This window comes from Stylophora pistillata, chromosome 4 (genome assembly GCF_964205215.1).
Source record: "Stylophora pistillata chromosome 4, jaStyPist1.2, whole genome shotgun sequence".
Classification (NCBI taxonomy): Eukaryota; Metazoa; Cnidaria; class Anthozoa; order Scleractinia; family Pocilloporidae; genus Stylophora; species Stylophora pistillata.
This window is the reverse complement of record NC_142522.1, coordinates 31,843,560-31,984,211: the sequence shown is the minus strand read 5'-3', so window position 1 is coordinate 31,984,211 and position 140,652 is coordinate 31,843,560. Positions and strand designations below refer to the sequence as shown.

At 38.3% G+C, this 140,652-nt stretch overlaps 12 protein-coding genes across 21 annotated transcripts; 5 read left to right on the top strand and 7 right to left on the bottom strand.

Annotated features, from left to right (window-relative positions):
- Positions 1-1,191: 1,191 nt before the first annotated feature.
- LOC148733361 (perlucin-like protein) lies at positions 1,192-3,319 on the bottom strand. Its single transcript, XM_088758744.1, has 2 exons — positions 3,159-3,319; positions 1,192-1,748 (listed from the first exon to the last, which is right to left on the bottom strand). The coding sequence occupies exons 1-2, from the start codon at positions 3,220-3,222 to the stop codon at positions 1,327-1,329; spliced, it is 486 nt and encodes a 161-aa protein (XP_088614870.1). The 5' UTR covers positions 3,223-3,319; the 3' UTR covers positions 1,192-1,326.
- Positions 3,320-13,842: 10,523 nt separating this feature from the next.
- Positions 13,843-14,784, bottom strand: LOC111343856 (perlucin-like protein). The gene is made up of 2 exons (XM_022951047.2): positions 14,608-14,784; positions 13,843-14,401 (listed from the first exon to the last, which is right to left on the bottom strand). The coding sequence occupies exons 1-2, from the start codon at positions 14,669-14,671 to the stop codon at positions 13,977-13,979; spliced, it is 489 nt and encodes a 162-aa protein (XP_022806782.2). The 5' UTR covers positions 14,672-14,784; the 3' UTR covers positions 13,843-13,976.
- Positions 14,785-21,266: 6,482 nt separating this feature from the next.
- LOC111343854 (uncharacterized) lies at positions 21,267-39,821 on the top strand. The gene is made up of 26 exons (XM_022951045.2): positions 21,267-22,003; positions 22,765-23,071; positions 23,311-23,487; positions 24,524-24,601; positions 24,927-25,163; positions 25,805-25,872; positions 27,063-27,204; positions 27,775-27,905; positions 28,130-28,234; positions 28,345-28,415; positions 28,551-28,626; positions 28,943-29,012; positions 29,915-30,000; positions 30,351-30,575; positions 30,732-30,930; positions 31,091-31,164; positions 31,646-31,717; positions 31,797-31,925; positions 32,061-32,090; positions 32,250-35,963; positions 36,150-36,686; positions 37,177-37,326; positions 37,588-37,779; positions 37,895-38,087; positions 38,636-38,790; positions 38,912-39,821. The coding sequence occupies exons 1-26, from the start codon at positions 21,434-21,436 to the stop codon at positions 39,314-39,316; spliced, it is 8,193 nt and encodes a 2,730-aa protein (XP_022806780.2). The 5' UTR covers positions 21,267-21,433; the 3' UTR covers positions 39,317-39,821.
- LOC111343855 (uncharacterized) lies at positions 39,710-44,078 on the bottom strand. The gene is made up of 6 exons (XM_022951046.2): positions 43,947-44,078; positions 42,254-42,414; positions 41,438-41,541; positions 41,215-41,355; positions 40,577-40,632; positions 39,710-40,209 (listed from the first exon to the last, which is right to left on the bottom strand). Exons 1-6 carry the CDS (start codon positions 44,028-44,030, stop codon positions 40,090-40,092), a joined length of 666 nt encoding a protein of 221 aa, XP_022806781.2. The 5' UTR covers positions 44,031-44,078; the 3' UTR covers positions 39,710-40,089.
- Positions 44,079-44,203: 125 nt separating this feature from the next.
- On the top strand, positions 44,204-51,057 carry LOC111343866 (uncharacterized). The gene is made up of 13 exons (XM_022951060.2): positions 44,204-45,685; positions 46,034-46,131; positions 46,253-46,377; positions 46,901-46,953; positions 47,120-47,186; positions 47,837-47,932; positions 48,123-48,253; positions 48,635-48,677; positions 49,210-49,325; positions 50,052-50,140; positions 50,251-50,298; positions 50,462-50,508; positions 50,646-51,057. Exons 1-13 carry the CDS (start codon positions 44,357-44,359, stop codon positions 50,708-50,710), a joined length of 2,307 nt encoding a protein of 768 aa, XP_022806795.2. The 5' UTR covers positions 44,204-44,356; the 3' UTR covers positions 50,711-51,057.
- A 1,016-nt stretch (positions 51,058-52,073) lies between these two features.
- Positions 52,074-55,769, bottom strand: LOC111343860 (uncharacterized). Its single transcript, XM_022951051.2, has 3 exons — positions 54,950-55,769; positions 54,237-54,321; positions 52,074-53,569 (listed from the first exon to the last, which is right to left on the bottom strand). Exons 1-3 carry the CDS (start codon positions 55,618-55,620, stop codon positions 53,063-53,065), a joined length of 1,263 nt encoding a protein of 420 aa, XP_022806786.2. The 5' UTR covers positions 55,621-55,769; the 3' UTR covers positions 52,074-53,062.
- Positions 55,770-55,885: 116 nt separating this feature from the next.
- On the top strand, positions 55,886-62,547 carry LOC111343862 (iron-sulfur cluster transfer protein NUBPL). 4 transcript variants are annotated; one of them, XM_088756428.1, is made up of 12 exons: positions 56,092-56,220; positions 56,515-56,616; positions 56,852-56,999; positions 57,704-57,738; positions 58,063-58,153; positions 58,903-58,942; positions 59,442-59,499; positions 60,038-60,164; positions 60,612-60,697; positions 60,818-60,938; positions 61,200-61,300; positions 61,830-62,547. In XM_088756428.1, the coding sequence occupies exons 3-12, from the start codon at positions 56,900-56,902 to the stop codon at positions 61,899-61,901; spliced, it is 831 nt and encodes a 276-aa protein (XP_088612554.1). In that variant the 5' UTR covers positions 56,092-56,220; positions 56,515-56,616; positions 56,852-56,899; the 3' UTR covers positions 61,902-62,547. The 4 variants fall into 4 exon arrangements, with proteins under 4 accessions (XP_088612553.1, XP_022806791.2, XP_022806792.2 ...); XM_088756427.1 differs by lacking the exon at positions 56,515-56,616 and having other exon boundaries at positions 55,886-56,220; positions 60,618-60,697; XM_022951056.2 differs by lacking the exon at positions 56,515-56,616 and having other exon boundaries at positions 55,886-56,220.
- Positions 62,212-68,668, bottom strand: LOC111343863 (mitotic checkpoint protein BUB3). The gene is made up of 11 exons (XM_022951058.2): positions 68,509-68,668; positions 68,208-68,338; positions 67,656-67,738; positions 67,243-67,334; positions 66,680-66,724; positions 66,511-66,549; positions 66,093-66,168; positions 65,216-65,372; positions 64,154-64,232; positions 63,384-63,484; positions 62,212-62,765 (listed from the first exon to the last, which is right to left on the bottom strand). The coding sequence occupies exons 1-11, from the start codon at positions 68,620-68,622 to the stop codon at positions 62,705-62,707; spliced, it is 978 nt and encodes a 325-aa protein (XP_022806793.1). The 5' UTR covers positions 68,623-68,668; the 3' UTR covers positions 62,212-62,704.
- Positions 68,669-69,314: 646 nt separating this feature from the next.
- LOC111338189 (uncharacterized) lies at positions 69,315-83,713 on the bottom strand. The gene is made up of 8 exons (XM_088756425.1): positions 83,561-83,713; positions 82,135-83,028; positions 79,304-79,600; positions 78,352-78,678; positions 77,135-77,440; positions 74,073-74,341; positions 72,630-72,906; positions 69,315-71,652 (listed from the first exon to the last, which is right to left on the bottom strand). Exons 2-8 carry the CDS (start codon positions 82,982-82,984, stop codon positions 71,084-71,086), a joined length of 2,895 nt encoding a protein of 964 aa, XP_088612551.1. The 5' UTR covers positions 82,985-83,028; positions 83,561-83,713; the 3' UTR covers positions 69,315-71,083.
- Positions 83,030-96,584, top strand: LOC111338194 (uncharacterized). Of its 3 annotated transcripts, XM_088756426.1 has the most exons (6): positions 83,030-83,048; positions 83,851-83,955; positions 90,340-91,584; positions 93,360-93,653; positions 94,548-94,862; positions 95,429-96,584. In XM_088756426.1, the coding sequence occupies exons 2-6, from the start codon at positions 83,898-83,900 to the stop codon at positions 95,752-95,754; spliced, it is 2,238 nt and encodes a 745-aa protein (XP_088612552.1). In that variant the 5' UTR covers positions 83,030-83,048; positions 83,851-83,897; the 3' UTR covers positions 95,755-96,584. The 3 variants fall into 3 exon arrangements, with proteins under 3 accessions (XP_088612552.1, XP_022800362.2, XP_022800361.2); XM_022944627.2 differs by lacking the exon at positions 83,030-83,048 and having other exon boundaries at positions 83,757-83,955; positions 95,432-96,584; XM_022944626.2 differs by lacking the exon at positions 83,030-83,048 and having other exon boundaries at positions 83,757-83,955.
- Positions 96,585-100,518: 3,934 nt separating this feature from the next.
- Positions 100,519-109,051, top strand: LOC111338203 (uncharacterized). Of its 2 annotated transcripts, none has more exons than XM_088756851.1 (6): positions 100,519-101,430; positions 101,724-101,777; positions 103,314-104,075; positions 104,345-104,644; positions 106,144-106,409; positions 107,292-107,462. In XM_088756851.1, exons 1-6 carry the CDS (start codon positions 100,614-100,616, stop codon positions 107,316-107,318), a joined length of 2,226 nt encoding a protein of 741 aa, XP_088612977.1. In that variant the 5' UTR covers positions 100,519-100,613; the 3' UTR covers positions 107,319-107,462. The 2 variants fall into 2 exon arrangements, with proteins under 2 accessions (XP_088612977.1, XP_022800374.2); XM_022944639.2 differs by having other exon boundaries at positions 100,520-101,430; positions 106,144-106,467; positions 107,292-109,051.
- Positions 104,344-127,210, bottom strand: LOC111338199 (uncharacterized). Of its 4 annotated transcripts, XR_015999978.1 has the most exons (12): positions 126,290-127,209; positions 125,382-125,435; positions 123,788-124,048; positions 122,663-123,151; positions 115,126-115,425; positions 114,090-114,410; positions 113,042-113,353; positions 110,958-112,191; positions 107,524-107,569; positions 106,909-107,027; positions 105,404-105,455; positions 104,344-104,589 (listed from the first exon to the last, which is right to left on the bottom strand). XR_015999978.1 is itself a non-coding variant. In XM_088756849.1 (8 exons), the coding sequence occupies exons 1-8, from the start codon at positions 127,086-127,088 to the stop codon at positions 112,118-112,120; spliced, it is 2,610 nt and encodes an 869-aa protein (XP_088612975.1). In that variant the 5' UTR covers positions 127,089-127,209; the 3' UTR covers positions 109,728-112,117. The 4 variants fall into 4 exon arrangements, 2 of the variants coding, with proteins under 2 accessions (XP_088612975.1, XP_088612976.1); XR_015999979.1 differs by lacking the exon at positions 105,404-105,455; XM_088756849.1 differs by lacking the exons at positions 104,344-104,589; positions 105,404-105,455; positions 106,909-107,027; positions 107,524-107,569 and having other exon boundaries at positions 109,728-112,191.
- Positions 127,211-140,652: the final 13,442 nt, after the last annotated feature.

Genomic DNA, 140,652 nt, shown 5'->3' with positions numbered 1-140,652 from the left:
ACAAGCACGCGCCGTCTTCATTTCATCCCTTCTTATTCAGTTTTCCATCACGAGTTTCTTCTTCTTGGACGGGACCATGGCGCTTATGCTGGTCAATATGAGACTTTGTGAGGGGACTTGCAATAAATATGGATCAATGAAGGTCCGATAAATCCGTATGCCCTTACAATTGGGAAAATGGGAATAATAATATTATCAAATTTTTTATATCCTAGGTCTATATTTGTAAACTTGTCATGGCCTCTTGCCTCAGTATACTTTCTTGATTATTGAATAAAAGACAGTTGAATTAGAGAAACGAGAGGAGTCACTTGACATATTTTGAATACGCAATAGTCGGTAATAATATGTTAAATCCGAGGAACTCCATTGATCAGTTTTTGTTCCTCATTAATATTCATATTCTCGATTATCCGGACTTTTTCGTCTAGTCCGAACGAGTCCGGATAATCGAGGTTCGACTGTACTGAACTAGGGAATGAGCTCAAAAGATGTTGTCAGATGTAGACCAAAGGAATAGTTATTGCTGGTTTTGTCAGGGTTAAGTTATCTTTGTGGTGCCGAGTGTCAGCATCTATATATCATTTGAATATCATCTATATATCATCTATATATCATCTATATATCATCTATATATCATCTATATATCATCTATATATCATTTGAAGAAGGACTGCATGCAGCTTGGTGAGGTGATCCTTAATTCAAGAGAAGAACATGCAAATGATCTCTGTTCTTGAGAAATGCAGGCTGCCGAGTCAAACAGATAGTCGTGCTGTACAGAAAGACCATTAAAATTTCTAGAAGTCAGTCATTTAAACCATTAATCTGCGTTCTTATATTGCGCCCACTTTTCTGACAAATTTTCTTGCGTTTCTCTTAACTTTTGTTCCCAAGTGGCTGGTATACTGAAATACAAACATCAGTTTGCAGCCGCTCTAAAAGAAAAACGGCTTGAGACGACTTTAAAACAACCTTAGTAGGTTAAACGTTGTCTTTTGAATCTAAATGGAAAGAAGGAGCTGTAGGCCATGTTTGTAATATTTGAAAAAAAAAAAAAAAAGAAAAAGGAATAGTAGGTAAGGCAAGGTTTCAATCGCTAAAATAAAATCGAATCACTGTTTAGAGTTGACTATTGATGACTTGTTTGTCTGAATTAGCGGAAACGTCCTACAGAACAATGGAACAAGCTTAAACATTCATGCAAACGCTTTATTGTAAACAGAGTGTCCCTTTACACCTTACAACTCATTTTTATATCATCTAATAGAGGCCCATCACCAAATTTGTTTTTTAATAGACGTTGCATGTTAGTTTTCCTCTGCGTTAGGAGAGTTTTTTGCACACCAGGCCAGCAGGGAGAAGAGAGTGCACCGCACATCTCCTGTCATTCCAGTAACCGCTTGCTCTGTTCGGCAAATGGGTTGTATGCCCAGTCCACATGATGCCGCAAGGTTCCCGGGATCTTCCATTGGGTTCATTTGGAGCCCACGCCCTGTAGACTGGAACTGAGTAATCACTCCAGTAAAAGTCGCTAGCAATAAACGTCAGACCGATCCACACTTGTTTGCTTGCTGGTGCTTTGTCCCTCACGAGGGCCAGAACAAACTCATTTTCCCGTGCGCTGGTAATCTTTACCAGGTCTCCCCCCATAATTTTGCAATGCGCTTTGGCTTGGTACCAAGTCAGGTGAACGTTGCTCGCATAATAGCAAAAGCTTTCAAACTTCTTCCAACCCTGAGGACAACCTGAAAAAAAGATAAATAAATGATGTTGATGATAATAATGCTGGACCCTTTCTGACATACGCATATGCACTTAGCTTTTTTTGTCATGTTTCTAACCGGAACTTAGCAGAAAACTCGAAGGGCCGGTTATTTAAGTAAAATTTAGCTGTTTTTTTTTAACAAAACTGCTTTCTAAGTCATCTTCAGTTTGACCGAACCTTTCATCTGACGGTTTCTCTTATGAACAGTGTCAAGAGGGCCGAAAGCTTATAAACGAACGACATTTATTCAACTAATAAATCAATCATCTTCTGAAGAATCCTTAGGTTCATTACTTGCGTAAAACCGCGTGTTGAGTCAGACCTCATGTATATAACCGGCGCCAAGGGTTTGACAGACGTTTTCATTATATCACGTTTTCATTATATCACGTTTTCATTATATCACGTTTTCATTATATCACGTTTTCATTATATCACGTTTTCATTATATCACGTTTTCATCGTCACACGCAGTATCCACCACTTCTCATTGCTACTTGCATTAACGAATGACTCAGATTAGCTTGTGACGTTTGAACATTTTTCTTAGGTTAAGTCTCGAACATTTTTAGTCAGCCAAAAAAAAAATAAGGATGAATATTGAGCATATTTTGCGCTTACCGATTTTTATACTATACCATGCAACCAATCAGAATACAAGTATCACATCCACCCCTCCATTGTACAAAGCGATCTTATCATATGTGTCGGAATTCCGCAAACGGTGCCGTTTCAGAGGTATTTCACTAGAAGTGCTATTTGAAGCAAATGTTTCCCTGCACATTAATTTTGAGGTCGGAAACTTGAAGTAGAGGTCCATCAAAACGCATGAAGAGAACGAGCCTAATATATGGCCATCTTGAGCGAACAAGCTTGGTCAATAAAGGATTTATCATATGGCAAAAATATCTTGCTTTGATAAAAATTAAGACTGATTTGTTTATTCTTGATCGCAGGGAAATGAAGAAAGCCAGCCGTGAGAATTTAAAATAAAGTTTTCTTCGTGTTTAAAAAAAATGCCCACAAAAACAAATTCAGTTTGTGCACTGGAATAACACTCAATCCTCCTGTTCCGTTTGCCATTCACAAAAACCGCTTCCATGCTTTCATACAACTTTGTGTCCCGTTCTGTTTTTTCTTTGATAAACTCACGAAAATCGCTACTTTTTGTGACTCCATTGCCGAAATTTTACGAACATTTGGAACTTTATATGGCCGCTCTACGCAACTGTTTCACTTGCGCGGGATCAAAGCAAGGCAATCCCGAGTAAGCAGGAAGGGTCCCTTCTTCCCCTCTCAGGGAGCCACCAGAACACACGATTTGCTTTATATGACATACGGGTGCTGTCAACTATGTAATAAAAAATGGATAAATAGTTAGTATGTATACCTGATACACATCCTGAGGCAAACATTACAACGATACAAAGCGGAAGAATCGTGTAAATCTTCATCTCGGTTCCTGTTAGTGGCTTTAATGGTGAAAAGGCAAACACTTTCAGAAGCTGATGTTTCCCTCGAAAACACAATCGGTATGAGATGGGAAACGGAGCTCATGGCAATATATAAAACACTTCCTATATTGGGCCACTTCTGATACAAAGATAATTCGGTTCACAGTTGACGCACCTATAAAGTGTCTCTGCTGACCGGGATATCTCTGAATGTCACAGGCAGTCTCATACAGAAAGATGTTTTGATGTAACCTTAGCAACCAGAGAGGCACACTCGTCAGAAAAAAACAACCAAGCGCAGTCAGATTCCAAGGTATCCGAAAATACACGTAAATTACTTTGTTTGATTGGTTGGAAAAAAGAATACATATAACCCTCAATATATATGGTGTGTATTTATGGCACGTATTCCCGGACAAATTTCAATCGAAAAAAAAATATTTAAAGCATCATTTTTGGCAGCAGTTTGTGTAGATGTGTTATTGATCAAGATTGATGTCAAGATGGCTGGTTATCTTATGGCTGGTAATGTCCGTGGGTAATATGAAGTGAATCCTGTGTTCTGATTGGCTACCTGGGCTGACAAGATAGGCCCATCTTGCCTGCCCGGGATTGGCTGTTTTGATCCGCATAAGAAAAAAATTGAAACATTCCGTGGAGCGGACTTACAAAGTTTGTAATTTTTGGGAAAAATAATTGAAACATTCAGCATTCATTCAAAATTGTAAAATTGCAACTCCATGCAATACAAAATGTCGGGATTAACCATATCAGTCATATTGAAGTGTCGTGGAAGATTATCTTGTACTTTTTTCGCTCATGTTGACGATAAGTCTTGAAATTTCGTTATGTATCTTTCACTTCAAATATGAATATTGTATCAGTGTCCACTCCACTGATATTTACATCAGTTTATTTATTGTTAATTTCTTGCCTTACCTACGAGCTGGAATGAACAGAGAGCCCCTGATTCACTCAGGGATATTTTTTAATTCAGTTGGCGTAGTTGCTCTTGGAGCAGGAAAGTTAAATGAGATCATTTTAGAGTGATTTCCTTCAGTTCCTTTGACTAAAGCCACAAACTGGTCCTATGTCAGAAAAAGCACGACACTATTTGAAATCAAATGTATATCCGAATTGTACGAAGAAACTCCGGAAGTCCCTGTAGATGTCTGCTATAGTTTTAGATGTCTGAGTGCGACAGAAATATTAGTTAAGGACAACTCTATTTCCTTAACTCTGTCATGTAGCTGAATATTGACAATATTAGCTTGTTAAACTAAATTTGGCTTTGGGTTCCTGTACAACCGCCAAGTAAACTCGATATAGTGTAAATGATTCAAGAGGTTTATTTCGTTCATTTTCAAGAAGTTGAAAACATACTCTTCCCTTTTCAGAAAGTGAAGCATCGGCCAGCTTTCAGCCGAGATCGACGATTTTACCCACTGAGAAATCGGACAGTTCTTCAGATGGGAACCGACGCGGGGAAAAAAAAAAAACTCATAGGGTCGTAATATAAACAGTGTTATGCTTTTCAGCTTTTACATATGAGTTAGACATGTGTTGGACGTGCGGAAGGACTATATGTTGCTTTACAAAATGTAAAGAATAGATTTGTATCTAGAACAAGAAAAGATTTGATTTCTGCCGTTTTCAGGCCTCAACGACCGGTAATCGAGCCGAAAATAGGTGGGAGTCAAAAGATATAAAGGATTTTTTTTACGTGGTTGCTATGTTCTGCAATACCTGTGTCTCAAAAAGGACTCAGCGATACGTTTAAAGGAATTTCAGCGCTTTTCGGTGACACGGCGCAAGTAAAAATCACAGATCGATACTAAGGGTTTTGGATCACAAAAAAGCCTAGATCGGAAACAAAGAGATTTCACCAAGGAATAATGGAGTCTATTTGGGTTCAGTGTTTTCAAGATTCGTGCAATTTTTAAGAAACTGTCTCGAATCTCCTTCTTGTTTGTTAAATAACCCTGACTTTTGTCATAAAAACGTTGTAAAAGAGTAGGCTAAAATAAAAACCCTCACGTTTCGTTTCACTGTTTAGTTCCTTATAGGGGAAAGACCAGAGAGAATAGATGTAAAGGTAGGTTTTACGGGATCGAATCATGAAAAGATCTATAATCGAACTCGTTCGACCACTTCTGATTTTTAATTTCTGAATACTTAGTCGTGGAGGTGATGAGAAGATTGGCGAGTCACTCGGCAAGAGGTGGCGCGGCTCAAACAGTCCTTTCTTTATTTCTTCCAGAAGGATTCGATCAGAACGTTGTTGAATTTTTGACACGTGATGAACACATTAAACGGAATGCTAAAGTGACTGACGCCCTTAGTAAACTAATAACTCTACACGGAAAGAGCGATCGGGCCGCCTTTTGGTTAAAATACCCTATTGATAGTGGGTCAAGACATAAAACCCGATCGACAACCTGGAGATCAGCCGTGGCTAAAAATAACAGTTTGGTCGTTTCAAATGACGGACAGTGAACTTCGATCTATTGAAACTAGTGGAAATTAAATGAAGTGCACGAAAGACAATACTAAAAACAACGTGGCTCTGAGTTTGCCTCGATTGTTGGTCGAAGACAAACCTCAACCTAGAGTTTTCCGTTCGAGGGAAAGTAAGTGTAAACATAAGTCACAATATTGTTAATTTTCGCCTCCTGTGAAAATTTCCATGGCACTCATATCGATTGTAAGTAGTGTCAATCTCGGCTTCGCGCTTTGAAGTCGGTTTTTAGCCTGTCGCCTGGCATATTTTACCTGCTGGGACTGACTGGGTTTTGAACAACTCGGTGAGCAAGAGGGTTCCGGGCAGCGATTGATCCTTCTAATTGGTGTCTCTGTGGCGCTGTTTGAAGCCGCTGTTCGAGCCGAAAAGAAGGTCAATAAAGAAAGTAATTTCTCATCGTAGCTCATAATTTCTGAAATATTATGATTTTAGGTTACTGAAGTAAAATTTTAGTGCTCCATTTTAAGTATTTGCCTATTTAGTCTAGCCGGCCAGTCAACTTAGATGACTAGATAGTAAGTTAGTTATCTCAATCTTACCGGGTAGTTACTGACCCGCCTTGGAGTAGTTATGGCTATTCGTGAGTCAGCCAATGTAATATCGATAATCCAAAAATTGAATAAAAAAGGTGCTTATGCCAAGTGTATATTTTAGGTTATATAGGAAAATTAATGACTGACTCATGAATTCCGCCTTAAATTGCACGCGAAAACCGATATCGCACGAATCTCTTCGCCATAATAGCGTTACCAAGCACGCGCCGTCTTCATTTCATCCCTTCTTATTCAGTTTTCCATCACAAGTTTCTTCTTCATGGACGGGACCATGGCGCTTATGATGGTCAATATGAGACTTTGTGAGGGGACTTGCAATAAATAAGGATCAATGAAGGTCCGATAAATCCGTATGCCCTTACAATTGGGAAAATGGGAATCATAATATTATCAAATTTTTTATATCCTAGGTCTATATTTGTAAACTTTTCATGGCCTCTTGCTGTTGTGAAACATGTTATTGCATAATCAATAATTACAAAAAACAAATAGATAAAATAAATAATCGGTAGAATGTTAGCTTATACACGCGAGTGAATTATCTAGAGGAATTTAAGGCGTACGTTTGGGCTGGAACATCCTGTAACACATAGAAATATGTGACACGTGCTCTGCAAATAGTGGGTGTGGGTTTAATTGCTAGGGGCTAATTGGATTAGTCTGGGTAAGGACGCAAGTCAAAGTGTGCGACAGGAAAATGGCTTAGTAAAGCGCAAATAAGCATTGTGAATCTCGGATTTACGTAACTAGGTGTGTATTTCCGTTGTGATAAATAGAGATAACATGTTGTAATTGAGGGCATTCGGAATAGACATTGAGATCGACTGAACGTAGATTGTACGGAGATTGTAGAGGCGTACGCGGATCGTAAATAAACTTGAACAACCAGAAAGATACAGTCCTATTGATTGCTGTACCAGCGGAACGCAGGGATTTTCCTTAACGCAGTGGAGAATTCTGCAACACTTGCCTCAGTATACTTTCTTGATTATTGAATAAAAGACAGTTGAAGTAGAGAAACGAGAGGAGTCAGTTGACGTATTTTGTATACGCAATAGTCGGTAATAATATGTTAAATCCGACAAACTCTATTGATCAGTTTTTGTTCCTCATTAATATTCGTATTCTCGATTATCCGGACTTTTTCGTCTAGTCCGAACGAGTCCGGATAATCGAGGTTCGACTGCACTGAACTAGGGAATGAGCTCAAAAGATGATGTCAGATATAGGCCAAAGGAATAGTTATTGCTGGTTTTGTCAGGGTTAAGTTATCTTTGTGGTGCCGAGTGTCAGCATCTATATATCATTTGAATATCATCTATATATCATCTACATATCATCTATATATCATTTGAATATCATCTATATATCATTTGAATATCATCTATATATCATTTGAATATCATCTATATATCATCTACATATCTTCTATATATCATCTACATATCATCTATATATCATTTGAATATCATCTATATATCATTTGAATATCATCTGTATATCATTTGAATATCATCTCTATATTATTTGAATATCATCTATATATCATTTGAATATCATCTATATATCATTTGAATATCATCTACGTATCATCTATATATCATCTACGTATCCTCTATATATCATCTATGTATCATCCATGTATTATCTATATATCATCTATATATCATCTATGTATCATCTATATATCAGCTATATATCATCTATTTATCATCTATATATCATCTATATATCATCTATATATCATCTATATATCATCTATATATCATCTATATATCATCTACATATCATCTATATATCATCTATATATCATTTGAATATCATCTATATATCATTTGAATATCACCTATATATCATCTATATATCATTTGAATATCATTTATATATCATCTATATATCATTTGAATATCATCTATACATCATCTATACATCATCTATACATCATCTATACATCATCTATACATCATCTATACATCATCTATACATCATCTATACATCATCTATACATCATCTATACATCATCTATACATCATCTATACATCATCTATACATCATCTATACATCATCTATACATCATCTATACATCATCTATACATCATCTATACATCATCTATACATCATCTATACATCATCTATACATCATCTATACATCATCTATACATCATCTATACATCATCTATACATCATCTATACATCATCTATACATCATCTATACATCATCTATACATCATCTATATATCATCTATATATCATCTATATATCATCTATATATCATCTATATATCATCTATATATCATTTGAATATCATCTATATATCATTTATATATCATCTATTTATCATCTATATATCATCTATTTATCATCTATATATCATCTATGTATCATCTATGTATCATCTATATATCATTTGAATATCATCTATATATCATCTATATATCAGCTATATATCATCTATATATCATCTATATATCATCTATATATCATCTACATATCATCTATATATCATCTATATATCATCTATATATCATTTGAATATCATCTATATATCATCTATATATCATTTGAATATCATCTATATATCATCTATATATCATTTGAATATCATCTATATATCATCTATATATCATCTACATATCATCTATATACCATCTATATATCATCTACATATCATCTATATATCATCTATATATCATCTACATATCATCTATATATCATCTATATATCATTTGAAGAAGGACTGCATGCAGGTTGGTGAGGTGGTCCTTAATTCAAGAGAAGAACATGCAAATGATCTCTGTTCTTGAGAAATGCAGGCTGCCGAGTTAAACAGATAGTCGTGCTGTACAGAAAGACCATTAAAATTTCTAGAAGTCAGTCATTTAAACCATTAATCTGCGTTCTTATATTGCGCCCACTTTTCTGACAAATTTTCCTGCGTTTCTCTTAACTTTTGTTCCCAAGTGGCTGGTATACTGAAATACAAACATCAGTTTGCAGCCGCTCTAAAAGAAAAACGGCTTGAGACGACTTTAAAACAACCTTAGTAGGTTAAACGTTGTCTTTTGAATCTAAATGGAAAGAAGGAGCTGTAGGCCATGTTTGTAATATTTAAAAAAAAAAGAAAAGAAAAAGGAATCGTAGGTAAGGCAAGGTTTCAATCGTTAAAAGAAAATCGAATCACTGTTTAGAGTTGACTATTGATGACTTGTTTGTCTGAATTAGCGGAAACGTCCTACAGAACAATGGAAAAAGCTTAAACATTCAGGCAAACGCTTTATTGTAAACTGAGTGTCCCTTTACACCTTACAACTCATTTTTATATCATCTAATAGAGGCTCATCACCAAATTTGTCCTTTAATATGCGTTGCATGTTAGTTTTCCTGCGTTAGCAGAGTTTTAGTACACCAGGCCAATAGGGAAAAAAAAGGGCACCCCACAAATCCTGTCATTCCAGTAACCGCCTGCTCTGATCGGCAGATGGGTTGTTTGCCGCAAGGTTCCAAGGATCTTCCATTCGGTTCATTTGGAGCCCACGCCTTGTAGACTGGAACTGAGTAATCACTCCAGTAAAAGTCGCCAGCAATAAACATCAGACCGATCCACACTTGTTTCCTTGTTGTTGCTTTCTTCCTCACCAGGGCCGGAACTAACTCATTTTCCCGTGCGCTGGTAATCTTTGCCAGGTCTCCCCCCATACTTTTGCAATTATATTATCTTTCGCACACGCCAAAAGACTATTCCTTTTTATTCTGATTATAAAATGGTAAATAGCAATTCAAACACCAGTCAACTGTTACAAATGAAAGACTACATCAGATATCTTGGTGCATTCATTGATTCGAATCTTTCATGGAAAATTCATGTAGATTACATTTGTTAGAACATCAGTAAAACAATCGGAATTATCGCCAAGCTCAGACATTTTGTTCCCCGTCATGTACCTCTCACTTTATACCACTCTTTAATCTTACCCTATATCAGCTATGGCATTTGTGCTTGGGGTCACACTGCTGAAGCGCATCTTCATAAACTACTAGTTCTTCAGAAGAGAGCCCTTAGGCTAATGTTCCTCGCTGATCCAAGAACTCATACAGTTCTGTTATTCTTACAAACTAAAATTTTTTCTTTTGTTCATTGTTATGTTAATTAGTTACTTATCTTAAATTTAAACTTAATCTCCACATGTGTTACTAACTGTCACTTCTGAAGATGTATGTCGAAACTTACGAAACGTCAAGTAAAGTTTACTGATGTTGTTTTTCCAACATGCGTTTTACTGTCATGTTTGTAACTGCAGTTTGTGTACTATTTCTTATCGAGCCTTTTAATGTACGATGTCCTCAATAATCTCCTTCCTGATAACATTAAGAATATGTTCACGAAGCTGGCTTCTGTCCACAGTTACCAGACTTAATCTGTTACCAATGAATATTATTATGTTGAACAAGTTAGAACTGAAAATATGAAGATAGCCTTCTCTATTTCTGGCACCTTGATCTGGAACAGTATTCCCTTTCCTTTCAATACACTTTAAAAAAATCAATTTAAAAGTGCAATAAAGGAAAAACTCTTTAAAATTCTGAATAAAGAGGGTGATTATATTAGAATTGCTGATATTAGAGTACAATTCTCAAAATTATAACTGTGTGTACTTCCAGTATATACTACAGTCTGCCCTCCTGTTTCATTCTGTCTATAGGGGAATCCTTGTTTACAATATTTGCCTCATTAGCATAAGCAATTCAGTTTCTGATGGAGCTAAAAATAAATCAGTTCTGAATATCGAAAGGTCAAAGTACGATTAACTCGGCCAATGAATACGAGCCTGATACATTAAATACTTTTTGTGCAACACGGGTTTAAAAACTCAAAATTTTACATAGAATGTATGAGCTCATTAGCGCTTTTGCAACCCAGAAATTTTGCAGTTTTTGATGGACTATTTCTCCTTGAATATTACACCCAAAGAGCTAAAAATTTCACCATGTACTAAGGTTTTCTAGCTCTTTAGCTGCCTGAAGTCAATTTGTATCTAACATGCTTCCTTCTTTACGCAAAGCCGTATGCAAATGAGCAAAAATCTAAACAATGACGTCAGCAGGAATCCGCCTATAAGCCACACGGCAAACTAGATTTCTTTTAGGATTGTTCGTCTATATATTATAATTATACATATAAATATTCATTTTCTATAGAATTCTTTTCTTCTCTTTTTTATTTTCCTCTCTTGCGCCCGCCTCGAATAGCCCAAGCTAGTTGCGGGCCCAAGCATTGTAATTTTCTTATTAAGCTTAAATAAATTTGTTGTTGTGTAGTTGTTGTGATAGGACCACTTCTCATAACTACTTGCATCAACGAATGACCCAGATTAGTTTGTGACGTCAGAATAGTTTCAGTTAGCCGAAGAAAATAAGGATGAATATTGAGCACACTTTGCGCTTACCGATCTTTCTACTGCACCATGCAACCAATCAGAATACAGAAAATCGGTTGCATAATTGACGTTATCACATCCACCCCTCCCATTGTACAATATACGATCTTATCATATGTCGAAACTTCGCAAACGGTGCCGTTTCCAAGCTATTTCACTAGCAGTGCTATTTGAACGAAACGTTTCCCTCCACATTAATTTTGAGGCCGAAAACTCGAAGTAGAGGTCCATCAAAACGCAAAAAGAGAACGAGGCCAATATATGGCCATCTTGACCAAGACCGACTTGTTTATTTTTGATCGCAGGCAAGAAAGGCAGCTGTGATAATTGAAAATACAGTTTTCTTCGTGTTTAAAAAAAATGCCCACAAAAGCAAATTCAATTCTTGCGATGGAATGTTCCTTTTTCCATTAGAAAAACCGCTTTCATGCTTTTATACAACTCTGTGTCCCGTTCTGTTTGTTTGTTTGTTTGTTTGTGTTTTTAATAGACTCACGAAAATCGCCACTTTTCGTGACTCCATTGCCGAAATTTTTACAAAAATTATGAACTTTGTATGTCCGCTCCACGCAAGCAATCCAAGCAAGCAATCCCAAGCAGGCAAGAAGGGCCTCATATTGCCCACTCAGGGAGCCACCAGAACACACGATTTGCTTTATATGACATACGGGCGCTGTCAGCTATGTGATAAAATTAGATAAATAGTTAGTATGTATACTGAAACACATCCTGAGGCGAAGATTAGAACGATAAAAAGCAGAAGAATCATGTAAATCTTCATCTCGGTTTCTGTCAGTTGCTCTCATGGTGAAAAGGCAAACTCTTTCAGAAGCTGATGTTTCCCTCGATAACACAATCGGTATGAGTCGGGAAACGGAGCTCATAGAGATATATAGAACACTTCCTATATTGGGCCACTTCTGATACAAAGATAATTCGGTTCACAGTTGACGCACCTTTGAAGTGTCTCTGCTGACCGGGATATCTCTGAATATCACAGGCAGTCTCATACAGAAAGATATTTTGATGTAACCTTAGCAACCAGAGAGGCACACTCGTCAGAAAAAACAATCAAGCGCATTCAGATTCCAAAGTATCCGAAAATACACGTAAATGACTTTGTGCGATTGATTGATGTCAAGATAGCTGGCTATCATATAGCTGATAATGCCCGTGGCGCGTGAGTAACATGAAGTGAATCCTCTCTTCTGATTGGCTACCTGAGCGGGCAAGATAGACCCATCTTGCCTGCCCGGGATTGGCTGTTTTGATCCGCGTAAGAAAAAAATTGGAACATTCCGTGGAGCAGACTTACAAAGTTTGTAATTTTTGGGAAAAAAATTTGAAACATTCCGTGCAGCTGAAATACAGAGTTTGTAATTTTTGGACAGTGGCGACGATTGGGACGTAAAAAGCAACAGATTAAAGTTAAAACAAAGAAATCATAAACAACTCTCGTGGTTATATTGTGTTATAAACGCAATTGGCTTTTTTTTCCGGCTCTCGAAATAAACACGTTATTCTTGCGAAAAGAAATATTTTTTGTTATATAATAAATCCTTTTTTACCAAGCTTGTTTGGTCAAGATGGCCGGATATTAGCCTCGTTCTATTTTCGCATTGTAATTTACCTCGGCTTCGTCTTGGTTCATGATAACGTAAAACAAAGAACTCGGGCGATATCCACCCATTTTGACCGCGCGAATTTTTATTCGTGTCATCCACCAGTCGTAAAGGAAAAGCACCACGCCTCCGAAGAACGAATTTGTCACATAAAGCATAAAGACGTACAGAGTTTCAAAATACGCTCAAAGAATAGAGGATACGCTGATGAGGGTCTTGAGAAATATATATGTGGAGTTATTTCCTCCGGGAGAGAAAGTTCACTTAAAAATAAAGAAATTAGCATACTAACCTGACCTAACCTAACCTCAAGAGCGTACTGATGGGGAAGTGACATCTTATTCAAAACCAACTGTGCTTAAGGGAAATATCTAAGGAGCCATCCCTACCACCATATGTAAAGAGAAAGTCATTTAAATATATCCTGGTCAGAGCTAAACTTTAAAGGGACTTCGGAGACTGTCAGACAAGCAACAAGAAACGCTAGGTCACTTATTCTTACGCTTCCTTGTAAAACAAACATTCTCTTACACCTTACAATTTATTTTGATACGAAATTAAAATGTCCCGTCACCAAATTGCCTTTGTAGGCGTCGTTTCTCGGTATTCGTACTTAAGCAGTTTAAGCGAGCCTTTTGCACACCAGGCCACAGGGAAACTTAGATTGCACTGCACAGGGCAGGTCATTCCAGTAACCGTTTGCTCTGATCGGCAGAGAGGATGTGTGCCCAGTCCACATGTTGCTGCAGGGTTCCCGGGATTTTCCATTTGGTTCATTGGGAGCCCAGGCCTTGTAGACTGGAACTGAGTAATCACTCCAGTAGAAGTCGTTAGCGGTCCACATCAGGCCGATCCACACTTGTTTCCTTGTTGGTGCAAACCTCCTCGCGAGAGCCAGAACGAACTCGTTTTCCCGCGCACTGGTAATCTTTACTAGGTCTCCTCCCATTCTTCGGCAGAATTGTTGGGCCTGGTGCCAAGTCATTGATGAGCTGCTCGCATAATAGCAAAAGCTGTCGAGTTGCTTCCATCCCCAAGAGCAATGCGCTGGAAAATAAATTCAATTATTTTAGTTCAATTATTTTGGCGCGATGATAGTTCAGCTACTCACATTTTCGTAGTCATAATTTAGATAAAATTAACAGTGGGCTAATACGACTAACAATGGGCGCATAAGTTTTGATAAATCTGAAATGTTCTGAAATCGGAGAATTTTCTTTCTTTCTAACTGTCGGACTAACTGCTTTGTATACCTGAAACACATCCAGCGGTAGATAAAAGCACGACACAAAGTGGAAGAATCGCGTGAATCCTCATTTCGGTCCTTGTGAGTTGATAACTGAAGGAGATGGAAAATACGGTGAACTCTTGCTGAAGCTGATCTCACTCTCAGTGTCTTCAAATGATCGATGGAACAATCTGAATGAGTTAGGGTACGGTGTTCACAGACTTATATACACTTAAATGAACAAGTTTGAACAAGATCATGGAGGCGAAAGATTCGCATTTTTTTTGTCGAGTAAACACAAAACGTCTGCTCGGAAATTTTCCAAAATTTTGGCTGCCGGCAACTTACGTCTAGATGTAATAGAAGGCTAAATATGAGAGGCCGAATGAAAGAAGAAGAAAAAAAAAACATGACAAAAAGAAAGAAGAAGCGAAAAAATCCATCACGTTGAATGTCTTCTTTTATTTTGTCCTTGATTTCCACCTGAATTTCAAATCCAATCGAGTTACTGAGGCCGATTCTCTGCGCGTTCGGCTTTGATTTTCGACTTCAAATCAGACAACGAGCTCTGTTGATAATTTCAGGCATACAGTTTGTTATTATATCAATCGCTTCACTCCCATCATTTCAAAGTGCCACGAATGACATGAAAATGTTGCAGCGGCGTAGACTGGGTTGTAATACTCTGCTTTGCGTTCGTCTTTGCGTAATATCAGCTTTACTGATTTCAAAATGTCAGTTCAAATGGCAGCGATCATACACAGACTTTCGTCACTCACAAGAAATTCTAGTTACCTTTCGACTGAGATCCTCGACTAAAATACTATTTTAGGCCATGGAAATTCTTTTGAAAGTTATGCGGTCCCGCAAAACCGATATAAGCCTTCGACTGACCGCAAAGAATGAAGAAAGCGGACAAAAAGTTTGCGTGTATACTGCTCGCCGATCCAAACGTGGGAGTATTGCAGTCTTTTAGTTCCTGAGCGTACTAAGTTTATAGCTGCGACGACTTATAGCAACGTAAGAAAGGATAGTTTATCATCTCGTGAGCAGCGAACAGCATTTCGAAGCATTTCAGAGGAAGTTACACTTTGATTATTCTAAAGGACAAACATGATCGTCTACTTGTTTGAAAAATATCTAGGTAAGTAGCTAAGTACATTGGTTTCTCCCCGCAAATAGCATATGAACTAATCGAGGCGGGGAGCCTAAGGATAGTTCACAAGTACAGGATTTATCTATAGATGGACTAACAATGAAAACACTACTATGCAGTAAATAGAATAAGCATAAAACAGGGCTGTAGCCCTGTTTTCAGGCCAAGACGAGGCAAGTTTCGAGCGCCGAAGGCGCGAGCCGCTAGAGGGGTCTGGGGGCATGCCCCCCAGAAAACTTTGAAATCTAGAGGTTTAGAAACGCTCTTTTAAGGATTTTCCGTGGCATTTTTCTCCAGAAAAGTCAATCTTTAAGAAAAAAATAAAAAGGCCAAAATTAAGACGAGGCAATTGCCTCGTCTTGTCTCATGCTAGCTACGGCCCTGTAAAACAGAGCAAGTATATTAAGATTACAAGAAGAGGCTAACCTAAAGTATTAAATAACTTAATAAGACGGGAGACTTCGACATAATCATCTTCTGATCGTAAAAAATTTAGTAGTAACTCCTTTATCTTTTTACGAAAAGACGAACGTTTGAGTTGTTTAATCGAATATAGGAGATAGAGTTCCAAATTTGGGCACCAATTCTCGTCGGAGAAAGAAGCATACATTTTATCTTTCCCAGAGAATTTGACAAAATAAGAGTCACTAGAGACTGATCTTGTTCTGTAGTTATGAATCTGACTTGTTTTAACAAACTGATTGAGTATACTAACTGGTGCTGTCTGTCTGTTGATATCATAAAATAAATAGCTACAATCTCTGAAAAATAGGCTAGGTTGGGGAAGACAATTCAATTTGAGAAAGAAGGCTACGGTGTTCTCCTTAGACTTACCGAAGTAAATAAGACGTAAGGCCCGTTTTTGAAGAATTACGATATTTTTTTTAAATGTCACGGCACAATTTCCTCAAGCACAAATACCATAAGTTAAATAAGGGACAATTAGTGAATTGTTAACTGAAAGTAAGACACGACGCGGGACATAATGTCGAATCTTGGTAATAATTCCTATTGACTTGCTAATTTTGTGGCAGATAGATTCTATATGATATTTCCATGAAAGGTTTGAATCAATCATTAAGCCGAGATATTTTACCTAGTCTTTCATTTCAAGGTTTGCATAGGTATAAGTCACAGAGTCAAAAATTCTAATCCTTAGTATAAAAGGCATATTTTTTTTTGTCGGGGACGACTTATTACAAAGTTTGATTTTTTTATGTTCAGAGATAGTTTATTGGCCTTAAGCCAGTCGTTGACGTTGCCAAGTTCGCGATTAACAAGAGTCTGATTCGAGTTCCTTTAAGTTGCTATTTGCAGATATTATACTGGTATCGTCAGCAAATAGATAAAAGTTAACTAACGAAGAGAACTTGTAAATATCATCGATATACAGAAGGAACAAGAGAGGTCCGAGGACTGAGCCTTGCGGTACGCCGCATAATGTCGTCTAAGCGTCGGACACAACACTATTAACTTGCGTATTTTGCTTTCCATCAGTTAAGTATGATCTAAACCAGGAGTTGATTACACCTCTAACACCATAATTTTCAAGTTTAGCTAACGAAATCTCATGATTAACAGTATCAAAAGCCTTCTTGAGATCGATGAAGACGCCGAACGAAAATTTACCGTTGTCCATATTTTGGAGAATTGTGTTAACGATATCGAGTATAGGATGCCGAGTACTGTGCTTACTGCGAAAAGCGTATTGTTGATCATAGAGAATGTTGCAATCTTTGACAAATTTGATAAGTCTAAAGTACATAAGTTTTTCAAAAATTCTGTTATAATTTGAGAGCAGTGAAATAGGTCGATAGTTTTCCGGTAGAGAGTCATCTTCGTCCTTAAATATCGGAATCATGAATGATCTTAGCACGTAGTCTTTCATGGTTTATTTTTGCTCTTGAAATATTTGCTTCAAAAAAAAAAAAAGCAAGAATAATGAAGTAAGGCGATTTACGGACGCTTGCTTATGTAACTGACCAAATGTTTCCTGAGTCTTGTCTTCTCCTGTTAATTACAAGGTTAATTGAAGTGGAAAACACTATAACTTGATAGGAAACTGAAATCGCTTAGTAGTCTTTAGTCAAACTGCATGCCTCATATGCCGCAGAGAAAAATGCACCTGAGCGAGGACAGAGCGACCCTCAATGAATTCTTCCACATTTAAAATCACACTATAATAACTCATCAGAGTAGTCGAAAATAATTCAACCTCGACACCATTGCCTATCATGATTTCCATCGAGCTCTACTTTGATGTTCCGTCAAATCTTTGCTTTATTTTCTTTCGAAAAAAAAGAAACCGGAGATTAGAGAAAAAAATGATGCGACTTCATGCGATACAAAATGTCTGGACTAACCATATCAGTGATATTGAAGTGTCGTCGAGGATTATCTTGAGTGTAGTTTTTTTGCTCATGTTGACGATAAGTCTTGAAATGTCGCCATTCCTCTTTCACTTGAAATATGAATTTTGTATCAGTGTCCACTCCACTGATATTTATATCAGTTTGTTCATTGTTTATTTTTTGCCATACCTACGAGCTGGAATGAACAAAGAGCCCCTGATTCACTCAGGCGTAGTTGCCCTTAGAGCAGGAAACACAAATGAGATCATTTTGGAGTGAATTCCCTTAATTCCTCTGACTAAAGCCACAAACTTGTCCTATTTCAGAAAAAGCACGACATTATTTGAGATCAAATGCATATCTCAAGTGTACGAAGAAAATGCGGAAGTCCCTATAGATGTCTGCTATAGTTTGAGATGTCTGAGTGCGACAGAAACATTAGTTAAGGACAAATCTATTTCCTTAACTCTGTCATGTAGCTGAATATTGACAATATTAGCTTGTTAAACTCAGTAAATTTAGCTTTGGGTTCCTGTACAACCGCCAAGTAAAGTCGATATAGTGTAAATGATTCAAGAGGTCAAGTTATTTCGTTCATTTTCAAGCAGTTGAAAACATACATTTCCCTTTTCAGAAAGTGAAGCAAAGGCCAGTTTTTAGCCGAGATCGACGATTTTACACCAGTGAGAAACCGGAAAGTTCTTCAGATGGGAACTGACGCGTCAAAAAAACAAAACTCATAGGGTTGTCAAATAAACAGTGTTGTGCTTTTCAAATTTACATATAAGTTAGACATGTGTTAGACATGCGGAAGGATTATATGTTACTTTACAAAATGTAAAGAATAGATTTGTATCTAGAACAAGAAAAGATTTGATTTCTGCCGTTTTCAGGCCTCAGCGACCGGTAATCGAGCCGAAAATAGATGGGAGTCAAAAGATACAAATGATTATTTTTACTTGGTTGCTATGTTCTGCGATAGCGGCTGTGTCTCAAAAAGGACTCAGCGATGCGTTTAAACGGGAATTTCAGCGCTTTTCGGTAACACGGCGCAAGTAAAAATCCCAGATCGATACTAAGGGTTTTGGATCACAAAAAAGCCTAGACCGGAAACAAAGAGATTTCACCAAGGGATAAAAGAGGCTAGTTAAGTTCAGTGTTTTCAACTGAAGATTCGTGCAATTTTTGACAAACTGTCTCGGATCTCTTTTTTGTTTGTTGAATAATCCTGACTTTTGTCATAAAAACGTAGTAATAGAGTAGGCTAAAAAAAACCTTTATGGTTCGTTTAACTGTTTAGTTCCTTATAGGGGAAATACCAGAGAGAATAGATGGAAAAGGTGGGTTTTTACAGGAACGAATCATGGAAAGATCTATAATCGAACTCGCTCGACCACTTCAGATTTTTACTTTCTGAGTATAATCGTGGAGGTGAAGAGAAGATTGACGTGTCACTCGGTAAGAGGTGGCCGCCAAACAGCCCTTTCTCTATTTCTTCCAAGAAGGATTCAATCAGAACGTTGTTGAATTTTTGATCCGTGATGAACACATTAAACATAATGCTAAAGTGACTGACGCCCTCAGTAAAGCTAATAACTCTATACAGAAGGAGCGATTGGGCCGCCTTTAATTTTGATTATAATACCCTCAAGACATAAATCCCGATCGACAACCTGAAGATCAGCCGTAGCTAGCTGAAAATAACAGTTTGGTCGTTTTAAAGGATGGATAGTGAACTTTGATTAATTGAAACTGGTGGAAATCAAATGAAATGCATGCAAGAAAATACTAAAAACAACGAAGCTCTGAATTTGCCTCGATTGTTGGTCGAAGACAAACCTCAACCTAGAGTTTTCCGTTCGAGGGAAAGTAAGTGTAAACATAAGTCACAATATTGTTAATTTTCGCCTCCTATGAAAATTTCCATGGCACTCAGATCGATTGTAAGTAGTGTCAATCTCGGCTTCGCGCTTTAAAGTCGGTTTTCAGCTCGTCGTCGGGCATATTTTTCTTGCATATTTGCCTTAGACTAGCTATGGCTATTCGTGAGTCAGCCAATGTAATATCGATAATCCGAAAATTGAATAAAAAAAGTGCTTATGCCAAGTGTGTATTTTAGGTTATATAGGAAAATTAATTGACTGACTCGGGAATTCCGCCTTAATTTGCACGTGAAAACCGATATCGCACGAATCTCTTCGCCAAAATAGCGTTACAAGCACACGTCGTCTTCATTTCATCCCTTCTTACTCAGTTTTCCATTCTACTTCGAGTGTCACAAGTTTCTTCCTCGTGGACGGGACCATCGCGCTTATGATAGTCACTATGAGACTTTGTGAGGGAACTTGCAACAAATATGGATCATTGAAGGTCCGATAAATCCATGTGTGAGTTAAATTAAGAAGCCCTTACAATTGGGGAAAATGAGAATCATGATATTAACAAATCTTTCATATTCTATAGAAGTAAAACTTTCATGGCCTTTTGCCTCAATATACTTTTTTGATTATTGAATAAAAGACAGTTGAATTAGAGAAATGAGAGGAGTCATTTGACTTATGAATACGCTATAGTCGGTAATAATATGTTACATCCGACAAACTCTATGGCTTCACAAAGCTGACAAAATACTCGAACGTGTTGCGACGAACGAAATTACCCCAGTTACCTTTACGGCGGGGAAAATGTGTAAAATTTTAGCCGAAGAAGCGATAGTTCAACTCACATATAATCAGTTCAAGCTCTTAAAATATACTTATTTCTTTGGTCCTGATTTTTTATTTCAACGATACTTTTCATAAAAAAGATGATGTGACACAACATGTACTCGTGTACAAGTTATATAAAAGTAATTATGATTTTATTCATCCTAATGGAACATAAAAAAAAAAAAAACAACTGGACTTCTCAATTCAGAGCACCTGTAGAGTTTAACGGACGAAGAAGATCAATGAATCCTTACAACCAGCATCTAGGAAATTTTAAATCATTTTACCTTCGAACTCTGCCGGCCGAGGTACAACCTATGTACAGGGGAGCTCTCCAAGGAGGAAGGACTGGAACAGAGAACAAGAGCCGTTAGTTGTTGATGTCTCTGATTGGTTTCTTGTGGATGAAAGAAAATTTGTGATTGGTTAATTTTGCACGCCGGGTATTTTCAATTGAGGTTCGATCGATTCCAGTACAGTTGTCAACATATGTGATCGTAAAAGTTTTTGTCTTCGAAATGTAGCCAACATTTTGGGTTAAAGAAAGCGTTCTCTGTGACAAAATATTTAGATTGAAACAAGAACTTCCTTGTAGCATTTTCTATCGGCGATCTTTGCAGCCTTTTTATTAACAACATGATGGATCCGAGTCTTACACCCGTCCAAGAAAACTACCCACAGTTGCTGGTCAACAAAGTTTATTCGAAACGTGCTCAATGGTACAGTCCGTGCAAGAATTTTCCTAAATTACCTCTTTCTCCTGAACCTGATCCACCGACTCTAAAATTGACCCACTTTGCCGCGGTTCCTAAGATATCCTTTGGAACTGTGAAAGTCGGAAGCAGCAAAACAGAGCCGTTCGTGGTACAGAATCCACATCCATCGAGCCAAAGTTTGGTCTTAGAGAAATTTCCAAAGGACAAAGGTTTTACTCTAGAACTGAATGGAAATGGCATGGCCGAGGATTCTGAGGGAAACTGTTTATCGATCCCACCAAATGAAGAAATATTTTTGTCGATAAAATGGGAGCCAAAGGAAAGTGGAAACTGTCGCGAGGTAATTCTATTCAAGTGGCATAATTCTCCTCGACTGCAAGTAGTAGTGTTTGGGACAGCTTTGGGTCCAAAGAAGATAAAATCAGCAACTAAAAAGATCGTCAAGAAATCCGGACCAAAAAAGATCAGCAGAAAACCTCAAGAGAGCAAGGTAATTGGAAACGACTAGATTGGGATTATTTAATTACGGATAGGAAATGATAAGGAAGAAAGTAAAGAGAGTGCTGAGAACTGGTTACATTCTGTACATATTTACTATATTACAGGAAGACTGAAAAAATTAGGCCTGATACGATATTCATACGCGATAAGCATCTTGGATAGAGCTAGGATCAGTACTCTGATCATTTTGAATCACATTCCTCAACATACCTGTAAAAGAAAGATTGAATTCCTACAGCTAAGGCCATGCAGCCATCAAACCATTTAAATCTAACTTTCTTTTGACATGTAACACCTAATTGCTGCATAAACACGTGGAAGCGTGTGTGAGCACAGACTAGATTTTGACTGTAGACTCAATATTACATGTAACCAAGTTCTCAAAACTTAGGGAATAGGAACAAAGGATAATGTCACAAGAACCCAACTAGAACTCAATGTGAAAACAAATAAATTGCCTGATGTGAGGAAACCAAGCAATTAGCATTGGTTTAGCATCTGATGAGTCAATAGTATGGCGTGGCAAAGTTCTTGACCATTCACAGAGTGAAGTAAGAGAAAACTACCACAATCAATTGGAAGTTGTCAAAATTCAATCTGTTGGCAGGTTTTTTAAGGTTCTTAGCTCCTTGACTTGTTTCATTGTTCCCTTCCCCCCCTGAATAAGATCCTAGCACAAGTTGTCCATGTGAAGGCTCAATGAGATATCTCAAGTAACAAGTTTATATCTTTTATCAATTGTAATTTTAGAGAGTTGCCAGAGCTATCCTTCAGCCAAGCCAAGTTCCAAATACTCATGATTCAAAGGAAAAAAGGGTAACAGTCATTTGCAAACTTGATGGTGAAAACATTGATTATGAGAATGCACCTGTGGAAAATTTGCCAGAAGAGAATGAGCGACGTCATACATATCGTGTCACAAACAATGAAAAACTTGGACCACTCTGCTACACTTCTCCAAGTATATTTACTTCAAAGCTTACAAAACCTGCAACAAAGCCAGTCAGTGGAAAAACAAAGAAAACAGCAGTACCAAAGAAAATTTCTCCCATCTCAGGTGACTAAAGTTTAAATATTAGGAAACTTCTAACATAAACCCACCCACAGCGTATGATTAATTTTTTAAGGGAGGGAGGGAGTGCAGAAATCAAACATAGAATTCTTTTACTAGAAATGAAATTATTTTGTTGCATCTTCATAAGGATTTGGTTGTTGTTAATTACCAGATCGATTGGAGCTTCAAACATTTCCAAACTATTATTACATTCAATACCATTTAAACATATTTTTTGACAGGACCATTGAAAAAGAAGCCAAAAACTACAGTAAAATTGAAAGTTGCAGCCAAGGGAGTTGCTCAAAGAAAATTGCAGCTAGTTAAAACCCCCAAAACTAAGCTTCCGCGGCATCCAATGCCATTCGCAGCAAAGAACATGTATTACGATGAGAGGTGGATTGAGAAGCAAGAAGAAGGTATAACATATGCAATACAAGTGTTCCTAGACCTTAATCTGTATACTCTTCACCCTAAACCTCTTACAAATCACACCATATCGTTGATTTACTCAGGTATTATTGGAAATATGTTTATCATACATGGTTGGCTGGTTTTTTAACTATGTATATATATATATATTTTTTTTAATTTCATACAGGCTGCCACTAAATTAAATTCTACTCCATTTAGTATTCTTATGGTTAGGGGAAGAATTCATAACTTTGGTTGTTCGTTGGGATTTTTTAAAGTTGCAATGTTTGGTGCACAGTTTTTAGGACCTTCCAAAATTAGAGAATAGCCAATTTTCTCATCTCTCTTTAATGCAGTAAATGGCTTGAACCCGGGGGTAACGTGTGAAAGTGTAGTGTGATCATCTGGGTGAGTGTCGTCCTGAGAAGGACTGTTGTTGGTGGTGGTGACTGACCACAATATTGACTGGGACTCTGCGCAATGCCTAACCTACAGCACTGACTACTTTCAACGACTGACTCTTGAAAGCTGGTTTACTAACTTAGAACAGACTCCCCTAAACAGGTGTCAACTACTACTGGCCCTATACAAACGACTCATTCACGACATAAACATTACAAACGAACCGAACAGAATGCCTTAACTTTACTGATGGATCAAAACAGACCAATCACGACCGACTTACGCCACTTGAGTCTTACAGCCAATAACATCACGGCAAAACTGACCAATCATTTTACATGAACTGAAATAAGAACATTCTAATGACAACAACTATTTACTTGACTCTGATGATGACTTCCGCACAGGCTGTCGAAACGTCAGTCACTACCACCGACAACAGCCCTTTTCAGGACTACACTCACCCGGACGATCACACTATACTTTCACATCTCTTTAATGCATTAATTTTGTATGTAAAACATCATCAAGGGCATTGAAATTTCTGAAAAAAATTTGTGTCTTGCCAGAGGAAATGTGCAGTGGGGTGTCGTACAAGAGGGGTTTGGCTTAGCCTTTCATTGTTTTGTTGTCTTCCAGGTTTCACTAAATGGCTGAACTTTGTGCTGACACCACCTGACGTAACAGATTCCGAAGTACAAGCTGATGCCAGTAGAGGTAACTTTGCAGAGTACCCAAGCTTGCTCTATTGTACTCAACAAATAAATTACAAAGCAGGAATAGATATTTTTTGAAAGGTTCTTTTAATTTGAGAACACCTCATCGCAAAATGGGATACCATTTGTATATTGAGTGATCTTGTGGGGCACCCCAAATCCATAACTGAATTCATGGTTATTTGTTATCTGTTTGTTATCTGATCTCTTTGACCAGTTTGGACAAATCGTAAGTGTCCCAGTAGCTCTAGAGGAACACCTTCAGAAAATGGATACAAACCTTTTTATAAAAATATTTAATTATGTATTTTTAATTCTTATGAAAGGAAATATGATCCTTGGAGGAACTCAAGACATAAAGAAGTCTCAGCCTTTAGCCCCAACTAAAGAGGCCCTCTCCCTTAGGGCCTACACTGCTAGGCGTAAGATGGCCCGTTTAAGAAGGTGTGCCTGTTTGTTGTACCAATCAGAACCCTTGGGGTACATAATTAGAAAGATTGAAGCCGAGGTGGAAAATGGACGATTTACCATCAGACCAGACAAAAAGTTACATGCAGATTTAGGTTGGTTTACACATTTGACATAGCAGTGGTAAATCAAGAATTACAATATAGATAGTTACATGTAAACCAGACATATGCTCTATAGACTTAACTGTCAAACTCAGGCAACTGCGAGCCTATGAAATACTTCAAAATTGTTTATTCTGTTGTGACCTGTTTCATTCAAGATGAAAACATGCCAAGGGAAACCACAAAGTCACAAACTAATTGCAACCCACAGTGTAATTATTTCACATCTGATTTCTGATTTGCAGAATCTTATGCATATGTCAATAATCCAGTTTCATTTTTTGGTTCCAATCCATTTCTAAAGAAGCCTTGCTGACTTTTGTTAGTGTAACAACCCTATTCCCCTTTATGCTGTGTTTTCCTGGAGATCCACATATGCAAACCACTTATGCATAAAAAAAGGGAAAAGGGTGTGGTTAATGGAAGGCTATGGAAAGTGAACCCTGTGTGTTGTTATAGTAACAAAAAAAATAGTGGCAATTCCCTGCATGTCTCCAAATTCTGGAGAGATGCAAGTTTAGGATGATCAATGGGAGGGGCTAAAATATGCCCTCTGAAAGCATTTCACTACCCACCCTTGCTCCTATTGAAGGAAGTTCTGATGGCATCACTTTGTCTCCTGTGTTTTTCAGGAATCAAGAAGCAAGTTACTGACATGATCTTGTCTTACAACCCATTATGGCTGCGGATTGGACTTGAGGTAATGAAGATGGTAACAAGACACTGTCTTGTCTCAGGAACACTCTCGTTCTGCTCCGTGGCAGTTAGTAAATGATCCCAATGACTGTAGCAATTTTTGAGTGAATTAAGGTCTAGTTGCTTAACCGTGCTATGTGACAGGGTCCGCGGAGCGGATTTTCAAGTGGGGGTACTAATGCGAATGCGTTAGCATGAGCCAACTAGGGGGGGCCATGCTTTCCCGGGAAAATATGAAATCAAAGTCTTCTGAAATGGCTAGAAATGGATCTAAAACTGCCAAAAGTGAAGTTAATTTTCAATTCTTATAAACAACGAGTAACAAACTGGCCTTCACATTTGACCAAATTTAAATGAATAGACTAACTTCTAAGTAAAAAGTGTGGTGATCTAATCAGCCAAAAAAGTGTGGGGGGGGGGGGCTAAAGTCCCCCCAGCCCCACGCCCCTGCGCGGTCCCTGTGTGACCGATCTTAAAGAACTAGCTTCACCTTCCTTAACAACATGATGGATCCGAGTCTAACACCCGTCCAAGAAAACTACCCACAGTTGCTCGTCAACAAAGTTTATTCGAAACGTGCTCAATGGTACAGTCCGTTCAAGAATTTTTGTAAATTACCTCTTTCTCCTGAACCTGATCCACCGACTCTAAAAATGACCCACTTTGCCGCGGTTCCTAAGATATACTTTGGTCCAACTGTGAAAGTCGGAAGCAGCAAAACAGAGCCGTTATGGTACAAAATCCACTTCCAATGAGCGAAAGTTTGGTCTCAGAGAAATTTCCAAGATCTTAAAGAACTAGCTTCACCTTCCTTAACAACATGATGGATCCGACTGTAGCAATTTTTGAGTGAATCAAGGTCTAAGTGTTTAACTGTGCTGTGTGACCGATCTTAAAAAACTAGCTTGACCTTCCTTGCCAACCTAATGCAGACAAGTGGAACAGTCCAGCACAAAGCTTCCTTTTTCTGGTGTTGTTAAATTGTAGTCAGCAGTCGGTTCAGAATACCTTTCAGTTGTTTGATTAGTGATCACCATGCAGACATTTGTTTTCACAGCTGAAAAAAAAGTGAAGATTGTGAACTGTAGAGGTCTGCTAACTTTCCTCGGCAAGATAATGTTTTTTTCTCTCTTACTTTGTCCTTTCAGGGCTTAAAGTATTTAAATCCTCTTCCATTTTTTTGTATTTTTTCAGACCATATTTGGTGAAATTCTCCCTATCCACTCAAACGATGACGTAAATGGGCTGAGGCGTTTTATCACAGACAGATTACTTGGTAATCCGGATATTGCCACTGCATTTGCACATCCACAGGTCCCAGGGTTGTATCGAGAAGGTACATTCAAATAGATAAAAAAAACTTCTTTCTTTTTCTGTTTTCAACTGCGCTTACACTGGAGTTGAAAAAGTCGTGGAATTACACAGTCATTTTCCAGGCCAAGAAAGTAATGAAATTTGAGGTCGTAGAAAGTTCTGGAAGATTACTGAAAATTACGTTTTGAGTACAATAAAGAAAAACTGCCTTCATTGTTCGATCGTAATGGAAAGTCACTTAATTTATGATTTTAAAAGAGTACGAATCCCATTTTTAAAAAGTCCAATAATGTTTGTTTGTTGTGCTTTCGCGGCAAGCATCCTCATTCATTCTTGATTTTCTGAGCCGTCAAGCTGATAGCGGAGCCCGAAGCGTGCGCACAGCGTAGCACCATAGCTAGGAACATTTGGCGACTTATGAAATGAAAAAATATTTTCCAACAGAAGTACGACTGTGCGTCCATTATGTACGCTTTTTGTTAAGCACGTACGACCAGGAACACTGCAGGAACATCCACACAGCGTTACCATTTTTCAGTGGACAGCATTGATAAGAGCCTCTTAGATGCTATTTTTTTCTATACCCCATCAGGTTACGTGGAGCAGCTGGGAAAGTTTACCCTAAAGAAGTTTCTCTTGTTGGTGTTGTTTTTGGATCGTGCGAAATTGACACGGCTTATTGATCATGACCCGTGTCTCTTCAACAAGGATGCTTCATTCAAGGTTTGTGCGCGCACTAACGAAGCAGGTCGTTTATTTGAACCGGCACGGGTTTCTGTTTGGTGCTGTAAACAGGAAGGAAAATCAATTTTTGTGAGATCATCAGTTATGACTTTGCATGGCATTCTCTCAAACTTAACCAAATGTTGTTGGATGGACTTGAATTTACAAAGATTCTTATCAATTTCCATTGTTTGTTTGATTGTTTATTATTTTTTTTATCGCAGTCAAACCGCAGTCTTCTACTAACGTTCTCCCGTGAGTATCTTAAGGGAGAAGGTGACGTGACAAAGCACTTGAACTTCTTGGGTTATTCCGTCACGCATTCTCAGGTAACAAAATCCATGTGAAGAATTATAAAATCGACTTCAGATGTTTGAAACTGGGCTTTTGAATTAAAAAGTTAATTTAAATATCAATTTCAAAATTTCTTGCCCTCCAGAGACCGATCGACGAAGTGGATTACGCTGTGAAGAACATCGCGATAGATCTTAGAGACGGTCTGCGTCTAACGTGAGTAGTTTCAGTCTTACCAAGTTGGGTACCTACGTTGCGATATGAAGTTGTGAATTCTCTATAGCACAAATCGCCGTTTAGATGAGACGAAAAATCCAGAGATTGACTGTTGTTTCCTTTTTAATACTGCAGGCGCGTGGTTGAGCTTTTGACCCATAATTGGCAGTTGTCAGCAAGTCTTCGTGTTCCAGCCATTTCCAGATTACAGGTAGTAATTCAGGAACTGTTAGTAATAATAGATATATTTTCAATAAAATGTCGAAATTCATACGGATTGTTTCGGTTTTGCTTCACTTTGCTCTTTGATTGGTTCAGAAAACTCGCGCTAAGCTCTCAACCAATTTGATTAAAAACCAGAACCCATTACGACTTGGCCAATCGCGTTTTTCCTGGTGCAGTTTGCTTATTTTTACTTTGAATTCTCATCGGCTTCTCTATGAAGTTAAGGACAAATCTTCATAAGCAAATGCCACATAACTCTTTGTTCAGTACCTTGAGTATTTCTTCAACCTTTTCGTTTTCAGAAAATTCACAACGTGGACCTTTTTATAAACGCATTGAAACAAAGAGGCATTCTTGTTGGAGGAATTCATGGTAAGACTATTTTTTTTCGTGTGTGAAGTAGCGCATAGGAGAGCACGAGGAGTCAATAGTCTCGATTTCCTTGTGTATATTTAACAATTGGTTCATGCTTTAGCGTGCACTATCGAGTTATGGAGCACGCGGGAAGTTTGGAGAGCACGAAAGAAGAGTAAGAGTTGCCCGAGGCGATAGCCGAGGGCAACTCTAGCTTCTTGAGTGCTCTCCAAACTTCCCACGTGCTCCATAACTCGATAGTGCACAGCTGAAAGCATGAACCAATTGTTTTAGAACATAGCCGGTGGAATTGTGCATCAAAATCCGACGCGAAAAACGGACAACAATATCAGTTGAAGCGAATCGTGACGATGCTGATGCCGAGTCTCCTTTTCCTTTGTTTTTCTCTTTTTCTGCCTCATTTAAGAACTCTAGCCCAAGGGAAAAGGTCGAAACATTGTCTTCCTTTTCGGACTAGTAGGCCGAGTTTCTGTTTGTATCCATTATTGTCGCGAAATGTATTATTTTTCCCCGCGCTAACAATGGCCGCTCGCGCGAAAAAAAAAATTTCTGGCGAAGTCGGATTTGCTGACGCTATCAGCGTGCACTATCAGGATTTTGAGCACGCTTACGTACAGTGAATTTGATTGCGCGACTCTGCTAGCTATGTTCTAAATCTCCATTAGATCGCTAGTTTTGGAAACAGTGAATAGTACGTTTCAAATTAAGGATATGCCCATTTGTCTCCCGCCTTCCTACCGTACTTGCGCCGCTTCATCTTCGTGTTAGTCCATTTATTCGTTTAGTTTTTCTTTTTGCTCAAAACTCGCATTTTCTATCACGGTGGAGGATTGAGACACTTCGCTAGAACCATAAAACTGCTTCTCCTGCAGGTTAAATTTCATTGCTACTTTTATCAGGTGGTGCCATTGATGCGCGCCATATCGTGGATGGACACCGAGAGAAAACGCTTGCTTTGCTGTGGCAGATTATTTTTCACTTTCAGGTAAGTTTTACTTGAAAAAAACGTTAAGTTCTTATCAGCGTTGAGCTCTATGCTACCTGAGATTATTCCAATTCTTCTACCATCGAGTGACTGAATAGGGATACTGTACAGTAAAATCCCCACCCCTCACCCCAGGAACTTGTCAAGTTCCTCTGACAGTTTCCTTGATGTCTGCTCATACTCATGTGTGGCAAGGGCAGTTTAACAGTTAAAGGTCTTGCCCAAAAGGGCTCCGCCCATTTAACTACACCTTTAATTGCAAGATAAGTACGATGATATCATATTTTACTATTAATATAATGAGTTATTTTTTTCTTAACACCGCATTTTCTCTGAAAACCTTCTTACAGGTAAATGTTCTTCTGAGCGAAAAACTTCTCAAGGAGGAAATAGCTCATTTAGAGAGTACCAGGCTTCTCCGCGATCAGTTAACTGCCGCTGAGAACTGGATTGAGGGAGACGAAGCAGATTTCGTCGGAAAACGTCGGGACTCGTCAGACCTGTATTTCCAGTCAGACCGGTTGCGCTTGCTTTTTAAATGGTGCAAGATGGTTTGCAGATTGTACGGCTTGAAGGTAAGACTGTAACTTAGATTTAACTATGCTTTACTCGAAAGCGTATGTTGCATGTAAAGGTTTCCAGCTTTGTTGTCAATCTTCACAAAAACCAGGAAAGAATGCAAACCAGTTACAAGGTCACCGTTTGAAGCAATTTTATTCTCATTCCTTTAGATCGAAAACTTCACTGTTTCATTTTCGGATGGTCGTGCTCTGTGCTACCTTCTCCATTATTATCACCCCTCACTACTCCCCCGGTCACTTATCAAAGAACAAACTAGTTTGACCCATAATCCGGGGGTACACGACACAAGTGACAGTGAGGGTGAGGAAGGATTGGGAGTGAACTCATGGACTGCAATATTCAGCCCGGGTAAGTTTTTTTAATTCAGTTTGGATTGCCTTTGAGGAAGTTGTAAATTTATCTCACAACGATGATCGAATTGCTATCGAAAAAATTTTCTTTTATCCCCGAATTTCAAAACTTTAAGGCAAAGAGTTATTAAGAATTCATATTCCCTTTATTCTTTCAGGTTGTGGAACAAATTCGTTTCTTGAGGAACTAAAAAACAATGAGCGCGAAAACTTCCGTACAATGGCAGAGAAGGCGAGTACAAGTACAAATGCTATAGATTGATGAAATGACTTATCTTTTTTTACGTGAAGGGTAATATTTTTGGGCTATGAGAATGTCACATTCGGAAGAAAAGAATTTTCGGCTGCTACGAAGACGATCCTACGACCTTCCGATAACTACCTTTGGGTATGAATTATGGAATCCCACAAATTTCCTTTTCTGGAAAGTTAGGAATTTAAATGTGAGTCATGGAAAGTGATTACGTATTGAGGTTTTGCTGAAAAACAACGAAATATTCCTACCCTATATCAACGTTTTAACAGTATTTTGAGACCAACTTTTTTTTATCGAAGCTCTTGGGAAACATCAAAGAGATCCTTGAAAAAATCACGGAAAGATATAGAACCTTATGATATTGAAAAAGCACGAACTCTGTAGTTTGGAGACTCTTGTTCACGAGGGCAATGAATTAGCTTCATTTTACGAATGCTTGTGCGTTTGTCTGCTTCAGGTAAGAGAACTGGGTGGAGTTCCTTTGATGACAAAGGCCTCCGACATGTCTTACACAATTCCTGATGAGAAGGTAAGTAAATGCATTTTTTTTACAACGGCTTAGGACTTCTTAACATTCCATTTAAAACCCAATGCACTTTATTTCTTAGGTTGTCATTACTTATGTAGCTTATCTGTGTGCGCGGTTATTGGATCTACGCGAGGAGACGAAGGCTGCGCGCTGTATTCAGATGGCCTGGAGACGATTTCGCCTTAAAAGGCGATTGGAGCTGAAAAAGGTTGGCCAGTGTTACGTGAACCTTAAAAAAGTTGATCTCCATATTCACGATAATCACCTTTATTTGCTAGAGTTTTACTTCGTTTACTGCGTTTTCTCTTATATAACATTTCTGTTTTCCTTTTGTTTTTTCTAGAATGTTGCGAAGATAGTTGTTTCTATACAGGTACGACATACTTTATGAGACAACTGTAAGAACTGCAGTTAGTTGGAAAACATCCTTTTTGTATTGCGTACTCCATTTTGCGATGATATTTCAACTTTAGAAACACGCTTTTGTTCTAGCAGAATTGTTCAGCTGAAATGGCATTGTCTTCTCTCACAGGCATGTGCCAGAGCCGCTATGACGCGACGTAGATTTCAAGCCATGAGACATTCTGCTGTTCTTGTTCAGTCCGTGTTTCGTGGTCACCTGGTTCGTCGACAACTTCGTGCTCATCGCCAGGCTGTGAACTGCATCCAGACCCGCTACCTGGCCTTCAAAAAAGGTCGAGAGGTCCTAGAATGGTACAGAAGCCTCCGAAAATCTGTTTTACGACTTCAGCGTATTGTATTGGCCAATCAGAAGAAACGAAAAGGAAGGAGAGATCGGGCTGCGAAAGTAGTACAGTCTGCTTGGAGAGGATTTGCGGAGAGGAGGAAGTTTGTTGAGCAACGAGAGGCTTGTATTCGGATTCAAGCCTTCATCAGAGGAGTCATACAGCGTAGGCGATTTTTGCTCCTTCGAAACTCGACTGTGCTTATTCAGAGAATCTTCAGGGCATTGGTGATTGAGAGAAAAGAAAGGAAACACTATCTTCATTTGAGGAAGTGCGTGATTTTGCTACAATCGTTATACAGAGGTATGTGCGATCGAAAACGCGTGAAGCAAATTCGTGCGGTTATCACAATTCAAAGCCATGTGCGTGCGTGGCAAACTCGCACAAGATTCGTGTCAATGAAACATGCAGCTACCATGATACAGGCTAACGTTAGAATGTATCAAACGCGAAAGAAGTTTGCACGTGTGAAAAGTGCAACGAGAACTTTACAAGTCCATATCAGAGCAGCTCTCCTCGGACGGAAAGAAAAGATCAGGTACATGAATCAAAAGTCTGCTTGCATTAAGATCCAGTCATTAATCAGATGTGATCAGCAAAGGAAGGTGTTTTTAAAGAAGAGAAAAGCCATCGTAATGATTCAGTCCATTGTCAGGATGTGCCTCGCAAGGTCACGTTACGGAAAGTTGCTTTCATCTACTGTGAAGATCCAGAGAAGATTTCGAGAATTTCTTTATGCGAAGAGTGTACAAAAGAAATTTGTGCACATGAAGCTATCTGCATTAAAGATCCAGTCATACTACAGAGGTTACAGGTGTAGGAAGGAGTTTACTCGAGTCAGGTTGGCCACCGTTACCCTTCAATCACTAACGCGTCGTTTTCTAAGTAGAAAGAAGTTTTTGGCGCTAACACATGCTGCTGTTGTGATCCAGACGCACTACCGCGCTCTACAACAGGGACGCCGCCAGAGGGTCGAGTATAACCGCATCCTTGATACTATTGTTCAACTTCAGGCTTTAGTCCGGGGTAACATTGGCCGTAGACGTCTCATGGCCCAACACAGATCAGCTACTCTGATCCAGACTGTCTACAGAGGGTACGTTTCTCGCACAAGGTATCGATCATCAAGACAGGCTGCTATAAATATACAGCGTCGTTACCGTTCGCTTCTCCTTGGCCGCCATGCTCGTTCCAATTTCCAACGCCTCCAACTCGCATCAATGCAAATACAATCTTACTTCCGCGGATTCCGAGCAAGGAAACAGGTCAAACGTCTGCGAAGTGCCGTGAAAATTCAAGCTGCTTATCGTGGATACCAATCCAGAAAGTCATACAACATTTCTCGTAACTGTATTATTCATGCTCAAGCATTTGCTCGTGGTTATTTAACGAGGAAATACTACTACGAGCTCAAGAAAGCCACTGTGATGCTACAGAGTCGGTACCGTGCCCGCGTGATTGGCATGCGTCAGTATGTTAATTATCACGTGCAACGCGGTGCCTGCATCGTGATACAAGCAGCTGCGCGTGGCTACCATTATCGTAAGAGATACCTTGAAGTGAGGAACGCTGCGATAGTCATTCAACGAAAGTACAAAGCTACAGTTAACTGTAGGAGCCAACGGGAACGTTACCTTGCTAGTAGACGTGCAGCGATTCATCTCCAGGCTTGCGTGCGTGGATGGCTAGACAGAAGACTGGCGCGAAGAGTTCGCGCGGCAAGATTGATCGAGGCGACATTTAAGATGCACAAAGCAAGGGAAGAGTTCCTCGCATTTAGAAGAGCTGTTGTGAGAATACAAGCTCAAACACGTATGATACAACAACGGCAGAGGTTCATTAGCTTGAAAAAGGCAAGCCTTGTAATTCAACGGAGGTATAGGGCGACAATTCTCTGCAAGCACGATCAACTTGTGTTTCACTTCATCCGCGGCGCAGTCATCACTTTACAGATGGCTATAAGAGGATACCTCGTGCGAACGAAGCTTCGCAACATGAATGATGCCGCTGTGAAAATCCAGGCTTGTTTTCGCGGGTTTCAGGCGTGGAGACGATATGAAGCTACTAAGAGAGCTGTGTTGATTTTACAGCTGCGATGGCGCGCTTGGCTTCTCGGTCGAGCAGTCGCTCGGAATTACAATGCGTTAAAGTCGTCTTCTCTCATAATCCAATCAAGTTATCGCCATTACAAGGTGCGACTTAATTTGAAACGTAACCAGGCAGCAGTCAAGATCCAAAGCGCCTATCGCCGCTATGTGTGTGCCTCCAATTATCTTCTCCAGAAGTCTTCTGTGGTTGTTATCCAGGCAGAAGTAAGACGCTACTTTGCACGACGATCCTATCTAAACCTTCGTCACGCTGCATCTATGATTCAGCGCCGATTCCGGGCTCAGAGGGACATGCAGGAGGCCAGACAGTGTTTCATTCTCCAGAGGAAGGCATGCATTGTGTTGCAGACTTGGATTAGAAAATGGCAATGCAGACGACGATACAATGCTATCAGATCAGCAGCAATCACCATCCAGCAACACTTCCGAGCTGGCGTTAAGTCTTATACACAAAGAGAAGGTTTCTTGCAGCTGCGGGGCGCCGCTGTTGTCCTACAGTCTTACTGGAGAATGTCCTCGGCCAGGAGAAAATACAAGAGAGCTCAGGATGCTGCCATTAAGATACAAGCTTTTGCGCGCATGACGAAAGGAGTTCGGGCTTATCAAAAGCTCAAGAATGCCACCATTTCATTACAGAAGATTTACAAAGCTAATCACCTTTGCAAAAGGCAGCGTCAAAGTTACGAAATGATGCGTCTTGGCGCTATCGTCATACAATCGCATCTGCGTGGATTTAGAGCAAGACAGCGTGTTGCTGAAATGCTGCTAGAGAAACAGAGACGGCGAACAGCTGCCCTGAAGATTCAGCGGTACTACCGTGGATTTCGCCTCATGGAGAAAACTCACTTTACCTATCACGTGACCCGTGGTGCAATCATCACTTTGCAGTCTGCTTTCCGCATGGTTCGTGCGCAGAGAGTGGCACGCAGGCTCAGAGCTGTTGTTAAGATACAGGCAGCATATCGTGGAACAGTCAAACGTAGAAATTTCTTGAGCGTAAGGGAAGTTGTTTGCAGACTGCAGGCAACAGTGCGTCGCAATCAAACCAGAAAGCAATTTGTAAGAACACGAAAATCAACCGTTGCAATTCAACAACGGTACAGAGCACAAGTAGCAATGAGGAAGATCTCTGCAGAGTATGAGTGTCTCAGACGCTCTATAGTCCTTATTCAGTTGTATTACAGAGGTTACTGTCAGCGGAAGTCTTATCTTTGCGACCGACAAAAGGTAGTGCTGGTTCAGTCTTTGGTACGGATGCATCTACAAAGGACGAAGTTTCTTCATAAGCGCACGGCAGTCATTGTCATTCAATGTCGGTATCGATCGTTCATCATCGGCCAGGGCGTCCGTCTGAGATTCCATCTGATGAAATGGGCAGTCACTAGAATCCAGGTAGTTGAAACGGACCATTCCTTCTCAGATGTTTTTATTTGGTTGTAGGAAATAATACTCTTGGAAAGTTCCTAGCCCCTCTCAATGAGGAAACAGGAACTGTTTTAATTTTAACTGGTTACTTAGTGAAATATTACGAGTAAGTCATGCTGAAGTAGTATTTCCTTTTATTTCATTAATACACAGAGCTTTTACCGAGGTTGCCTAGTAAGAGCTGAAGTGAAGAAACTGAGATCAGCCATACTTATTCAGTCTCATGCACGAGGAATGATACAGAGGCAGAAATACTACCACGCTAAACATGTCGTGATCAGAATACAAGCCTTGACAAGGGCCTGGTACTATCGGAAGAGTTACTTAAAACTTAAAGCCGCCACAGTCTTTCTGCAAAGAAAAGTGCGAGCCCAAATTGCCTCACGAAAGGAAAGAAGAGAATTTCAAGAAATCAAACGTGCAGCAGTTACTCTTCAATCCTTTTACCGAGGCCGGAAGGCTCGCTATACTGTTCGTCAACTGAAGGCTGTGATTCAGATTCAGAGATGGTTCCGGGGTATTTTGGCAGGAAGAACAACCCGTGAAGAATATGAAAGACTCAAGGATGCTACTGTCATATTGCAGGCAGCTTTCCGTGGATACCGCGGGCGGATGGCCGCTCGTAAAATGTTCGCTGCTCGTGTCATTCAGGCAGCTTTCAGAGGATTTATCACAAGAAGGAAGATAAAAGTAAGAGTTTCTTTTAGATACGTTTTCATGTGTTTAATAACTAAAGTAATAAACAAGTTTACAACTGAAGTAATAAACGAGTTTATAACTGAAGTAATGAACAAGTTTAACTTTTGGTTACAATGTATATATGAAGTTCATATATTTTGAACTGCGGTATTAGATACGTAGTGGATATGTATGCATAAATAGCGCTCTCTACTGCGAGGATCGTGCATCATTCGTAAGTTTAGCTTTTGATTATCAGTGAACTTCGATCACTTGACTAACAAACAACTTCTGAATTCACTCTCAGGAGTTCACACAATCCTTTCAAAGGCTACGCTCACCCAGATGGTCAGACTCACGTTCAACAGTTACTCCTGGGTTCAAACCAGCTATTGCATTTCTGAAAAAAAAAAACGCATTACTTAATTTAAGTCTTCAAACGTTAACCTGAGTTTTAGTTCTAACTGATCGCTACTGTTTTTGCAATACTTGTCTTTACCAGTTTCAGAAGGCGCAGCGTTTGGTACAGTTAAACAAGTTTGCGTCAGTTACATATCTTCATCTGAAAGCCATCAAAATCCAGCGGTGTTATCGGCGAGCACGCGCGATAGCCGTGGCAAAAGCGCGTATGGATGCTGTTCTTTTAATCCAGGTATGATCGATCATTCGAGAACATTTTGTTGGCACAAAACGACAAAATTTGTTGCTGTACTTGTATTGTTATCTGCATGCCTGTTCTTTGTCAGAGAGAGAGAGAGAGAGAGAGAGAGAGAGAGAGAGAGAAGTTCGAGTTCTTTAGTTATTCTTTGAAGTCAGTGATCCCTTGGCTTTAATTTTATACAGCTGTTCTATCTAACTAGGAACTAAGTAAGGACAATGGTCTCACAAGAGTGGCTATGTTTTCTTCCCTCAGTGTTGGTGGCGGGGTGTACTCGAACATCGGAGGTTTACCACTCTTCGCTCAGCCGCGGTTATTGTACAGAGAGCAGCGCGGAGGAAACTGGTGACGAAAAACAAAAGCGCAGTGAAGATCCAGTCCCTTATCAGAGGCGTTTTGGCAAGGAATCATTTACGAAAACTTCAGAAATATGCGCTGAGAATACAGGTAAGAAATACGCCATTTGTGTTGACATAATTTGTCTAGTCCTCACTTTTTGTTAAGCAATGACTACACGAGATGTTAGTATCGCTGATTTCTTTTTCTTTCTTTTCTTTTGAAGGCTTTGTGGCGAGGCTACCGAGTTCGGCGTGAAGAGTCATCCCTAAAGGTTAAAAGAGCGCGAAAGCGGATCAAGTCCGCAAATGCCGCAGCAACTGAATCAATGAAGCTTTGTAACCGTACAAGGTCCGCCCTTGACTTCCTACTGCAGTGTAAGAACATCAGCAAGATAGTGGGGGCGCTTGTCAACCTGGGTAAGTTTTTTTTTTAACCTGGGTAAGTTACACGTGAAAAAATAATCAGTTTTTTAAGGTTATCATGAAGTCTAATCACAGTAAGAAAAAATATCAAAAGGAAGCTGAAGATCTCAAAACAAATTATGTGTAACAAGCCTGAACTTCAAGCGATAAAAATTCGAAATAAAGCTGCAATTACTTTTTGTTTTGCATCTTTTGAGATAAACACATTTTTCCACGACAAATTCCAAAAAAATGCGGTTCCAGTCAATACCCACTAATTGACCCTTGCTCACCATAGAGTCTCCTGTAGCTCAGTGGTTAGAGCATCCGACTAGATCACGGAGGGTCGTGGATTCAAATCCCATCTGGAAACTCGATAATTCGAAAAAAAGTTGCAATTACTTTTTGTTTTGCATCTTTTGAGATAAACACATTTTTCCACGACAAACTATTCGACAAATTAGCGCTGTCGGTCGAAAGCTGCATGTAGCTTCTACTCCGAACGGAAAGCTGCGTCTTCCTAAGAACTGTGCCATTAACCGTTGTCATCGTTTGTATTTCAGAGGTTGTAACTCGTCTGTCAGAGGTTTGCTGCCAGCAGGTGGTGAAAGATGGTGCACTGCCTGTTATATTCAAAGTAATCAAGAAGTGCAACCGCAGTTTACCTCACTTAGAAGTCATTAAATATTCCATATCAATACTATTTAATGTCGCAAAGGTAAGAAAAAACGTCCCTCTGCTCTTATGAGCATTAACCTTCATCCTTTGGAACAAACGAGAACGTGACAGAGATAATAAAAAATCTCCAGCATAATTATTAGCTGTCTTCTTTTCCACAGTACCCGTCAGTTTACTATGCTGTTTATGAGCAACCAGATTCCATCGAAACCTTGGTTGAGCTACTAGCAAACTTCCGAGACAAAACTGTCCTCTTCGCTAAAACTTGCTGCCTTCTTGTTGTCTTATGCCGAGACTCATCCATCACTCAACATATTCTCAACATGGCAAAGACTATAGAAGACATCAAGAGTGTTCACAAGATAGCGGAACGAAATCACAGACTGGAAGCTAAGCGAAACAAGGTTAACGAGAAGAGCGCCTGCCAGTTTGCCCCACCCACGCCTTATAAAGGAAAGAAATCGAATCCAGTAAAATGGCAACGACGGCTGGATATGGTCCAGGATCCTTTGGAAGCCGTAAGACTGCTCGTGAGGAAACTGGGCCTAGCTGGGTTTGATGAATGAGAAATTCCTTTGTTTTTAACCCACCATTTTTAATTCGTTACTTTAAATTAAGAAAACACCCGTTTTATTTCATTTATCTGTATATAGCGAGCGTTCAGTTTTAGCGCACTTTAAACTGCGAGCATTTACGTCATATTCGCACATGATGCGCGGTGACTCTTGAGATGGGCCTTTTATTTTCAACATCCGCGTTTTATCTGCTGTTTAAACAATCTCACTAACTGGGTACATTTTTAAAAGGTCGCACGTCTTCTTGAAAGCCGCAATGGATAATTGCATTTAAAAACATTGTAGCTAGCAAAATATTTAAAGCTATGTAGTAATGTTAAAATTGTAGTTCTTAGTTCATAGAAAACAAAGCTAAGAATCATGATGGGACACTTCACGCTCTGCTTCATGAAATGAGACAGTTTTATTCCTACTCATTAACATCATTCAGTTGTACTTGGTCATCTCTTCTGAAAATACAATTACCCTGAAGAGAGTAAAACAACCATGCACATTCTCTGTTTGCCTTTGCTTTCTTCGCGTCTCAATCAGCTTATTTATCCTTTGAGTGAGGTCGAACTACTCGTGTTCAAAGACTAAAGCAAACCTTGTCCTGTCTTGACAACTTGTAAAAACTGTATCCTATAACTTTCCCCAAGGAAGCTAGACGCTTCCGTGATACACACAACGTTCGGAGGTGTAACATCAACAATAATGATGTCACGCTCGCTCTTGCTTCAAAAGGAGGCAGATATTTGAAAAAGATTCAGTCATAGGTGCGCTGGTTATGATTTCATCGCTATCTTCCTGTTTTTTGTTTTACGGTTTTTAATGCCCTCGTCCTTTGGTAGAAATTCAGTTACGCTTCCCTTAACTTTTTTCGCTGGTTCACTCTTGCTAGTTTCCTGTTGGCGAAAAAAAGCTACCATGTTAATGTAAAATTGAATGATGAATACCGAGCCAGTCAGCAAAAAAATGTGTTTTGTTCCACTAGACATAAGAAGAGAAACTTAGACTGCCTACCCAGGGCATTTAAAGTAAAAACTTGGTACATGAAGAAAAAGAGAGAACGTGGTTGCATTTCAAATTAGCCGGAGTTGACATCTGTCATTGAGCAAGAGCGTAATTCTTGCGTTGAATACTGATAACAAAATATAGGCGCAGGAGACAAAAGGGAAACACTGCTAAAAAAAAAAAAAAAAAAAAAAAAAAACTAAAAGCAACTTCAGTTAATTCTTATTCAGAATGTTGACTCAGAGGAAGTTACTTCACCTTCAGTGTCCTTTTCAATCCAGTTTGATTTTTTCTCTCATATGTATCATCCTCATCTGAACACAAAATCAATTGTTAGAAGAAAGGTACTCCAAAAGGGACTTCAATTACAAAAAAAAAAAAACAACTACAACAACAGCATCAAAACAAGAACGAAAGGCTTGTACTTAACTTGGAAACACATTACAAAATAATTTTCGTTTCATTAACGGTAGACTGAGAGGAGTCCTTCTGTCTCTACAAAGTACATCGCGCGAGTTCAAATCAATCAGGAAGAAAATGGAAAGAAATGTTTTCGTTTATTTTTTTTTTTTTTTGCGTCGCGCGACACACTTCGCAGAGAAGAAGTAGTCAAAAAAGTGACAGTTATACACTACAGAGCACAATCGTCAACTCATACTCGGAAAACTGAGAAACTTTAATAGCGAGCTGACGTTCTTCTCAGGAGAGCGCAGACACAACTAAACGCGAACAGAATAAGACTTAGAACAAAAAAAAAAAACCCACGATATTACGTATGAGCAGACCGCAACTTGTTGAAAATGATTCTTAGGCCAGCTACTAAGCTCTCAATTATGGGAGGAAAACTAAGAGTATAAACTAAATTTTCGTAACATTTTCCTATCATGGTACGCCACCTTCTGATGAGAACTCTCCACCAGAATCACCCTCGTCCATCTTTTCCTCTTCATCCCCTTCATCAGGTTCTGATTCAAGGTCAGACGGAACCCACATGTCTTCATCTGCATCCTCAGATTCAAGTTTCTTGTCCCTTTTAACTGACACAAGAGAAGATCATTCAATTTAGTTTGAATTTCTAATAAGAATCCCCAACGATACAAAAGCACACCGAAGCCTTACGTTTCTCCAGCGCCCGTTTGAAGCGTTTTCCTGTGATGTGTCTTTGAATATGATGTGGAACATTGTTAATGTATTTCTTGGTCAACTGGCAATGTAACTGATTGCTGCAAGATTTGCAATGTTCAAAACCATACAATTACGAAACACAGTCTATGTTTATGACTAAAGATTCCAACAGTAATATTCTAAGTGCCCAAAATGCTTCCTCCTCTGAGAGACAACTGCTACATGGTGAATTTAGGAGCAACTTGAACAACTGGGATCCATGTCAGATCTCGGTTGTTCTTCCTGTAGTTAACTATTGTTTCCTTGTATATCAGCTTACACTAAAGAAAGCGACTAGAAGTCTGGCAATGTGGGTGACTGAGATAATGGGTATATAGTCACTCTACTACAATAGACCATTGACAATCCCCTATTTTTGTTTTCTTAAAGTTGGAGAATGAACAATCAGGAAGAATAGGAATACGAATGTTAAACAGGACTCCCCTTTCTCCAAATTCAAATTATTCCATTGTCTTTCCGTCACAATCACCTGAATTGGTGCATCAAGTTAGGTTACACTGCAACTACACTTAAACTTTCTTGAATTTTGGATCCACATTGGAAGATCATAATAATAACCACCATTTCAACTGACACGGCACTCATACTCTTTCTTTTCACAGTTTTACATTCCAAAGTTCTGCAGAAAGGGGTGTGGTTTCCTATTGTAAACATACACCCTTACTGGAAGCATAAAAACCATCTTCTAGGTTTTGTACTCCTGCCTTTACTAACAAACATATCATAGCATAACAAATATGATTTCATTACCCCTTTTTTCCACTTGGCACTAAGTATTCCTTGTATTCTTCATACCCAGGGGATTCATCAGGAATTTCCTTAATTAGTCTCTGATACTTCTTCCCTTTGATATAGTTTTCAAGGTCTGGCAGTCTGGCTGGTAACTCATGTCCTGTTAATTTACATCTGATCTAACATCACAAGGAAAGAAAGCTCGTTAAAGAATTTAAACAGCAAGATGGACTGCACTGGTTGCATGAGCAAATGCAATTTCAAAACTGCTAACCCTAAGAAGTATGAAAGCTGGAGATGTTCGATTTTAGTTTCTGCCCTACATCTGCCCTCCCACCAGCAACCCACCCTCCTCCACCCCTTGGACCCCTACTAGTGATTAGCAGCATCTGATTTCTCCTCACATCACCACCTCTGAATCACTAGTGAAGGTCAAGAGAATATAGGAAACAATCACTAATTAAAGAACCCCTTGATTGTTAAACAAATTCTCCTTGTTAGCACCTTAGGAAATCTATGAAGTATAGTATAGAGAATATGCATACTGATATTAGGGTGTTACAGTGTTGAATTTGTTATATGACCCCTTATTCCCAGCTTCTTTCTCTCAGAATCAAAAACATTTTACAAATATATAAAACCATCCTCACAAAGAAAACTCAAGTAAAAAAATGTCCAAATCAATTTTTTTCATGGAGATTTAGGAAAGCGAATGAAAGGCAGAGGTATTCCTTTTATTTGCGTGAGACTCTCTTATAACCAGGAAGAGTTGGCTGACTATAAATGCTCCAAGAAGCACCCAGGCCACCAAGATAAGATGTGGGGCTCTTACTCAAGGTGGGTGCTTGACCAAGGGGGTGGGGGTTGGAGAAGTTTGATCATTTGTTATCACAATATTTGATAATAAACATCAACATAAACAATTAGTCATTTTAAATAGTTGATGTTAGAGTTCCACCAGCAGTTTAGTTAGAATCCCCACATATTTTACCGTATTTAACATTTTCACACACATAACAAAAGTACAGTATGATTGTGCAGGGCTGGTAGAGTGTAATTTTACTCTACAGTCAAACCTCAATTATCCAAATTTTTCGATTATTCAGACTTACTTCTCTGGTGCCATTATCCAGGAACAATTATATTCATATTTTTGATTATCCAGACTCTTGAATGTGTGGACCAATAAAGTCCAGTCCCCACGCGTCCGAATAATCAAGGTTCGACCGTATTCATTATACATCCTCAGCGGTTTCGGTTTCAATACTGAGAGGCTCAGGCGTGTATTTGAAGAGCACACCTGTGATAAATTTAGGCTCGTCGAGTGCACTCTTATTAAAAAGGGGTACCCATTCGAGGAGAGGTATTAATTTGACAACTGAATTTGAGATCTACTCTTTTTAGTTAACTGTAACATAATGAATTTCTACCACGATAACAAATGTGGCCGCAAGTCACGAGCGGATAATCGTTCTTCTATCTAAGTAACGATCAAGTGTTAAAGCCCAAAGTAGGTTAGATAAGCATAAGCCTGTTTCCATTTTAGGAGAGTCGCACAAGTCCCTGTAGTCACCCGTTCAGAGACAAACCTCAGTTGTACTGTTTCTAGTTCAAACGTGCCGGTGTAGATTGTCACATTTTCTGAAGTCCATCCGAATTGAAAAGAAAGTGTCAAAAAGAGACTAAATTATTAATCAAAGAATTCGAATACCTTTTCTCTCATCTGGTCATCTTTGAAAAGTTCAAAATGGGGATGATTTGCCAAGAACTTCTTGATGTCCTTTCCGTCCGCCATCTTGGATTGCGCTTCGACTTAGCATCGAGGCTTCAGTCAATATAATTGTCGGGCTGGGGGTGGGGAGGATTGTCAAACTGTCACTATAATTGCTCTTGCGTATACCTCTAATATAACGTTACAGATAAGTTTTATAAACAACCATGCCCTCACGTACTCCTCCCATACGAATCATTTGGCTTCGTAACCTTGATTACCCCAGCGAACAAACAATATGGTAGGCTCATAACAATTTTAATTTTTTTCATTTTAACCGCTTTCATTGTCGAATTTTGAAATTCCGCTAAATTTGGAAAATTACGCGATGTATATAGTGCCGGATCATAATGGCTGAAGGAGGAAATTATTCATTTTTCAACCATAATCTACGCACAACCGCAACGAAGCAATCGTTTGAACGACCAAAGCTTCTTCACCAAAGGCAGTCTCAATCAGCTGGAAATATATTCCAGTCATCATCATCACACAACGATACGCCATTATTAGTCAAAGAAGCAAGTGCTCAAAACGTGAAATTCGCCCCACATCCTCCCACTTCTCCTCGCTCTAATTCGCGACCTGCCGGCGAAGTGAGTCCTCGTGTAGCGGCGTTGAATTCAAAAGGAATCAAAAGAACTCGCAATGAATCACCCAGAAACTCTGCGTCGGGATCAGAAGACGAAAGGAGAAGTCATAAACATGTTGCGAATGTTGCGCTAGATCCGTTACCTTTGAAACGTAGAGGTAGCACGGGAAGTTTGGATAGCATTGGTTCTAGTGAATCTTTAGGAAGCCCTCGCGATAGGAATCGAAGTATTAATCGCAATCTTAGGGGAATAGAACCTCTGAAAGATATCGGATCAGAAAAGGATCTCGTTCATAGCTTTAAATCTAATCAGAATAACGCTAAAAACAACGATTTTGCTAAGAAGGTTTTGAAAAAGAATGTTGTTCATCCTTTGAGAGTTGAGCCACAACAAGTTCTGTCAACGGGTGACAGCTCAACACAGACAGAATCAACATGGATTCATTCAAAATCCGAGCAATCAATTGAAGTGAAAAACGAGACCCCTGCAGAAGATGAAATTACATTGTCCTCTTCAAATGACAGCTTAACCAGTGTAAGTGACAGTGAAGAAAATTCACTAAGTGTGAGTGATGCTGAAGGAAAATCGGATGGCAAGGGAAACCACAGACACCCCAACTCCACTCTTCCAACACTACCTGATCAATTGAATGCAAAAAGGGAAGGAGTTGCCTCAGCTGATTTGTATGAGAGTGTGACTATCAAGGCGAGTAATCATCGTGAAAATGATCCAACTAAGCAAGGCCTTGGAAGAACTCTAAAGGCAAATTCATCAGGATTATACGAGAATATACATCCTAATGAAGAAAATCAGGATAAGATTCAGCATAACTCTGCTTCTGATCTACGACAACTGAGTAAGGCATTAGAGCAGGTAGCCACTAATGAAAGGTGTTCATCAGAAACAGACTTGTCAAATTGGCCCACTGGAGAATTCTTAAGTAGTGCAACATCAATGGTACTTCCACGTGTCTCAGCAAGAAGGGCACGGACGAGAAGTGGCAACTTTTTAAAGGAGGAAATGGAACGCTATTTGCCTGATAGAAAAATTGGAATATTTGTTGCTACTTGGAATATGCATGAGGAAAAGGTGAGCTTATATTTAATTGAATAGTTACCTGCAATGAATGGACTTTTTTGTGGATGTTCTGAGAAAACAGATATTTTATGTTAAAAACACAAGGTTGTTATTTGTTATCCTGTCAAATTAAAAACTACTGGGCTACATTAGGAAAGTGTGAGAAGTTCTGCTCTATTTCATGTAATACACTTTATGTAATGACTGGTCATTAATGCTAATCCAATTATGTTGTGATTTTGAATTGTCTAGTTTCCAATCCCTTTGGGATTTTATGTTCCTCTTATTAAGATTACATGATATATAATTTGAATGATAGCTACCATGTTTGATCTTTTGAGTTGATTTTATCTCAAACAGGAAGTTCCGTTTTACTTAGACGACTTTCTAATCCCAGACTCAACTGACTTTTTACAAGATCTTTATGTCATAGGCTTGCAAGAAAGTACATCGCAGCGGTAACATCTATACTCTTTGTGTCATGAGCTTTACATAGAATTTTATTTTATCTTTGTTTATTGTCATGATGATCAAGGATAGGTTGACTTCAATTTTTTTCCTTTGAAACAATCTTTGCAGAAAAGAATGGGAGATCCGTCTTCAAGAAACCCTAGGCCCATCACATGTATTGATGTACTCCTGCTCATTTGGTTTGCTGCATTTGGCAATTTTCATCAGAAGAGAACTTGTCTGGTTTTGTTCTGGTTTGTATAATCTTCAAACTAATTAGCTCATTTATTTCATCGCTGGTAGTAAGAAAGCTGCTGGGTTTCCTTATTTTTATCATGAAGTGGAAAGTGGAGATGCTTTACTGTCTACCAAAGCATGATTAACCTCAGAAGTAATATCTCTGGGGAACATCTTTGAAAGATCTTTAAGGATCCTATAAGACATTCATGGGGACATTTGAGGATCATGTTGAGAATCTTCACGAAGATCTGTATGTTAAATATCATAAGGCATTGTTTATCTTGAAAATTTAGCCCTTTTACTTCATTTTGAGCATTTTAAATGTTGTTTTTTTGTTTGTTTGTTTTTTTGCCTTTAAGTTTTCACCTATCCTGATACCCAATCATTTTGATAGTTCCCTGGAAAGTATTTAACATGGTAAACTCACAGTGTCAACTAAGCCATGAGAATCTTGTGAAGAAAACCACCACCTTAAGATCAGTTTATGTGTAAATTTGTCAAAATACTAATTGAAACTAAATTTTCCTTATTTGATAGCTGTTAGTGAAGATAGTGTGTCTACTCGAGTGGGACATATGATAAAAACCAAGGTGAAAATACACATTTTTTACTAATTTTTTCCCATGTCTCTTTCTACCATTTACACTAAGACATGTACTGGTTCTCTACTCAAAATAGTGCTTAAATCTCCTTTTTCCATGTGATATGTCTATACAAATGAATTTTGTTGGCTAAAATACATTTTTTCCTACTAAGGGAGCACTGGCAGTTTCATTCAGCATTTTTGGAACGTCATTCCTTTTTATTGATTCTCACTTTACCTGTAAGTTTTGCTTGCTGTGTTAGGTTTATTTCTTACTATTGTTTGGAAAAATCAACTTTTTTTTTAATATTCAGTGTTCATGATGAATGAAATAGGCCATTTCACAGTTGTGTGCTTTGTTACCAAGCCTTTGATTTGGAGTGAGGCTGAAGGTGGCTTTGTTATGATTGTGACCAGTATCTAGTAGGCATGATTATATGGTAATTTAAATTTGAAAAGCAGCAACATTTGTATCATAACAGGTTCACCCTTTGCCTCACTCCTGTTCAAAGGCTTGGAATCCATGTATGCAACTGTAAAATGGGCCATTGTTCTTAATAACTCTGTCTTCACTTGTCACTTGTCATCAATAAAAAATTCGCTGAGATGGTCTTCATTTTTTTTCAACCATGTGTTTGACTTTGAAGTTTAATCTCCTGACTATGGGTTTTTTCTTGTGGGGAAGGGGTCATGTATGCCAAGGACCCCCCTTGGCATGATCAATGGTCGGACTTATATTGTAAAGACATGTTTGGCAGCAAATGATCAGTTTGCTCTGTTGCACAGAAATGGTGACGACACTGCCCAAAATGAGTTAACAGTGCCTCTTCAGATTAGAAAAAACTGAACCATAGATCTTAGAACTCACATTAGAGCCTCATGTCTTGCAGCTGATGAGGGAAAAGTTCTAGACCGTGTGAATGATTACAAGACAATCTGCAAGTCTCTGTCACTATCACCTGAGAATCAGCCAGATAGAACTAATGGTTAGTGTACATTGAACTCTGCCAAGGTTCCAGTATTTGTTTACCTTCCTGACCAAGTTACATTTATCTTGATGTCTGCTATTAAAAGTTGGCATTTTGTCTTGTTCATGATATTGTGCTTCAATTTAGGTAGATGAAATGAAAAGCATTGACTTTCAGGGTGATCCTATTCTGTTTTATTTTGTTGTAGAGTCAGACTTGACAGCCAACTTTGATCGAGTATTTTGGTTGGGAGATTTTAACTTCAGGGTGACTCTTGGTAGATCAGAAGTGGATGAGATGCTTGAGAAATATAAAGATCAGGAAAACCCTGAGTTTAAAGTTAGTATACAAAGATCATAACATGGATGGAGGTTGTTGTTTTCTTTGGAGAAGATATTTACTCTGACTGGCAGTTTGGATGGAAAGGAGGAGTTTTTCAGAGAGATAACTAAGGGTGCACCTCACGTGCCACTTTATGTTCCGTGATCAGTTACAGAACAGAAGCACTGCAACGTGGAATCTATTTTAATTATTAGATAGAAATCTCGAGCTCGTAATATAATTTTTTATGATTGTGTGTTGTAATGGTAGGAGAAGTTACATTTCAATCACTTCAGGGAGTTGAAGGAAAATTAAAGTATTGATCAGTCCATCATTCACACAAAACTCAAGTAAATGAGAAAATCACTAATTATTTTTATTATTCTATTTATCTCGCAGGATTTGTTAGCAAAGGATCAGCTACTAGACCTACGCGAGCAAGGTGATTCTTGATTACTCAATAAAACATTCTTTTTGAAAAGGATATTTCAGTGTGAGCGTTGAAAGTTACACGGCACTGCTTTTTGATTTACTTTTTCTCCGTCTGTGATTGGTCCCGAAAGCTCGTGTGATCTTTTCAGCCAATCAGATGTAAAAATTGAAGCTAGTAGTGACTCAGTCTTTTGCATTTCCCCGCGTTTCAGGCAGTTTGCTGGAGTTTACTCTCAGTTATCGTTAAAATTTCGTAATTTTATTTTTGGTTCTGATCACCCATTGTGATTATCAAGGCCCTGGGTCTACGACATTCATGGAAAACTTCCCTTATTCAAAAGGAAAAGTATTTTTCCATTTTTTTCGTTTTTTGAATTCAAGCACGCCATTAAAATCGACGTACTATTTTTTATTTCACCGAAAAGTGCCCTTATTCAACATCGTCTTTACTAAGCCAAATGTAATTTTAATTTTTTTTTTGTTTCCAAACTTCAAGCATCATTAATTAAATCAACACATTTTTTTTTTTTTTTTTCACGCAGGAAAAGTGTTTGTTGGGTTCACGGAACCGCCCATCAGATTTCTACCAAGTTACAAGCATGACATACAGAGTGACGACTATGACTCATCTTCGAAGAACAGAACTCCATCTTGGACGGTGAGTTACCTTTTTTTCACGGGCCAAGATGTTTCATATGTATATTTTCTCCCAGTTTGATTCGCTAAGCCTAGAAGAGATTACAATCTTTCTATTCTCTCCATCTTGCACCCCTTTACCCATTGGTTTCTACTCATGTTATTTTCGAGGCCTTAGGCATGCCTCAGATGGCCCCTCAAACTCATTATCTGTAGCACAGAGGCCAAGAAAGGAGTTAGAGCATTTTCATTTAAGAGTCTGATCGTGTCTGAAGTAATCCAGGGTCATTTACTTTGCCATGTGATTGGTCCAGAAAACTCGCATCGTCGTCTCAACCAATTGGATGCAAAACTATTAAACCCAATCGTGAATTGGTCAGTTGCGTTTTCCCACGTTTCAAGCAGTTTGCTTGTTTTCACTTTGAGTTATGATTGGCTAATGATCAACCGTCGCTTTGATTGGCTGGTGTGATTCTGGTTTTACGGCGCTCAATCGAACAGAGCTCTAATGTGTATGGGTTAATTTTCATCATTTAAATGTTGTCAGATATTAGACCCCTTCCGCAGCCGTTCTTTTGGATGTGAGGATCGTTGTATGGTATCCCAAGGAACGACTTGGAAGGAGACCAGTCAAAAGGACATTCATACCTTTTTTTTTTTTTTTTAAGAAATGAGTTGTTACTTGCCTTGTATTGAAGCACAAATGGAGGATCGTTTAATGCTTCTTTTAATCCTTCTTGTTTGTCAGGATCGTGTTCTTTATCGCAGTAAGGATCCCTCAAGTATCCAACCTGTCATGTACAACAGCTGTGTTTCAGTCAAAACTTCAGATCACAGGTGAAGATCAGCGACTACAGGACGGCTTTTGTTTTGTAATGATGTGTTGAGACCTTAATGATAAACTGTTGGTTAGCTTGTGCTAATGAGTGTTTGTTTTTTTCTTCCAGGCCCGTGTTTGGTATTTATCAAGTAAAACTCAACCCTTGTGGGGAAAAGTAAGTGATAGTCTACTTTACACTGTAGTGAGAAAGTGTGAAGGCTAAAAGCTTCATGTTGTCGGAAGATCCAAGAGTCTAGTTTTTCAGAGTTGTGCATGGTCCGTGATGTGGCACGGGTGGATTGGCTGTATAACAGCAGTTTATTCTTTTCATTCGACAGTATCCCTTTGACTGGCGGCCAGTTTACGCGAGATGTTTATATTGAAGGTACGACAATTTGGTACTTAACCCCGACATCCCTCTAAAATAGTTAAAACAGAATCGAAGTCGTCCTTTGTGTCTCATTTTCCCGTCTTTTTTTTTGCTTCATCTCCAAATTTCCATTCGTTCTTGTTTTGAAACAGCCAATCGCAGGCGATCGCTTGGGCCCAAGTCTCAAGGGCAAAGTTCTGTATGTGTCATCCTTTGACCGTCAAGAACCCAAGTCTGCGTTCAGGAGGCAACGTCAAAAAGCCAGTGGGTCACATCTGGGTCCGCAACATACAGGTGCGACCCGTAAATTGCTATAGGCTATAGCAAAATGCTAACAAATGGCAGAAAAAAGCATCTGATATAATGCATACGATTATATTTTATTGCGTTGTATATCTTGTAAAAAGATCTATTTAAACAGAAAATTCGTTCAATCCATTGGCTTGCCCTTGCTTATTTATGTTACACGTACATGTCGGAAGGATTAGATGTTCATATTTTAATAGTCTTAACGGCTTCTTTCCCTCGATTTGTTTGAGTGGTAATAAAATAATGACAAACGAAGTACAATGTATCATGTAATTTTTGGTCCACAACGACAGAAGTGTGAATCCCAGCTTCAACAGAGAAATTGTTTTGAAGAGCCGTGCCGATTACGAACACACGAATAGTAACACTCAATAAATGTCCGTGATTTGCGACAGACTCCTCCGGGACGGAAATTTCCGCGACACCTCGTCGTTGTAAGGGTCGGTGACACTTTCCTTTTCAAAGCACACTTGAAACTCTTCAAACTTTTGTTAAAAGTAAAAGACACATTCTTCAAACTTTAGTTAAAAGTAAAAGAATTGTCTTTCTTTTAGCAGGAGAGCTGCAGTAATCACGGTTTTCTTCTAAGCCTTGTTTGGCGTCGTCACACCACGTCATCCCCCTCACAAGAATCGTTCATTTTAGTTTTTCTTTTGTACAAAAAAAAAAAAAAACTGTCAGACATCTTTATTTTGTGCGCAGCAATCACACACTCGACTAAACAAGCAGGCTAGTTGATTTCGCGATTTATCTTCTTAGTTAAGGACAAATCGTGGTCGATAAATTGTGCGTTGATGCGCGCTGCGGTTTTCCTGTATCATACTACGCAAAAGAAAACGAATGATTTTTGTGTACGCAATTACGCTGATTGCTTTCCACAGAGGGCCTTGAAAAAGTATTTCTAAGTTTTGAAAAAGTACCGAAAAGTAATTTTAAGCCCAGCCTGCACGTTCTTATATTTGAGTATCAGCAGATCTTTGCATGTCTCTTGCAACATCGTATTTCTGATCAGGTTGCAGACATAATTGAGAAATATTCAAGACATGCTATGAGATAGCTCAAAATTATCACCATCGTAAAAGTAGTTACAGTTAGTGGCAAAATTTTCTTGTAGTTTAACAATCACCCCCCTTCATATTTTCAAAAGCCCCCCCTCCCCTCCCCTCCCCTACCCCTTTTGATGCTTGATGTCATTGCGTTTCGCCGGCGCATGATGTGCGGTGCTGGGTGCTGGATAGTTCACGGTCAAGAAGAGAGAAGTGCAACAGAGCCATAATAAACCATATATTCATGATCAACCATCGTGCGCTTTTGACTTTCTATTTATATTTATCTGTTATTTGGCATGAACGTAAATGTAAATTTTCTATCATACTGTTCTAGATCCTTTTTATTTACAAATTTTGATACATATTTACACGCTCGCTGTACATGTTAAAACAATTATAACCCTACAAGCAATTCCCAGCTAATTGTGCGTAAGTTGCCGCGTATATCTAACGCTGAAGTTTTTATACTTCGATTTCTCACTGGCTCTTTACGACTTTTTCCTCTGTTGTGATTGCCCGTTTGGGTTTTCTTTGGTTTTGGCGTTCCTGGTGACACTTGAGACCTGTGCGCTCTTTGTTAACAATTAGATTATGAGCTAGAGTTTCCTATCTGGTAATCGTTGATGAGAGAGAAACCTAAATCAACTTAAAAGCATAGAAATGGAGAGCAAATAATCTAGTTGTTTGTTCATAAATCTAGAAGTTGTTCAAAAGTTAACAACGAGATAGGTTTAAACCTATGAGTTTGTTTTTGTTACGTAACAGCCCTCTGTTAGACTATTTAGTTAACTCACTATCTATCATGGAATGGAGAGTGAGAAGCGAAGCCAATTTTATTGCAGAACTTGGGATCGAAAGCTCGTAGAATTATACCTAAAAAGCAAATAATAAACAACGAGAGCTGGAATAACTTGTTGTTCATAGAGCTTTACTGCAATACTCGCTTGTATATTTAATGTGCCTCCCAACTGTAGAGTGGTCATTCCTTTAAAGGCGGGATTCCGTATTGAAATTTTCTCGCAGATTTGAGACAAATTGATTTCCTGAAACCCATTTTGCAGAGTAGCGCAGAACTTGACGAGATCTTTCCCGTGCAATGCAGCGATTCTGGGATGCAAACTTTTAAAAAGAACTTGTGGATGCACCTGCCACAGTCTGCCAGCAGACTGGCCAACGGAGAGCCAGTCTCTGTCAGTACAAATAAGCGATTTTCATGTTTTCATGGTTAATAACTGTTCCACTACTGAATGCGATTTTGGCCTCAAACGTCTCGTTCCGTAAAATTCTAACACGTTCTTAAACATATCAGTGTATTTAGAATAATCCATCCCGGTTGAACCCGCTGAGCTTTCCGTCGATCGTGAACCAGGCGAATCTTTCGGAGGAGAACTCAGCGAGTTACCGCGTAAAGACAGCGGTGCAGTGAATCCAGATGGCGCAAGAAGTCCTCGAACAGTCGGCGGTTTTGCGCTGAGCGGTTCCTTTGCTTTGCTGGAGAAATTTCCTAACTCATTTTCTCGGCTTTTAACCCATGCGTCGCATTTTTCTATCGGAGAGCACTGAGTAATGATAGCTTGAGAAGTAACAGCTCGAGCTGATGGGGGCGGACTTTTGTTGTCTGTTCGCAGCATTGCAGTTGGTGAACCTCCTAATTCTGCTCTCTTGATCACCAAGTTCGCGGATGATCTTCTTTCTTGGAAGAAATTGTAATCCTCGCTCTGTGGAAATGAAATTTCCAAAGGTTCCTGTTGTCAAAGTCATCAAATATCGAAGACAGTTTCAAAGGTGTTTTTTCAGGGTTCTGTTCAATTTTAACCTCCTCCTTCTCACAGATAGTTTTAAACCTCCCTTAGTTTCTAAACCCACGAGGTGTTATATCTGAATTGCTGGTTACCACTCTCCTTCAGATTTGAATGTTACTTTTTTTTGCTCTCTAAAAAACCGTTTATCCGGAATTCCTACCACAAAGGAGTCACAAAACGCATTACTACTCGTTTTTAATGATAGTCAAAATGATAAAAACAAAACATGAGTTTGTCAGTGAATTTATTGTGCAATTATTTGGAGTAATCTGGGTACATAGTAGATCCTAAATTACCTAAGTTTAGTCAATCAACAGGTCAAGATGGCTGGTTGTGTTTCTTGGGCCGATTTTATTTATTTATTTTTTTTAACGATTTCACGGATGATCGCAGATAAGGTGGTACACAGTACCCTTTATGATCGTAAATACTGGTTCTGCGGTCAACCATCTCCCCTAATCTGCCACCAATTCAATTTTGTGCCAGTAAGGAAAGGATCTATTTCAACAACATACATGTACAAGACGGTTTTGCTATTGCTCCTCTAAACCAGCAAATTCATAAGAAAGTTACACAGCCTTACCTGCTTGCCAGTGTGGACCAACTGACTGACGTCACCGCCACCCTGTGATGTAATCTCAAGAGTCACGTCAATGTGTGCTTGACTCCTATAGAAAGAGAAAGAGTTACTGACTAATCTCCTTCACTTCTTAAGTATAGTTAACGTTCAGGTGTTTAAATGAATGACTGCAGCTTGCGAGTGGGATCTACGTTTGTGTAAATGGACAGCACTTCTACCAATTAGCTGGGAAGAGGAAAGAAGAGAAGAATTTCCGGCCGGGGACGAACTTGCGTGCAGTCAGGCCACGCTATGAGTACCAAAATTCGTAAGCAAGATTATTTTGAAATAAAGAAGACAAGCCCATGAGCCGTCCTGGCCCAAACAACTGGCGAACTCGTTCGTCAGTCAAATTTTGTTTTGATTGTTTATTGTATTTCAAGATTTCAAGCATTTCTTTCGATCCATTGGCGCTTTGCGCACGATCAAAATCCAATTGAAGATAATTGAAGAATGACCTCACGAATGGATTATTGTATGAATTTTATATATGTATATAAAAATGTGAAAAGAGCCAATGGTTAAACCCAAAACCTAAAGATTAGTTTGTTTGAAGGAGTCAGTAATTTATGGCATGATGTTTGGAGGTTTAATATGAATATTTAGACAACTTTAATGATCGTCATTATTGCATTCGCGCGTAACTTGTGAAGCAATTAAAAATAAAACTGTCTTACCAAGGTGAAGGCTTTGAGTGAGCTATCTTTCTGTTGGTAACAGAGGGTCTCCACTGAAGTTTTCTGCCGTGGAATTGTCCCGACATTGGCAAATTAGCAGGTCGAGTCAATCCTTTTGATTTGACAACAATGAACGGCTTAACTGCATTGTCATCTTCAACTGTTTGGACTTCCTTCATACTTAAAACACCAGGAACGTGTTTGGACGTTCTGTTTTCTAAATGATAGCAATTTGTACAAGTTTTTCTCAACTCTACATTGCTGTCAGACGCTCTGCGTCCATCAGTCTTGTTTGCTAATTCTTTCAGAGCAGCTTCTTGTCGCTTCGTCTTTTCATTCCTGTATTCTTCGATGTATTTGTGAGGATGTAAGTAATGCTTGAACTCGATCACGTCATTACGATTTCTCTGGCGAGAAAATATCTTTCGAGGCGTACTCGATCTCAAATCTTTGGAGTCTTTTACAGCCAGATAGGATCGGCAGGACGAAGATTTGTTTTCATTTGGGGCTACAGAACGGTCTACAGTCCAACCAGTCAACAGAGTGTCGTTCGCATTCAAGACGTCGGTCGATGCTATGGATTCATCCAGTTCATGAGAAATTCGTTCAAGCGACAAGATTAATCGATCGATCCCATCTTCGTCATCGTCATCAAAAGTGGCAAAGGACATCTCTTGAAATCGAATCAATTAGACGTTAGTTACATTACGCACGCTACCAATACAGCGAAAATTCCTGTGTGAAATATCACAAAACATTGTGAGCCTGTTGCTGCTTTAATCGATTAGTTTCCATGGCAATCGTGTGTTTATCACGGCATAGGTCATTCTTAGACAATAAACTGACTCCGAACAAAAGACATCTTCCTTAATGTTTAACTTTTCTAAAAGGCTTTAAACAGTTTAGGCGAAAGTACAGAGCTACTGTGTAATCAACTTAATTAACTTAGAGCGTTTGTTGAGGATTCGGTGATAAGGAAGAAGGGGAAATCATTTCTGGATGATCACGAGGAAGAAATTACGACGTAAATTTACGAAAATACAAAACATAATAACGGATGTTTTACGCGTGAAACTGGGGAGAGAATGCTCCACATGGAAGGACAATTTGAATTCACTTACATGACATATTTTTCAATAACAAAGATGGCGTCCGTTGTACACAGAATTTTATCCAGAACAATACCATCATTTTCTTCTATACCGGCCTCCCATCTCAAAGCAAAGAAGCACATTTGTGCAGCACTATCTTCATCTCACGACGATCCACTGGTAGGTGCTAATATGATGTTCACTTTTTTATGCACGATCCTCGCAGTAAAGAATTTCACATATTCGTTGTGTATCATTGGTGTTCACTGATATAAACTTCTGTTCGCATCTGTCACAGAAAATTGAAAGCGTCCTAATTTGCGTCGTTCCGTTTTCCGACTTGCATCTCGAGCTCCCTATGGATAACACAACTGTGATGTGCTTCATTTCTAGCATTTGCATCTGTTGGAATATTTTATCCGCAAGGCTAAAAATTATGTTCGTTTTGCTCTTCTTTTTTTCTTCTCTGAAAAGAAAAGAGAACTCTCCTTGGTGAGGGGCACGAGGTTAACAACAGGCGGGAAAGGTTGGGTATCTGGATCTCGCCGTTAAACTTAACTAGTACCACAGGTTAAGGTATGATAACAAGATTAAAGTAGTTTGTGCAGTATTTGTGGTAAGCTTATTGGAGTATCGATATCAGCTCTCTGCCCCCCCCCCCCCCCTCATCCAGATGCTCAAGGGTAAGGAGACGTCTGTCACTTTAGATTTATGGGTATTCTATTAAATTTTGGCTGAAATTTGCTTCATTCTTTTCAAGGGAGGATTTATTGTTATAAGATTAGTTGCTTTTTTTTCTCTGTTTCTGAAGGGCATCAAAAATAGGAGTAATTCATTAGCAGAACATCAGAAGCAACAAATGGCTCGAGGTCTACCTAAGAAGCGACCAGTGGATGGTGTGAAGCATGTGGTAGTTGTGGCCTCTGGCAAGGGAGGAGTTGGAAAATCCACAACCTCAGGTATAAATTGCAAGTCAGTGAATGAAGTCTTCATTTATATGTAGTTACTTAAATTTTTACAAATTCTATGTTTATCAAGTAGCTCTAGCCCTGTTTCTCATGTAATAGTCTTCATAAAGCTGATACCTTTTTCACAAATAACAATTAATATTTCAGTTTTTTTTTAAAATGATTTTAACTTTTCAGAGCATCAGTTATCAAACACAATTTCCAAGTTTTAGTTGCTTGTTTCTTTCTTTAAGTCAAACCTTGTGTGCTTTAGGATTACAAAGTACCTGCTCCTTTTCTTTTGGGTTGGGAATGGAGGGGGGGAGGAAGAACTCAGATCAAGATAGCAAAGAAAAGTTTGCTCAATATAAAATCCAAATGGTGTAATCTATGTCCAATAGCAGATAAAAGGTATAAAAAAGCTCTCCCTGTTGTTGCTATGACCTACCCTGAGTATGCAAGCAATCCTGTCAAGGGAACACAGGCCTAGTATCAGCTGATATTGTGTTCATCTTCGCTTGTTCTGTTCATGTGTTTCTCCTTTTTGTTGAGTTTTACAAGCCATAAGTGTTACTAATCACAGAACCATAACTTTTCTTTTAGGGTTAGACCCCTTCCAGAACTCATCTAATTGTTTTAGACTAATTACCAATCATGAATTTTTTAAACACAGTTTGTTTCTTTAAATTGTGTTTTAATTTTGTTACTTTTCCCAGTGAATCTGGCTCTGGGAATGCTTGCAAGCAAACAGGTTTGAAGTTGAAATTTAACATAATGTTTTCTGAATGGAGGGAACAAAGGAAAGATGCAGATGCACTCCTTAGATTTTGCTGTCTCATGCACTTTTGTTAGACCTCTCAGGCTGCTAAGGATTGTTTAGGTCTGTTTTGGTTTCACAGTTGATGTAAGATAAGAATGGAAACTGTTTCATTTAGGGATCTGCTGTTGTTGAAGAATCATTTTCACATGTCATAGAAATGTTACAGTGTTTTGTCCTGAATTTTTTCTTTGCAGGAAAAATATTAGTCAAACTATCTATCTTGCATTCACTAAACACCTATTTTTCTTTTCCTAGTCTTTGCATGTTGGGCTTCTTGATGCAGATATATATGGACCATCTATACCAAAAATGATGAACTTAAGAGGACAGCCAGAGCTAACTAAAGGTTTGAGCTCTGTTGGTTATCATGAACTGATAAAGGAAAAATTCAGTTAACTTTATCCACAATGTTGCAGTTGGACTTAAAACTGCCACTGCTGGAAGACATCTGAGCTTGATTGCACATCAAATAGCAGCTCATGTACACTCTGTGTCAAAGTGGTCATTTGGAAAACAAAGTTGATGTTTATGACCCAAGAAATGACTATAAACTAAACTTAGACCCAATAATAACCATCATGGCCTATGTAATTATTCCATACTATCACAGACTAAAATATATGTTATACTTGATCTGTTGAATATATATATCTTATTAACCGAGCACGTGGGCCGTACTGGGAGAATATTGGCCCGAGGTCTCTTTTGTACGGACCAAGCGCAGCAAGGTCCGTACAAAAAAGACCAAGGGCCGATATTCTTCCAGTACTGTCCTGTGCAAGCTTGGTTAAAAAGAGATTTATTATACGACTGAAGTTCAAAGGGACACAAGTGAGGTATCATTCGGAACCATTCGGGACAGTGCCCAGTCCAATACTGAGAGAATATTGACTGGCAATAGAGCATTTTGATTGGTTGATTTTAGTTATGGCCCTCTGACTGCCCGATTCATGTAAAAATTAAGAATTATTATTAACAACCTGTATGGCCCTATGTGAAATTTTCTTGAAAAACATTTTTAAAGAATCCTGATTTGAGGGCAGTTGTGGCTACTTAAAGAGTTATTTACCTGTTTCATTTTTTGTCTAAATCAAGAAAGCAAGATGAAGCCATTGGTGAATTTTGGAGTACCTTGGTAAGGTCACTTCCTTCGTAAATTAACTTTGTATGGTATTTCTTATCATGAGAGTAATTAAGAATTTCTATTTGCTAAGGTGACTGCTTGTCACTTGCACCGCTACTTAATCGCTATTTAATTGTGTTCATTGTAGTTTCTCTGATAAACCAGTAATCATGTTAAGAAATAACCTTTATTGAATCTAACATGAAAGTGTATAAAAAATAAAAAAAATCTTGCAAGTTACAACTCTCCTTTTAAGAAAAAATATCACTAACCTAAACTACATTATTATATGGCTATGAATAATAAAATTATGTGCTGTTTAGGTAGTCTATATCTTACATTGAGTCTCTTGACAAAGGAAATGCAAAGTCTTCAAAAGTTCAACGCAAAAGAATAATAAGAAAAATTTACTATAAAAATAATAAAAATAATCTATAACTGATGAGTTTAAGGAACTCTTGCTCGACCCTTTAGTGATCATGTTCATCATAACTCATTTTTCACTTAACAGTATGTCCATGGGCTTCCTGGTGGAGGAAGGGGCACCAATTGTGTGGAGAGGGTTAATGGTGAGTTCACCCTGATTAATCCTTGGGAATACTACCATGACCATGTAACTTTTTCTCACAATAATTGTCATTGAATACATCATTCAACAAACAGGGTTTGACAGTGTCAAACCCTGTTTTCAATATTGTCAAAAGCCACCTCCCTCAACCAAGTAACAAGTACAATCTTAGGTCTTCTTCTACTAGTTATGTGAAAAGCACAAAAACTGACCGTTTTGGAAAGTTTGTAACACACAAGTTTGCCACTTATTTAAAGCAAAATGTATAAAAAGCCATTATTTATTGTATTTTGTAAGCTTACTTCCATGTATACAATTCAGATATTCTGCAAGGGGTATAAATAAACAAACAAACAGGTGATATGAATAAACAAACATCAGCTGGAGGGTGTTTCTGTTATCTTGACAAACTACTTCATTCTCGAAACCAATTTTAAAGGAAATGTATAACAGCAAAGGGAGATTGAATCAAATCATAGAAATAAAAGTGAGTTTGACAGAAAATTTTTTCATAACATTTTTTATTTGAAACATAAAAGGTGATGTCAGCTGTGGAAAAGTTACTACGACATGTGGCATGGGGAGAGCTGGATGTTCTAGTGATTGACATGCCTCCTGGGACAGGAGATACCCAGCTGTCTATCTCACAACTAATTCCTATTTCAGGTGAGCTCTGCAAGTATTGGGTGAGGCTCACAATCACCTCAAGTCTTGCAATTAAACTCTGGTGCACACTTTGCAACCAAATACATTAGTTGGAAGTTTCTTCTGATCAATTAGTTCAAAGGGATTGGAATGTTACTGAATGTTGTGCACATTAGGTCCAAGAAATGGAACAAATACATGAAAGGGTAGAAACAATACTGAAGATCACTTTATACTACCATAGTTAGAAAAGGTTAGCTGGTTCCAAAACCTCACAGATTTCTCAGTTGAAATGGTGGTCCATCAAAACAGATCTGCCTGCAGTTGATCAGGCTTCCCTGACAATTCATTAATACCCATTTTCTCTCCTGGATAGAGAGAGACCCTTCAAAAGTTGACACAAGATAGTGGCTCCAGCCACCATGGGTCCCATCTAATAACTCTGTATACTGATACACATTTGTGCAGGAGCAGTGATCGTCACTACACCACAAGATATTGCACTGCTTGATGCTCGTAGAGGCACAGAGATGTTCAGAAAGGTTGATGTACCAGTAAGTGTGGTAGAGGATGTTTACTATGTTCATTATGTTGTAAACAAAAATGATGTTGACTTTTTTTTAAAAATCACATATTCTTCACTGTAATAATTTTTTTTTCTTTTTAAAATTAAGGTTATTGGACTAATTCAAAATATGAGCCATTATGTATGTCCCAAGTGTGACCACAAAGCCTACATATTTGGCCATGATGGTGCCAGAGATGTTGCAAAGGAAATGGATTTAGAACTCTTGGGTAAACACGACAAATTACTTATTATTTCTTTAGTGAAGAGATACAAATTCAAATACTGAATTCCTGGAAGAAACAGGATTAAGAGTGTACAAAATTCAAGACATTTTTCTCTCCTAATTTCATATCCTAGTTTCCATTTTTTCAGACTTGAGGTTGAGTCAAATATCATGAGATATGTAGAATATTGTTTCTTGACAGTTTTCCCCAACCACATTCTAAGAAGAGGTTTTGGGTAAGCTATTTTATGTAAATTATTTCCAGTTTTCTTTGGTTCCCCAGGTGATGTTCCCCTTCATATCGACATCAGAGAAACCTCAGATTCAGGAAAACCCATTGTAGTTTCTCAACCTGACAATCCTCAGGTAACTGTCCAAACTGCCGCCCAGTTAGCCTAATGGATAGTGCGCTCGACCGTTGTGCGGGAGGTCAAGGTTTCACTGAGCCCCCACTTAGCCCAATGGATAGTGTGCTGGACTGTTGTGCGGGAGGTCAAGGGTTTGAGCCCTGGCCGGACCAACACACTCAAGGTCTTAAGATAATTGAGAAGAATTTGCTGCCTTTCTATAACATCAAGAAATGGTTAGATATTCTAGTCTTCTTGGATAGGGACGAATAAATGGAGGTCCCATCTCCTGCAAGGTTAGGGGTAGGGGTAGGAGATGTTAATTTCCCACACAAGAGATTACTGTGTGATGGATGTCGTCCCCTGGGGTGGGATGGTGGGTTTGTTGTGAAGGCCGTAAGTTAGATAACTCATTGGGTTAATTACATCACCTTCATTAAATAAAGAATATTGTATTGACAACTTTAGACCTCTGACTTATTTGATAACCCTTCCTTGGACTGATATCCCTGTAATGATCATTAATTTTCTGGTATCTAATCCAACAGACTATTGCCTACAAAACAATCGCTGGTCGTATTTTGGATAAACTTTCCCTGACAAAAGAAACTACCAGCTGACAGCTGAGGATTGACAAGGAAAATTTGTTCTAAAATACAAAACTTCTGGGCAGGAAATGTCAGACAGTCAGTATGAAAGAGTAAACACATACAAAGTCACTGTTGAGTGCATTGTGAAACTGCAGCCCCTAAAAGACTGTTGTGAAACTGACAACGAGATGTGGTGGAAATTCTCTTAACACACAAAGGGATCATCAGCTTTTTTCAGCAAATGAGGTCAAGATTGTGGCTGCCATTTAAAGAATATCGGTAGAAGTATTACCTGAAACTACTTGACTGTTAGTGGCCAACAAATGAGAAAAGGAGCATATAAACATCAATAATACTATTTATTATGTAATAATAATAATACAAGCATATGCTAAAGACAGCTATCTCAAGATGTCACAAAGGTACAAAGGAATGTCGAGTCACCAATAACAAGATGTAGCTTTCTAATTTTGAGACTGAAAAGGTTGTTGCACTAAATAATTTCCCTAACATATTTGATCTAATCACAGGGAAATTTGGTCATAATTGGAAAGTTACTTCAAGTATTTCAACAGGTCAAACAAAGCTATGGGGAATAAATTTGTTGACTTTGAGTATAAAAGGGCTTGAGGTCTCATTGCGGGTGGAATGTGAAATAAAGATAACAATAACCTTGTTGAGGATACTTTGTACATTAAAGCAGTAATGTCCTTCAGGCATGACTGAGTTTACAACCAAAATTGAAATGAGTTGATGCCATCATGCCATGAATAATGGCCAGTAGATATCAAAGTCTGCTGATTTCCCCCCCTAACATCCTTTTCTTACTGGATTTACTTTGGTTTTGTTTCTGCATCGGAAACTCGTCGGATGTAAATGGCATCTTCTGGATGTCTAGTAAGAGATATAAAACATTTGTGTCAACTGAAGCTTGATGTGACTTTGTGAAAAGGCTTTCTAACTGTCAGAGCCACAAAAAAGTTCAATTGTCTACCAAGCTAACTGTAGGTAAAGCCTGCTTATGAGCCAGGTGGCCCATCAGGTGGCACTTAAATCTGGTTTCTGTTGCATGAAGTGACTAGGAGTATTTCTACCCCCCCTCCCCCAATGGAATGCAAGTCCATCATAGGGTTACCCCCCAGCATTAAATTTGCCGGTACCCATTTCTACTCCTGGGTGAAGAGAGGCACTATGTCAATGAGTAAAGTGTCTTTCCTAAGAACACAACACAATGTCCCCCACCAGGGCTTGAACCCGAACCACTTTAGTGCACTAACTATGAAACCCCTGCCCCTCCACTCAAGCTCACTGCTCAGTGTGTAAAATAAAGTGTGAGATGACTATATGATGCCAGCCAAACAAAGGATCACATGCAACCTCACTCCCTCAATCAGTGTTTTCATTATCTAACTGTCAAATCTTTCAAGACACCCATTATCTCAAAATTTTAACATTTCCCTCAGCAGTTTATCATGAAGCACTTTACATGTATGGTAATTTGATGAAACTTACTCCTTCTCATCTTCTTCATACATGTATGAAACAGCTATGGCCAGCAGGCTGCCATCATTACTGAAGCTTAATGATGAAATGCTGGTTGGATAACGATGAAACTGAAAATGAAATTAGATATGATTAACGTTTGAGTTTACTTAATGACCAGGCCCTGCAGAATCATCTAAAACTTTACTTTTTAATTTGTCACAACACTGAGTTGTTTTCATGGGACAAGACATTTATTTGAAACTGTAAGGCATATTTGATCATGCTTACATGGAATTTGAGTTGTACAAATGTTTATTATTTTTATTTATTATTAAAAGTAATTTGAACTAACATGAACATGAAGAAGGTAAAAGTATACTAAATAAAATTTGGGAATAAGCTTGGTTAGGTACGGTAGAAATCAACACAAGTTCTAAATGGCAACAGTTATCATGACTGTTTTGTGGCGGATAAAGGGAGTTAAGTTTTTACAGAATCTGTGGTGCTATGTGTGTGGGAGTAACAATGTAATGTTGGTTCAATCAAATGAGTTGATACAACCAAAATAGTACTGTGATGGGTATATTAAGACAGAGATCATCCTTTCAAATCAGCAAGTACAAAGAACAGGTTTCTCCAAAGCACACTTCATATAAATATTTTTCTAACTTAACACTAGCCATGGGATTTCTAATTAGATGATAGCTTTGGTACTTTTCCACCATTTTGTTGTACATTACCCGCTACACAGGTTGATGGTAAGAGAAGTAATTTTTTAAAAATATTCATTGATATACCTGGCAAAGTCGCTTTTTATTGAAGCCATCCCAAATATTTACAAAACCATCGGAACCACCTGTAGCAAATGTGTTGTGTCTGAAATGATTGGAGTGGTAAAATACACATTAATTTACTCATAAGGCCCTGGTTGTTCAAAGGGTGCTTAACACTATTCCCTGGATAAATCACCATCCAGTATATAATGCAGTGTGTTTTGTTAACACTTATCCACTGGATAGCGATTTATCTGTTCAATTGCATTATCTGCCCTTTGGACATCTAGGCCAGGTCTAGTAGGGAACCTTGAATGTAAGAGAAACATCACTGAGACAAATATAAAAATACAACACAGACCAAAAAGGGTTTTAGGACAGAAAGTTTAAAAGAAGTGAAATAAAAAAGAGAGCAATAATTATATCACAGTTTTGTAAGTGTACTACGGGAAAATCACCTCAGGTTAATTAGGAATAAGAATAGGAATAGATAGTTTATTCTGATTAAAATCGCAGCCAAAAGCTGGATTACATCAATCATTACAATAGGAAAATCTAATAAAAGTATGAAAAAATATAAGAAAAATAATTATACACAAATTAAATGTGTTCACGAGTCTCTTCATCTTAGCCAGAGGAACGTTAAATTTCCTCTTTCGTCTCAAATTGAGTTCACAGTTGTTATGAGGCAAAAGCTTATACAATCTATAGTGAGTTACAAGTGATGGAATCAAAAAGCTTAGTTGTGATAGACTGCCTGTGTTGGGAGAGCGTCGCCAAGTTGGCTTGATTTAATGCATTGCTGTATGGAACAAATGGAAAAATAATTTGCATGGCGTGTTTCTGTAGCTGTTCTAACTCAATAGATAAGTATGCGGGAAGCGCATTGTGAAACAACCCACAGGTTGCATGTTACAGGTTCCATGCCTTTTTAAAGATGTATTCAAATGTTTCTAAACTCTTTCCTCTGAGAGTGGAAGACTTGCACAAGACCATACAGAGATGAAGGGCTCGATAATGTACGGCAAGTTTTCAATTATCAAAGATGTCCTCAGATTGATCATGGAAGAGACATATGATACTCACACATTATGGAATGATATAGCATTAACAGGATATATATTTTCCATTCCTTCTTCTTTGATGCGGTGGCACTTAAAGGCATATTTCTTTTTCTGAACGTCTGGGCTAGGGTCAAAGTATTCCACAGCTACTCTGCCCTCAATGGAGCTCAACACATACCCTGTGATATCAAAGGTCATAGAATGTTGTACTAACAACACAATGTGAAGATATATGTAACTTTCTGCGCAAAAGGGATTGTCACTGTCAGACCGGTAAGTCTTTGTTGGTCTAAACTGTATGAATTTTTTTCTGTCTCATTGTTTTCCTTATTAATAGTTCATCACCCCAACACAACACTTCCTGATAAAATTAAGCCTGACCAGGGCTGTTGATTGTTGATATGGGATGTCATTTCCTTTCTATGACTGGACAAACATAAACAAACAAACAAAAAAAAAAAAAACTGAACCTCTTAACTCCCAAGATCTGATTGTTAATTCTCCCCTCTAGCTGCAACACATGTCCTTGTTAATTAGCAACAACAATTTAGTGTTAGATCAAGATGACAAATTCTAACTGATAACTCTGAGTATCCTTATTACCTGTTTGGTGGATAATGAATGATTATTACAGGCAAAAGTTACATGTTAATCACCTCTGGGAGTTTAGAGGTTAATATAGGATATATATTCACATGCAAGGCTTTCATTACAAGTTTATGAGATAGGGCTTGTTAGGTAGACTAGCCTTACACACTCAAAGCACATTAAAACCACACTCCACAGCTTAAACAACTTAAGTATCGACAGGCAAGGTTGCCTGCACACATGTCCATGAAAGCAAATTGATAAAACCAAATTACCAAATAAACCAGTCTAACATAAAGTTGCAAATTTACCTTGCTTGTTTGGGAAAGTGCGGATACATCTTGTTTGATACTTTAGACTAGATTCCCTTCTTTGTTGTACATATGTCTTTGAAAAATGTACATCAGTAGTAAGTACAAGTTATTAATTTATTGATTTGATTCTTTAATGAAACTCAGCCAGTGCAATTAACTGGCCAGAATCACAATCCAAACTTATGTTGTTTGCTGCAATTACCTGAATGGAGCTATACATACACATATTTTAAAAAATGATATTAAGTCACACTGACCAGAGCTATGTTCCATAAAAAAAGACCCAGGTGAAAAAATGTGGTAACTACAGAAATCCATATTTTTAGAGACATTTCCGTGAACAGGTATCTATTAGCATCGACTTTTTATACAAAACACCATTAGCACCTAAAGAAAATAATTATTTTGGTCTTACCATGTTCCTAAGATCCCATACCATAACTCGCCTTCCAGCCTAAAAGATAGCAAGATAAACTGAAAATGAACTTCCTTGTTAAAGCTCACCAATGATTCTATAATTGTAAGATTTAATGTTACACTCAGGTCAGATGGAAAGTAAAAAATTTCAGTCTCAAAGTACTCACTGTGCCAACGACAAGACGCTCGTCAGATGAAGCCATTGTGTAAACCTAAGACAACCACAACAACATTCAGTCGGAGGAAATCTTTGAACATACACACCCTCCTGAAGGCAGACGCCAGTCAGAATCCAATGGATGTCCCCTTAAACTAATACTTGAGGAATATGTTAACCCTTTAATTACAATGATCTGATTTTTAATTCTCCACTTCAGCTGCTACACATTTCCTTATAAATCAGTCTCAAGAATTCATTGTTAGATTGAGATAGCAACTTTAACCTGGAATGTTTGAGTATCCACATTACCTGTTTGCTGAAGAATGAAGTGATATGGAAGAGAGAAGCTACCTGTTCATCACCACATGGAGTTAGATGGTTAATTATGTCAATCGATACATTGTGACACTGACAATGTCTTGGATTCCACATTTTAATAACATTCAAATACTAAATAAAATGTCAAAACTGCCAGTAGCACTAATGTTAAGGGACTTTTATCAAAGCATTCAAGGAATCCAAACCAAACCATAATGGACATCTTAGTACTGAAGGACTACAGTTACAAACCTTTTCTGGTTGTTCATATGATCCAGTGCACTGATTTGTTCTTGGGTCCCAAAGTTTCACAAACTTGTCCCAGCTACCAGTTGCAATTAAACCTTGAAGTGAACAAATATTCCTAAATGACTGCATTAAAGCCCGACTCTGGATCTTTGTCTGTTGCTCAAATCAGAGAAACATGCTCAAGGTGTGAACACCAGCTATATAAAAATCAGATAAAGAAAAAATTTATCACCCCCATCACTTTTGGTTGTCATAGTTCTTTAAGACTGCATTAAAAACACTCAGTTTCTAGTGTTCCAAGTAAAGAGTAACTTTTTTCCGTAATTTAGGTACATCTTGAAAAGGAACCTCTTCAAATTATCATGCTTAACCATTAGTCGCACCCTGTTTAATTTGGAAAGTTTATGCTACCATACCAGGAGTTGAGCAGTGTTCCACGCATTTAATTGCATCATCATGCATTCCTACAACTTGTTCAGCTGAAGTGTTTAAATCAACACTAGAGAAACAAACAATCATACAAAAATTTGAAAATGATTTAAGCTGAATTTCTGAAAACAACTGCAAACAAACTTTATTCCTATTTTCATGTTTACAGATATAGTGCAAACACAACTCACATGTAGTATAAGGTAGGTAAGACAAGTTGTACTGTGCAAACATAATGTTGCTTTTTATCTATTTCAGGCCAGTTTTATAATGCTCATTTTGATCAGTCATCAAAATATGAGAAAGAATGCAGCAATATTCCCTCAAATATAAAGGTGATGTAGGAGCTAAATTGGTCATCTGTAGTAAAAATTAAGGCCACAATGTTATTTACCAAGGTGCTGTGGCTCTTTAACATTCTCCTATGGCCTTCTATATCACAAATTGTACTTAACATACACAATTGTTTGAGACCAGCAAGAGGGAAAAGTTTTGCTATTTTGTGTTAAACAACTTGCGGATCCCTGCTTACTACTTACACTTTCAGAGTATTGTCAAGTCCTCCACTGTAAGTATGCACACTATCTTGGAAACAACAGTCTAGCACCGCGTTTGGGTGATTATATTTAAGACGCATGTTGTTGTTGTGGACATCATAAAGTCTGACTGTCTGTTGGAAGTATGGTAGAAGAATTAAAGTAGATAACAGACTGAAACAAAGTCGCACGAAACTTTAACAATCAATTCAAAATTAAAAAGGTTTATGTCGGGAAGAAGTCGCTATTCTGAAACACGGAAATTTAACGTTTAAGTCGCTAATTCAAAGGGAGAGATCCTTACTGTATCCCATGATGACACCACTAAAAACGAAGCTGGATTAGGGCTGAATTTGACGGACGAAATTCCATCAGAAGGTGGTTGTTCCAGTTGAAATTCGTTGGGTGCGTCGGCCATTTTGGAAAATGTGCGCGCTTTCTAAGTAACCACAATGCATTGTGGGCAGTTCATTTTCTGCGAAGAATGACTCGCAATCCCTCAAAAAAAAATTGCGCGAAAGACATCGCATGATCCCCTTCACCTTGTCGCTCGCATCATTCTTGAAACAGCAGCCGCGATTAACGAAGCCAATAACGGTTTTAATGCTCGTACCCTCACCAAATTACTGAGACCACAATAACGAGTATTCATTCAATTAGGCAAAAATTCAGACGTTGGTAGAAGAAACTTTCGCGAGGTCCGCGGACTATGGGCATGAGTCTACAGTGAAACTATAAATTCAGAATAGAATTTTGTCGTGTTGGAAGAGATTCGGGATTGAATTTAAAGAAATGAAAACTTAGAGGGTTGAAATTCAGATATGAAGTAAATGCGTACATAAAAGGCTCAGGAAGAAATTGTACATCTCCGCTGTCGTTACCATCATACCAGTTGGTTAAATCTAGGCTGGCGCTTTTCAAGACAGGGAAAATAATCTCGTGAGACGATGAAAACCTACAACCATAAAGAAAGTGAGGTTGTGGTTTTAAATCGAAATAATAAGCTCGAGATTTTGAAACTGAATAAAGAAATAAAGTATTTTGTAAATTTTTAAGTTAAAAAATGAAGCAATTATTAATAACCAAGTCAAACAATGATGAACCAAGCTGTTTAACAATGAATTGATAATTTAATCACAAAATCATTCCGTCCCTAATTACCAGTTTAGTATTCTACACTTCATCTAGACATTTTTGTCTCTCTAACACCTAATACTTAGCTTGGCTAAGTTATCTTTTTACGTTTTAAGTCTACAACTACTCTTTCGCCCTCTTCACTTGAATGTGTTTGCTAATTCACAATTCTTAACCGTCCACGACAATCTTCCCATGCGGGCTGCTGATCGGCTGTAACACGATTCAATAAGGGAGGGGAGGATGGGGAGGGGGGGAGAGGGAGGGGAGAGGGGAAGGGATGAAAGATGGAGAGGGGAGGGAGGGGGCGGAAAAGGGATTTTCACGACCTCTACGTAGACACATGACCATTTCACATATTGACTTAATTTAGCAATGATCAGTCCTCCAGTGCGCCACTTAACGTTTAAATAAAATAACAACAACAACAACAACAACAGAAAAACACTCAGCAAGTACGTAGTTAATGCAAAAACCTTGGTAGATCCCTTTAAAAGAGGAGCTACATCTATATTAGCCTGCGTGAAAAACCAAAAACCCGAAAGTAGACTGTCAAGCCGTCTACCAAGCAATTATTTTGACTCAGTTTTAAATTCGATAATAAAAACATTTCCTTAAAATTGGACGAAACCTTATGATAACCTTTTACTACCGTAGACAAACACTAAAGAGGTAAGCAAAAACTGAAAAAGAACAATCAAGAACAAGGATGACAAAATTGACACGGGTTGGATATGACAAACTTGAAATATTTCTGGTACCTCTTTTCCAAGATATACAAATCGTTAAGAAGCCCGCCTGAACTGTTTGGTATCAGGAAAACAGGCGCGTAGCGTGGTCATTTTTTCAAGTACGCACAAGTACATATGATCTAGAAACCTAAGTAAACTGAGCGAATATACTGCGTTCTTTACTTCTTGTTTGAAACAGTTGTGTGAATACAAGCAAAGAACAAAGCGTCTTGCCCTTAGTTTGAGCAAACTTGGCGCAAACACAACATTGTTTTCAAATTTTTCTGGTCACTTCAAGTACGCACGTGCGTATATGCGTAGAGGACGCTACGCGCCTGGAGAATACTTAACACATCAAAGAGTACAACGTCCAATGACCATACGATTCATTTTATAAAATGAACAACCTCACTTGTGATTCTGCCAAGCACTACTAATTAAGAAAAATCCTAGTCAAGCACGAATGTAAATACACCATTCAGGAAACCGTACTACGTCCAAAGAGTCCTTCAGACAACACTATTTGCATTGTAAGGCCCATTTCCTACGTACGGCTCGTTACCTGTGGTTCAAAGATAAAGAGGAAAAGAAAGGAGACAACGAAAAAAATATAGCCTCTTGTCTTCCTTAATCCCTCCCTTGGAGTTCGTTTTTGGAGGCACAACAGTGTGGTGTGGCCAGGGTTGTGGTGTGGCCAGGGTTCGATAACCATGCAGACCTGACACCAGAGGTGCTTTGAGTTTCTTCAGTGCTTCTTCTGATTTTCAGTCCGAGAGATACTCTTCAAAACGCGTTCATGAGTATTTGACGTCACTTTCATCGACAGATTTACCATTGGGTATTATTTCACTTTTGATACATTTCGTTTTCGCTCAGTTCACTCTCCACAAAGACCTCTAAGGGATCGGTTTAGATCTTGTTTGGTTAACGTCTTTCTGTTACATCTTTGTAGCGAAAAAAAAAAACTCTTATAATCTACAGGATAAAAATTCTGATGTTAATCAGGCCTTAGGACTACTTGACCTTTCCTGTTTTGACCCACTCTTCCAAAACAGCAGCAACATCAAATCGCTCGATGTCATGAAGAATTTTGATCAGTTGAAATACCATCAAACTTCGTCCGAATTGGGAGAACATAACTTCAGCTGGGTTACTTTGTTGACCTAGGAATTCCATAGTGTCCCTATCCAAGCCAAGCATTTCAGCCACCATACGAAAATCGTCAAACGTTATATTCCGTTTGACGCTCAGCTTCATACAAATCTTGCGGTACACTTCAACCGGCAGCTCCGTCACTTTTATCTCAATTCTTTCCTTCTCAGAGAGGAGCTCTCCTTTCGACTGCAATTTCTGACAGAGCACCTGGCCCTGCAATACTGATGAAATAAAGGATCTGTTTGATGGATAGTAACTCTGTGATTGAAAGGATCCTAGTGATCCACAAGTGTCCTCTGGTTGATTTAAGGCCGGCCCTTGCGGATAGCGCTGCTGATGTTGTTGGTATGTTGCACTGAACGGAGGCTGTCCATACTCCAAATGTTTTGAAAGCAGTCGGTTGTCACTTGACGTTTGGCAGTTTCCTCCTGGAATTTTTACACAAACAGCGATAAATTAGTTGACTATTTCGTACAGGATCCCCAGAAATGAGCGGCAAAGTCAACTGAATCTTGTCCCTAATCATTTGGGATTATCGATTCCTTCAGGGTGACATATTAAGTTCACAAACCGTTTTTGCAAATAAATAAATAAATAAATAGATACATAATTTCGCGATGGACATTCCACTAGGTGGCTCTTCTTGTCCAATATGTTTGTTAATGCGCGCCGTCAAGTGGAACACAATCAGGTATTTGTAACGTGCCTTTCCTGTCACAAAGGATGCCCCGCTTTCCCCAAAATTACACAACTTTACCAGTTTCGAAGGGAAGATAGAGGTCAAGCAAAGCTATTGGTATTTCCGGTCTCACAACGGGATCTTTCGAGAGACTATTTTTTTCCATCATGGACTGTAAAGCTGCCTCGTTACGATATTTAGACCACGGAAGAGTCCTCCCCACCTCCCCCTAATTCGGACTAACATGATGTGTGCCACGACGACCTGAAAATTAAAATTGGGCTACACAAGAAACGCGTATATGAGACACAATCAAGCGGTTCTTTTACGGTCGCGCAAAGCTTCATGGCAGTCCCATAGAGAGGTCCATAAGCAATTATTAGAAGAGGTTGCGCATGACATCATGAGTTGTCAAAATCGAGGTCGGAGTTATTTGCAGAAGCCGAAGGCTGAGGCAGATAACACCGACACGAGGTTTGATAGTTCATGACACCATACAGTTTTATCGTACATTTTTAAATCAATCTGCAAAAGAAGACACTTTTCTCTGAGTTTGCAAAAGTTTGAGCGCACTACACGGACGAGGGGCTTGAAAACTAGGCAGACCTCGAACCTTAAAGGTTATCATGTCAACTTCACACGTTATTGTAAATTGATTGAATGCTCTCAACCAATCAGTTTTTACATGGTAAGTCTGTACAATAATAGCAGTGTGATATGTTTTACCTGACGTGAATTCTTGTTCAAGGCTGACATAGTGATACTCAAAAACATGTCCCAGCACCAGCGGCTCAATGTCTTGGTTAAATGGGGAACTGGGTTCGACTATAATATCTTGACGATCTGTCGCACTGCTGACCACACGAATTGGAATTTCATATTTGTTTGCAGCGGCCACGAGTACCACATGGTTTCCCCAAGTGCCGTCTTTTGCCATGTCTTTTAAAAATTTGAGCCATGATTCATAGCCATAAGTGAATGAAAAAAGATCACCAACTTTGGGCTAAAAAGACAAAAATATTGACAATTTATAATTTCAAAATGTAAAAAAATGTTTGAGGTTTTTCTCTGCAGCTACAGTCGAAGCTGTATTAAGCGGCACCCACGGGGAAAGGCGGAGTGACCGCTTAATACAAGTTCCACAGATTATGGGTGATAGAGGAAAACGATACACAACGCCACTTTATGCCATAATTGACCACTTGATATGCAGAATCTCGCTCAAAAACACTTCTTGCTTTGATTTTGGGAAAGAAACAAGGAATAAAAGGACTTGAAAGATTATTATTAGCTTTATGTGGGTGATTCTGCTTCAAGTGACCGTTCAATACAAGTGGAGGACAATATAACTAGGTCGCTGATTTAAGTAAAGTGTGACCATCATCGTTCAATGGAAGAGACCGCTTAAACACGAAGGCGCGCTATAAAAGGAGAGGTGCCTTAGTTACCTCTGGACCATTTGTCAATCAACCGTCGTGTGATGTAGAACTCTAAGAGTCAAGTCAGCTTGAGCTATAGCTAATCCAAAGCCGGTGAACAGCGGGCGCATTCCTCAAAATTGTTTTATGTCTTCATCACAATACAAGAATTTTTGAGATTTGTATTTCCTTTCTCCAATGGAAGCTGTCTTTATTTGTTGCGGTAAATTTGAAATCGAAGTACGTGGTTCGCACTTTACATCATTGCCACCATGCTGGTGGAAGTAAACATCTCATTAGCTCCTTTTGTTCGTCTACCAGGCACCTAAGGGACCTCTCCTTTTATAGCGCGCCTTCGTGTTTAATAGAGGTGAAAATTACAGTGATTAAGGAGAAACGAATTCGGAACTTTGACAACCGACCGCTTAATACGGGGTGACCGTTAATACAGTGCCACTAAATACTGGTTCGACTGTACGTTTTTTTAACATTTCTGACAAAGGGGAAAAGGGGTGGGGGTTATAGGAGACGGAGGCTCTTTTTAAGGAGCGAACTCACTGCTTATTGAATATTCTTTGCGGCTTCAACCTAAGGAAAAAACGTATCTTTTTTAAAAGGCACCATTCAAGCCAACATGCAAAAGGAGTTAAATGCTCTTTTGTCAGCCAAAGAGCCATTTTGAGGTTTTGAGTTGCAGAAAATTATAATTTTTTTTTCAAATCCCAAATCATCTTTGAATAGTTTCCCTTACCAGTTCACGATGGTCTTCAAGGTACTCGACAATTTTTCCCCTCAAATCACCATGAGAGATTTGGATATCCTTTTTAATTTTCAGCTGTCTGGATAGTGCGTGGAACATGCAGTTTCCTTCTCCACAGTTCCCTCGAATTATGAAGCCCCGAATGGCAGCATTATTCTCCAGATTTGAAATTAAGGTTTTCTCGTTGCTCTTTTCCGAGGGCATTTGCTCCAGATCACTGAGTTGCTTTGCTGAGTTGCGTTCCATTTTTTCCCGAAAAACTAGGGGAAAAAAAAAACAGCTAGTAAATCACTTAATCCTTATTCAACCACAATATCTGACTTGATGATCAGAAGATTATCACTAATTTTTTTAATGACGTTTCTATTCCCTCTTAACCCTTTAACTCTCAGATGTGATTAACAGTTAACTTTTCCCTATAATATCCCTACACCATCCCACAAACAGGTAATGAGAATACTCAAACTTATCAGGTAGAAGTAGCCATCTCGATCTAAGACCAAATTTTTGTAACTAACTTAAAAGGAAATGTGAAAGCAGCCGAAGGGAGAATTTACAAATCTAACACTGACATACCACATTAATGAGACATGCAGGAAAGCAACTAATGCCATCAGATCCATAGGGCGCATTCGTAAATACCTCACTAATGAAAACCTTAAAACTATTAGTCAGTACTCTAGTAATATCACGACTGGACTACTTTAACAGTATCCTCTATGGTTTACCGAAACGGGAACTCGACAAACTCCAGAGAGTTCAAAACACGTCTTATTACCGGATTTAAACGATATGATCACATCAAACCTGCTCTTCAAAAACTACATTGGCTGCCTGTTGAATCACGTATAATGTTTAAAGCTATTCTTACTACTTTTAAGATTCTTCATGGACTTTCTCCGGCCTATTTGTCGTCCCTGTTACAAGAATATCATCCACCACGCACTCTACGTTCATCTTCCAAAATCACTTCTTACTGGCCTCACTATAAATTCTGTGACATACGGTGAACGTGCGTTCTCCTTCTGTGCACCTACATTATGGAATACTCTTCCTGATTCTTTTAAATCTGCAGCTTCTCTTTCGTCTTTTAAATCTTCCCTTAAAACATTCCTCTATTCCGGAAATTTTATTTTTAGTATTGTGAAACACTACATAGGTTTTTATCCCATTTAACTCTATTTTTGTTAGTGTAGGTACTACTGACTGTTAGTATCATTGTGATATTTTATTTTTATTATGCTCTGTAAGCGCATTGAGATTCTTAAATGCGCTCATAAAAACCTTACTATTATTATTATTATTATCATCATTATTAAAGGGTTAATTTAAATCTAACAACCAACGCTTGAGTGGACAAATGTGAAGGTTGCAAAAACCCAAAAACTTAAACAAAACACTTCTTCAATTGATCTTTCCAATAAACTTTTCAATACTATGAGGGCTATGGAGTTATAGACGTATCACTGAAACTTTGTTATAATAATAATAATAATAATAATAATAATAATAATAATAATAATAATAATAAGATTTATACCGCGCCAGTATCCTACTGTTCAAAGGCGCCTACAAAAACTTTAACATTAACACTTAAGACAGCTAATATTAATTATAAAAGGCTTTTCTAAAAAGAAAAGTTTTTAATCTACTTTTAAAAACAGACACAGACTGAGCATTTCTAATTTCACATGGCAAAGCATTCCGTAATGATGGTGCTGCTACAGAGAAGGATCTTGCGCCATATGTTTTCAAGTTATAGGATGGAGAAACCAGAAGGTGCTTGGATGATGAACGTAGTTGACGCGATGGGGTGTAAGATGTAAGCAAATCACAAATGTACGACGGTGCCAAGTTGTTAAGTGCCTTGTAGGTTATAAGTAAAATCTTAAAAATAATACGTTGATTAACGGGAAGCCAATGAGGATTAAAAAGAACAGGCGTAATGTGATTATGCTTTTTTGTAAGTGTGACGAGGCGCGCCGCGGCATTCTGGACGTGTTGTACCTTTTTTATAGTGTAGGCTGGTAGGCCATACAAAAGGGAATTACAGTAATCCAGCTTCGAAGATACAAACATAATTATCAACCAGCAATTTAGTAGTGGTCGCTGAAAGATATTTCCTGATATAGCTAATATTTCGCAAATGATCAAATGAAGATTTGCAAATGTCAGTAATATGATCGTTGAAGCAAAAATGGCTATCAAACATAGTGCCGATATTCCTCGCCTTTTGCACGGAATGAATAGTCTCACCAGCAACTGAAATTTCGTGAAGGAGTGGTCTTGGAAGATGTTTAGCGGAGATCACCAATAATTCAGTTTTGTCTTTATTTAATTTAAGGCGATTGACCATCATCCAATGATTAATTTCATTCACACAGCTCTCGATGCTAGAAACCGCTAGATCCCTATCACCCTGTACGGTTGGTTGGAAAGACAAGTAAAGCTGTGAGTCGTCAGCATAAAAGTGATAGTTCAGGTTAAATTTCCACTACTTTTGATCATATGGCATGTTCCTAAATTTTAATGGATAACCTCTCAATTCACCCAATGACTGAGGTCAAATTTTCATGACTTAGTAGCGGTTGTATTAACAGGTATCTGTTGTGCAGGGCAACCTTGTTTTTAGAAGTATCAAAGCCCTTAAATTTTAAAACTTACGATAACATAGCTGGCTATAACCCAATTTATTACACGACTCGGGCAGTCAGAGGGCCAATAGCTAAAATCAACCAATCAAAATGCTCTATTGCCAGTCCAATATTCTCTAAGTATTGGACCGGGCACAGTCCCGAATGGTCCCGAATGATACCACACTTGTGTCCCTTTGAACTTCAGTCGTATAATAAATCTCTTATTAACCAAGCGCGAGGGCCGTAGTGGGAGAATATCGGCCCTCGGTCGACCTCAGGTCGATATTCTCCCAGTACGGCCCTCGCGCTTGGTTGATAAGATATATATTTAGACCCATCCTGGCTTTACCTCTTTTGTAATTGATCACCCCAGTGACAACTGTAAATATTGGGAAGTTTCACTGTATTTACCCTCACCTATTTCAGCCTCTTTTGTAACTAGCTCCACCACGTCATAGCGATCAATTTTCCTGATGCCTTCCAGCAAATCACCCACACTTAGACTTGGCTTCCAATTAGCAAGCCATTCAAACATCATCTTTGTTGGGCTCTTTGCCTCTGCTTTAGAACTGTCAAATGCTTTATAAATCTCGGCAGGAATTTTCAATCTGTAGGCCAAATTGCGCCAGTTCTTGATAGCTCGGATGTCTTTGTTAAGACGTTCACCTATGTTTGCCAGGAGGGGTGACTCATCCACAAGCTCATCTCTGACCAGCGTTTTTTCTGTAGTTATTGCAAATTGAAGCAAAATATATGATATAATGTGAAAAACCACATCGCAGGAGTCCTAAAATCTGCCTTTCTAAGAACGATTTTATGTAACAACTGCATATAAACATTCTCAGAACATAAGCCAATACTGACTGTTTCCCTGAAGCAACAAAACCCTTCTTTAACTTTCTCAAGGCTCATTTCAGAAAAACAATGACCCTTCATAAGTATTTATATCATACTTTTCATTACAGTATGGAAATTTGAACCAACATTTTCTTCAGGTAATTAAGCTAATTAGCTTAGACAATAGCCAAAATCTGAGTTTCCCAAAAGCAATCAAGCCCCAGACCTTTGGATTTTGCGCAATGATGCTGAAGAGAACTCAGTTGTGAGGTAACCTAGTTCTCTTTATAATAAGAGTTCTGCATACTGCTACAATCAGCAAAGTTGGAAGCCTTATATGGGCAATTGAAATAAGAAGGATGATCAATTTTGAACAAAGAGGTCAAATACAGAATCATCCAATTCATTTTGCTGCATTCTCAAACAGTCTCAAGTATCCAACATTCTTTTTTTTTTTAAAAAAAGAAAGAAGTTAGAGTAAGTTTCCATGACTGCAATTCTGAGCTGCTGCACAAACTGGAAAAATAACACAGCAATGTTTAGTTACAGAATCTAGGCACTCCTGAGCTACCGGTAGTTACCGTGTACACCTGATTATAAGTCAGACCAGTTCCCAGTTGCCCTATTAGCTCAGTAGGTAGAGCACTGCACTAGTATTACAGAGGATTGAACCCTCATACAGGCCTGAATTTTTTATTTTTCAGGCTTTATTTTCCCTACTGCTTAAGTAGTGTTCATTATTGCAAAGACCACTCATATATTCAGAAACCATAATATTTAACTCAAGAAAGACAAACCTTCAATGGTTCGTGCGTCAAATTCTTTTTTCAATAAGTTCACCAAATCCCTCCTCTCCATGGCTTTGAAATGTTCTTGGAGCTCCTTCATGTTCAAGTTACAAAGTTCTACTGATGCTCGAATGTAACGAAACAGCTCTGCAGAAGGCCCTGAGCCACGCAATCCAAATTGTTCTGCCTGTTGTTTTCTAATACCAAACTCTGATGCCAAAGATCTCCAGTTTCCAATGGTTCTCGAGTCTATGTCAAGTTTTGGTGACAGTAATTTAATGAACTTAGTTTCACCAGAGATGAGATCACCCACACTCATTGTATCTTTGAAAAGTCCTAGCATTACATGAAGATTAAGAAAATAAATGTTATTATGTGTAATCAATTACGAACAAAGAGGATGGATATCTTAAGCTTGATGTGTTATTGTAACAAACAATACCCGTAAAAAAAGATCAAACAAACAAAAAATAAAGAATATGAATAAAACATCACGACAACAAAACAAAGAGGAAAAATTTGGATAAAAATTGGGAAAACAAAGATGACAACATTTAAATTAAATATTAAATGTCTCATAAATTATGGCAACCAGAAAACTAATTTAAAAACACTTTATAACTTCATAGTCAACTAGGCAACAGAATCTAGCTTAGGAAAAACAAATTGTGTTTAACTTGCAATAACATTCTTTTGTTGGTAGAATGAAACCATTTTTTTTGTTTTCACCCACACAATGTACAATCATGTGAACCAGGTTACAATGTCAAAGTAACTAAAGAGTGGAAAATCAACTAAAAATGCAATGTGGCATCCTTAGCTGAAAGATTGTCCTCAAAGTTTCAAAATCACATCTCTTGCTCTTAACAATTAAATTTCTCTGACCATTTTTCTCCCTAAATATTTTCCTTTGGTAGGACTTGTGATAAGTATTTCATCATTTATTAAAACATAACAGTACCCGTGTTCAAGCTTTCGATCAAATCATTGCGATGAATTTTCTGGAGTTTCTGCTTAAGCTCCTTGACTTTCAAATCAGGATGCCAGACTTCAGCGAGATAAACAAATAAATCCTCTGTAGGGCTGTGCTCAGAATACATTTCAAACTTCCTGGTTTCATCAGAGGGGACACATAAAACATAGGCCAGATGCTTCCAACATTTTATTACTCTCATCTCACGATCCAAATATTTAGAGAGCTTGTCTGAAAATTCGGATCCATCTCTCACCACTTCTAACACTTTCAACTGCTCAGGACCTGGGGAGAAAGATATTCATCTAAAATTTGTTTTTTCAATCATTCTTTCCCTTCTATAGTAAACCTCTGAGGGTCTTGACTCAATAGGGAGCTTAAGCAACCACAACGATGAACAGAGGACAATGACCGGAAGTAGCGAGAACGTCACTGCGCATGCGCAAACCAATAATTCCGTCGTTGTCTTGTCGTCGACGACTTAAGAAGGACCTGTTTGACGTTGTCATGAACTTCCGAACTTAAAAGCAGTTTTTCTCATCAAAAGGTGTGGGTTTATTGTCGCTTTTTTTGACAGTCTATGTCCAGTTGGAGTTTGTATTCGCTTTTTTGGTTGATTTAAACCTCCTTGTTCAGTTTTCTAAACAGATAAAATTCGAAAACCCACTAACTCATTTCCTTCCTCCGCACAACAGATGTCAAGTCAAGCGGTTGACTTGACATTTATTTGAGTATATTTTATGAAAGAGTGCTGTTTAACATTTTTATTGAATGAAAAGTTTTAAATGGCAGTGCAATACACCTCTACGTTTGGTCAAAAGCTGTGTGTATGGAACTGCCGGATTATTGCTACTAAAAAATTTTGCCTGTTGCTGTTCTTCAATCGAGACGCTTCAAACAGCAAAGAATTTTTCAGATCGGTGTGTTAACATGAGCTTGAATACCTGTCAGGTTTTGCGAATCTATTCTCAAAATGTTTGATATAGATTTACAGCCATAAAAATTATTCACAGAGGAAAATATAGCATTCTTGTGCTGATCGCTAGCTAGCATTGATTAAATTGAAGGACTTACGTCGTTTGCTCACCAAAGAAAGGAGCATCACAGGTGGAACATATCAGGCTAAAGCATGTTGAAAATCAGGCAAACCTTGTGCAGAATAGGTTTGTTTATATCAGAAACACTTAGAACTGAATTTAAATCTCAAATAATTTCTGTAAAATTTAGTATATTAAACTTTTGCCATGCGTAAATTATTGTAAATAAAGCTAAAGCTTAATAATTCCTTGGACTGTTGATGTTCAAGAATTGAATAACCTACTCTCGACCTTTCAATATATAGGTGGAAATTTGATCCATGACTGAGAAGAAGGTTTTGGATGTCTCTGAATGATGTCATTTCTTTAACGGACAAAGTGAGAATAAACAAGATTTCAGACATCGTTGTCCTTGAGCAACTTCACTGCTTAAGTTTCATTTTCCCGCTAAAAACGATGTCCTCGTTCCAGACCCTCTGCAATTACTTGACATTGTCGTCGTCCCTTTTGTCGTGGTTGCTTAAGCTCCATAATAATGGCAAGTGAACCCCAAATCCATTTCTTTTCACAAATGGAAAGGGAAATTTATTCATTCACAGAAGTTCTGATCTTGGAAAAACCATTTTGGGGAAAAGCCAAGCATATAACTTGGCAGTAGAACCTTGAAAAACCATTGCCTACTTCTCTTGTGTGAGGTTTTGCATTTGTTTTTCTGGGTGAATATACATGATTAATTTAAGCATGCCAAAGTTTCATTATTTTGAAAGGCTTAATATAGACCATCAAGCCTTGTTCTGAATCAATTAGGTTCAACAGAAGGCTAAATATTATCATGATTACAGAACTAAACAACAAAGTCAGCACAAAAGTATGGGTAATCAATTGAAGAATTGCTCTTTGAAAGATCCCAGTCTTCGAGTTATAAACTTCACTTTTCTCTTTACAAAAACAATCAAAGTCCTGCAAAGCTCCACTGTAAACAGTTCTATATTAATGTTAATAACAATTAAGCTTCCAATATGAGGACACACAATCTACATACGAAAATGTTCACAGAAGTTTGGTTTTTATCTGGCAAAAGTCATGACTTTGACAATAACAACCAACTGTTCACTTGACTTTGATCATGACCTGCGTGTGCTAAAGTTGTCCCAACCTCCCCTCACTTGCACCGACAAAAACACTCTCTTTTTCTTGACTGTAGACTCTTACAGAGATGATAAGACTACATGATTGGCTTTGTGTGATCAACTTTGTATCTGTTAACAAAAATTTTTAAGCTACATCAGAGTGGTAAAAATTTGGAAAAAATGGGACACAACATATGTTAAAAAATAATTATCCTCCTCGGTAACATATTAAAAATTGTGACAAACTTGTGCTTTAAAGGAGAGTACCGTGAAACCAAAACCAATCAGAAAAAATAGGAAAAATATCCAAAGGGCCTGATAAGGGCTTAAAATTGAAATTGAGATATAGGGTTCTGGGCTAAAATTGGCTTTACTTTCGCACTTGACGGTATAGGAATGAGGTACAAAAATTCCATAACACTCAAATGAAGATTGAGAGAAAGAAATTACTTTTGAGCCTCAATTTAAAATTGCTCCATTTTTAGCTGCTCAAAGTAGTTCCTATACAATGAAAATGAAAGTTCTTTGCTGAAAAGGAAATTCTGCATGACTTAATAACTAGAGAAGGAATTTTCTTGCCTGTGTGTCAGAGGGTCTTAGAAAGTAATCTTTGCAGTTATTGTTTATTGTTTACTATTTCTTTTTCTCTTACTTTTCTTTTTCTCTGCTTCTTCATCTTGTCCTGATCCTTTCAGGTGTCCACCAGGAACAATCTGTGAAGTTTCAGGACTACATGATTCGCTCTTTGGCTGAGGTGTTGGAGGTACAGATGAAGTAGGGGAATGCTCATTCTGTTCCTCGGGAGTTTTCTTATGAGCTGGAGTTTTCCTAATGCTCTCAGCTGCTTCAATCCCACAATTTGTATTTGTACTAGGGTTAGAATCAGGTTTTTCATAACTAGAAGTATAAGACATAGTACCAGGACCTAAAGAGTTTGGTATGCAAGACTCTCTCAATTCAAGTTCATGAATACTAGGATCTGTCACTGGTGCTCCATCAGCAACATCACTTGGACCATTAGCTTGGTTCAAACCACTTTGCTGTTCCTGACTGAGGTCATGGCAATCATCAGATGCATTATTTAGATTCCTTCCATCATTGCATGATATAGCATCTTGAGGCGAAGCATGATTATCATGCAGATTTCTATCCTGATCTTCCATCACAAGATTTGATAAACCTTGGTATAGATCACTTGAAAGTGTACCATTGCTAGTGCCATGCACAGTTTGTGCATTCCTTTCCTCTTGTACATCTCCTTCCTTTTTGACATCTAAATTTGGGTTCTGAGGCTTAATCTTTCGCATGTCTTCCTGCCTCTTCAATTCAGATTCACGAAAATGTCTTAATCCTTGATCATATATCTCATCAACATGATCACTTTCATCTCTGGAGTGAAAGGTGCTTGCACCTTCCTTTCCAAGAACTTGTTTCTTTTTTGTCCTTCCTTTGTTGTGGGTATTTCCCATTAGATCGTGCACACTCATGCGTGACAAGGCCATCTATTCAAGTTTTATACTTATTCAGCAAGTTTCTAAGCATTCAGCTGGAAAGAAAAGCAAAGAGGTGATATTTTTCATACTGATAAATAAGCTGACGACTGTCAAATGGAGAGACAATACAACTGATTTGTTGGTTGATGAACAGATTTAACATTTAAATGAAAACTCTATATCGAACCATTGATCGCGCTTAGCTTGTATGTCAAACGTAAACAGTATCACCACTTGAGCTATTCTTGTGACAGATTTACTTAATAAGGCTGGGATAACTATACATGTATGCGCATTATTCTACGGAAGTAGTACAACGTCTCAAACAATTGCGGTGAAGACAATTTTTAGAGTTGTTTTCCATATCATGCTCCTTAACTCATGGGTTAACGACTGAAGGAGTTTTGTTAAATTTTATTTTGCCTGGAGAGATCGTCAAAAGATCTGCATTGTTTCGGAAATCGGAGATATATACGTAACAACACAACAGACTAGGGGATATTTTCAACCTGAAATTCGTGCTTCGTAGGCAAATTTTAACTTGTCTTTCGAAATATTTTCTCTCTTAAGACTTATAAAACGTACCTCATTATTTCGTTTCCTCCTGTAACGAAATATATAATATCTAACGGCTCGAGAATATGTAAAACACGAGAGGGATGAGTAAAAACTATCAAAAGTTAATCACGATGAAGTTCTTGATGTTTCTTTTCCTTTTGCTTGGTAACCGTTCTTCAGAGTGCCTTGCATGCATGATCACATGATCACTTCAGATCCTCAAGAGTAGTGCTAAGGGAGTATAAGGTCCATCCCAATCCTCTTGAATAGCTGCGCTGTTTTGTATTAAACTTGATTTTAGTGTCTTTATTTATCAGTAACTTCCTGGTTTTGCCACTGGCTCAGACGTTCGAATCAACTGTTCATGGCGTTCGCTGTGAAAAAGGCAGTAAAGGATAAATTTCGCAGAAACAAACGAAAAGGTAAGTTTATCTAAACTAATAGGGTCTTACGACGCAATCATCGCCAATGTAATCTATTTCATATGCAAAACTAATCGTATGTAATCGTTCTTCGGGCTTGTAAACTTTTGTTTTAACAAACGATAATGCTGTTACATGTACATGTGTATGTCGATTGTTTCCATGGATTTGGTAAGTTTCGTCCACGAGTTAGTTTTAGACATGATCTTCCATGAAACTGCAAGAACTACTTAGGGAATTAACCCAGATGGGATCCCGGAAACCTGACAACTTGACAGCAGCTGAATTTTTATTGCAGGGGTAATCAAATCTTCATTTTTTGCTGAGTCATCATGTGTATATTTCTCAAATGCAGGAGAGTGTACTTTAGAAATTCAGGGTTCTCTTCTTAATGAATCTGCTACTTTTTGCACAGTTCCAAAAAAAAATGTGATCACGTCTTATTTATGGTAATATTGTGAGCCGTAAACCATCAATAATTGTATTCATTTTTTTCTCAAGTGTCTTAGCAGTTGCCAATCCTCAATCTTTGAATCTAATTGACTAATTCCACGCACTCCAGCAGTCCAGATTTTCCCATTCAGACCCCAGGGTGTGGACTGCCCTGAGTTTTGCAATTTGGGCTTTTTAATCATTTTAGTGAGAGAGGCTAAATGGTGTATCAAATAACTCAGCTATAGATTCAGACAACAAAAACTATCAAAGAGAAAGCAAATTTTGTTATCCTGAAGAAGAAAACACACCTCAAGATAAAGGAAACAATGGAGACACAAACAGCACTGCCCAAGAAATGTGTTTTTACATCTTAAACAGGTTGACAGGCAGCCTAAAAACCGTTTGTAATTTGATAATCCTTTACTAAAAATAACTGAAAAAGTTAATCCCCTTGTGTTTAGCCAGGAAAAGTGTTTCATTTGACTTTGGTTTTTCCATGGAAGGAAGACAATATTTAAACTTTATACGGGCCATTCCAGAAAACAAACAAAACAGTCTTTCTTCACCATATGTAAAACAGTCTTTAGTCATTTAGCTTGAGTTTGTACTGTGATTCATTCAAAAGTGTACATGCTCTTTTTTGGTCTCTAATTGATAGGTGTCAGACTGTGACATACAAATGTTTCATAGTTTGTTTGGAAGCCTCTTAAATCACCTTTATCATAATGCAAATAACAATGTTTCAGTGAAGGCTCTATAATTTGTATTATCTCTGTTTTCTCTACAAACTACTTGCTACAAAATTGTTCAGTTTACAGAGGATCTTGCTATAGTTACAGCCCTGAATCATGTAGCTCCTTTTGGCATGCATTTTATTAGAATTTAGAAAAAATGAAATTTCTTTTCAACCAGCCTAGGTTAGTCCATACTGGGAAAAACTTTGCTCGGGGTATCCAAGACCTCAGGCACAGTTTTCCTCCAATACCGACTAACCTAGGCTGGTGTGAAACATATATATATATACTTATAAGGTCCAGTCTTGACTTTACATCATTATTTGCCTCTCTCCTCCCTGTAGCCTTTTGCTGGAAGTATTATGTGGTTTAGGTATAAGTGAATATAATTTCTGATTTGTCTTACCCTGGTGTTTCTGTTTCTTTTTGTGGAAATGAAACTGTCTTTCAAATTCACACACTTAACTTCAGTGTACAGTTTAGACAGAAGTCTTTATTTCTATGGCACAAAAGTAGAAAGTGTAATTTTCAAAATCACTGTAATTTTCACAGTACGACCGAAGTTTTCCGCTTGAAACGTCAGATTTAACAAACTCGCCTTGCCGGTTTACTACCATTGATCCACTTCTAACGAGCTAAGAGTTTTAACTACCCTCTGATGCAGCGCAGTTTTTCTGGAAACTCGTCACTTGAACAAAATGAAGCCGTGATATTCTAGTTTTTAAATTTGAACAGGTTTGACAGCCCATTATTACTGTCAATTATGGGCGGACACGCGTTTTTCGGATCCGCAGTCTTGGCCATTTTCATGCTGTTTAATGGTCTAATTCTTCTAGCGGACCAACTCGAGGATTGTGTGAACACAAGAGGAAAAATTTTGCCATCTTGGATGCTGGGACCACTCATTTTTTGTCATGAAAACCTGACCTTTCCACTTGGAGATTATTGCTTCACCGACTCCTTGGAAATTTGCATTTCATCACCGACTGTCCCTGGAGACCCTATGTTGGCTTTGGCTCAAAAACAATCAGCACGTTTTGCTTCTTACAACACCTTTCCACTTGGAGATTATTGTTCCACTGACTCCTTGGAAATTTTCATTCTATCACAGGCTATCCTTGGAGACCATATGCTGGCCTTGGCTCTAATACAATCAGCACCTTTTGCTTCTAACTTGGGAAAGGAACGCTATTTTGAAATCGGTGTATTCTGTGACGATATACTCCCGTTATCTGGAAAGAAACCACCATTTTACGACCATGAATTTCTTCATTACGATCGCGATCCTGCATATACCTACAAACATCGTATAAATCCAGCATATACTTACAAACATCGTACTAATTCCTGGTCATTTATACGAATCAAGAGGATTAGATTTCTACGCAGGAGAATTACGTACTCGTCTAACTGTCATGCTTCCTTTAATCCTGTTATAATCTCATTTTTGTTGGTTTGCTGTGGGGATATTGAGACCCATCCTGGGCCTAAATCAACATCATCTGATGACTTTGACTACTTTAACCTACATCTTGGTCATAAAGGCATACGCTTTGGTTCTTGGAATGTCAACAGGCTTACGACTACAAAACTAGAACAAATAAAATTGTTCCTTCTTAATGAAGATGGTCGACCACGTTTGGATATTTTATCAATCAATGAGACGTTTTTGAAACCGCTCCTCTCAGATTGTCTATACTCAGTCCCTGGCTTTACAGTGCACCGAAAGGATTGGATGGGCCTGAAATATGGTGGTGGGGTTCTAATTTATGTGAATGACGATCTGAAACATCGAAGGAGAGTCGACATTGAGCATAATAATATAGAAGCATTGTGGTTGGAAGTCTTTCCATTCAAATCTAACCGTCCCATTTTATTCGCCGGCATTTACAGACCTCCTTCAACTAATTTATCAGAGGATGAGGCCATCGTGAATATGTTGGAATCAGTTTATCTATTAAATTTAGAAACCATCATTACTGGCGATATCAACATTAATTTTATTTCTCCGGCGTACAAGAAACATCCCTTGGGACGTGCCTTTTCTAACATGAATTTCAAACAGCTCATTACTGAAGTTACTCGACCATCAAGCGGAACCTGTCTTGACTTTGTATTGTCAAATTTTCCTGAAAGAATTAAGTCTATTGTCGTCAAAAACAATGGGCTGTCAGATCATTTGCCTGTATTTGGAGTTCGTTTATATGAGGATAACGCCAAGCGTCAAAATAAATCTCTAACGATTCAATATCGTAATACGAAGCATTTTGACAAATCCGCCTTCGTTTCCGACCTCCAAGAAGTTCCTTGGAATACTGCATTTGTTTTTGACGATTTAACTGATATCTTAAATGCATGGATGGGTCTGTTCAATAACATCTTGGATGCCCACTGTCCGTGGCGAGCAAAAAAAGTAGCCAAACAAAATCAAGCTCCATGGATGACTGTGAATATTTTACAAGCGCTTCGCAGAAGGGATTCTTTACTACGTAAAGCAAGGCAAAGTCGTTGTGTCACGGATTGGAACTGCTTCAAAATTGCGAGGAATAAAGTTGTAAACATGATTCGCAGTGCGAAATATAAATACTATAACACCTGTTTCAACAACAACAAGGGAAACTCTAAAAAGATCTGGAAAACCATAAAATCGCTAATGGGCGATGTATCAAAATCAGTTGAGACGCCAAATGTTGTTTTGGCTGGAAAGTTTAATGATCACTTCACTTCAATTGCTGATTCACTGAGGAATCTACTACCTAATGTACCTTATTGCAATTCAAAGGTTGAAAACTTTGTTTGTTCAAGAAAAGATCCGGATGTTCTTTTCAATATTCCTCCTGTTACCAAAGATTTTGTGCTGGGTGCTCTGTTAGGACTCAAAACAAACAAAGCTATGGGTATTGACAAGATATGTGCAAGATATCTGAAAATAGCAGGACCAGCTATTGCTTATTCAATTACTCAAATCTTGAATATTTCAATTAATTCTGGTGTATTCCCTGATTGTTGGAAGATAGCGAAAGTTATTCCGTTGTTTAAATCTGGGGACCGTGAGGATCCGGACAATTATCGACCCATTTCGATATTACCAGTTTTGTCAAAGATTCTGGAACGTCATATACACGATCATCTCTATAATTACTTATGTGAAAACAATCTATTGTACCCTTTACAGTCAGGTTTTCGGAAACACCATGGAACAGACACTGCTCTTATACGAGTCATAGACAATTTGTTATTTAATCTAGACAATGATCAAGTCAGCGGTCTTCTTTTAGTTGATTACAGGAAAGCTTTTGATATGGTTGACCGTGAAATTCTTTTGCAAAAGCTGAATGCCTATGGTTTAACTCCAGTTGCACGTAAATGGTTTAGTTCATACTTGACTGATAGACATCAATTTATTGCTCTTGATAATGTGACATCTGACTCTGCTCTTGTGAGGCATGGTGTTCCACAGGGTAGTATCCTTGGCCCTTTACTTTTTGTCATTTATATCAATGATTTGCCTCTACATGTTAATGGTGCTGACCTGGATCTCTATGCTGATGACACCACACTGACATTATCGGCAGATATCTCAGCGGTTGATTCTCTACAAGATTCACTAGCTGCTTCTTTGAAGGAAATTGAATGCTGGACGCACACCAATAAACTTCCTCTCAATGAAAAAAAGACTAAAACACTACTGGTCACAGGCAAACGCCTTGGGAAGAAACTTCCAGATGGTTATAATTTATCTCTTAAAACTATGAATGGTGTATCATTGGAACAAGTACCCTCAGCTAAACTTCTTGGTATAGACATTGACCACGATTTATCAATGAACACTTATGTTGACAGACTGTGCAAAAAAATTTCACAAAGAATTGGAATTTTGAATAAGATCAAACTTTGTTTACCATTTAACCAAAGACTTTTATTTTATAATAGTTTGATTAAGCCATTATTTGATTATGCCAATGTTGCATGGCAGTCACTTTGCTCTAATGAATCTCTTTTAAGAATACTTAGGCTACAAAAGAGAGCTGCTAGGGTTTTATTAGATGCTGAACCACGTAGTTCATCAGTTATGCTATTCAATCGTTTAAAGTGGATACCATTTTATAACTCTACTAAGATAGCTAAATGTTCAATACTATTTAAAAGGATTAATTATTGTGTACCTAATTATCTTAATGATAGCTTAAGATTATTAAGTTCAGTACATTCACGCAACACTAGATTTTGTAAATACAACTTTTTATTACCTAAGTTTAAAAGGGCTAGAGAAGGAGGGAAAACTTTTCTAGTTTCTGCCATAAAATTATGGAATCAGTTAAAGCCTGAATTAAAAAAGTCTAATACACTTAAGGCCTTTAAAGACAATGTATTTAAATATTATTATGATGACAAATCATGCTTAGCTCATTTTAATCGGTAAATTTTATTGATAGTAGTTTTATATATTCTTACTTGTTTATATTATCTTGTATTATATATTTTATCAATTAAATATTATTTGTAATTAGCTAAATTTCTATTTATATTTGTAATCTTTTTTTTTTTTTTTTTTTTTTTTTTTTTTTCAATATATTAATGATTCTATTGTATTTATATATTTATTGTAATTAGGAGGACCACAAGTTTATTAGTGTTTGTGCACTATCACGTGCTATCCTCAATAAATAAAGTCTTACTAAAGGCTCTTGTAGAACTTGTGCAGAGCATGATAGATGTTATATCCTTATCTTGACAAAACCCAATATCTCTATCATTGCTATCAATAAAAAAAAGTGTTACTTACTCTATAGCAAGTGAAAAAAATATTGTGGTGCAAAATTACCCAGGTTAAGAAATTGTACCTAGCGAAAAATTAAATTTACCTTAGAAAAAAATTACCTGCAACATATATATTTACCTTGTGACACCCTTAAGACCCTAGATAGCATTCAGTCCTTTAGTGTTAGAATGTATTTCAAGTTTTCCCCACCAGTGGCGTATGTTGTTGTTGTTCAGCCTTAATCCAACAGTTCCTCATCTTTCCATCGTAGATTAATTGTTGTTTTTGTACTTTTGAAAGCATGTGGTCCATACCTGCCACTTCTGCAAGCCCAAATCTTATGGATTGTGTCTGTTTTGTTTGTACTGGGGTTGAAAAGACACCTATTCAGCAGCAATTTTTAGGTTGACCTGGCACAAAGCCAAATGTAATCATGATTTGATCTCTTTTAAGGAGAAAAAGCTGGGGAGGAAGTCGCACAGAACTTAGAGGAACAGAAAGACAAAACAGCAAAAGGAGCACTCAAGCAAGAGAATGGTTTTCTATCCACAAAAAGACCTGACCAAGGAAGAAAGAGACAAACTTTACCTCCAGGAGCTAAGGATAGACAGAATAGGGGCAAAGGTGGTTCCCAGCCATCAATGTCAGATCAAAAGTCATCGAATGTCCAGCAAGATGGTAATGTTGAGAAAGTTCAAGCCAGTTTAGATTCAACTGAGCAGTCTGCTGCTGCCTCTTCTTCTGGCAGTGTATATGATGGTGATGGTCCTGTTGCTTGTGCTGCTGGTGCTACTGCTTCTGTTAGTGTAACTGGCAGTGGTGGTTGTGCTGCTGATACTTCTTCTGGTAGTGTAACTGGTGGTGCTACTGCTGATGATGATGCTGCTGGTGATACTTCTGGTGGTGTAACTGGTGATGCTGCTGTTGCTGCTTCTTCTGTTACCCTAACTGCTGGTGCTGCTGCTTCTTGTGGCACTGTACCTGGTCCTGGTGATGCTGCTGGTGGTGCTGCTGGTGATGCTGATGCGGATTCTTCTGGTAGTGTAGCTGGTGGGGGTGCAGCTGCTGTTAATGTTCCTGGTGATACTTCTTCTGGAAGTGTAACCGGTTGTGGTGCTGCTGCTGATACTTCTTCTGTTACTGTAACTGCTGGTGCTGCTGCTTCTTGTGGCATTGTACCTGGTCCTGGTGATGCTGCTGGTGATGCTGATGCGGCTTCTTCTGGTAGTGTAACTGGTGGGGGTGCAGCTGCTGTTAATGTTCCTGGTGATACTTCTTCTGGAAGTGTAACCGGTTGTGGTGCTGCTGCTGATGTTACTGCTGCTTCTTTTGGTAGTCTACCTGGTGATGCTGCTGGTAATGTAACTGGTCTTACTGCTGGTGATGGTGCTGGTAGTGAAATTGATGGTGAGGCTGGTGCTGCTGCTGCTGCTGCTGTTGCTGCTGTTGGTAATACCAATGTTGGTGGTGATGATGAGGCTCTTGGTCTTTTACCTGTTGAAGAACCTGAAAATCCTCCTGAAGGAGTTGTAGCCCAAAGTGACAACAGCTTAGCAAGTGTAACAGCCACTCCAATCCAAGAAGAGAGACTAGAAACCGAAACTGCAGATCCCACTCAGAACAGAACACCTGAAGGAGCAGAGGACCTCAGAAATGAAGAAAGAGCTGCACAGGGTGATACATATGAACAGTCTTTTGGTAAGTAATTGATACAGCTACATCCAGACTAATTAATTGAATGATTAATTTTAATTGGCATGATTGTTGGCTACCCCAGGAAAACAGCCTAACACATAATGAATTATCAAGTTTACCCTTTATACCTTAACACCAGTATGCATATTCTCCATAGAATCGCTTCATGGAATAAAATATTGCATTCTGATTGGTTAATGAAGTAAGGTATTTAGCATGGAATTGTGAGTTGAAAACAAGGCTAAATGATATTGTTTCGCATGTGCGAAACAATATCATTCAGCCTAGTCTCTTTTTTGTTTTTATTCAATTATGCGATTCAAGGAAAATCCATTACTTGACCCTTGAATTCTGCATCAAATTGCATCAAATTGCTCTTGAAAACCCATATCACACTCATCACTTCGCAATTTGTGCAGTATTGGTTTTTGCATGCAATTTAATGTGGAATTCCCCTGTCAAGTAATGAATTTTCCAATAGTATTCTTTATACATTCCCTAAGGTTCTGACAAGATTTTGTTTGATAATCAAGAGTTTCTTCAGTTGGTGATCATTTTCTTTATGCTCTTGACCTTAATGTTTGACTCAAGGGTGATGTTGTGAGGAAAAGTTAGATGATAATCACTTTTTGGGTTAAAGGGTCTAACTGTAGTTTTATTTTCTGACACCTCTAGCTCAATACACAGTTTTATGTTCCAGAAAAACTACCCACAGTTTTAAAATGTATTTATTGCACGAGGCGGGCAGTCAGAGGGCCAATAACTAAAATCAACCAATCAAAATGCTCTATTGCCGGTCAATATTCTCTAAGTATTGGACCGGGCACTGTCCCGAATGGTCCCAAATGACACTGCACTTGTGTCCCTTTGAACTTCAATCGTATAATAAATCTCTTATTAACCAAACTTGCTCGGGACCGAACTGGAAGAATATCAGCCCTCAGTCTTTCTTGTACGGACCTTGCTGCACTCGGTCCGTACTGTCAAGACCTCGGGCCGATGTTCTCCCAGTATGCCCCTCATGCTTGGTTAATAAGATATAAATATAATTTTACATGCATTTTCATGCATTTTCTGTGTTCACCCGACCCACCAGACAGAATTTTTAATATCATTGGCAGTGAGTGCCAAATTTACCATTTTACTCCCAGCAGTAACCAACAAGAAAGTTCACCTTACAATATCCATACACTTTCAAGGCAGGGTTCAGTTGTGCAAATGGCAGATAGTGTTATACAACAGAGAAATCATTATCCATCAGACAAGCATTTAAAAAAATGTGCTGCATTGTCCACTTGGCCTTGGTCATTCAAAGGCTAGGTAGTGCTATCCACTGGATTAATCTTTATCTAGGGGATGAATGTTTACAAAGCTTAAACATACCACTCTATCTGCTCGATAGTAATTTATCCAGTGGTTAGTGTTTATCTGGTCTTCAAACGACCAGGGCAAGATTTAGATTTATTCAGCAGATAGTGTCATCCATGGGCCAGAAAGGTTACAAGAAGAAGGAAAAATAACAATGAGGGGATGTTGCTTGATTTAACATGAAAGTCTCTGAGCTAGAATCATAGGCAATATCAAGGGAACATTACTGAGAATATATGATTATTTAGATATTGAGAGTGAAAGGGCCAAGAGTTGTAAGGCTTTGAAGGGTCTGATCAAATCAATAATTATAATAAATTTTAGGTTTATCTAGCACTGCAAGCTTATGACTGTTGCGTGGTGGTCATGTCATATTTTAACATTTTCTTTATTTCATTCTCTTGTTATAGTTTCAAATACAATACAAAAAAATAAATTCCTGGAAGACAAGTTAGCATGCAAACTTGACCACACAGCGCATCGTTGCATACGTGGCTGGGAACATCTGGCTTGCACAAAAGAAGTGAATGCACCTCTTGAGACTCGCCTCAGGTGTAAACTAGTCAGTAGGGGCAGTTGTACTCGCACACTTATCGACTTCTTGGCTGTTCAAGAAGGAGATAAATCTGTACAAGATTTAATTGCAGCATTAAAGGATATAAAGAGAAATGATGTAGTCAAAATGATCACAGATGTTTATCCGGGTATGTTTTACCATGAAGATTTTTAGTTTTTGATTTTTGTTTATTTGTGAACATCTTTTACTTGTTTTCTGAACTTGTCATGTGCACAACTTGTACAGCCTCCGCACATACATTTGTGTGAACATATTATGTTGCCTGAAACCACAGCAGAACTTGTTTAAAAGGATTAGAAACAGATATAGATTGGCTAATTAAGATCAGTTCCTGAATAAAAAAGCATATCTTTTTTTTTTATTTAGTTTATTCCAAACTTTGTGTTGAGCTCTGCATGTGAAAAGTTTGTTGTCAGAAATGGGTCTAACCCAAATGACAAACATGGCATTTGTTAAGCTTAAAACAAATTATCCTGGATACTTCAAGTTTTGTTTTTTGGTTATCCTTTGTAAAGTATATAATTATTTATCCTTGCAAACAATAACCATTCTCATTTTGTTTAGGTTTGTTCTCACTTTATTGGTGGTTGTTGTATTGGGCAGATTATATCCAAGCTTTAGTTTTAGTAGCTCAACATTGGTTGCAGAGTCAAAATGTTTGATTTAGGTAAATCTGGGCAAGAAGAGCATCACCTACTGTACGTCCTTCTTTTAGCCTCCCTGTCTTGGGAGGGGATAATTGGTAAAGTGACTTTTTTTTTTCACTGAGAAAATGATGCTAGTTTTGGTTCACAGCATGAAGAGTTTTCAGAAACTAAGGGGCCAATAACCCAGATTTTTCATCAAACTTATGTCAGCATGTGAGCAAAGGGCCACGAAAAGTCCCTTTAAAGGGGTAGGGTGGTGATGAAGAAAATGTGAGAACTTTCAGGGATACATCTTGCCTTTTATGCAAAAGCTTACTGTTGCTTCTCATAGTGTCTTTCAATTTTATTCAATAATGATGTTACTTTTTTATCAGATGCTGAACATTCTACACAAACAATAAGTGAATTTGTAGCTTCCAGTGACAACAATGACCTGATTGAAAAGATAACTACAAAACTGGATGAGAGATCACGAGTTAATGCATGCTGGATCAACCTGGGCAGGAAATTTCAAATTTCTAGTGAAAAGTTGAAAGAAATTGAATTATGTGGTGAAACTAATCCAACAGAAGCATTAATGGAATATCTTTACACCAAACGAGAAGATCTCACTGTGCAAAAGTTTTATGAGATAGTTAAGAAACTAAAGCGAGGAGATGTTGCCAAAAAATTGGAACCTTTTCTTGATGGTGGGTTTGTATGTATTCATATTTTTGTGCCTAAACTTGAGTTAGAGAGAGGGTTGCAAACATTAAGCAATCACTGGTTGTTGTGGAAACTAATATAGTCATAATGGCAAAAAGTGTCACTTAACTTTTCAACCTGGGGGGGGGGGGATACACTTTCCAAGTCTTTGGAATGAGAACTCTTATTTTACCCAGCTACCACCTGTTGATCAATTATTCTTGTTGGACAGAAAATGTTTTTTAAGGTCAACCTAAATTGTTACTACCTTTTTTCAAATTAAAATTATTTCAACATATGAGAAAGTCTGTGTGGAGGATTGACAGTTTCTTCTCAAACTTCTGGATATGCTTTAATTTGGAAATCATGAGAATCTCTTCAGAAATCTTCATCTGGCGTCTTTAGACATAATAGGGTCTTCGTAAAATTTTCTAAATAAAGACATGAATGCCTTTGAGTTAGAAACGTTTGCATATCTTCACCATAACTTCTCTGTCACTTTTAATATGTCTGAGTACCCTTGAGGTACAAAATTCAAAATTAATAAAGGGAGTTTTTTTCTTTCTTACAGAAGCGAACCCTGAAAAGCGTCTTTGGGATGCAATAGATTTAGAGTCGGATGAAATGAGAAGCATCTGTGTTGATCTAAATACACAAAACAGAGCACTGAAGAACTGGAAGCATCTGGCCAATGCACTGGAGGTTCCCAGAGATACGTACTCAGATTTTAACCCACAGCAGCCAAAGAGTCCTACTAAAGAGTTGTTAAATTGGATCTATGCAGAGAAGAATGATTTAACAGTTGGTCAGCTTTGTGCTGCTCTGGCAAGCATTGGGCGGAATGATGTTGTTAGAGACTTAAAGAACTACTTTAAACCGCCTCCCTCTGAGAACTAAAGTCTATGATCGGACCAAAATATTCTGTGAAACAGTTAGTATCCCACATTACCTACAACCGCAAAAGCACGGTAAAGGAAGGAGACAGAACTGAGTCACCTGCTGTGATGTTGGATACAAGAGAGCTCGAAAGCCAAGAGAAAATAACGTGTCAACATGAAAAACGATCTTTCGAGGAGTAATTTCAAAGAAACTGAGTCTCTGTTCCTCCTCTTGGCAAGGCTCAGGGTTAACGAGCTTCCATGGGCCACCCCTAACGCCCCGGGTTTAGTCGCCCAAACATGATTCTGGGAACATGTTAACGAAGTTGTCTGCAGATCGTAATAAAGGTAGAATGTTACGATAGGTGGTTTTTATCCAGTGAAGGGGTGAGCAGTTTTAGCTCTATAAATACAAAACAAAAATGCGCTTTATTGAGAGTGATGATAGGCTGAAAATTAAATGTGTAAAACACATGAGCCACAGATTACGTAAGTTTATTTCACATTTAAATGTAAATTAGCTAGAGTTTGAGTTTTATTTTTTTCGATTTTCTTTTTATCCAATGGGGGACTTACATGTATGATCTTGGGAGTAACCGTGACCCAGTAGCTTCTTGAGATCGCTTTTCGTATTAAAAGAACTACAACCAGCATTTTGTAAGCTTACAAAGTTAAGTTGCTTTAAACAGAAAAGAACAACAACTAACATTTTGTATGCTAAGAAAGTTAAGTTGCTTCAAGCAGCATAATAAAGTAATAACCAACCTAGACGGCAAAGCCATCGTGTTACTGTGGTAAAGAACTTGGATCTTACGCGAATAAGTTAATATACTGTTATTCAGACTGTTTTCCCACGGTGTACTTGATAGTTGAATTGCTCATGGACCAAGCCTTCGGTTATGCATAGTGCCCTTTGATTTGCTGGAATGTTATAGGTAAAATGTAGTTTTCTTTGTGTTCTAATAACCAGAAACCGACACTTACTCTTACCTTTCTTTTTACCGTATTCATCGAAGTTTTTGGACAAGTATTTACATTTGGAAAAGAAAATAGGCCTTAAAATGTGTAGGATTGTCTTTGTTCCTACATTTCCAAGTGATAGTTATCTTGCCCTCTTTGAACACTCCCAAGGCCAATGCTCAATTCTGTTCCTTAGCAGGAGAACATGACCAGTCATGGTACATGTTTCACGGATTTAAAGAGTAAGCAAAGTTCCTGTTATGAAGCTGACTTCACATAAAAAGTTTAGTCTCAATATCATCGTCGAAAGGCCTGGGAATCCCGTTTTATAAGTCAGCCTCGTTTTTATGCTGAACAGTGGTTTGTCCACGAAAACACCCTCAACTTAAAACCTATACCACAATTTGACTTTACAAACTACCTGGCGTCAGCAGGTCTTCTCTATCAAACCTTTTCTAACTCGTGGGTTGTGCGAAACCTCAATTTTCCAGTCCTGGCTTCCGGACTATGGTGTCGGGATCGAAAAACTACTTTTGCAACAACAACAAATTGCGATGTTGATGGTGAGATATATTATTTTGTAATTTGACCGGAAACGAAGTGAATTTTTGAATGTGTACCTATGGCATGTAAGTACATATGTACATATGACACTCTGCGGTCTTTCCTTACATTTAGGTAGCTCGGAAAGCCGCAAAACTCTTGAACAAAAGTTCATCTTTCAATCGGCACTCTTAATTCCACTGGTATTAACGAACGCTTTTCATTCTAATAATTTTTTCGTGTTTTTCTCGTCGCCATGTCCCCACCAATAGCTCCACTTTTTGCATATAAACCCACACACAACCCACGATTCCTCCATTCACTCTGGTGAAAGGCTAAGGCTCGCAACGTCAGCTTTTTAACTCGTTACCGTGGCCAATTTACAATTTCAACCTAGTTGATATAACCAAATCACCTTTTATGGGCTTGGCCTATTTAGACCACCCTTACCACTGATGAGCAAGATGGGATAACCAAGGAAGCGAGTTTGTTTCACTAGTTTTGTAGAACCTAACAAGGTTCGCCTCAAGACATACCAGACAGTAGGTGGATTTTGTCAAAGCATAAGATTTTTCGCGCTCGTCCCTCCTTCCGAATCAAAATGGTTCTTTACGTCGAACCTAACTCAAGCCTAACTAGTCAAACTGTTACAGAAAGTGCACAAGGAATTCCAGATCGCTGGCGAAAGTCCCAAATGGAGCAAGGCAAGGGATGTTATTGAAATGTGGATCAGCAGACCGCAGAACCTCTGGAAACAGTGGAACCTGCCGAACCAAATTTTTTTTATTTTTAAGAAAAAAAAAATAAATGGAACGAAATAAAAACTTAAAATACCGTAACACTGTTCGAAATTCGTTTTCGGGTATAAAGAAGATGACGTTGATAGGGATTTTTTTTAACATCTGTGATGTCCATTTAGAAATAATTGACTTTAATTATAACGACATTCACCGGACAAGGGTATGTATTGTCATAAGGAGCAATCATCAGTCACCTTCATTTGAAAGCTCTAACCGCAGGCTTACCATCTTAAATATCTGTGGTTTCGGGTTTCTATGGTAATGGGTTCCTGTGGCATTTACATAGCCGTTACGAATGTAGTTTTTATTTATTTTATTTATTTATAACAACTTTATTGTAATAATCAATACAAAAGGCTGCCATCAGAGAGGAACTGAATCCTCATGTAAGATGACCCCCAAAAATATCTTCAAAGCTATGAGGGAAACATAAATCGGATAAAAAGTATTTGTAGAGAAAAATGTGAAAAAATATCACTAAAATGTACCTATCAGAATGGAGTTATTAAAATCATCTAATCATCTAATTAAATATGCAATCGCAACAATTTTATATTCATCACACACTAGTTAAAAAGTGTTCTCATAAGCCCTTTTTAAATTTTGATGATGAATCGGCACATATTAGAGAATCTGGTAACGAGTTCCATTTATCTATATATCTATGCCAGAAAGAGAATTTTAAGATATTAGTTCTTTAAAAAGGTTTTCAAATCTTCCTACTATTTCTTGATCTAGTGCTAGCACGAGAGAACGATAAATAACTATCAAGCTTAACTCTCGAAAAACCATTAATAAACTTAAATAGTTGAATCATCGATAGATATTCCCTACGGGACTTAAGTTCCATCCAGCCAAGGTATTGCAGACGTTCGGTATAATCACAGGGGGCCCATACAATGTGTTCGTGTAGCCGACCGTTGTTTTATAGTGAATGTACCAGATTTACCGTTTGCCTCACCTAGAGTGATATATTGCTGACTATGGTCATAAATAATCGATAAATAAACGTTGAATTACTTTACCTGTGGTGCATAGTCGTCCTTTTGCCTCAAAAATGTTTTTTTTTTTTTGCGATTTTGAATAAGTCTGATTTCGTCGTTAATGTTAATGTAATGCATTAAAGAAAGACAACGAGGATGGGGAACCATTGGCGTTTAGTGAGCCTTCAACTTTTTACCCACCAGACTCGGGTCGTGTGTCTTGACGCTCACCGGAAGCAACCACGACGGCGACGGCAACGAGGACGTGGAAAAACAAGAGATCTAATTGGCAGAACAATAGCTCAGCACGTGCTTTTTGAAACTCTGTACATTTCTTAGCTGTCCTATGCAAAAAAACAACGTGAAATCGCCAAAATTTGCGTCCTCTGCGAACCGAAACCGCCACGGCAAATTAATTTAATTTCCATTTGGAACTCAACGCTACTTCTATACGTCATGCTGAGGTTGAGCTGGGGCGTCGTATGAGACAGTAAGCTCATGCAGCCATTTTTGAAATTCTGACTAAGAGTAGAAATTCATTTTTTAATCGAAGTCTTCCTTGGCGTTGCCGTCCTGACTGCTTAAGGTCCCTAATGGCTCCCCACCCTCGTTAGATATTTTGAATTGGTCATCGTTTAACGTCGTCCAATCAGAAAAGGGAAATCAACGTGACGGTTTCTGGCTGGCACATGAGAATTGCTAGGCATTCCAGACGCTAAAATACTGTGAAATTTTGATTTTCTTCGAGGGCTAACTCCGGTCCGTTTGGATGGATTTTCGATTGGAAGGTACGAGGAGAATCGTGCATCTTTTAACCTTAATGCTGCGAAGTTTGAAAGCGGAGCGATGCGATTTTCGGGGTCAAAATCGCTCGGGCGCTTGAACCCTTTCAAAACAAGGCTTCCACCCTTGTCTTTCTTTAATGCATTACATTAACGACGGAATCAGACTTATTCAAAAAACATTGTTGAGGCAAAAGGAGGACTGTGCACCACAGGTAAAGTAATTCAACGTTTATTTATCAATGATTTATGTACATAATCAGCAATATATCACTCTAGGTGAGGCAAACGGTAAATCTGGTACATACATTCACTACAAAACAAAGGTCGGCTACACAAACACATTGTATGGGTTCCCTGTGTTATAATCAATAGGTCCAGCAAGGATCCAGCTTGAGACATTTCTTTGGATTCTTTCAAGTTTGTCTGACAGGTAGGTTTGATGTGGATTCCTTGATGTGGATTTCAAAGTTCGGCGGTTAATTCGGCTCGCATTTCTTCACTATTGAGAGCTAGCCGAATTAACCGCCGAACTTTGAAAGCCCCAAACAAGCGATTTTGAGGCTTCCTGTCAGAAAAAACACTTCCAAACCAGTAATGAACTATTAATCTTTATTCGGAGCTGATCTTTTTGAAGACTGAATTCTAGGGACAGATTCTAGAGGCAACATATTTGATCTACATTCGTAACGGCTCTAAATGCCACAGGTACCGATTACCATAGAAACCCGAAACCACAGATATATATTTAAGGTGGTAAGCCTGTGCTATAACGGTAACGCATCCTCCTTGTGAAGGATCGTACACGAAATGCATTGTGGTCAGTACTCCGGCTATGGGCGGAAGCCGATCAGCAGATCCGAAGTGACAATCATGACTGCTCTAAGGCACACTTGCTACTTGGATACGCGCAATAATCGGAGAAAAGAAGAGCAATGGTCGTTGGGAGTATGTCGGATTAGAAGAAAAGAAACCAGTCAGAGGCGGGCTGTGACTCGAGGATGTGGCTTCCTTGTTAAGAATCTGATCATCCCTGACCCAGCCCGTAGTTGCAACCTTAGCTACCCCTATTGCCTCATAACGACCATCGGAGTCATCGATGTCGGCGAATCCCTGGAATATTATTATTTGGAGTTTCAAAAGTTAAATAAAAAGTTGAAAACAGTTCCACTACAAGGAATCGCAGATGTGGAGTACGTTCCTCGCACTTGTAACGTGGTTTTCATTCGCATAACGCCTTCCGGTAAATATCTTGAGAACAAGGAGAGCCTTTTCACTTATCGACCATTTGAGGTTACCAATGGTAACGTGAATGAAAGGAATTCGAACGATTTGTTGTGTGTTTTCGTGGAAGACAAGGATAAATCTTTCGATGTGATAGACCTGAGGATTCAGCGGAAAGTTGAACAAAACTCGGACAGGATATATTTCCAAATCAGTGAAGACAACGAGAATTTCACGACCTACAACGAACTCACTCGCAACATAAACCGTAAGCCGTATGGCGGTGTGATCTTGAGGCGTCAAGAAAACCAAGTTGACAAGTATATTGCGGTTGGATGCCTTGATTTTACCAACGACAGTTCAAGATCTCTAAGTCCTGTCTTCTTCCCTCCCCCTTATACAGGTATGTTCCGGCAGTATGAAATCATTGATACGTACTTCGCATCCTCAGCCTAATTACCTACCATGTGCGGTGCGTATACTCTCGATCAATCACATTGTCTGAAATAAATCTAATGTACATGCAGATCGATTACCTTTCATTTATGTCAAGTCATACAACGCTTTCTTGTTTGGGTCTTTGGCAACATCACTTTATTTGAGTTTAGGAAATTATTTTGTTAGAAGATTATGGTATAATTTTATCATCAATGTCACAAAGTTATTATAATCTGTGTTATTTATGTTATATTGTAGATACTAGCCAAGATGCTCCCCAAATATTAAATGGAACTTCCTCAGGAGACGGAGGTAAGTAGGTTTATATTTCATGAATTCATCTGAATTTAAAATTAAATGTTTTGAAGGTGTCTGAGTGAATGATACCGGCCTATTGATTTAACGAGTCTTCAAATACTGCTGCAGTGACTTTTGGATATAGAGATTAAGGTGGACAGAATAAATCAAAGATACTGCAAAACTCACTGACACAGTCCAGTTTTTTTCATGATGGTTGGAGATATGAACACCTTCACACCCCTTATCAAACCATGATTGAAATAATATTATAATTATTTATGAGTTTTTGGAGGTAAAAGAATTTAAAGACGGAATGAGCTAGGGATGAGCTTTGGTGTCCACTTCTTGAGTTTTTTTCGTGATGGTTGGAGGTTGGAGATCTGACCACCTTCACACCACTTATCAAACCACAATTGAAATAATATTATAATTATTTATGAGTTTTTGGAGGTAAAAGCATTTAAAGATGGAATGAGCTAGGGATGAGTTTTGGTGTCCACCTCTTGATCTAGAAAAGAAATGTCAGAAGCAATTATCACAAAGATGAAACTTACAGTTCCCCTCAGCCTCTAGGGAAATTTTGGCCTGTAATTTATAAAAATTTTAATTTCGCCAGAATCTTTTATCTCAACATATATATATTTGTGAAGGGTGTCAAGAGGGTTGAAAGCTAATGGTGGAAAGACATTTATCTACCGTAAAACCCGCGGATAAGCCGCACCTGCAGACCAGCCGCACCTTGAATTTAGCAACTCAAATTTTGGGAAAAATGTCTTCTGAAAGAAATCCAAAGAAATCCAAAGTCATGTCTTGAGGAGTCTCCTTCATCCACTGTTCATTGAACGTAAACTCACCATTAACATTGTAACGGAAAATGCTTCAAAGTCTTACTCACAATTTTAGCACTTTAATATAATGGGCATTGTTTCTACCAACTTTGACATAAGATTGATCTTTTTCTGGTAATTGTTGACAGGAATTTCTTAATTCAACACAGTTTTCCTTAGATTTTTGCATTACAACAAGAACGTTAGCGGAACATTCGAAGCTTAGTAACCAGGTATTAGATCGGATGCGTCAACATTCTCGACACTTCTTTCAAATATTCCCACAGAATTGAGCCGCACCCCAATTTCTAGCGATGATTTTTGGAAAAAAAAAGTGCGGCTTATCCGCGGGTTTTTACGGTAATGAAATGAACCCTCCTACAGAGAATGCTTGAGGCCCCATTGCCTGTGTTAAACCGCGGTTTGGGTTAGACATCTTGTAAATAACCAGTGTAGTTGGTCTTTTCTGCGAGCAAAGTTCTGAGAATTTAAAGATTTTGTGAGCCACCAGCCTTACAAAACATTGACTACAGCTCATCAAGAATTAAATTGGCAGACTATAGATGTGTATAGCATTTCCTTTTTCTATGTGAAATTCTTAGAAAAGACTGGAAAGCAGGAAAAAGCTTTTAATCATCCTTCTACTATAAAGTCTCCCAGCTTGGTGGGGGTGTTAACATAAACACCCTTTTACAGGTAATTTTTATGGCATCTTTTTCAGCATTTGAGGCAGCGCATCTTAGTCATGAGGCACCTTTCAGCAATAATATTGTCACTACTGCTCCTGCTTCTCCACCTACTCCTGGTACCAGCACCGCTACAGTCACCACCACAACCACTACCTCTGTGACTGTTGCACCTGCCCTTGCTCTTGACTCTGCTGTTGATATCACTGTCACTGTGACTCCTGCACCTGTCCCTGCTGCTGCTCCTTGTAGTACACCTACTACTGTCCCAACCACTGCCATAGTAGCTGCTGTACCAGCCCTTTCTTCTGTGTCTGCTAATGCTATTGTCACGACTGCACCTAGCTCCACTCCGGTGTCTGTTACTGCTGGCAGTATGCCTATCACTGTCCCTTCCACCATGATGGGGACTGCAGCACCAGCCCTTGCATCTGTGTCTGCTGCTGCTATTACTGCCACAGTGACTGCAGCACCCACCCCCACTCCTGTCTCTGCTGTTGCTACTAGTAGTACAACAGTCACTGCTCCTACCACTTTAACTGTGACTGCTGCATCTGATCTTGCTGCTGTCATGACTGTCACTGCTGTTGGCACTACTGCCATCACAGGTGCCAGTGCCTCCACTACCATTACCACTGACACTGTTGCCACTACTTCTGCGGGTGTTACTGCTACTGGTCCCAGAGTAGCGGTTGCACCTCAAATTATGGAAGAAGAGAACACAGATATTGGAGACCTCACTCAGGTTAGAACACCTACACAAGTGGAAGCTGGCAATGGACATGAAAATTTTCTTGGTATGTAGTAAGTGATTGTATTCAAACATAATAAAGGTGATTTGAAAAAAATTGCTTTACAAAACCTCACTATCCTTTAGAAAAGGTGCCACCTCTATAACAAGAAGAAAAAAATTTGGGTAGTCAATCAAGTCTTACTGTTTAGAAAGAGGTACCTTATAATTATAATCATCTTTTTGGTTTGCTGTGCCTTTTTTTTCAGACTTTTCTTTTTCATCAAATTTCAAATTCAGTAGAAATTTAACAGTCATGTTACTGTACTTCATTAGTTTCAGAGATACTAGTCCTCCCCCAATACAAAGACCTTTATGACAAGTTAGTGCGTAGCCTTGATAACAGAGCAAATCTTTGTATTGCTTATTGGGAACATCTGGCATGTGCAATGGAGGCACCCAAGTTGGTTCGTCTCAAGTGTAAATTGAGCACAAATTACAGCCACACTGAAATGCTTTTGGAGGTCTTGGCAGTGCGTGAGAATAAGGAAGTTGTTACTGTGAAAGACTTGATTGCTGCCCTGAAGAGTATAGGAAGAAATGATATTGTGAGGATGATTACAAAGGTCCATTGTGGTATGTCCAATTATTTTCTGCATCTATTATAGGGTATAGAATCTAATTAATGTAATTGGATCTGTTTCAATATCTGATTATCATTTCTGACCTAGTCAATAAGCTGAATCCAAAATTTAATGCAGTTACTACCTGTCTATGTATGCCCTACTGTATATGCCACGTTTTCTCAAACGAGACCTAGCTAGGGCACATGTAATTTTTTCATACGTCAAGTGAGATGCTTACTCATGGGCAGAATGTATTTTAGGGCTGCTTGTATGTTCCCATTCAAATCAATGGCATGTTTGCTAGCTATGCTAACAGAGGTGTGCCATTGATTGTCAACATTGTCAGCATTAGTCTCATCTGGTTCTGTTCAGTTGCATCACTAGTGGTGTCTTGTGAGGGAATTCTTTGAAAAAGCCCTGCACAGTGACTGCAGCGCTTGTTCTGGCACTGTGCTTATTAAGCCCTCTGTCCCAATTGTGTTGCTTGTTTGATGGAGGTGCTCATTCTGAGGAACCATTTATTGGAGAAATATGGTAATAATATATTGTTCCACAAAAATTTGTCATGTATCTTAAACCTACTGTTGTGGAAGACTATTACTTTTTGCTTGATTTACAGTGGTCATCATGCTTGTGTGTACCATTTTAATTTTTTACCTATTTTAGGGGACTTAAATTTCAGAATTTTTGCAATTTCTTAAAAACTGTGAACTTATAGACTCTGATCTTATATCAAAAAACTTAGGCACACAAAATTTAATATCCTTACCTAAAAACCTAGAGCAGCTAGGCTATGTATACCTTAATTTCTGAACATCAAACTGTAGATGGATAAAGCTAGTGTGACTTGTTGAATACAAAGATAATTATAAATCATCTACAGTTACTGGGGAATTGACATTAGTTTCTTTTCCTGGGGTGCTTCTTGGTTTGGCAATTATTGTGTCCAGTTTCTTGGAGAATTTGTTTTTGTACTGCTAAGGATGACAAACATGTAGTAGTTAAATTTAACACTATACCCAGGCAAATAATTATTTTGTAAGAAATTATGGGGAAGGTGCATGCTACTTGCACTGGGCATTTAATTTTTAAAACTCCCAAGACTGAAGGAGCTTTGAACTACTGGAATTTGTCTGTTGTGAAAAATTGCCAATCAGAACAAAGAGTTCAACAAATGAACCTGCCTTTGTTACTTATATAAATTTCAGTGGGACTTAATTAATTTCAGGATTTTTGCAATTTCTTAAAAATTGAAGACTGCATGCCTATGTTTTAGGTTCACCAGCTGAAACTTTAATCTTCATTTGTGACTTAATTTACTTTTAATTTGTGGGATCTTAAATTATTTCAGCCTCGTAGTATTGTCAGTTTTTCATTCAATTGTGCTATTTGGTGTGAATTAACTGTGAACCTTTAACCTAGTTGATCAAAAACACTCAATCTGTGTCTGAAAAATTTTTTTTTTAAAGAATTACATTCTATACTTCTATACTTCTTTTTATGATGCAGATGCTGAAAGTTCTACAGAATCACTCAGAGACTTCAAGGATTCTGCTTCTAACCATGATTTGCTCGAGGGCATCATCACTCAGCTGGATGATAAGACATTATCAGGAATTAAAAGGCATTGGAAGCATTTAGGCCAGAAATTTAAAATTTCGCGTGAAAAGCTGGAGGTGATTGAATTTTGTGCCCCATATAATCCAACAAAGAGCTTGATGGAGTACCTCCTTGTAAAGGAAGAAGATCTTACTATGAGAACTTTCTTTGAAAAAGTAAGGCAAAAGTTCAAACGAAAAGATGTCGTAAAAATTTTAGAACCTTTCCTTGAGGGTAAGTTTATTTTCATCGTAACTTTCGTATATATGGCTGCAGGTAATTGTCATTACCAAGAGAAGATTTTCAAATATTCATGGGTCACTTTTTACTAAATTCTTGGAAGCCATTTAGTTTAAGTGTACCCACAGTACGTAGTTATATGATTGTTTGTTTTAAGTATAATGGTTTCTCAGTAGAATAAGGATTTAGATTAACATGTAAATGTGAACACAAGGGCATTAGACTATGATTCAGCTCAGCTGAAGTGAGTAATTGGCATAGAATTCACAACAATTTGGTATCAGCTACTGGTAATTCTAACTTGTAAAAGTAAAATTTCGTGGACACCCCTTCCAGCAACTCATACTAAATTCTCAACATGAAGAACTCTCTATGGACTGAATGATAACAGTTTAATATTTATGTCTATTGAAAGAGACTAAGCATATGCCATACCTGTCTCCATGGCCACAGAATTAAGGGGGCAAGTATCCCTTTTAACTTGACCCCCTTATGTGTCACTTCTCTTTTCTTAAATTGCCTCATGGTGATATGTTTGTCACAATATGGTAAATCTGAAAGGATTGATAAACAAGGTGATATTGAGGGAAGGTAATGGGTCTGGTTTCATCACCAATACCCCCTCAACATTGTTCTTATCTTATACTGGCAATTTGCATTGTAATAATGAAAACAATAAACCAGCTATTTTAATGTGCCACATGCAGACTAAATAAAACCAATAGTAGCTGGTAATACTAAATTATTCTAACAGTTTTCTGTGATAAATTATACTTTTATGGTCAGTGAACTTAAGGTAATTTTTTTCTTTTTAACAGGGGACAGTGATAATGGAAAGCTATTGAAAAATGTGATCAATCTAGATTCAGAATGTATGGACAAATTTTATGTTTGCCTAAACAAGAAAAACCCAGCACTTCAAAACTGGAAGGACCTTGCACAGACTTTCAACATTTCTCGTGATGTGTACAGAGTTTTTGACCAGAGGGAGCTCAATAGTCCCACTAAACAGCTGTTTGAATGGCTGTTTGTGAACAGGACTGAACTTACATTGCGTCAACTCTGCCGTACTTTCAGAGATATGAACAGGAATGACCTACGGAGAGATATTGAGAAAGTTTTTGGAAATATTGCACTCTGTGAAAACTAAATTCCATTAACCCAAGTGTTAACCCATTCTGGCGACTAACTGTCCACCAACTTGACTATAACATGGCAACCAACATGTCAATTTAGTATTGGCTGATATGTCAACGAAAACTCTGTCAACATGTTTGCCAACAATATAAACCAATCATCGGTGAACATTTGCCCCGAGTAGACAAGATCCAGCATATTTTACCATTCTTAGCTATCATGCAAATAGAGCCATGCTGGTGCAGTGCCTGGTTTCTCCTGCTCTTTTATTCTAAGCTATAAACCAATCATCGTTGGACAGATGCTCTGAGTAGACAAAAACAAGCATATTTTACCATTCTTAGCCATCATGCAAACAGAGCCATGCTGGTGTAATGTATGCATGGTTTCTCCTGCTCCCTTATTCTAAGGATGAGGGCTCCAGAAGAAAACGTGGAGGATCTACAATTTGTAAGCAGTGTTTTAAACTGCAAGAGGACAATCTTAGTAGTAATCTTCCACTGTTGAGTAATATATGGTTTAGACTCTCTAAAATGGCAAGTTTTGAGGTGTTAAGGATGGTGTCCAAAAGGGAACAATTATAATTCCAAACTTTAAGACTGATTTTATTTTCAAAAGAGTTTTTCACAGATCCACAAAAGTTTGAGTCAAGTCACAAGTAAAATACCATTCTAAATAATGTACAACCATAATGATCCAACCTACAGGCCATTTTATTCCTCTCTTCCTTCTTCAGTCAAATTCACAGTGCATCCCCGACATGCAATTGCATGTTAGGGAAACCTCATACAGTGACAACATCTTAAGTACTAGTGTCACAAAGGAATTTGTCCTTTGAGTTTGTAGGGTATTTCATCAATTCTTGACGAGCCCAATCAAACTCCTCAGGCTGGCAAGTAATTAATGCAATAAATATTTGGCTTTTAGCATAACTTAATTTAATATGCATCGATCTTGCTTCATTTTCCACCACCAGTCAATTTTATTTTCTAAAAGTAAAATTAAAGGGATGCACTCTTACATGAAACTTTGCAAAGCAAAAAATGTGTTTTCTCAGACTAAATAATAAAAGCTTTAGTGTGTACTAAGTAGTTTTAAATATAACATTTCAAACTAAGACCCTTAAAGGTAATTATTGTGATCTGAGATTTAATGTAACATTCTAACATTGCAGTCAACACAAGGTAATTATTGTGATCTGAGCTTTATATATTAACATTCTGAAATTGTAGTCAACACTAATAAGCAGGTATCATATATGATCATGATTTCTGTTCCATGAACAGGTTAACGGAAACATTAATTCAGAAAGCCAATTTTGAAATGTCCATGCAATTGCAATGTGGATAAGAGATAATGAAATATGTAAGTTAATTGTTAATTTTTCTCCGAATTTAATGTAGCTTAGTTTTTTTATACAAATTAAAGAATTAGTAATGTGTACTTGTTGTGACTGAGTCGAGGGGGTGGATAGAAACATTTTGGCTTGAGGTTCCTGCATCATGACCAAAGAGCCATGTCACGTTTACGGATACGAACTCTAGTCTTTTTTACTTATGTAACTCTTCCACTTTTAGCACAAAGACACTAAGAAACTTTCAATGACTTTCTATTTAATTTGTTAGCGCGCTTTGTTTGATTTCTGTTCCGTGACTAGCGAATATCCGCTCGAGGCTAGCTACATAAAGCACTGTTCATTTCTATTTCCCGTACGTCAAAGTGTAAGAACTAAATTCGCCTTCTATTAGCAAGTAGCTCAGTTGCGAGGAGTCACTGTAGCGAAAGCATTTCGGAGTCGAACGAAGTTTAGGAGTTCTCTACCCCGGAGTCAAGATCCGATGTAAGTTACGCTTGTAATATTCCTCATTTTTATCATTTCTAGTTTCGTAGTCTATCGGTTTTCCTTATATCGAACCTTCATGTATCCGTTCTATAGTTTTTACCGCCTGTGCTGTACAAAGACTGCCAGCTTAAGTGAATAAAGAGTTTGATGCTGCTGCTTGTCTAAAGTTCAACACTGTGGTTATACTGGCGAACTCCGGTGCACAACACCACGTGTCTGCGGCATCGGGAACGCGACAAGCCACATAAGTTTTTTGTGTACCACAGAACCAAACTAAGTCACTAAGTTTTTTATCAAATAACCTCTAATTGTACAAGATATGAAATACTTATTTAACCTACTTAAGATGTGATTACATGCATAATAAGTACTAAGGGTACTGAACAGCCACCAGGGCTTGACACTAACAGTAGCCCACTAGCCACAGACTAGTAGAAATTCAGTTTTGGCTAATGGTTTTCAATTTCCACTAGCCAGTTTGGCTAGTAATCAGACTGAAATTGTCGTAACATCTTAAAACATCTAAGATGTCACTAGCCACTTGGCTAAGTACTTTGAAAAGTTAGTGTCGAGCCCTGGCCACCATAAAGATTCTTCAATTAAAACATTTACTTAATCTCTTCAAGTCAGCTTAAGTCAAGAAACTGGCAATTCATTGAAACATTTAACTTGCTCTGCCATTCCTCTTGCATTTGAAATTTTTACTGTTAAGAATCATGTCTCGGAAAATCTTTCGGAGCTAGAAGTGTCTGGGGCTGCAGCTGGAAGGATGGTTATTTCCACACAGGCTGATCATGTCAACCAGCTGTCTGGCCTTACACATCGTTTTTCACCATAATTTATAAAAATAATTTGTTGACAGCTCCATTTCATTTTTCTTTCTCATTTTTGTCAACAGAGTAAAGGTCTTTTACATGGGAACAACCACCTGGTATATTTTAAACTTATTTGTACAACTATTATTTACAGCTATGAATACTGGTTCTTTCTCTAATGTAATTGGCTAGTGTAGCTAAAAAATTTTACTTCCAGTATTTGCCTGAAGGCAAGCAATTATAAAATCAGTCCACCATGCAAATTAGGCTTTTTGGTTCAATGGAATATGCTTTTCTTTGCACAAGCCAACTCAAACGAATCCCAAGTTTTGAATTATACTGACTAAAATGATATACCGTATTTACTCGCCTATAAGCCGATCTCGGCTATAAGCCGAGACCCTAAACTTCTTCATGTCAGCAGCTGTTGCATTGAAATAAAAAATAAACACAAAACATTCGGCTATAAGCCGAGACCTAATAATTGCAAAGTACTCCACGCGTGTCGTTAACTGAGATGAATTAACATAAACCGAAAACAAAAGGAGCTTCCCTCTCGGGAAACATGCAACCAAAAAGTAGGTTATTTACTCAGTTGGTCGTTTAATTGAAAGTAACAACAAATCACAGATAAGTTGAATTTAATGTGTAAATAAATAGAACCATGCGTGACATAACAAAACATTCACCTGAGTTCAGAATCCTGTCTCAAACAATAGCTCTCTTTCAAAGTTATCGTAATCGATCATCATGCCGAAAGTTCGTCGTTCTTCATACAACTTAGCGTTCAAACTAAAAGTCGTTGCTGAAGCAGAGGCCGTCGAAAACAACTCCGAGATCGCTAGAGATTGCGGAATCAGTGAATCGATGGTGCGTCGCTGGCGAAAAGATCAAGCGAACCTGTTTAATGGTCAGCTTAAAACGTCAGCAAAGCGAAAGACGATGGGCTGCTTTTCGCCAAAGTATCCTGAATTGGATCAAACACTACTGGACTGGTTTTCAGAGCAGGGGAGTCAAGGTAAGTCTTTCGCTTCTTTAAAACAATGAAAAGCTTCGATCAGCTGATATCTGTCAGATCGTGTTGCAATGTCTACACAAACCGTGGGAATGACCGCTTCTGATTGGCCAGTTTTTCATGTTGTTAAAACAAGTCAAACAATTGATCTCCTTTATCTTTTACAGGAATTGCTGTGAGCAGATTAATTCTACGGCTAAAAGCGAAGGAGTTGAGCAGTGATCCAGACTTCAAAGCCTCACTGGGTTGGTACCAGAGATGGAAAAAGCGCCATTCTATCAGCCTTCGCACTAAGACAACCTGGCACAGCGACTCCCACAAGATCTGGAAGAAAAGATCATCCAGTTCCATCGGTTCGTGATCGCACTTCGGCAGCGGTATGGCCATTCGCTCTCCAGGCTGTTCAATATGGATGAAACTCCTATGCGATTCGAGAAATTTGTGTTTGTTGATAATCGCTCGGCTTATAGTCGAATAAACATTGAATTTCGAATCTTGTTAAGCACCCGTAAATATTTTTTGGCGAAAATACTCGGCTATAAGCCGAACCCCCTACCTTGGCGAGAATTTACCTGTTCTCAGTTTAATTTGTTGGAAAAATCGCTCGGCTTATAGGCGAATAAATATGGTATTAAATATACTATTTCTATTTGTAAGTAATACATGTTTTGATATAAGGGCTTGTAACAGTTTTGAAACTTTGATCTCAGTCTAATTGGTTTTACTCAATAACCATACATAGTCAACTGATGCTTACATAATTGTTAAAAGTGACAACCACAAATCCATTTTCATGTAGTAATTCACTCATAAACCAGTGAGGAAACTGTCTCCTCAGAGACTCTCTTGAATTTTCTGTTGACATCTTTCACAGTCACATATGGCCAAGAGATCGGGAATACAATTATCTGAAAGGGGAAAAATGGAAATTAATGTGTTAATAGGTAAATACATAAACATCAAACCAAGAAAGTCATGAGTGAAAACTAAAATTGCTTTAAGTATGTGTTATTGACCAAGTGTGAGATCAAGGTGGCAGGATATATATATTGGCCAAGTTTTGTTTTTGCATTTTTCATGGACCTTGTATGAAAATGAAAAAAAAACTTGACCAATATTCAACCATGTTGACCTCATGCTGGGTCAATAATGCATATGTATATGCATGAGATAATTAAGTGACTGATGTTTTAAAAGCTTGAATGAAAGTTGACTTTAGAATCTCTCCTCACATCCATGTCACTGGCCAAATTTCAAAAGACTGCTCGATCTTGCCCAAATGATCAGACTACACAGTCAGCTGTGGGGTAGATACTTGACAATATATTTCTCAATTGAAAGAACATGCAAAGAGAAACAAAATGGGTAGAGGTAAATTATATATTCTTCTTAAAGTACAAACTAATATTTTGGATTTAATCACTTGAAGTAAACTTAACAAATGTGTAATGCATTTCTACAAGGGCCAGTCTCTGATTGTCTCAATCAGTCTAATAAGGTAGCCACAGTAGCTGTGTTAAACTTTAATACATCACTTCATCTTAATTTTCTACATGTCATCCACACATAAAATCTCCTGCCAATTCAAAGCAGTTCAGTTGATGTGAGTTATATTATTTTTGGCCTGCATTTGTCTTGCATCCTAAGAAATCCTTGGATTTTGACAGTTTGGATGTTGTTTGTGGAAAAGTGTGCACTATTTTACCTTAAAATTATTTCTGAAGAGTTTAAATAGTGTAGACACCCTAAAGTCTTTACCTGGTAAATAGGGATCCAACACATTAAGGGCATCAGGTCGGTTAATTTTGTGTAAAGCCCAAACCAAGTCTGCCAGTTTCAACCATGGTTTTGCTCCTCTGAGATGCTGAAGAAGAGCCTCTGTGGGGCCTTCCCTTTCTTCTTGGGCTGGTAAAATGTCATCCAGAATCTCCTTTTTGATATTCAATTTGTTACCCAGGTGTCTTAATCCCTTGACTTTCTTGGCACGTTTCTTGGTATTCAACATATCACAGATTTCATCCATGACATTTATGTCTTCATTCAATTCTTTTATCATAGAACTCTCTGTGACTACAAATTAAAAAATATTATATAACAAAAATTATGCGAACGGGAGTAACACTATTGTCATTCAGCACATTCAAGAGGTCTTGAAACCTCTGCAAGCATCATTAATTTAGAAAATTAATCACATGTACATCATAATTTTAAGACTGTGTATAAGCTACCCCGGTAAGTAGAATTGAACCCAATAAATTCATGATTTTACTTGACTACAACCCCATGCTGCTACTGTTGACAAGTATTGCCTTTAAAGTACATTTTAAGGTCTGACTGGCCATCTGATGGGGTCACCTTGACAAAAAAATTTTTATTTATTAGAAGAGAGAGGCTTACTTACAACTCAGATATGCCAGCTAGCTTTAAAAATATCAAATGTGTTAGGAACTAAGTGTTTCTTTCCATTTCTTTTTTTCACTCTCCTGGGAACATAGGCCCTTCTTAGACAAATATTCATGCAGTCCAAAATGATGATACCCATATGAAAATGTCTGTGAGGTCAGACGAGTATGAGAAATAAGCACTGAGAGAATGATTAAAAACATGTACTCCTTTCCCTTTACTTAATCCTCCCTTTAAAAATGAATAGCCAATAAGGGAGAGTGACTGATAAGTTAGAATAGCTGAAACAGTGGCATGCAGCTTGTTGAGTATTTTAGATTTGTTTTTTCTTACCGTTACATATGCATGTAAGTCATGCATACCAGTTTAGTAATTAAAGTATCAAAATCAAGATTGGACTAACCCTCTGTACTGCTCTTGATGGCACGGATGACATCTTGCCGCCCAATAGCCTCCAGATGCCCGATCAGTTCCTTGACTGTCAGTTGAGGGATTTGCTTTTCCAAAATTTCAAACAGCTGCTCCGTTGGATTCTCACTGCTTGAATCCTCAAAGCTTAGGAATATGGCCCGAGTTAAACCCAGAATGGGGGCTAAGTCTGACCAATTTTTTAATCCACGTTTCTCCACATCTAAAAGAAGAGCTATTTCTCCAATGATGTCTGAGTTACTGCCACAGTTAAAGAGACTGCTTACCAAAGTTCTATCATTCACAGGTGGATTGCCTGAGGAAACAGCAGGGTTGAAGTTAATTGGTGGGGTGCTGAGAGTATTATGTGTATTGTTAAGCACTGTTTTGCTGGAATGGCAGCAGTCTCCCAACCCCTTTCCCTTTCCTGTAAGGGGCACAAAGGAATTAAGAGTCTCTATTGCCTATGCCTATATGTTGATAGAGCAAAGATACAGCTAGCCAAACTACTGTGATTTGAAATAAATAAAAGCAATGATGTGAAAAAAAAACAAAAGCTGAAATAAACAGTTGGACATACTTAGATGAATGCATGCATGATGCCAGCATGCATGAAAGGTTAAGAATCGATGATTAACCACCAAAGGTCCCATTCATTAAGGGCTGGAGGAAATAAGTTGATATTTGACTCAACCAACAGATGCCTTAGGTGCACATGCATGATCCAGGATATTATAGGGAGAAGCTACCTGTTAATTATAATCACTTCTGGGAGTTAAGGGGTTGACCCTTATATACACCATGTGATTTAAACAGTATCTGTTGTAAGATGATTTCTTCTTCAAAAACCTAAGTTAAACATAGATTTTCATATCTTGAAGAATAAATTTGGTTGCATTATTATTTTCAGTCATACTCTAGTGTATGTTTATTGAGGTCAGCACTCTTGTTCTCAATAAGTGTTGATACCTGTGTGGTAATTAAGTAATTAAAGTGATTAATAGGAAAATTAATATCCTTCATATACTCACAAATCTCATATTTAATGAGTACATTGATGACATCATTCCTCTCAATCTGGTTTAGTGCATCTTTAAGACTTTCCACTGTAATATCTGGCAGACTTGACTGTAAATATTCAAACATTAATTCTGTTGGACTATTTTCTTTTTGAAATTTGAAGCTCCGATACACTGCTTCAGAAATACCAAAATGCTCACTGAGATGTTTCCAACATTTGCAATGCCCATATCTATATTCTTTATCTAGGCACCTGCCCAGAGCCTCTAACAGGTCTAGACAACCTAGTATGGTATCTGCGAATGGTTGATCTAAATTGAAAACACAAAGAAAGAAAAGTCATACTTCTTATGAAAATTAAGTAACAGCACGTGTGATATTTATCCATTTATTTGTAAGACTTAATGCATTAGCATGTCTATTCCAAGGGTGAAGGGTAGGGGATGGGGTAAGAGGAAATGGGTAGGGGGTGGGGTAGGATGTAAGGGGGTGGGGGTAAGGGGTGAGGATTGAGGGTTGATTAGGGTGCATTTTTTTAATTGCATGTGTGGAATTGTTGGTCTTAATTGTGATGCTAGACAACACAAGTTTGATACTTCAAAATGTTTGTTTATGGGGTGCAACAAGTTATCATAATGATTGTGCTTAATGAAAGGTGAACCTGAACTTTATGGAGCCATTACTTTAATGCTCTGGTAAAAAATAAAAGTAATTTCAACCTTTTGTGTTAAGCGACATATTGCTAGCAATGCAGGGAGCTTGCATCAGGGTTAACTTATGTCACTGTTATATGATAATCCTCTCTTCACCCACCGAATGTATTACATAACGAGATGCACCCATCATAAGTTTCCTGAGTATAAACTATGAGCATTTTTTTTTGAGACAACCACCAGCCGAAAATTTTTCACAAACCTACAGCACTATTGGATGAGAACCTGTGAAAAACCTGTGAACAACGTGTGAAATATTATCTGACACTGAAACACCCTGTGAAAAAACCTGTGAATTTTGCAAGGGCTAAATTTTGGTGAAAAATCACAAAATTTAGAACCTATGAAAAAACCTGTGAATTTTAAGAACTGTGAAAAAACATGTGAAAAAACATGTGAGCAAAATTTGAAGAAATTTTGCTTTTAAAACCTGTGAAATAACCTCTGAAGAAATTTCACTGAAAATATGCTTCAAAAACCTGTGAAAAAACATGTGAGTTGCCAAATTGTAGATTTGGCTTTTCAGACCAACCTAAGAAATTGCAGGATTTGGTTAAATCTTGCAATTCTTTGATTAACCAGACCAGTCGTCTCATTTGTGCGGATATTGCCAAATGATATGCATTGAAATCCGCAGGCCCAATTGGCAGGGCCAATCTTGAAAAAATTTTTTTGTTTTGATACGTTGTTTTTTGACAAATTGAAATTGGTTTTCATGTGTCTGTCTTGTTATCGTTCATGAATTTCATCATATATAACATTGTCAAAGAAGCTGGGGATCCACTTGCCTTGTGGATCTGCAGACTATTTTGACAATAATGTCAATAACAGAACACATTGAAAACTGACAATTTTGTTTTTTATGACAACAAATTGTCAAATTGTCTGTTCTTGCTCGTCACATAAGTTATAAGTTCACTTGTCAGCTGTCTGCTTACGGACAATCAAAATTAGGCAATGAGCGTGCAATAATTTCTGTGGTTATCATTAAATCTTACTTTGCTCATAATGGGCTTTAATAGGGTATACACGGTAAAATTAAATGAAAATCCAAAGAATTTTTAAATCCTGTTAAACACAAGTTTTCCCATGATTTTTTCCCTATGATTATGATTATGATAAAAATATCAAAATAAGACAAAAAATGTTGACTCTTATAGATATGGTGGTTCTGAAAAGAGCCGGGTGGCTCTGAAAAGAACCATTTTATTTATTAGACATCACGCTCGCTCATCATCATAAATCCATTTTTTATCTGTGTTTATCTCCCCGCCCCGTAAATGGGGGTGGCCAAATTTACCCCATTTTAGCAGCAATCTTTTAAACTCCCCTTCTCCATTCCACCCGATTCAGGGTGTCCTTTTTCTCTAAACTAATGCTCTTGCTCTTCTTCTCCACTTGCATCTTCCATGTCTTCCTTGGTTGTCTCAACAGGGTCCAAAATTAACTTTTTTAGGCAGGTGCCAACTGGCTACTGGAATTTTTTCTTTGTCACCATATATATGGAAAAATGTGGTTGCCAAAAAGTGACAATAAAATTTTTCCTTTGCAGCGAAACACATGCAGTCTGCCAAACCATATATCAAAATGCAGGCTTCTTGTAATTGGTTCCATCATAAAGAAAGCAACAGTGACAAAGGGAAGCATGCATTACAACCCTGCAGAAATACAACATTTAAAAAAACTAAAATAATTATTACTTCTACACTGTTCAAACAATGAGCAGAAATACAAGAAAATTAAAATGCAACCAGGTTCATAAGGGATTACAACTGGAGAGCTTTAACCATTTTGCTGATAAATTTAATGGACGTATATTCACCTGGAATTATGCCAACAAGTAACAGCCTCCCAAACAGGTACCTAATCTGTCGGGGCAAATTTAGCATAGCCAGAGTAATGGGCCACATGGAGTAGGAAGTTTTATTCTTGCTGAATGGGTTCATGCCATCTGTTGATGACTGCAAAAAGATTGTTCTTTCCCTGGCACTACTTCTGAAGGTGTTCCATACAGGAGATTGTTGAATATCATCCATGATATCAGGCTGGGTTTGATCTTTCTCATTTGCAGTAAATGACTGGAACACTTGTGCTAGTGATGCTGTCCCATAGAGGCGAGCGAAACGTGGCCCAAGTGGCAAATAAACAGAATGCTTCTTCGCTATATTTCTACTTAAAAAACGATCTGAGCCACACTTGGGGCATTTCACCAGAGTGCTATACTTGTAATTGTCAGTGTCCCTAAACAAAACACAATCACGAGCAAAGGCTTTTTACAAGAAAGGGTTTAATAACTGAGTATGCCTCATCGTAGTTACTCGGTAACAGGTTACCCAGTGGTAGGAGACACTTCTGCACACAAAATTGATAAGAGAGGCTCTCTTTACTAATACCAGGATTTGAAGAAAACCACAAAAACTGAGAAGCAACAGCTTGTATAAGTGTAATCGAACTTCTAGGATACAGTGGGGTTTAAGCAGATGTATGTTCATACACAGATGGATCAAAGTCTGTCACTTTTCAAAGTTTTGCAAACATTACTAAACTCATCTGTACCCTCCAAACTACAATCACTTTCTAAAGCATCATCACTTTCTACATCGTAGTCACTGTCATCATTAACACCAAGCTAAAATGAAAGATCAAAGTGTGCTCTATGTTAACATTAAAACACAACTATAATGTTTTAATGTTAGTTAAGACTGCATTACTTGTATTAGCAATTAGAAAATTAGTGTTAATTAAACCTTTTCTCGCCGGCGAAAAAATGACAAATAATGACAATCTTTTTCCTTTTATTTTTTTTCTCGACAGATATTTACAGTATTTAGTTGTGTTGTATCTCATTTAAAGGAGGACAAAATAAGCTTATTGGAAAAAATACTTTCTTTACTAAGATGCATGTTTAGAGGTTATTACGACGTTTCGTGCTTTTGCTAAATCTTTCCTCATGCAGAACTTAATTAACACAATCTAAATCCTTTTCAATCTCCGATAACAATAAATAATTGCATATAACTCATTGAAATGTGGGCATCGATCTTTTCGCTAACAGAAGGAACGATCCTAAATTGAAAAGTCTCTCTTACTAGCAGTTACTGCAAGTCTTCTTCGACAGATTCTTGCTCGAGCTCGAGCTCCTCACGATCACTTTTTGGATCCGGCACTGCAGGCTCTCCTTGTGTTTCGTCAGATTCCTCAGGATCTGACAGCGTATCTCCTTCAACTCGTTCTTCTCCTGTTTCTTCAGGAAAATTACAACAAATTTTCATGTGCGAATTTCGCACCTTTCTGCCGGAGACCAGCTTTCCTTTGCAAAGCCGACAAGGGCACGAAACAGCCGCCATCTTGTTTTGTTCGCTTGAATATGATGTCATCATACTTCTTCACTGCCATTGGCTCGCATCTATTGCACCATTTTAGGCGGGAAAATGGTGGCGCCAAAATTCAGCTCGCGCTTTCTTCTTATTCACGCCGATTTAGTCGTGCAAGAGGTAGCTAGTGCACCGTACTATGGAGTCCATAAATTTTTCGGCTTTGTTTAGAAGAAAAACCGGCACCATCAGTAAAGAGCTATACTGCCGAAGAGTTGTTGGCGCCCACTGGGAAAGTCCTCACGGCTGCTCAAAAATATTTTAAGGTCAGAATTTTGTAAAGTAAGAAAGTTTCACACGAACAACACAAGGGAACAGACAGATTGGCATTTTACCCGCCATATTTAATTTGTTTGCGTAATTGAAAAGTAAACCTACCACTAATTTGTTTTTTGTTCTTTTTGGTTTTTGTTTTGTTTTGTTTTTTTTGGAGGTGGGGGGGGGGGGGGGGGGCTACTTTGCCCTTCAATTTATATTCTTACTGTGATTGAGGCAGGTTCCAAATTTTTTTTTACTAGGAATTTTGACGTACAACCTAAAGGAAAAAATTTAATGCAAACGAAAATTAAAGAAGAATTGATTTACAATAATACAGTACATCACTAAAATACTACAATAAAATAATTAAAATAAACCTGTAGTAACAATCTGTTGTGCAATGTTCCCTGGGACATATTTTAATTTGATCATTCAAATTTAAATTTGACAATCGGGACAATATAACCACAAAAGGCACTTGCTAGTGTGACACTACCAATAACATTTGCTATATAAAGCTAACAGCATGTTTATCTCAAATGCATATATGTTAGTTTATGCTGAAGGAGGCCTCCTCATCACCACCCATACTTTCACAAACTCCTTCTGCCCTCTCTTCACCACCCATGCATTCACTCACTCCTTCTGCCCCATTGTCATCACCCATACTTTCACACACTCCTTCTGCCCCATTGTCATCATCATCACCCATACGTTCACACACTCCTGCCCCATCATCACCACCCATACTAGTGGGCACGAGTTCTGCACATACACAAAACAGTACTAATCCAGCTATCACACCATGCATTGGGCACAGAGGGTATGTGAATGTGCCTGTGGAATCCTTTACACCTGCAGACATCTTTAAACCTGTAACAGTCACGAGCAAGCGGATTCGCGAAGCAAAAAAAACTGTTGATTTATAAGTTTAAAATGCCACATATAGCAATTAACTCCTAAGATTCGAAGATATAGAATTTGGAACTGCCAAGAAGCTGCAGAAAAAAAAAATTAAATTATGTGTGTTAATGCATTTTTACTTTCATGTTGGTGTAAAACTAAATCCATTTGTAAACCAGGCCAAATACCAAATGTAGCTGTTAGGCAAAATATTGACATATTTAGATTTAAATTTAGATTTTGACTTAAGTTTGAAAAAAGTAATTTAATTTTTGGAATGTTTCCTTCAAATATATATAATGGCTTTATCATTATGTCACCAGGTAGCTTATAAAAGAACTATTTGTTATAAGTGGTGTGTTTTGAGCTATAGAGGGAGTACATACAGAGGTAGCTTTTAGAGCAATTGCAAATGTAACTGACAGTATTTTCTGTAAACTAAACCAATTTCATTTACATCCATCATGATGTTTGGCAAAATGTGTCCAACTTGGTCTTTTTTGATGTCATTACTATTAAATTTTAACATTAAATGATGCTTGATGTTTTGGTCAAATTATTGTAAATTAACATGTCATGAAGATTTACTTCAAAGGATTCAATATATTATGACAATATTGTGCATGTGGTGGCACTGCAGTGGCTTGAGTGCACTCTCTCGATGAGAGCAAGCTAGTGAAGTAGTTCAAAGACAAGCAAGGCTTTGTATCAGGGCTTTTATCTGGAGTATATCTGGTAGTACTCCAGGTTACTTCATTATGTTTACCGTGAGATGTCATAGTCTTGCCAGTTTTTGACAAAGGTTGTTTACCTAAAAGTAAACCAGAACACCAACATCATGAGACCCATGCATGTCTCAGTTGTTAAGAGAAGGAATGTTACTTATCAATGACAGGTCATTGCTTGTCAAACTTTGCCAATGAATTAACAAACACAATGTAATCAGTTAAAGGATTGTGAAAAGTGCCATATATATGTTCACACTGGTTTTGAAATTTTAGAGCCTGTAAATAAGCTCCTGAACAAGATTCTTCTTCACAGGTTTTATTTCACAGGTTATTTCACAGGTTGTGACCATGTGAAAAGTGCCTTGTTCACAGGTTTTGAGATATTAGACCCTGTGAAAAAACATGTGAAAAAGCTCCAGAACAATATTCTTTTTCACAGGTTTTTTCACAGGTTTTATTTCACACTTTTTTTCACATATTTTTTTCACAGGTTTTTGACCATGTGAAAAGTGCCCTGTTCACAGGTTTTCAAAATTTCACACCCTGTGAAAAACCTGTGAAAAACCTTTGAAAAAACACGTGAAAAATGGTATTTCACAGGTTTTTTCACAGAAAAATTCAAAGGTTTTTCACAGGTTTTTCACAGGTTCTCATCCAATAGTGCAGTACAGGCTATTATGGTAAATTCAATAATCACTAGAAATTAATCGAGAATTTTGTTTACAGCTACAGTTTTGTTGAAATTTGATGATTCACATCATAAAAATAACAATGTTGGTCTAGAAAATAGCGAAATTAGTAATTGCATTATCTAGGCAATTATAAGCTTGAGTACCCTAATATTGACCTTAAGCTTGCTTATACCTCTTGTATCAATGACAATTAAAACCAGCCTAAGCCTGGTGTTTTCAAATCCAGTATGGTAAATGAATAATCCTGCAAGTTAATCCAGTTTTGTGCAGTAACTGTTACAGTTTGAGGACCAATATGACCATTAGGATTCCAGTCACAACTCAAGAGAATCAAAAAGAAGAATGCTTGTCTCTATAGCAGTTGTATTAGCATCAGCGCAATGTTGAGAAACAGAGAATGTTTTGTATCCAAGTTATGTAACCTTTTTTGGTTGCAAGAGCTTTTTTGTTACTTCAGTCTAATGCTTTTGCACATACGTTTAGTTTAATAAGTGGCTGTGGTGAACCAGCTGCTCCAGGCAAATTCTTTGTACGATCTTGACACGTCTCAACACAGTCAATAAAGTTGAAGTTCTCACTGCATCAAGCAATGTGAGTTTGTTACACATACATTGCAAATTGTACCCCTCATCCCTTAGCCCTCGCCACCCAAATAGACATGCCAATAAGCATTCAGTTCCTGTGTCAACAATTCTTTAAAACATAATGAGTTTGAAAGCTTGATAATATTTAACTCCCCAACACTAATTTAAGACAAATTACCACAGATTTTCCCAAGACTATGTTATTAATATTCCTAATATGCTAGCAACTCCCTGGACTGCTTATTAAGGTCATATAATTCTAAAAATTCCCAAACAAAAAATTAGTTTCTGAGCACCTAACTGAAATTTCTTGTCAGCTCTGATCATGACAGGCCCTGCTGAGGTTGTGCGTTTCACTGGAAGTTTTTTAAGCTGCCCTTGATCAAACACTGGAAAAGTTGCGCATCTTTGTTGAGGGAACTGATTTCTTGGGCTGTCTTGCTGGTGAATGCCATTGCCAAGAGTTTCCAAGCCTGCTGCAGAAACCCCTTGCCTCTCACTGTTACAGATAATAACATTTTCTGAGTGGGTTCTCTCGGGTGTATGGATTAGTCCTGAAGGTGCTAAAAACGTCTGGGATTCAGGAGGTACCTGGTCTGCCTTGATCTCCTGGGATTTTCTTTGAGCTTGCATCACTCCTTCACCTCCCTGCATTTTCTCTTTGCCATTTACTGCAGGTAAGTCAGGAACCACCTCCAATACTCCTTTCAGATCTACACTTTTGTGGGAATCAACAGATCTATAGGAGTTTTCAATGGGAGAATTTGATTGTTCTTCAATGCCACCTGGAACCATATTAATACTTAGTAATTCAGTCAACATATTCAACTAGCTTTGTGAAACTATGTCTTACTCTCACTAGTATTTGTTTAAAATTAAAGCAATAAAGTAATGGTTGCTATTTTACAGCTGATCATTTTCAAAAAAATTATGCTTAACAATTAATCTGATAAGTTTTGGGTCTGCAATCTAGCAAAATCATTCTCCATCTTTAAGCAAACTTCCCTGTAAAAGCTCAACAATTATGCAAACATTTATGTATGTACGCATCCATCTTAGATACCGAGCGTGTCTGATATATTGCAGGAATTTGAGGTTAACTGCCTTAACTGAATATCTGTTGTTCAATACTTTGTGGACTGCATTTTGCAATCAGTGAATAGGAATTAACATATTAGTTTAAAACTACTTCACTCATGTTTGCATGATCCAATTATTTTCCTTAAATTTTTTTTTTGGCAATGTACAATGGGTTCCAATTATCTCTGATGTGTGTTTGATTAAACTTTCACTGGTGCATCATTTTGTGATGTCATCAATTTTCCATATCAGTTACCTTAATTCTCTATCAATATTTTATTGAGAACTGGAATGTACCTTAGCCCCACTAAAAAGCCTATATAGGTATGAGTTTCATATACCTTGACCACTTCCCCCCGAACACTCCTTTTCCCTTCCAGATGGAGATGGATCAGGTCCACTTAGGAATTCTGAATCCTCTTCACCTCTGTTTACACCTCTTTGATCTGAATCTGCCTCATGCTGACCTCCTGTGGAAGGTGTGTTAGCAGGTATGTGACCTTCCTTTGCTCTTACTTCTTCCTTTATGCACGGATAAAGAGGTGGAAAAACCCCTCCTGAGGCACCAACCATGTCCTCCCTTTCAAATTTATTATGCTCCTCTATAATCAGAAGGTAAGCTTCATTAACAATCATGCACAAAACTTCCAATGACCATTACTCAATGCAGATACAGTAACTGTTTTTTAACTCAGTAACTGTTTTGGCCTTGACTGTTATTGATATTAAAGTACATGACAATCACCACTGTTTTAAGGATTGTTTTATGCATGTTGCAAACTGTCAATACTGTAACGGGCAATTGAGTATCAATCGAGTGGTATGTTACTTGCCCTGATCAGATTGCAACAACCAGATCATTCATTTGGGTAAATGTTTGCACTGATCAGAGTATTGCCTGTCATGCCAATCATATCATGAAATAAGGGTACCACAAAGTGTTGCAATATTCTCTTTGTTCAATATATTTTACTTATTTGTTTAAAGAACAGAGAACGCAAAAACTATTTGGTTACAAAAATGGTGATAAAATACAGTTTCAGTTTGCTTCCCAAGGCAAAAAGAATATTTTTGGCTCAACTAGCTATAACAGCATAATTTTGATTTTGTTTCTAACAAAGGAACTGCAATAAGCATAATTTTTTCTTGCAAAAAGGCCAGCCCTTATCACTAGCACTGTAGGACGTGTATTTCTCTGCCCAAGGGAAGGTTTAAGACAAGTCAGGGAGAGGTTTAATATTGTCAGCGCTATATGCCCCTTTCGGACCTTTTACTAGCTTGTGCTGCTAAAGGCTTAATGTAATTTCCTGCAATTAATCAGGAGGAAATATTTGTGACCAAATCCTAATAATGAGGGCCCACTATCAAGCCAGCTCCTTGGCAACCACTGCTTGGTCTTGTCATGTAATGGGAGAGAGCTAGAATGTGTTGCTTGATGAGACCAAACAATGGCTGCCGCAAAGTAGACTACACTAAGTGTGGTACCAATGCTGTTTATTTTTACTTAAAACTTTTCAGACTCTGCCTACTGACTAGGATTGACCCCCTTCTCACTTTATTCCGATAAATTGGAAGGATTTTTTTCTTCTCATCGGAATTTGTTGAGGTTAATGCTCTTTTTACCTTTTTTACTCATTGTCCTACCCATCCATCCAAAAAAAAAAAAACTCTTGCATGGGTAGCATACTTATGTTTGCTTGTAGTCACACTTGAACACTCCCAAAATATAAATGAAAGTGTCTGTACATATTACTTTTTAGGTCATTGTTTTCAGTCCACTCAAAAAGTACAATGAATGTGGGTGAATGTTATTGTTTCAATTGTCTTAGAAAGAAGAATGTGTGAAAACAGATAAAAATTAATTCACAGAAAAATATATCAATATGAACAGAATCATCGCCACATATAAAATCCTATTTTTCACTTTAGCGGTACCTCTGTCTCTACCAGCTGTTCCATGCAATGGATGATGGCCATTATTGAAAGAGCCTACAATTTAACAAACAAAAAATACTTAAGAATCACTTTTGGTAGGTTGTTGATCGAGTATCATGCAATCTGCTGTAAATTAAACAAGTGCCATTTTGAAGCTCATTAAATGCAAACATTAAATATGCAGTGGCCAAAAGAAAAAAACTTTTGGTTCCGTGAAGGTAAAAAGCATAAGAGAACAGACTTGGGTTGACAAGATAAGGAATTCTGCTCTCTAAAAGCTGAGACTGCAAATATGTTAGTATTTGATATCTGCCATATGGTTGGAATTATGAAATTTCACTAGCCAACAGCACTGGCAATAAGTACCTAGTTGACTATATGACAATGCAATCTCACATCCAACAAAGTCCAAAAAAAAAATCTTTTTATTTCTAAATTTTTCATAATTTGAAGTTGTGGCAGACGCGTATCAAGGTTAATTTTCATACTAAAAATTTTTCAAATCAAAATAGCCAGAAGTTAAGGCTTCTTCTAACAACCAAAACAGCAAAGTAGTCGCCTTGTACTCACAATCCTGGAAATATTAACGATGTAACAGTATGAAGCAAAATAATTCCAAGAAAAACATATTTTAAAATGTCTGTAGTTTGACTGTAATGTTTAATGAAAATCAATGAAATATGAAAACTGGGAGTGAAATAGCTTTTTACAAACTGCAATCGTATGGCAGGGCAACGAAAGAGGAAAGAACCTAGAAATCCTTCACCCAAACAATTATTAGCGGATTATTATTTGTTTGATTAACTACAAAGTTATCATGTTATGTAAATAAATCACGTTTGTGTGTAAGCTAAGTGTAAGTTAGGGGTGCACGAGCGGTTTAAAACAAATCAGTTTTAATGATTTACCTGACTCCGACGCAGAGCCGAAAATAAGGGGTGAAGGCCGTTTGTCGATGAAGTTCAGAAAGCCAGCAAACTTCTTTTCTTTGCTAAGAATGATCGATCCTAGAGGTTTCTCCTCAGCCGCAAATTCATCCTCTGATAGAAGCCGCTCTTCCTCCTTACTTCGCAAGAAATATCCCTGAGCTCTCTTCTCGTCTGAATCGTCGCCGTCCAACCGCAGGATGTTGTACAACTTTGTTGCCAAACCTGCAGTCTTGGCATCTTTTCCTGGAGTTGTTGATCTTTCACCGCAAAGAACAGAGCAATAAAGCTGGTCAGAACTTAACAGTGAGGATGTAGTATCGTCCTCCAGATCGACGACTTCCAAAGCTCTACTTTTTCCAAATCGACCTGGTTGCACAGCCATGTAAATAGCTCCTTCCATCTCGAACACATCGTTCTCAAATGAGCGACACAACTTACTCAGAGTTTTGCGTTCAATTTTACTTTTGTCGTTCGCATCTGGGAATTCGGCCACGATCTTCACCGAGGGTTCGAAAAAAGACTTCTCTTTTTCTCTCTTTTCAAACGCTTTGAGATGTTCCTTCGTTAGTATTTGCCTGCTAACAGCCACGAAGTAATTCTCACCAGTAGACTTGGTGGTCAAGTTTTTTCCTCGGATAACTTTAGTTTCCGTGCTTTTCAAAAATACAAGGCAAGCAGGGCCAAGACATTTGGGCGTTTTATACCCGCTTGTTTCTTCAACCAGACGACAGATGGCCAATTCAGCAGAAGTCGTGCTACTATCGACCGGAGAAGCCATCTGGATCAACCTACAACCCTTGCGGGAAGATCGAGAACCTGCTTCGAGCGAACGCACTGTCAACTTCTTGATCTTTTTTTGTGGCTGGAGTCGGAAACTTCCGGGAATCTCTCACCTATTTTTAGCAGAAATCGTAGAAACGTCATACCGAGCTTTCCGACCCAGTCTCCATCTTTACAAGAAGCGTACACGGCCCTCTTGCTATGTTCACTTGCTGTCATGCTTGAGTCCCGATAGAGGGTTTTGGGGATAAGGGATGTCTGGGCATATAATTTAATTAAGGCATGAGGGATAAATAACAACATCATTTTGGGGATAAAGGATAAGCAAATAAGACACAAACAGCAGTGAAAAACATATTGGACTTGCACATTTTGATTATGACTTGACGTTTCGTATGTGTTCCACATACATTTTCAAAAGTAACCGTTGAAATTTAAAACAGCTATGTATATATATAAAACTAAGGTGAGGGGATCGGAACCAAGATTAAGCAAAAAACTTAACAATAAATAATAACACTAGAGCAGATTAATAAAACAACAGCTTTTCACTTCCGACGTTCACGTTGAAAGCTGGCTCAAGTTCTTGAATAAGTAAGGACTCTTTGATTTTACAATGGTAGTCTGTTTTGCCTTTTGCCAAAATGTCAAAATGATCCCACTTGATTTTATGTTCAGTGGCCTTGACGTGCTCGGCAATGGCTGAAGTATTGTCATTTTTAAGCAAATAGTTTTAGAGATGGGGTGATTAAGGTCGGGTTCCACTTATTCTTTTTTCGTATATTTTTTGCGCTTTTTTTCGTTAGTTGTTGCTACCTTTGTTCGGTTATCGATCATTTACTTCAGTGTTATCAATCAGTTAAGGCCGGTCCCGAGTTCCCCGAGTTTCCTGTCTATGCTGGAAAGCGCATGTCAAGGCAATTCACATCCTCGGAGACCCAGGGGCTGTGAGTCGATTTCAAGTTAAGGGCAGAAGAGCCCCTGGGGACATTGTCTTACAAGACTAGTTCCAAACGGTCGCAGTCGTTCTGGCATCTGATTGGTGCCAGAAAATCTTTGTTTTTTTTCTGCCCAATCAGTTTGAAGTGTGCTTTGGAGTCCTTTCGTGTGTTTTAATACGGACATCATATTCAAGAAGCTCTGTTGCTCGCTATGTTTGTTTGAGCCGTGCGACAAAGCTTTGCCCGTGGTAAAAAGTTTTAGTCTCAGCACGCAATGTAAGAGAAATCGATCAGATTGTCCACGAAAATCTTACCGGTAATTATAATGAATGCTTTCGCAGGTATCACAAGAGAACATGTTTAAAAGTTTGCTAGGTTCGTATAAAACAGAATGGTTGCAGGCATTGATATGTCGCTTTAAACGTTAAACGAGATGTAAGCTTAAATCTTTCTACCAGTGTAGATTTTTTGTATAATTTGCTGTAACTGAAACTTTTTATGGAACGCCAAGCGTGACCAAAATGTTGAAAACTAAAATATAGGTTGTATCACTAAATATATGTTGTACTGTGTAATAAATGGATTGAATATTGCTTATATATAGCTTACGTTGAGACAAATACAGGTTGTAAAGTGCGACATATATATATGTGTCACTTGAAAGTACAGCCTCTTATATATAGGTTGAAAATATCGATTTTCTGGGCTTTTCCGAAAATCTTCGGAACGAGACCGACGCGCGCGTCACTAGCCTATTTCGCGTTGTAAAGGCGACACCATAATGGACGCTGCCTACATTGGCGATTTTTTCGACAGAATTCCTGGCATTATCTCACAGGCCTGTCGACATCTTCACGACACTCAGCAAGAAGTAATCGAACGTACTCACAGGAGACTAGGGGACAGTCTTTTTTTAGTGAACCATCTCGCAAGTCGGGCGTGTAATTCATCAAGTGCGATCGATGCGGACAGACAAGTTGATTTGTATGCTCTTATGGCTGCATGAAAGAGAAAGAGTTGGTTGATACACTGTTCAAGTAAATAATTAAAATCGCTTTTTTCATTGCTTCCTTCTTTATTACCTTAAATTGTGGGATTGGCATACCATCACTAGGTAGAGCAATTTAATATTTATCCCTTGGAGATATGGCAACACACTTATTCGTAAACAACTCGCTTGGCCATTCACATGGCAACAAAGTATCTCAAATTTTCCAATTTTAGGAAAAAAATTAGCTTTGTATCAATTTTTATTATGGTGAAAATATTTTGTCGTTACATAGATATATGAGGCAGTGCCGATATCCTTGTTCTGGGCCCCAACTAGCCTGTGAATACTGCCACTTCTCCCTGCTCTTCGACTCAAAGACAGACAACCGGTTTTTAATCTGGTCAGGAGCTCTGATTACTCAATTCAGCTTTGCCTATTGTTTACGAAGAAATGACAAGACCATAAAGGTCTAATAAATCCAACAGCTTTACATTTGGAACCCCATGACAGCCAGATTTATTATGTGAACACTAATTTAACGAATACTACGAATCGTTTCAAGCTGATAACAAACTGCAGCTAGGCCATCCTCCCATGAATCGTTCACGGCTATTTTACTTGAGTATGCATCGTAGAACGATCGCACCGCTGCCACAATAGAATACAAATCAAATCGAACAAGGCTCCGTCGTACGGCCCAAACAACCAAAGCGAGCAACTGAGCTTCTTGTATATGTGCGTGTTAAAACACACGAAAGGACTCTAAAGCACACTTCACTCTTATTGGGCAGAAAAACACAAAGATTTTCTGGCACCAATCAGATGACAGAACGACTGCGACCGTTTGGAACTAGTCTTGTAAGACAATGTCCCCAGGGGCTCTTCTGCCCTTAACTTGAAATCGACTCACAGCCCCTGGGTCTCCGAGGATGGGCAATTCAGTAACTGGTATTAAATGTGTATATGACAAATCGCGTTCAGTTGCGAACATTACTTGAAGAAACGACCCTCATCTCAAATGATTGCTAGTGACGCACCTTACAGTGACAGCTTGTTCAGAGACCGAATGAACGCTGATTATATGCTTGAAATCTCCAGACCCTCAGCTAGACAGATAATCCAGGCCAATGTTGATACTATCACAGACACTTGATCCTACTTTTGATTACGGCATTGCGAGGGAAACAAGAAAGGTGTTTTGACCAATCCGCTTATTATATGTCTTGAGTCCCAGGGACAACTATTCCTTTCGATGCGAGTAGAGGCAAAGTTTTTCCAGCCCGACTACACTATCCTGTTGATGTGGCAGTCTCAATACGTCACTAGCTGTTGTGTATAGAGAGGGGTTGTATACGTTACAGAACCGTCACTGGAAGCAAACTTTCCTATATCAACCTGAAAGGTTGAAAGTGGATAGAAGCCAAGAAAGTCGTCTACACGAGAAACTTGCATCGTCCGAAATGCAAAGTGAAAGCTTACTCCAAACGTCAAAAGGAACCAAACTGACCGGTACTTCGATCATCCTCATTTGATCATCATCATTACTTTGATCATCATCATTTGTGTGAGAGAGCCAACGGAGTTGAATTTTCATGTCAATGTACAGGTACACTTTTTATCGCTGACCAGCCAACACGAAGTGTTTTGCATGTTCGGTTGATGTTCCATAGCATTGATATAAGAGCCTCGACTCTACAGAGCATTGGTTCTCACACGCAGGTTTTCGGAATTGTGTCTGCACAAAACAAATAATTCGTCGCCTCATTTTAAACAGAAAGAGGAGTAATATTTTGTTATCGACAGACTGATCAACATGCCAGTGGGGCTGCAGAAAGCACCAGGGAAGCACTTCCCAAGATATTGCTAGTCAACAACGGAACCGATTGTCGACAGAGACACGGCCTCACTTTCCTTGAAAGTCAAGGAAGTCTCATTTTTACCGACATATCTTGAAAAACTGTGAATAAGGAACGCCAACACTGTCTTATGTCAATCTCTTTCATTATATGCGGTGTATTTTACGTCATATGCGGTGCATTTCATAGTATATGCGGTGCTTTAGTTGTTATATGTGTTACATTTGTCATTATATGCGGTACATTTGTCATTATATGCAGTGCTTTCGTCTTTATATGCGGTGCTTTCGTCGTTATATGCGGTGCTTTCGTCATTATATGCGGTACATTTTTTATTATATGTAGTGCTTTCGTCTTTATATGCGGTTCTTTTGTCATTATATGCAGTGCTTTGTTTGACATCATTATACGATGTGCTTTTGTCGTGATATGCGGTGCTTTCTTCATTATGAGGTGAAGATTCCGGATCCCGGGGGCTGGGTAAGACCTTTCAAATAATCCACAATGCAATGGGTGCCGTTATTGAGGATCCGCCATTTACAACACGTTTCCCAGAGCGCGAATTTTAAGAGGGGCCGTAAGGGGGTTTCACGTGAAACGTGATCGGACTCATTTATTTTCTGTGATCCGTAATCTAAAAGTTTTAAAATTCGTGAACCGTGAATGATATGATTGTCGTGTTACGTGAAACAGAGAAATAATTTTCCGATACCCGTGATAACAAACACGAAAACGACCCTTTTTTCCGTGAACGGCTACGAAGACCCCACAAAGGAACTCTCCAGGTGATCGCCGTGTCTGTTTTCTTCAGCTTGCGTGACCAAACAATAGGGTTTCGCTTGACCCATTGATCCAAAAATAAAGCTGATGCGACCTTTGACACCAACGATCAGGTCTTCAGATTATTCATTGTCTGACGTCTTGTCTTCATTTCTCACGACCCACAATGTCGAAGAGCGAAGTCAGCGAAGAGCCGTTTCGTGTTTTAGAAGGGGTTGTCTATTCGTTGATCCCAAATCTCCTGGATCTTTCAGTTTTCTTGGGGGAAAGGAGAGGATCAGAATTCCCCTGAAAAGAGAACATAATTCCCTTGATGCCCTGAAAAGGCATATTGTTGAACAAGCGGGCTTCAAGGCCGAAGCTGAGAAGCGGGGAATAGGGTCGTCTATTGATCTTAAGCGGTGCAGACTAGCCAAAGGCGCAGAAGGCAGTAAAGCTTTCTCAATCAATACACAAGCGCAGTGGAACATGAAAAGGGCGCTTTTTGTCGATTCTGCAGTTTTACAACCGCCTCCCCGTTAGCTCAATTGATAGAGCGCTGGACTGATGTGCGGGAGGTCGAGGGTTCGAGCCCCGGCCGGACCAACACTCAAGGTCTTAAAATAATTGAGAAGAATATGCTGCCTTTCTATAACATCAAGAAATGGTTTAGATATTCTAGTCTTCTCGGATAGGGACGAATAAATGGAGGTCCCGTCTCCTGCAGGGTTAGGGGTAGGAGACGTTAATTTCCCACTCACGAGATTACTGTGTGATGGATGTCCTCCCCTGGGGTGGGATGGGTGGGTTGTTGTCTCGCGTTTCATACATGAGCCTCTGGCTCGGGCAATATGGGTAACCATGCCCCACGTAAAGACATTAAACTTTGATTACTACTACTACTACTATAAGGTTAGCGTTTCCATCATGAAAATTTGATAAGAGATCGTAATTTATGACACGTGTTACTACCTCAAGTGTTTACATGACAAAAAGTTGGCCTTCGCAGGAGGGTTACCCCACCAAGCAGATAGGGTGACCCTATCTCTTATGTAAACCAAGCCGGAAAATACAATAGGCAAGGGTTACCCTTCTAAGAGGGTGCACCTTCTAGAGGGTCGCCCTATCTCCATGTAAACAGGCCCTTACAATACTAGAAGTCTAGAAAAGTTTTATTCAGTCTGCCCTACATATTTTATTTGAAGTTTGCTTAAGAATCGACAATTTTCTCAGAAATTATACAGAAAGTGAGTCATTGATAAGAGCCGTGATTTCGGTTAGGGTCGTTAGAGGCGATATTCAAGACACCTCCTGAGATATTTCTTGATGATCCTTGATCGCTCGCTTTGCAAAAAGGGCGCGTTGACAATAATGAGAAGACCTGAGGATAGGAACAACCTAGGAAGACTAGGAAGAGAATATTCAGACAGATTTTTTTCTCGACTAAACGCAACTTAAATTTAATTTTTATGGACTACGAAAGAGACTGGAGAGAGGTTTGAAACTGCCCAGAAAAAATGACACCAATATAAAAGTAGATAGACAAAAGATAAAAAGGACGTAGTCAAAAGATTATTATTTGATTAATTAATTTTACTGTCATTATTTTCTTTCAGTCAATGTTCTTAAAAAGGAAATCGTCTTTTCGAAAGATTCCCCGGTGATAAATATCACAGTTGCTGGTGGCGAAGAACAGCAAAAGAGCAAAGTCATCAAACGAAAGCCAAGAGGTGGAAGGAAAAGGTCAGCTTCAAAGGTAGAGGACGACCACCTTGTAAAGCGCCTAAAACAGGGCGAAATTCAGTGTTGAGCGAAATGAACGACAGACCAAGATGTTGGATGATCTAAATTTGGCTATGTGCGACTAAAAGAAATCGTTAAGAATTTTTGTTATTATTAACAGTCATGATTTTTCCTAAAATTTTATCATTTTATTACTATGATGGAGACGATGATGATAACGATGATTATTTAAATCGTCTTTAATGTATTTAGTTAATTAGCCTTTCAATGTGTTTGTAGCTCTGGCAAGTATGTTCAGTAGCATAGCGGTCAATGAATTTACTATAAGGTGTAGTCGTTGCCAGAAATTAAAGATTGTACCAACGGACAGGACTCCGCAGACTAAAGCCCGATGCTTTAAAAAAGTACGTAAAATGTTGAGCATTATCCTTCAAGCTTGTCTGCAGAAACATTTCTATTTAAAGCTTCGGAAGTTTCACTTTGAAGTATCATTATCAATTTTACTTTAAAAGAAAACCACTGGAGAAGACCATCCAGAGAACTTCTCTATTGTCAAAGAATAAAGCAGGTGTTTAAAATTAATTGTTTTCTTAAAAAAAGTAAAGATCACTGGAGGTCATATTTTTGTTGCTGCCTTACAGAACACTTTAATACAACTTGTCAAAACGTCGAAACGAGGAAGATAATGCCAAGAAACACAATGCAACAATAGATGGAATGAAAGAAATATGGAAGCCTTCCTGAAGAAGAGTGGAAGCCGCGGAGGAGATCAAGAAAGTCAAAGTGATGGAAGTGTAATGTGAAACGTCGGCTCACCTAAAGGAATATCAGTGGGAAATGACAGTGATCGTGATTTAGAGTTAGACAACATGCAAGAGTCGTTCACATTATTTGCAAGATTGTGATATTATACTAACCAATCTGTCACCATCAGCCTAAGTAAAACATTTCTTTTACTTTTTTTTTGTTAAAGATTCTCTGATCTATTTACTTCCCGATGTATCTTAAGGTCTTTTGCAAAACGACGTATTTAGTTGTTGTTACACCGATAGTCACAAGACAAGATAAATCCACATTTATAATATCAGTTCTAATTGGTAACTTTCAAGATTGAATGATAATGTAAGTTATTAAAACTTTTAAGACTTCATTAGTCAAGTGGATCGTGTATTCTATTTATACTACCTTGCAATTACAGATTTCAAGACAATTGCCCTGAGGCAGCGGCGTCTGCAAACGAGTTTGGAGACGTGGCACAGTGTGACAGTGACAGAGAGATTTCAGAAGAATTCAACGAGAGACTGAAATCTTAAGCGACTGCCTGTCTGCTGCAGAGCAAAGCTGTGAAACCGAATCTGACATTACCAATCACGACACAATCACGAGTTGAGCGCTTTCTGAAATACATTAAAACGACTGTCAACAATACTATATATATATAGGGTAAGGCGACAAGTCTTTCTCATGTGTAAGTTTATTTTCCGTGAACCGTGAAACTCGAAAATTAATTATCGTGTTTCGTGATTTGCGTTTTTTAATTGCCGTGAACTGTGCGCGTGACCCCCCCTTACGGCCCCTCTTTTAATACAGTCTCAGATTTTACACCAGTTAAGTTTGGGAACCCTCTAAGAATACTTTAATCAAAGGCAATCAGACGAGGATGATGGAAACACAGCGACTTCGACTTCCGCGTCAAGATCTTTGTCGGAAATGTCAGTGAACTCGAACTTGCTCAATCCGTAATTCCTCATCCTCCGGTAAATTGTACTTTCTGATACAGCAAGGATCGAAGATATTTTTCCTGGATTTTAAATTTTTCGTGTAGTAAATTACCTTTCACAGGTTTTGGAATAAAGAAAATAGGGGCACCACAGGTTCCCTTGAGTTTCTTTGGTGCTTCTCCCTCAAATTTGGTGCATTCTATTCGCAAAGACATCATATCACTGCGAGAATTTACACCGAACATTTCCATTTCGTGTACCGACAACTTGCAAACAACGTCCGGAGTAATGCGTACAGTTTCAAATTTCTTAGTCAGCCCTTCGAGTTTCAGGCTCTCTAAGACTGTGTCCATGTTAGGCTGAATTCGATGTCTCAAAGAGAAACACGAGCAAGAACGGAAACAAAACGGCCGATCCTCTGTTGCATTGTGGATTTTTGGAAACTTTTACTCAGACCCCGGAAATCTTCACCTCATAATGAAGAAAGCACCGCATATAATGACGAAAGAACCGCATATAAAGACGAGAGCACTGCATATAATGAAAAATGTACCGCATATAATGACGAAAGCACCGCATATAAAGACGAAAGCACTGCATATAATGAGAAATGTACCGCATATAATGAGAAATGTACCACATATAACAACGAAAGCACCGCATATAATATGAAATGCACCGCATATGACGTAACATACACCGCATATAATGAAAGAGGTTGACATAAGACAGTGTTGGCGTTCCATAGTACACTCTCTTTGTCCAAGAATGAGGTTTAATGCCTTGCGGGAACGGGGAATCAAGGGCAACGAGATGGTACAGTCGAACCTCGATCATCCGGACTCGTCGGGACTTCGGTAATTAGTCCGGATAATCGAGGGTCTGGATAATCGAAAATATGAATATTAACGAGATAGAAATGTAAACAAAAGGTGTACAGCAAAGAAAACATCATTTATCTACACAGCCCGTATGTATTTACAAATAACGCAACGGAATATTTCTTTGTCTCACCGCACTTGTGAATTTTGAAAAGCGCACAGAATAGTACGCTGTTTGAACAGTCTTTTGAAAGGGTTATTGGGCTTTTTGCGACTTTGAGTTTTCAAGATGACAACTAATTCATATTCATGCAAAAATTGGGACCAGAGAAAAAAGTCCGGATAATCGAATAGTCCGGATAATCGAGGTTCGACTGTACCAAGGCTGATTTGTATAAATCTACCTTAGTCTGTTCAGAACTAAATACTGTAATTCTTTTGTGATACAGCTGTCGGCAAAGTGCGCTTAATTACCAAGCCAAGTGGGCTTTTACAGTTTTTGGTGAATCTGGAGAAGTTTTTCAACATTTTCGGTGTACAAAAGGAGACAGTCGTGAAGAGAAACTTTCATCCGACGGAGGCTATCTCTATGGTTAAAGAAGTAAATGATTTCATCGAGAGATGCGAACAAGGAGTCAGGGAAGTGGGTGGTCCACAAGCGAGTGAGAGGATTCTTCAAGGTCCGGTGGCATATGTTCTGTCCAAACGTCGGGGAATATCAAGATGAAAATACAATCTCTGGAGAGTATCTATGCTACACTTCATGAAATTTCTCCACTGCTCCTTGACAGCATCAACTTGTCGTCGAAAATCTTTTCGCAGAGACGAGACGAGGAAATGAATTGCCCTTCCAGTGCAGTGCAAGAATATGTAAAGCGTATTACTCACAGTAGTTTCACATAATAAACAAATGACTCTTCGTACTACTTCAGTAGACTTCGCAGAACTTGCACGAGGGGAACAAGAAATCACTCCTGACGAGGAATTAGCTTCTAAACATTCCAGAGCCTCAGAGTTCGTTGTCTCCATGGGTACTTTTGTTTGTGTCAAGCAGCCGTCACCTTTCTTTATAGCACTGTGACTTGACGAGAACCTTATGCTGCGCAGAAAGCTAAAGCAAAGGTTACCTTCTTTACGCAAGATCCTCTGCTCCCATTTCAATTAAAGGAGGACTTGAGAAGGCCAGTACTGTTAGTATTGTTGTGAACCTCATAAAAGAAGATGGCGCAGTTGTTCTCGATAATGATGTTTACGACTGTCTACTTATAGATGCCCTGGACAATGGCGATACCAAAAGTGTTAGATGAGAAAACCGAACATGGCCACGAGATGCAGTCTGAACTGAGATGAAGCTCTGACGGTTGCAACAAAATTAGAAAGACAATCAGCCCAAACCAAAAGTTTACCCGTTACTTTGTTCAAATGGCATAGTTTTTTTTTGAAGCATTAAGCAATAAGAGTTGACGTGTGACCCAGAGCAAACTGTAATTTTGTTAAAACATATTTTTAAACCCTCTCTTGGCCATTAAGAAAATTTAAATCACAATTCGATCGTGATAGATAAGACAAATTCTTAGGAACGTCGAACACAAAATGTTGAATTCAATTAAAATAATTTGAATCTGTCATGGAAGTATCTAAAATTCATAACCAACATTTGAATCAACGTGGTCGACGGTACTTTGAGCTGGCATTCTTCAAAGCTAATTAAGAACCTACAGACTTAAATAACGGACTACAACAGGACATCTTTCGGAATACCACCACCATGCCTGCAGCGGTATCAAGACTGACTTGATACGAATGTCCGAGGTAAACTGATTGTGATTCTCGAAAACAGGGCCTCACCAGGGCACAGGCAAGATTTACCAAGAGCTCGTTCCTTGGGCCCTCTCTCTTCCCTGGGACCGACTGAAACACAGGACACGTCCAAGTTGGTCGGTCAGAGTTTTTCTCTGAAACAATCAGAAACGATTTACTCTAAGCACTCTATTTCAAATGGTTGCAATCTGGGAGCCAACCGATTTTTAAATTGCGTGGGAAATATGGCATTCAATTGTCATTCTCGTTTTTCTTTCACGCTATGAAAACAGACAAAAAATGTCAATTCCTCTCTTAGTTTGGGGAATACTGCATCGATTGCAGTTTGCAGATCTACCTCATCATTTCTCTTAATTAATGACACAGAATTACATCTCCTTATTCATTGTTATCATTGATAAAGGTAACCTCGAGTTCTGTAACTGACACAATATAGAGCGAGTTGGTCAATGCTCTTTGAAAGATATGCGCGCGCGTTCAGGATCTTCTGCTTCTCACTTTTAACCCTTTCCACCTTAACATAATAATAACAATAATAATAATAATAATAGTAATAATAATAATAAACAATTTTAACAGGGAGCCCTCTTCACCAAAAGGTGCCCTTCAGTATGCGTATTTACTATACTGTTCTCTGGACATTTTCTAAGGTGCTCACAGGGAGAATCAGTTTTAAACAACCAAGAGCTGCTTAATTTGGTGATCATTTCCTTCTTCCTTAATTCTCATGACCTTAATGATTAATTCAGGCCTGGGTTGATTTTGTGGGAGAAGTCATACGCTAGTCATTCTTAATTTAAAAGGATTAAGGTTATATTCCTCACGTAATGATTAGCTTAAGATCGTTGGTGAAAGATCCACAAGTTGAGACATCCAGGGTAAATACAACACTAAATGGGGCTTCATTCATTTGGATATTCAGCTGAGAGAAGATGGAAAGATTTAGATGAATCTGTGCGAGGTCTGCATGATTTTAAAGGTGATATTTGTTTTTCAGACTTTTGGAATATTGTTGTAACTATTGTTGATCACTTTTATTGCGAAGTAACCAGTAACTTGGTTTTATCTTATTCGATATTTTTTATCAATTTTATTTATTCAATGTAATGTAATTAGAATATTTAATATAATTAGTCACTGGATTACAGTCACTCATTTTAATACTTTTTTTTACATGGTTTTCTGTGCTCAAAGAAATAAGTACCACCGTGCCACTCGAAATTTGAACGTAAATACAGTTATGTACGTGTGTATACAAGCAAAAATAAATCGTACCAATTAACTAAGTTGAATTAGGCCTGATTTGGTTGCAGAGGTCTTTCGGTAATAAGTACGGTCTCCAAAAATTGGAGGTGCCTTTGTGAGTCTCGAAATTTCACTCAGTTAACATGTTGTGACCAAGCATTTTCTAACGACCCAAATGAATAGCTCATCTTATTCTCGTTCCGGATTGGACTGAATACATAAACATCCTTGTCAACGAACGTAAATTGAAATGATGAGGGAAAAGGAAGTTTCCTTTCGTGTGCTACGATATACACCATTAAGTACGTGACTAGTGTTTTAGAGAGCAGTGCGTTTAACTGAGTCCCACTAACAAACTAAGAAGATCACGTATCATGCATGTAATTAACTTAAGCAAGGTGTTATTATAGGTTAAGTTCAATCCTCGCAACTACTTCGTGGAACAAAAATATTTAACATTGATTTGTTGTATTTTTGTGGTTCACTGCTAATTATAAGTCCATCAACGTGTCCAAGTGTTGTATCCTGTGCGTTGATAGTCCTTTTAAAGTCGCTTCTTTTTGTGTACTTAATCAGTTTGATGTTTTGGAATTGCCATGGAAACATTTCACATTTTGCCATCACGCTCGATATTTGTACCAGTTCGTTCCTTGCCGAAGGTAGTAGTGGCAATCGTAAATGGGGGATAGTACATGGGAAAACTTCTCGCTTTCTCAGAGGGAAATCGAGTGTAAGGTTCTTCCTATCGTGCTGATTTCTGCGAATCATTGCCTCACCCACAGTCACGTCAAAGGGCTCCGAACTATGGGTCGAGGGTCGTAACATGAAATCAGCTGTCCTCGTAAAAGCTTTTTCAAGCGCTGCTCTTTTCTCACAAGGGTAACTATACTCGGAACTGTCCAAGTTCTATTTTCCTGCTCGTTTGATCGACTTTCTTGTAAAGTTAATTCCTTGGCTCCTGCTACCCCGGCCACCAAGATCTTAGGACTTGGCAACAGAGGAATGAGTCAGTTCCCTTTGGCCTGATCTCTATTAAAATTGTTTATTTCTTGAACCTGGCGTAAAATCTCCGTCGGGTTAAAGCAATACGTTCTTGGGCGTTGATGCTTTGAAAAAATCGCTCATCATTTACCTCTCGCATTTTGAATTCTCGTTGTTTCAATGGACTCTTCTTCGTTTTCTTGCCTCTTGACCAGGACCTGAAACTGGGGCCAGGACACACCACCAACGAACGATCATCTAGGCTCTCCGAACATCCGCTTCTCTGCTTTCTGGCTTCATAATTTGATTTTGGTGCAGAAAAATGCTGCCTTTTTGGTTTCAATCCCTCAAAGTTTTTACCCCGAACACACAAACTGTAGCAGTTGCCCTTTACGAGACTAGTGAGCCTCAGCTCTTGAGACTGTGCGTTTGAACCCTTGGCGGACAAACAAGTGACGGTATGGGCTGGTCCACAAACTGACGATGACTGAACGAAAGGTAATTCAAGGTCTATTCGACTGAGATAAAACTTTGCCCGTTAACTTCTTAGTTTCCCCTTTTCATTGAACTAACCTAAATTGTCTTAACTGCTGAAGATGCCTTTCCTGCTCCTTGGTTGTGTGAGATTTCTGAAGAAAGCGTGTTCTCTCATCCAGGTTTTCGTCCGACATGTTTGCTTAATT

What these genes read in the sequence shown, in the direction of transcription:
- LOC111343854 (XM_022951045.2), top strand. Translation starts at nt 21,434, where the DNA reads ATGATGGATCCGAGTCTTACACCCGTCCAAGAAAACTACCCACAGTTG. An exon ending in ACAAGCTGATGCCAGTAGAG is followed by an intron (nt 24,602 to 24,926) that starts GTAACTTTGCAG and finishes TTCTTATGAAAG; the next exon opens with GAAATATGATCCTTGGAGGA. An exon ending in GACTGCAATATTCAGCCCGG is followed by an intron (nt 30,931 to 31,090) that starts GTAAGTTTTTTT and finishes TTATTCTTTCAG; the next exon opens with GTTGTGGAACAAATTCGTTT.
- LOC111343862 (XM_022951056.2), top strand. Translation starts at nt 56,035, where the DNA reads ATGCTCCACATGGAAGGACAATTTGAATTCACTTACATGACATATTTT. An exon ending in GAATGCTTGCAAGCAAACAG is followed by an intron (nt 57,739 to 58,062) that starts GTTTGAAGTTGA and finishes TTCTTTTCCTAG; the next exon opens with TCTTTGCATGTTGGGCTTCT. An exon ending in AATGGATTTAGAACTCTTGG is followed by an intron (nt 60,939 to 61,199) that starts GTAAACACGACA and finishes AATTATTTCCAG; the next exon opens with TTTTCTTTGGTTCCCCAGGT.
- LOC111338189 (XM_088756425.1), bottom strand. Translation starts at nt 82,984, where the DNA reads ATGGCCTTGTCACGCATGAGTGTGCACGATCTAATGGGAAATACCCAC. An exon ending in TTGAAGACCATCGTGAACTG is followed by an intron (nt 72,907 to 74,072) that starts GTAAGGGAAACT and finishes TTGTCTTTTTAG; the next exon opens with CCCAAAGTTGGTGATCTTTT. An exon ending in TGAACAAGAATTCACGTCAG is followed by an intron (nt 71,653 to 72,629) that starts GTAAAACATATC and finishes TAAAAATTCCAG; the next exon opens with GAGGAAACTGCCAAACGTCA.
- LOC111338199 (XM_088756849.1), bottom strand. Translation starts at nt 127,088, where the DNA reads ATGGCTTCTCCGGTCGATAGTAGCACGACTTCTGCTGAATTGGCCATC. An exon ending in ACTCATTAAATATGAGATTT is followed by an intron (nt 114,411 to 115,125) that starts GTGAGTATATGA and finishes CTGTTTCCTCAG; the next exon opens with GCAATCCACCTGTGAATGAT. An exon ending in CATCAAGAGCAGTACAGAGG is followed by an intron (nt 113,354 to 114,089) that starts GTTAGTCCAATC and finishes TTTAATTTGTAG; the next exon opens with TCACAGAGAGTTCTATGATA.
- LOC111338194 (XM_088756426.1), top strand. Translation starts at nt 83,898, where the DNA reads ATGGCGTTCGCTGTGAAAAAGGCAGTAAAGGATAAATTTCGCAGAAAC. An exon ending in GATCACAGATGTTTATCCGG is followed by an intron (nt 93,654 to 94,547) that starts GTATGTTTTACC and finishes CTTTTTTATCAG; the next exon opens with ATGCTGAACATTCTACACAA. An exon ending in ATTGGAACCTTTTCTTGATG is followed by an intron (nt 94,863 to 95,428) that starts GTGGGTTTGTAT and finishes TCTTTCTTACAG; the next exon opens with AAGCGAACCCTGAAAAGCGT.
- LOC111343860 (XM_022951051.2), bottom strand. Translation starts at nt 55,620, where the DNA reads ATGTCCTTTGCCACTTTTGATGACGATGACGAAGATGGGATCGATCGA. An exon ending in CACTCAAAGCCTTCACCTTG is followed by an intron (nt 54,322 to 54,949) that starts GTAAGACAGTTT and finishes CTCTTTCTATAG; the next exon opens with GAGTCAAGCACACATTGACG. An exon ending in TGGTCCACACTGGCAAGCAG is followed by an intron (nt 53,570 to 54,236) that starts GTAAGGCTGTGT and finishes TCATTTCCACAG; the next exon opens with AGCGAGGATTACAATTTCTT.
- LOC111343856 (XM_022951047.2), bottom strand. Translation starts at nt 14,671, where the DNA reads ATGAGGATTCACGCGATTCTTCCACTTTGTGTCGTGCTTTTATCTACC. An exon ending in TACCGCTGGATGTGTTTCAG is followed by an intron (nt 14,402 to 14,607) that starts GTATACAAAGCA and finishes TTTATTTTCCAG; the next exon opens with CGCATTGCTCTTGGGGATGG.
- LOC111343866 (XM_022951060.2), top strand. Translation starts at nt 44,357, where the DNA reads ATGGCTGAAGGAGGAAATTATTCATTTTTCAACCATAATCTACGCACA. An exon ending in ACTAGACCTACGCGAGCAAG is followed by an intron (nt 48,678 to 49,209) that starts GTGATTCTTGAT and finishes TTTTTCACGCAG; the next exon opens with GAAAAGTGTTTGTTGGGTTC. An exon ending in ACAGAACTCCATCTTGGACG is followed by an intron (nt 49,326 to 50,051) that starts GTGAGTTACCTT and finishes CTTGTTTGTCAG; the next exon opens with GATCGTGTTCTTTATCGCAG.
- LOC148733361 (XM_088758744.1), bottom strand. Translation starts at nt 3,222, where the DNA reads ATGAAGATTTACACGATTCTTCCGCTTTGTATCGTTGTAATGTTTGCC. An exon ending in TGCCTCAGGATGTGTATCAG is followed by an intron (nt 1,749 to 3,158) that starts GTATACATACTA and finishes TCTTTTTTTCAG; the next exon opens with GTTGTCCTCAGGGTTGGAAG.
- LOC111338203 (XM_022944639.2), top strand. Translation starts at nt 100,614, where the DNA reads ATGCATTGTGGTCAGTACTCCGGCTATGGGCGGAAGCCGATCAGCAGA. An exon ending in CTTCCCTCCCCCTTATACAG is followed by an intron (nt 101,431 to 101,723) that starts GTATGTTCCGGC and finishes GTTATATTGTAG; the next exon opens with ATACTAGCCAAGATGCTCCC. An exon ending in GATTACAAAGGTCCATTGTG is followed by an intron (nt 104,645 to 106,143) that starts GTATGTCCAATT and finishes TTTATGATGCAG; the next exon opens with ATGCTGAAAGTTCTACAGAA.
- LOC111343855 (XM_022951046.2), bottom strand. Translation starts at nt 44,030, where the DNA reads ATGGCGGACGGAAAGGACATCAAGAAGTTCTTGGCAAATCATCCCCAT. An exon ending in ATGACCAGATGAGAGAAAAG is followed by an intron (nt 42,415 to 43,946) that starts GTATTCGAATTC and finishes TTGTGATGTTAG; the next exon opens with ATCAGATGTAAATTAACAGG. An exon ending in TGGAGAGTTCTCATCAGAAG is followed by an intron (nt 40,633 to 41,214) that starts GTGGCGTACCAT and finishes TTTTGTGTTCAG; the next exon opens with ATGAGGATGATACATATGAG.
- LOC111343863 (XM_022951058.2), bottom strand. Translation starts at nt 68,622, where the DNA reads ATGGCCGACGCACCCAACGAATTTCAACTGGAACAACCACCTTCTGAT. An exon ending in TATGGGATCTTAGGAACATG is followed by an intron (nt 66,169 to 66,510) that starts GTAAGACCAAAA and finishes CATTTTTCAAAG; the next exon opens with ACATATGTACAACAAAGAAG. An exon ending in CACTTTCCCAAACAAGCAAG is followed by an intron (nt 65,373 to 66,092) that starts GTAAATTTGCAA and finishes TTGATATCACAG; the next exon opens with GGTATGTGTTGAGCTCCATT.